This window comes from Phalacrocorax carbo, chromosome Z, assembly GCF_963921805.1.
Source record: "Phalacrocorax carbo chromosome Z, bPhaCar2.1, whole genome shotgun sequence".
In the NCBI taxonomy this organism is placed as follows: domain Eukaryota; kingdom Metazoa; phylum Chordata; class Aves; order Suliformes; family Phalacrocoracidae; genus Phalacrocorax; species Phalacrocorax carbo.
This window is the reverse complement of record NC_087548.1, coordinates 37,996,138-38,140,316: the sequence shown is the minus strand read 5'-3', so window position 1 is coordinate 38,140,316 and position 144,179 is coordinate 37,996,138. Positions and strand designations below refer to the sequence as shown.

The 144,179-nt window shown below is 39.2% G+C and overlaps 1 protein-coding gene across 6 annotated transcripts; it reads left to right on the top strand.

The window, feature by feature from the left end:
* Positions 1–30,155: 30,155 nt before the first annotated feature.
* On the top strand, positions 30,156–142,825 carry PIP5K1B (phosphatidylinositol-4-phosphate 5-kinase type 1 beta). Of its 6 annotated transcripts, none has more exons than XM_064437994.1 (15): positions 30,156–30,240; positions 63,986–64,064; positions 64,667–64,735; positions 81,278–81,408; positions 91,294–91,411; positions 95,479–95,631; positions 97,378–97,677; positions 112,069–112,280; positions 114,456–114,539; positions 114,640–114,688; positions 115,247–115,331; positions 120,914–121,069; positions 121,817–121,961; positions 134,236–134,353; positions 142,114–142,825. In XM_064437994.1, exons 3-15 carry the CDS (start codon positions 64,667–64,669, stop codon positions 142,114–142,116), a joined length of 1,623 nt encoding a protein of 540 aa, XP_064294064.1. In that variant the 5' UTR covers positions 30,156–30,240; positions 63,986–64,064; the 3' UTR covers positions 142,117–142,825. The 6 variants fall into 6 exon arrangements, with proteins under 6 accessions (XP_064294064.1, XP_064294067.1, XP_064294063.1 ...); XM_064437997.1 differs by lacking the exon at positions 30,156–30,240 and adding an exon at positions 30,305–30,465; XM_064437993.1 differs by lacking the exon at positions 30,156–30,240 and adding an exon at positions 33,136–33,322.
* The last annotated feature ends 1,354 nt before the right edge of the window (positions 142,826–144,179 follow it).

The window sequence follows — 144,179 nt, the reverse complement described above, 5'->3', positions numbered from 1 at the left end:
GCAGTTTCCTTGTTTTCACATTCCTTTGCTGTAGAACAGGCCTTCTAATGCAGACTGCAGTGATACACATCCAAACTGAAATCCATCTGCTACTAATGTTGTGCCACATGTCACACCCCTTTCTAGGTACGAAACATACAAGGAGGATAAAAGCTGCAGGCGATTAAATCCTGGCGTGTTGTCTTTAGATGGCCAGAAGCTCAGTGCAGGGCATTTCTGTTTGTACAGTAGCTGCACAATTAAGCCAATGGTACTGTGCAGGACAAACATGCACTGAGTAAGCAGCATTTACATCAATCTGGTAGCTTAAAACCACCTTAATATTAGTGTAATCTATCTTAGAAGCTCCTGCTTACTGCTAACAAGCATGGAGCGGCTGCAGTGCAAACAACAACTGGATCTCTTTTACTCTTGTGTGTGCCTTCGCTTGTGACCTTACACCTTACAAGCTCTTGCGAAGTTTGTCAAACCTGTGAAATATGGAAAGGGCATGTTGTTGTAAAGAAAAATGGTTTGCTCAGAAAGAACAAGATCTGCCTTGCGTGCAGTAGAATGTCACAGAGGACACAGAAAGTGAGATTTACCATTAGCATAGTCCCATGTAGCACACAGGCTGGGTCATGCGTCACATGTCCCTGCTGCTGTGTAAAATATAAGTTTCTATCTCTCCTTGTGCTCAGAGAGAAATTGAAACGGCAAAAATGAGACTGCACCCTAGTATACATAGGAAATTATCTAATCTAGATGTACATGGGGAAAAGAAATCACAATCACTCTGGACACTAGTGTTTAGCGCTTCTGTTTCCCAGGAGTTCTCCACAGCGCAGCCCCCAGGTCCAGGACAGGTGGGACGATTGTACTAGCTGAACCTCTGTCCCCATTAAGTGCTGTGCCCCACAATGACTCAACAGGCAAACAGGCAGTTTTGCAAAGCAATTCCATCATTAATGACCTTCAAGTTACAGGTTTTCCCACACCCCTTGTCCATTTCTATTGCTCCCTCCCAACTTTCACATTATCTTGTAGCCCAGTTTTCTGAGAATTGTTGAGTCCTGTCCTCAAAGCCTGTGAAGGCTTCCACTGCACACTTGTGACTTTATTACTAGCTAGCTCTATGGCACAAGCTGCTGCCTCCTCACTTTGCTCAGTGCTCCTTTTAAGATTGAGATAATGAGGTACTTTTTCAAGAGAAGCACAACCTATGGAAAGAGTTAGATAATTAGGCAGAGGTGGAACTTCCTTCCAATCACAAATCAACTGAAACTAATAATTTTTCAAGATCTACCTTCAGTTACACTAGTAATTTAAACAAGCCAGGAGCATTCCTTCTTTTTCTCTGAAAAGCCAAATTCCTTTTCATTTCTGTTTTACTACAGATTAATGGTCCCTCTACTTCACACATACCAGGTGTATTTTCTTTGAGAGATGATCAGTTTGTAGATATCTACTTAAACCCTGGGTAATTTTCTCAGTTTGTATTTTGCTCTGGTCTAATTAAAGGTCTTACCTCTGTCCCTTATCTTTGTCCTCTGTCCTTAGACAGCATGCCCACACCAATGCTTTTATATTCGTAGAAGTAGGCTCATATTTATATTAAAAAAAAACTTCTAATGTCTTTAAATTCTACCCTGAACATTATTTTGAATCCATGTTCTTCTCAATGCACTCAAATCTTTGAATGTCAGAGTGGTATCTTGGTTTACCAGTCTATTGAAAAAGTCCATTTTCAAACAAGGAAAGGTTTCAAAATAAAAGAGGAAAAGCTTGTTGCTATTAGATAGCAAGATAAAACCACAAATACACAGAAACTCTTTGTTGTTTCAGGCTTAAGATCAGAAAACCAATTCTAAAATCAAGGTAATAAGCCTGGAGTCCACTGAAAATAACAGACATCTTCCTATTACTTTGGTTTATGTGTGGTAAAGCAGAAATGAAAAGGAATTTGCCTTTTCAGAGAAAGAGAAGGAATGTGCTTATTCAGCACATCCTAGAAGTCTGGTTGCTTTCCCAATTAGGGCCCAGAGAGTTACATAACCTGATCTGAAAAGGTGAACAACTCAAGGTTTTGTTTCAAGTAATGGAGTCCAGTGTATTTAAAAACCTGTCAATTAGAATTTTTATTGGTCAACAAAGCCATTGCTGAGTTGCTGAGAAGCCTTCTCAGGTGAGCAGTGTCCTTATCAGGACTTCACTTACACTGAAGAACTCATCAGGGTGATGAAACAGCCAGGTTTGTGCTACTCAGCAGAGGACAGCTTATTATCAAGAGGTCATGAATGAGTTAGTTTAACTGCACATATATTTCTCACGGTCATCAGCCAGATTAAAAATTGGAGTTCATAGCAGACTTAAATTGTGAATGTTAGAAAAGAAACACCTCTTTTTGGATAGCCACCTAATACCACCACGGCTTCCCAACCTGGCTCAGCCTGGCATGTAACAGCTCCCAGTGCATTTCCAGGGACATCACTGGTGAAGTCAATAGAGCCATACTTGGTGACGGGTTTTGTCATATGTGTAATGGAATAGAGACCCAGGAAACTTGGCTTGAAAGATATAAATCATCTGTGCAATGGAAATAACACAAAACTGGCTTAATTCAATATAACGATTGCCCAACAAAGGATGCTGTGATACATTTGATGGTAAAATGAAATATAGGAACATTACACACCTGTTAGTCTAGAAAGGGCAGTTTGTCTTCCTGGTGTTCTGCAGAGTTTTCTATTTTATTATAGAGTATATCCTGGGTTCCCCTACTGCTTAAAAAGGGTCAGGAGCAAGGTCTGACCCCCAGACCTTCCCATATGACCTTACATCATTTGAGGTATAGGACTAATTATTTGTAGATGTATTTGAACTGGTATTCCTAAGTATATATGTTCTCTGTATGGGTAATGTAATTCTTCATAAGACAATACTGAAAAACTGACTTTCTTGAGCATAGGAACATGTCTTTCGGGAAAAAAAATTCGCAGACCTTTTTAGGAGGACGGAAAAGTGATCAAATAGCAGCTATAAAAGGCATTCCAGAATGGTCACAAGGCCTCAAAGGGGCAGGGAGACTTGCTTAAAACCAGTCTGAAAACCTGATCACCTCAGCTACATTAGTTTGCATAGCAGAAACTTTCCTGAGTCTCCCTCAGATTGGAGGCTGGCCAGTTCAGTGAGGCCACCATGCACCCATACTGCCAAGATGTGACCTGTGCAGGCCCAAAAGACAGAGAATGAAGCACTATGCTTCTGTTGTAGTCTTCTGGAACCAAGGATTCAGCAGATAGGGAACAGGAGTGTTTAGCAATTTGCTCGTAAGAAAGAAAAAGCAACTGCTTGTACACTGGCACAAGTGATAAAATGCTGAGTCAGAGACTGGGAATGGAGGGAGGGAGGGAGGATTGCAAAAAGCTTGGATTAAGAAAGGAAGAATCTTGTGTGACAGAAAGAGGACAACCAGCACATGTAGGCAATTTGACACACTTGAAACTTAGACAGAAAAGGGTAAAGCAATGGCTTCTTACAGTTTGGGTTTGGATGGGGAGCAGAGGCATGGAAGGCACTTAAATATTAGCCCCTTTCAAGAGTCTTGGGCTGGATGAACAGAAGGAAGGTCTGCCAAAATCACAAAACATTTACTTTAGTTCTTTGTACTCAGCCCGACCCAGACAGCACATGTATTGAGTGGGTTGGCAGACCGGCTGGCAGACAAGCACATGGCTCTGGGAGGTGGCTGTTGTGCTGTGAAAGCAGCAGCCCACCCTCAGGGGGCATCTGGCCAGCAAGGTACAGCCTGCAACTGTGGGGTGGGGAAGATACAGCCATGCCCACAGGACATGGCAGGGTTGAACAAGCTTCAGCTGTTTCCACACTTAGAATGAAGCCCTGTCCCGACAGAGCATTAGACATCCTATACCTAATGCAGTGCTTCAACACAGATGACACCAGCTGGACTACAGAGATGCCCTGTGCTGGGAAAGTGTCACCTGGGGCTTCATTCTGGGCCACAGAGTCGCTGTTTCTGTAACAAGTTGTGGGCAGGAACATGCTTCTAGTGACATCAGCTAGAGATCTGCTTTGACATGGAAATATTTCCTATATAAACAGTTATCTTTTGCATATTGTAGCCAGAGGAAAATATACTCAGCTGACAAATAAGCAGTTCATTCTCTTTCTCGTCGTAAGTATTTAACAGAGAGAGAAAGCATTGTGTATACGCAACATGATCAGTCTTGAGAAATGCTATTGTTCTCACATATGCCAGAGTGTTTAGAGAACTGTGTTTGTATTCTTACACCCTTTGTACACACACGACATTTCCTGCTTTTGCAATATAACAGCAGCATGAGGAAGTATTGTGACCACTGCAAGAAAAGCTGTCTCCTCACATCACCACAAAACCCATGTGACTTTCTATGCTAAAAAGGTGAGAGGACAAAAAGTGGATAAGTGTGAAGATTTTGATGACAGAATAAGTTATTTTTTTCCACAGAAAATGTTACTGATAATTGAGAAAGAGAATGTATTGAAATGAAAGATACATGGCTACCCTCTTCTTTCTCCCTCTCCAACCAGCAAACAGCTAAGGCAGCGTCCCAGGACTCAACCAGGAACTCACAGATGGGCCATGCACAGCACCACACTGCACAGAGATATTTCTTTAGTCTCCTTGTTTCCAGATTCTCTTATTTCCCTACTCATTAGCAATGAAGGAAGCAGGAGAGGAGAAGTCAGTATTGCAGCAGTAAAAATACATCAAGTATCAACTGGCCACTGATCATGGTAGAAAGCTGGTAACAAAAGAAGTACCTGAAGCAAAAGACTGGCAAGCGCCTTTACTGAAGACCACGCTAGTTTTTTGAGAAGGATGCTAAAAACAAAGAAAACTTGCTTGGTGGCATGTGTGGTATGGAGGTCTTCCCTCTTACAGTGCAGCACTGCATAACAGACCTGCATACCCTGCCTGGGGACCTGCTGCTCTGGTACACAGGAGAACTGTAAGAGCACCATCTTAAGGACATCTTATATTAATACTGCAAAGCTGGCAAAAAGAGGCTTCTCCTGTGCTTTTTTGATGTGTGGCCTCATACACAACTACTCAGTTTAAAATAGGTGATCTCATCTATGTTATCTGTGCAAGTTTTAAGAGTGTGAGTTTTTCCTTGTGCTTGCATGTAAAACTGTAACCCTTGCATTTTCAGGGTTTCTTTCCTCAACCAGCCTGACGCCTTTTCTTCAAGTTAGAAGGAATCACTGCGCTCTCTGAATTGTTTTCTTCCTTAGGAGAAAGAAAGTCTTTACCCAAAACATACGTTTTTATAGATTTCTAATCTTAACAAGGGTACTCTTCTGAAATCTGATCAGTATGCTTATTTTTTGCAGCCTCCAGGAATATAAGCAGACCTTATGGGCTGGAAACAGAGGCGTGTACTCCAAGAGCATGAGGGCCCTACCTTTGCTTCAGTTGGCTCCTGGGAAAGACAGGGAGCAAAGCCACCTACACAGACACAGACAACACAGAGGAAACAGAAGGAACCCAGGTTTTCTCCTTTTTATTCAACACCACTCTTACTGTTTGAAGACAATGAATCAACTAAGTTACCTGACAATAATATAATGTTCTCTCCCAAAATATGGATTTTGAAATGTCATCGACCTGTTGTGTCCTGGGCATTATTCAGTGCTCATGTGAAAGTCATTCATAGCTTCACAGGTGCAGCCAGTTGCATACAGAACACAGTAGAAACACCACAAGGGCTGTTACTTCTTGGTAATGTGTTCTTACATTGAAATACTGTTATCATCACAAGCACTCCCATCTCTAACAGGATGTAGCAGGAATAGGAGGTATCCTAAGATGTTCCTTACAAATCATCACAAGGTTTGGAAAGCCCTTAGTTTCAGGCCAGATAGAAAACACAGGGATTATTTATTCTGTCAAAAGACAAATTAGACATACAACTGAAATAAAGTAAGTGATTCAGATACTTCTGCCAGGTAATGTATTTACTTTGTCTTTTACACTTGATTTGAATTAAATTATTGCCCAGAATATGCCATAGATTCAGTGAACCTTATGCATTTATATGAATAATGCCACCACCCAGAGTTGCAGATTAGTTAGCACATGAGGAAAACCCCTGTGGTTTGGGGACACAAGTCAGATTGCTGAATAAAGTGATTTATAACAGGCCTCTCCAGAAATATCCATTCTGGTGTGTCCCTCTGAGATATCTGAAACATTTCTTGTTCAGAGTTGAAACATTGATCTGATCCAATACAGTACTTTCAACGGGCCTAGATTCTTATTCATGCTGCCAAACAATTGCATTTTTGGCATTTGTTGAAAAAAATCAATCACATTTCCATCTTTCCCATATCATTCCCATCTTTCACATATCATCCTGAGAAGACCTTTTGTCCTAGATAATACAGCATTTGGCAAATAGAGTAATATTGGAAATCAGGATTTTTTTACTTATACCTCATATTCATCATAACAAGAATTGTTAAATTACCTGATCCAAAGTTTTCTTTTTCTGAGCCATATTGAGGGCTTATAGAACATTCAGGGTTTCTTTTAATTCAGTCAGATTTACAAATATAATACTAGCATTTCTCAATTCATGTCTTATCTTAATAGTCGGATGGGCTTTTTTATTTATTTATACCAAAAAAATTTTTTAAATATTTTTGTTACAAGCATAAAAGACATTTTCCTCCTCACCTCATGGAATGGAATTAATTCTTTGGGTAATTTGTAACAGACCAGTTTTGACAGATGTGAAATTATGAATGACTAACATTTGGGGGAAGGAGGAAGGAGGAGAAAGGCTTTTTTAGAAATATCTCTGTGTAAATATATTTCTTGGCCTAGCAGGGTATTTATTTTAAAACCACTAGAAGAGTAAGCAATGCAAACTCCTAATGCTGATTACGCAAATGTCACACTTTAAAAAAAAAGTTTTTCTCCAGTAGAAACAGCCTTTGGAGGCTTTATGGGTGAAAGCTCTCAACTGTGTCTCTCGATAGGCATGATTTGGACCTCAGGCACAGCTTTACTTTCACTGAAGTAAAGAGCTGCTCACCTACTGTACTTCCTTGGCATCTACACAACTAGGGTAGTTAATGTCTGGCAAGCTTAGCAGCACCATAAAACATGATGCTTTTGTCCCCAGGTCAACCGTGGTGTATATAATGAAAGCCTGTTGGTCACTGGCGAACTCTATTATTGTTTCTCAAGGAAACAGACCTAAACCTACTGAAACAGGCTCAGACTTGCTTGGCTAATCGTTTTGGTAGCAAATTTTAAAAGCACATCCCTCTTTGCTTCACATACATAATTTTTGCATTCTCTACTCTTAAATGGCAGTCCTGCATTGGACAAATTCCACTTTTTTCCCCTTTTTCCTAGCTTTATTTGCCATTTTATTACCATCTTTTGCTGGGGATTCATTGGTCTAGTGTTTTTAAAAATAGCTTTTTGGTATGATGCCTGTAAGCCCAGCAGGTCCTAGGAACTAAGTTTCTGCAGAAGCAAGATGCAAACAGTCAGCTGGGAACTGGCTGCCTGTGACAAGTGGCACCACTGGTGAGTTCTCCCATGTTAGGCATTGCTTTCCCCATCACCCCCAAAAACTTGATTAGCCTCAACAATTGACAATCACCTTCTAACATGACATTTTGAAATTAAATTTACTCTAGATCATCAGAACATGTTTGCAACTTCCATATTTGAAAGATCAATTTGAATACAACTCAACCAAAATCAGTTCAGCCAATGAGGAGAGGTGTTCTGCTGGACCTCATACTTACCAAAAACGAGGGGAATGTGAAGGTCAAAACCAGCCTTGGCTGCAGTGACAATGAGATAGTGGAGTTCAGGCTCCTGAGAGCAGTGAGGACAGTAAAAATCAAGATTACTACCCTGGACTTCAGGAGAGCAGACTTTGACTTCTTCAGAGATCTGCTTGGAAGGCTCCCATAGGATGAGGCCCTGAAAGGAAGAGGAGCAAAAGAAAGCTGGTTAATATTCTAGGATCCAAGCTCAAGGGCAGTCCATCCCAACAAATAGGAAGTCAGGCAAAAATGCCAGGAAGCCTGCATGGATGTGCAAGGAGCTCCTGGCCAAACTCAAACACAAAAAGGAAGCCTACAGAGGGTGGAAGCAAGGACAAGTAGCCTGGCAGGAATACAGAAACATTGCCTGAACATCCAGGGAGGAAGTTAGGAAAGCTAAAGCGCAAATGGAATTTAATCTGGCCAGGATGTCAAAGGCAACATGATAGGCTTCTGTAAGTACACAGGTAACAAAAAGAAAACAAGAAAAAGTGGTCCCCATTGCTCAGTGGACAGGGGGCCTGGTAACAAAGGACATCGAAAAGCCTGAGTTCTGAATGCCTTCTTTGTTTCAGTCTTTACTAGCAAGGCTAGCCTTCAGAAATCCCAGGCCTCAGAGACCTTGGGGAAAGTCTGGAGCAAGGAAGATTGGTGGAAAAGGATCAGGTCAGGGAATACATTAGTCCATATGCCCTCATGGGATGCTCCCACAAGTGCTCAGGGAGCTGGCAGATGCTGTTGTGAGGCCATTCTCAATCTTTGATTCATCATGGCAAGTATCTGAAGACTGAAGGCTGAGAGAACTGGAACTGTTTAGCTTGGAGAAGAGAAAGCTCAGGGGGATCTTACCAATGTATATAAGTACCTGAAGGGAGGGTGCAAAGACACAGCTAGACTCTTTTCAGTGCTGCCAGTGACAGGACAAGAGGCAAACACAGGAAGGGTCCCTGTGAACATCAGGAAACAGTTTTTCACTGAGGGTGACTAAGCACTGGCACAGGTTGCTCATGGAGGTTGTGGAGTCTCCATCCTTGGAGATATTCAAAAGCTGTCTGAACATGGTCCTGGGCAGCTGGCTCTAGGTGTCCCTCCTTGGGCAGCAGCATTGGACAAGATGACCTCCAGTGGCCCATTCCAGCCTCAACCAGTCTGTGATTCTCTGATTCTGTGAAATACAATACATAGGCTTGAATGTCCTCCCAACCTATTTAAATGCTTTTGTTTACAAGACCAAAATAGGACTTAGCTCTCTCAAGAGACTGTGCTTCGCACCCAGCCTGGAAAGGCAGAAAGGACTTTTCTCGGGCTCTGTTGATACTTTTGCTTCTCAGCTAAAACAAAAAAGTACAGTGACATGACTGATAATAAAAAGGCAAAATGAAAAACAAACAGAAATGTTAGCACATCAACACAGATCTAAATAATGCTAGGCTGCAAATTTATATGGATTTGTATCTTAACCAAAGCAGCCCATTCTTCCTTGTTCTGGACTGCCTGAGCCATGAAAACACAGTGCTTTCCTTGAGAAGAGGAATGAAGCAGACTGCATCATGTACATGTTTTTGAAGGTGATATGAAGCCTTCTGTTGTTTGAACTCCACAAAGGAGAATACATTTGTATATTACCAGGGGATTTGTAATTGCAAGTTGCGCACAGGAATAGACAATCAAGTAAGAAATGTTGTTGAGCTAATGAAGGTTAATGACAGAATCAAATCTCTTATGCTAATTTCATGCAATTGCAAACTTTAAGAATGGTTTGAACGTTTTGCAGCAGAAAGGCTGATTATGTCAGCACATGCGTATGTCAAAAATAGTGCCAAACAGGGTAGGGATAGATTGATAAGCAGTAAATAGGGTGACCACCTTTTCTTGTACAGATTTGTTTTGGAAAAAACAAATAATTTTCCTTATTCTAAACATATAGCTTTCATGAGGAAAAATTTTAATTGGAATTTATGACCTAACGTATTTCTTTGTTTTGCTTATTCAGATTATGATGTGAGCAAGTATAAAAATCTTCCCTAGATAAGATATCACAGAAGCCATTTAAGATCAGCAAGTTCCTTAGGCAGATATTTTCTGGCTCTATTAATATTCTAGCATGTAGTGACGTCAATTAAATTCCATTTTTATTTGGTCTGGGTGATAAGCTGTAAGATAAGGGCTCAGTAGCAAATGTTGAAAAACTCTATATTCACCTCCATATACAAGTTTTACACCTTGTTTAACAGGTCAGCACTGTTTGCTGTTTCTGTAAAGCTCAGTAGCAGTATGAATATCATTTAAACTTGGACAACTGTCCTCTTGAAAAAGGTAGTGTAAAATCCTCCACAAACTAAGCAGAAAAAATAATTCTCCTTCTTCTATGCCTTTTCTGTGTCCTCCCCTCCCCAGATATAAACCACAGCTTAAATACAGAAGCAACATCATGTTAAGCAGATAATTGTTTCCCACAGAATCCCTTCTTTTCCATAGGTAGTAAGCAGACCTACAAAAGTAATGTATTAGGAAAGTGCTATATTTTACATTATAAAGTATAGGGTTATTCTTTGTGGGATTTTAACAGATAATAGTGATAATTTGTGCTTACTTCACACTAGTGATATTTTAGGTGTAACATCTACAAAAGAGTAATAAAAATACTTATCATGTTTCCTAAACCATGTATTGTGCTCTTTGATCAAAGATCTCAAGCTGTGATAAAACAGAAAGGCATGTAGGCGGCAGATGGACTATTTCCTGAAACTGTCATGATGCCCGAAGAAAGGGCATGGGCCGCTCCTCCTAAACGACCTGTGCCACAAGAATTGCTACACTGCAGCCCTCACAGGGGGCACACAGGCAGTTACCCCAGCTCATCTTCAGTGTTCCTCTGGAACCTCTGGACATCCAGCCCAGCTAAATGCTACATTGCCTGTGAACCCCCAACACACTCCCCCTTTTCTCTGAGAAATTATTTTCTCATTATGACTGAGCTTGAATGTGTTGCTCTCACAACTGTGTAAAAGATTCCCTATTTGTCTGACTAAGAGGACTAAAGGGAGAAGTAACAACCTAGCCTGGCTGGTGGTTAGAAGCACCTCTGAACCTCAATCGGTGATTGTGCAGGAAACAGATCTACAGGAAGTCCAGTTTTGGGTTTGCTCATTCTAAAGCCAGTGAAATAGTGTTTTTCTATTAATTTCAGAATTTGAGAGCAATCAAGGAGACTGCTAAACAAACTGGCAAGTGTGGGGGTTCCAAAGCCAGTGCTGAAGTTTAATCATATTCACATGAGAATTCACTGGAACCTGGCAACTTGTCACCATACATCTGCTTGTTTATTTTACTAATCTTCTTCCCCATCCACAGGTTTGTCAGAGATTAATAAAAGTTAACCAGTTCCTACTTTGTACGCTAGCTCTCTTCATAAAAATATTGTATATGCCAATTAAAGATAAACCATGAAAAAAATGTTTATGCCAATTTCCTTTCCTCCTTTGAGATGGTCCTGAAAACCCATCTGTTCTGGGAAGTACTCCGGCTGTGAGCAGATGCCTCCCTGGCTTGTGCTATATTTGCTTGTGTGCCTTAAATTGGAAGTTCTTTGGGCACCAGGTCTGCTAACCACTTAGTATGCTTCCTTTATTGGAGATGGCTGTGTTAACACCAATAGCACTACTAGTACTGTCTTGTTCCTTGACAGAGAGAAGACAGCAACATCCTGTAAAACAGCCAAATAGCCTGCTCCACTGTGCTTCTTGTGATGCGACTTTGCAGCAATCAAATCTCAGTAAACATTCTTCTGGTGAACAGCAGTCATGACACCAGTGATGGTAATGACAGTATCTGAGATTTTTTTTTTAATGTAACAGAAAGCAGTAGCAATTAACTTGGCAGATCTTACTGAGCAGTTGCTGTTTAAGTTATCCTTACAGCTTACTTAGGCAGGGTAACGGTGTAACTGCGCTGCCTTGCTCAACACATGAGGTAGCTTAGTAATTAGAAAAGAGAGAAAAAAGTCACAAGGAACTGAGTCCTGTGCTTGTTGAAGTGAAAGAAAAAAGCCTTCTGGTTTTAATGGAGGAGGATAAAGCCTGCAGAATACAACCTACAACTCCGAAACAAATTCATTAATAATAGCAATTCAGCTGTTTCTCCTCGGACCTGCATGCTTTTTATACATCAGAATTATTTTCAGCAGTGTGACATGGGAAAATGTCAAACCTTTTACTTAGATTGTAATGTTGGGATGTTTTAGACATCAGTAGCACTTGTTACCAATCCATATGATTTTCCAGTGGTTTGGTTATGGCTTTGATTGTGGGATCATCTAATGAAACATTATACTACTTTGTTTTGTACAGCACATAGGAAAAGGAACTGCCAACCTGAGATGGCAAGAGAGCCTTAACAGAGAAAATAGCCAACGTTTAAATGAAATAATATATTAAATGTAACATTTTAAACAATGGAGCAATACTATATCAAAGTGTAAAGCAGACTTCTGCAGGACATACCCAAAGCAATATATTCCATGTACAGAGCTGGGTAAAGAACATGACAGATAAGAGGTGTTACTCCAGTCATCTAATCAGATTTCCCATCATATAGGGCAAACAATTTCACTCTGACAACTACATTAAATCCTTAATTAGAGTGAGATTGTAGTCAATTCAATGTAATTGCAAAACACATTGCAGCAGCAAGACACCTCTCTGTTGACAGCAACTAAGGAAGCTGTAACAGTCACTTACTGTTGTATAATCCTGCTAAGAATAGTACTTCTTGATTCCCAACAAGCTATTTAGCCTTTGAATGATGACTGTCTGCTTCAAACAATGGGCCATTTCCTCTGCAAGGGAAAGGGGTAGTTGTGCATCACACTCTTGGAATGGGTCATAAACTGGAAGAGTTATACCTGCTTTATAGATTGCATGCCAACTGGATTATCTTTTGATATGTCCTGACATGCTCTATCCATTTCCATCATGCCACTGAGGCTGTTAGTGACCACACAGTTGCTGATAGTATAGCAGTATTATTTGAGAAACACACTTTGCTACAACTCTACACATCCTCTTCTGTACTAGTCAAGGCTTGCCTAGGGAAGGTACAAACTTATGCCCCTTGCGCTACTTGTGGACATAAACTTTTTCTACTTATCTTTTTAACCATGAAACCCTGATGTCTTCAGAAGCACTGTCACCTTGGTCCTGAGACTGCCCCTTTTAAGCCTTGCCAGAGTGCTGCCCACTAGAACTGGGGTTTGCACTGTTGAGCGGCCTTTCTTGCAGCCTTTAGCTCAGATAACCACTTGTGTTCCTCAACGGGTAGGAGCCATTTTAGAAACACCTGGTACATGCAGTCACAGCTTCACATGCTTGCCTGTCAACCTTCTTGAGCCAGGCAAGAACGATCCTCTGAGCATGCACAATGCGTGGCATCCTAATTTCTCCCACACCTCATTTCCGCTGCACACCTCTCTCCTAACTCTTTATACAGTGCCACAGAAGACCAAGGAGCACATTTAGAAACACAGAAGTTCATACCTCATGTTGTGGTTTAGCTGGCAACTCAGCCCCACACAGCTGCTCGCTCACTCCCCCACCAGAGAGATCGGGGAGAGAATCAGAAGCGGAAAACTCATGGGTTGAGATAAGAACAGTTTAATAATTAAAGAACAACAATAACACAATAGAAAGGAAAACTATGAGAGAGGCACAAAACGCAGGGGCGGTAGGGGGAATGAGCAACTCAAAAACTTCTTCCGCTGTGTTGCCCCACACAATGATGTCCTCAATGTATTGAAGGTGTTCTGGAGCTTCTCCCTGTTCCAGTACAGTCTGCATCAGTCCATGGCAAATGGTAGGGCTGTGTTTCCACCCCTGGGGCAGTCGATTCCAGGTGTACTGGACACCCGTCCATGTGAAAGCAAACTGTGGCCTGCACTCTGCTGCCAGAGGGACTGAGAAGCATGCATTAGTGATATCAGTTGTGGCATACCACTTGGCTGCCTTTGACTCCAGTTCACACTGAAGTTCTAGCACGTCTGGCACAGCAGCACTCAATGGTGGAGTGACTTCATTCAGGCCACGATAGTCTACTGTTAGTCTCCACTCTCCATTAGACTTCCGCACTGGCCACATGGGACTGTTAAAGGGTGAGCAAGTCTTGCTGATCGCTCTTTGGCTCTCCATTCGGCAAATGAGGTCATGGATGGGAATCAGGGAGTCTTGGTTGGTGCGATATTGCCGCCAGTGCACTGTAGTGGTGGTGATCAGCACCTGTTGTTCTTTGACCTTCAGCAACCCCACAACAGAAGGGTCCTTCGAGAGGCCAGGCAAGGTAGACAGCTGCTTAATTTCCTCTGTCTCCACGGCAGCTACACCAAAAGCCCACCTGTACCTGTTTGGGTCCTTGAAATACCCTCTCCTGAGGTAGTCTATGACAAGGATGCACAGAGCCTCGGGGCCAGTCACAATGGGGTGCTTTTGCCACTCATTCCCAGTTAGGCTCACTTCAGCCTCCAATACAGTTAGCTCTTGGGATCCCCCTGTCACTCCAGCAATGCTGATGGGTTTTGCCCCTATATAGTTTGATGGCATTAAGGTGCACTGTGCACCAGTGTCCACTAAAGCTTTATACTCCTGTGGGTCAGACGTGCGAGGCCATCGGATCCACACAGACCAGTAAGCCCGGTTATCTCTTTCCTCCACACGGCTGGAGGCAGAGCCCCTCTAGACTTGATCATGGCAGTCACAACTCACTTCCTGTAAATGTGAATCAGGAGTCCATCTATTACACTTAGAAATAAAATCTGCGCTTCTACTCCTCTGTCTGGGGACTTGCTCACTGGAAACTGGAGCAGCAGCTTTCCTGGAAGAGCCTCCCTGAGTGACTGTTCTTTCTTGCAGTTCATGTACTCGTGCCTGTAGGGTCGAAGTAGGCTTGCCATCCCACCTCATCATGTCCTCTCCGTGGTCACGCAGGTAGAACCATAGGGTGGCCCATGGTGTGTATCCCCTTCTTTGAGCCAAAGGACGCTTATTCCTAACAGCTGAGACACTACTCTGTCGAGGTGGGGAGTAGGACATATCTTCTTTGAGCTGCTGGACCTCTTCGGATAGTTTCTCCACAGCAAAGACTAGTGAGGAAGAGATATTTGTTTCATAATCCTGGAGTCTATCAATCACCTCTGCCACCGTTGGTGTCTTGTCATCTTTCCAGGACATCACTGCCAATGAGTTTGCATATGAGGATGGTGCACTCCGTACGAACTTCCGCCACATGGGTCGTGTGCACTTGGCTTCATCTGGATCTTTGGATGACCGTTGATCGTCCAGGTCACCATAAATCACCTCAAACACAGCTAATTCCCTTAGATACTGGATGTCTTTCTCCATGGTTGTCCATTTTCCTGGGCAATATGTAACATCTTCTTTAAAGGGATACCTTTCCTTCACTCCAGACAGGAGTTGCCTCCAGATGCTGAGGACTTGTGTTTTTTTCCAATTGCTTTGCCAATGCCCCCTTCCCCAGAAAGGTATCCCAATTGTTTGGCTTCTTCTCCCTCTAATTCCAGGCTACTGGCCCCGTTATCCCAGCATCGGAGCAGCCAGGTGGCAATGGGCTCACCTGAACGACGGCTGAAATCTTTTTGCATATCTCGCAACTCAAAGACAGGGATCGGGTAGTCTCTATTTCATTTATGACTTCTTCCTCCTCTCCTCGTGACGGCCCTGCTTTTTCATCATCCCGTTCTAAACGAGTTGACATCCGCTTCCAAAATTTCGTCTTGTGTATGGGGGCGACTGATACTGGTACGGGTTGATTCTCTTGAGCCAGCTCCAGTACTTGTCGTGGGGGTTTGAGGGGCCACAGTGCCTGTCACTTTGCCTTTCAATCCAGAGACCTTCTCTTCCCCTTGGGAGCACTGAATACTGTTGAGCAGGGCTCAGGCCCCAGCACGTTGCAGTTATCTGTGTCTCTCTGGAGTTCCCAGAGTAACAACATACTTTCTCCAAATACTGTACTAGTTTTTCAGGATTCTGCACTTGTTCGGGGGTGAAACTCCAAAACACTGGGGGTGCCCACTGCCCTAGGTATTTGCTCATGCTATCCCACATGCCCTGCCACTCATAACTATCAAGCCTTGGGGCAGATTTCTGGGTGATATTCTTAAGTTGCTTAGTCAAAACCAAAATAACGTGCCCAATAAACAATAGGTGCACCTTAACCACCCAAGGATGTTCAAGATACAAAGAGGCAGAGACATCATAGAAGAAAGTTGCAAAGATTCTATTCTGTATTTCCTCCATATAAAGTCTCTCAGAGGAGGAGGTATAATTGCTAATTGCCTCAACAAGGTGGTATCCGAAGTACAGTAACGGTTTCAGCAAAAACCCCAAATACCAGATAAGTCTGAAAACAAGTATTTGTATAACAAATCTCATAGGCAAAATGTTACTAATCACAGCAGAACATAGCAGACTAAACAAATCAACACCAATCTTTAACACCAACTGCAAAAAGGACAACATGGTGCTGTGACCAGCAGCTGTTGTTATCTCCAACCCTTGAGCCCCATGTTGGGTGCCAAAAGGACTGTCGTGGTTTAGCGGCAGCTCAGCCCCACACAGTCACTCGCTCACTCCCCCACTGGTAGATGGGGGAGGGAATCAGAAGGGTAATGCTCGTGGGTTGGGATAAGAACAGTTTAATAATTAAAATTAAAAGAAACAACAACAGAAATGCAATGGAAAGGAGAACAACGAGAGGCGCAAAGCCCCGGGGTGGGAAGGGAGGGGGAGGGGAACGAACTACCGAAACAAACCGCACATAACGCAGCCGCTCACCGCCTGCCGACCCAACGCCGTGCATCCCCCAAACCGTAGACTGCCCGCCCTTAATATACTGGTCATAGTGTCACATGGTATGGAATGAACCTGCCATTGGCCAGTCAGGGTCAGCCACCCCCACCATGGCCCTGCCCCTCCCAGCCCCCTGCCACGCAGCAGAGCCGGGAAGCTGGAAAGGTAGCTGACCCCATACAGTGAGAAGAATTAACCCCTTCTCAGCCAAAACCAACACACTTTTCTGAAGAATCAATCTCAAAATCTGTTGATTTGCCTTGTATGCATGCGATCCCATAGAGAGACCATACGATACTGTAAAATGACGGTGTTTTACAGATCTGAAAACAGGACTTAAGGCTGGATATGCACACCATTATGATCATCTGCCATCTAATAACAACCAATTGTGTATATAAAAAAAAAAAAAGACATGAAAGCATGGAGAAACATTTCCTATATCCTCCAAACAGTTAGTAGACAAACAGATTTTTACACTTGATTTGAACTTTCTCCAGGTTTTGAAGAAAGCAGCTCTTTACCTGCAAGGTCTGAGTTGGGGATTGTGGGAGAGATCCCCTTCTGTCAAAATGCAGCTGGAATGAAACTCTCTCTGTACTAGGGAGGACATTGAATCAGTGCCATTAAGATTCTGGTTAATTATACAATCATATAGCTCTTAAATGCAGACAAGTCTCATATTGAGTCAAGATACAAGTTTACATGTACAAGATGAGTAGGTTCAAGCCTTTAATCAGATTACCAGCAGCAATCATTCCAGCCTTTCTGGTTCCTTTTCAATTTTCTAAATTTATTTGCATCTGTCTTGCGACTATATTTGTCCTATGTGAAGCCTAGGCATTCAGAAGTGAAGGGTTTTTGACTTTGTCATGCTAATTTGAATTTAATAATACCTGCCAAGTGGTTGAAGTATGAAACAGTACACTGAAATCATCCCAGCTTCTCTGCAGTTGAGGAGTTTTAGGATGGATGCACTATGCCATGGACAGCAAGGGCAAAGATACACTGCTTCTGCTTTTATTTTTCCCTATCAATGTACCTATACTTATTTTTTCTTTCTGTCTCCCAGTCTCTCCTCCTACTTCCATTTTCACTTTCCTTAATACTATTTTTTTCTCTTATGTAGTTGCCTAATCTCCTCTATCAATTTCCCTTTTGTTTATAACACAGTTCTGTCTAATATTTATGGTCAGTACTATAAAATGTGGGTTAATAATGCAACAGGATAAAACTGACACTGAGACAAATGGCTACTTTCATTCTATTTCAAATAACAACTAATGAAAAACTCTTCAATTTTCACAGTCTTTCTATAAGAAGATCAAGCAGCAATAAAAGACAAAACATGTACAGATTTTAAAAAATGCCTAAGGGAGTCAAAAGATTTGTTATATGTTGAGTGAGCTTTTAAGATGGTCCTAGGGTCAAATTTCCTTGACTCTTTCCCATACGACTAGCAGATAGGCGATGGGAGCATATGACAGAGAACTGGGTTTCCTGTGGAATAGAAGGGTGGCCTGAGCTCATTACTTGAGGCACTTTGAAGGATTAGAAGACTTGAATGGCTGCCAGAAGTTAGACACTTAATGAAGAAAGGATATGGCCCATCTTTCTTCCCAAGAGATTATTTAGATAATTTGTGCAGATGAGGACTTGGCAAAAGTAAGATTGTTAGGAAGGAGACTGCTGAGGATGTTCAACTAAGAGTCTTTTTTGGTGGTTGTGACACTGCACTTGGCTACACTGCAAAAGTGCTGATTTGTTCTTCAGTATTTCCTTTAAAAAGTGACAGTGTATTTAGCCTGAAGAGAAACCGAAGTTCTGCAAGAACTGCTACTGCAGCTAATTAGCTCTTGACATCTTTCCTGCTTGCCACGTGTGCTCTGTCACTTCTGCACTCTGATGGAGGTGATATGGAGGTGATGCTGTTTCCAACCTTTCTAACCATATTTATATGACATTTGTATACTTGGAGTGCTCACATTCTTAATTCCAGTTATCAGAAATCTTGAAAGTTAATGAGGCCATGGGCTAAGTAATAGGACATAATTTCTTTCTAGCTCAATAGTTCAAATCCATTCCTAAATAAATAATAGGTTTTGATTACTATGTGAATGGATGCTAGTTGTACTTATTCTGATTCTTTCCATAAAGACACTGTATGACAAACTTCTTTGTTCAGTTTAAATGATTGACTCATTACCCTCAATACATCAGTCCTCCAGGGCAATACCACTAAGGCAGAGGCATACTGGTACACAGTGCTCTGACTCTGTTTAACATGTCATTTTTGTCTGAATGAATAAAATATTCCACTTCTGACTGTTCGTGTGAAGCCAACAGGTACCTTGTAAACATCAAATAATAACAATTTTTGTCCACCATTTTTCTGAAATTGTATCAAATGGAAACTTAATGAGTGCTTAAATTGCAATACTGTAAATTTAGCTTTCAAAGACTTACTTGATGACTAATATCTCTCACAGAAGAGGATTGGAGAATGGAAGAAAATGCATTTATAGATTATAGTAATCAGTGCCCTTATTTCTGTATTCAAGATTTTCAGCTGCAATAAATTCTGTAATAAGGCTATATGTTGAATTTTGCATTTAAGTCTCTGGTTTGTCTTAAAGATACAAAAAAACCACTTGTGCAAGGTGCTCGGCTACTAATCAAAAAATCTAGATCAAATTGATTATAGCTTATATTTGCTACATTTTTATTACATTTTTGGAAGCTTCACAGAACTCTAGTTGCTTCAGGGTTTCATCCTACCAAAATAACTGAGGATTTTGCTATCAATTTTAACAGCAGCAGGACCAAATCCTTAGCAACCTGAAAAAGTCCACCAGGAGAATAATAAACTTTTCAATCCTCCCAAATATTTATTTTTTTAAAAAAAGAAAAAAGTTTTGTTTTGCAGTAAATGCTGTGGCTCATAACATTGCTCCAGCCCCACTCCCTTAGACATTTTCTGAAAAAAATGGAAGATTTTGGATTTGGAACATGGATTTTGTTGAGCCAGACTCTCCAAGAATTTGTCAGTGTGCCAGATGTGAACTGTCACCAAAAACATTCTATCCACCAAACAAACTGCTGACTCAAAACGTATCAGATTGCACTGTGGGTATGGTAATGTTTTTATTTAACATGATGATGCAATTCAAACACAATTCAGAAGGGGAATTTACAAACAATAATAGTAATTTCACAGTCACTATGAAAGTGAAATAACAACAAGGTCAAAGAAATCAACCGAAAGCACATAAGCCATTGCTTACTTCAGCAATTGCTTTGGAAACACAAAATGCTCAAAAATAAAAGTTTATGACAGTGCTCTGACTCTAGGTATTTTTTTAACCTTCAGTCGAGTGTTTACAGTAAGGTTTTATTGACTTCCTCTGTTAAAGGACTATCATTAAAATATTTAAGGAATGACTATATTTAATAAAGTAAACTTCCTAAGCACGTTTTTGGGGGGATACTGACAGATTACATATTTACTAGCTAGATTCCCAGTAAGAAGAATTGCAGGTAATTAATGAAAACAAATACAGTTTATATAACTTCTTTTTGACCTTTTCACTTGTCATGAGTATACTTATCATCTTATTGACTGCCAGACATGGAACCATTATAGCACCAAGGGCAGTGCTATCTTAAGAAACATATATTGAAATTATAATTTGGAATAGTCTGAAAATATATTAAAAGAAACTGATGCTTTGAAATATACTGTAGTAAATTTGTAGATGACAAAAAAGACTAAATTCCTGTTGCCTTTCTCACTACCGAACTGAAAGTAAAATACCTCATCCCTTCCCTGAAAAGGTCAGACTTAGTATTAAATGGCTAGTATCTTAAGGGTAAGTAAATGTGGAATTCCAGTCTATGAGAACACTGACCTGAAATAAGTAAACTAACTTATAACTTCAGAAAAAAAACCACCAACTCCACACCCTGTTTTTCATTATCTGGCAAGCATCGTTCAGCTATCACACTGATTTTCATTTATAGACTTAACAATTAGATTTAAAATAATCAGTTTTCCTATGGATTTCACTTGGGGCACTTGGGTATTCAATTTATTAATTATATCCCCACAACAAGAAAACATCTATTGTTAAACATGTTAAGTGCTGTGTCTAATGTTTTTAATTATTTCAAGGTTAAGCAAGTCAAAATTTCTCTACAGTTCTGGGAATACAATCAACAATTCTGAAGAACCTAACATAATGTTAACTACATCCCAAAAGGTTAAATGATCCATTTGGATTCATTGAACCATTTGAATGAACACCAAATCAGAGCAAGATATCTGTCACCCAAACAAAAAACCCCCCTGTGAGATCTTTATATTATATATATTTATTTATATATCTACTACAGATTTAGCAACCCTGTGTATGGAAATCTGCACACTGTTGAACTTTAGGTCATGGTGTTTCAAGTAATAAAGCACTGCAGGTTCTCTTTGCCTTTGGGAAGAACAGGCATGCTGCATCACTGCAACTTGATTTCACAGCTCTCTGAGCAAGGCAGTTCTCTGTTTGCATGAATTACAGCTTTTATGCAGTGCCTGGCATTTAGCAGCATGAATTTAAAGATAAATTTAGTAGGTCTTCTCTTAAGTGGAAGCTGGCAAGCCCTTTATGATAGTAAAAGTAACAAGCATTTTGGCTTGTGATTATTAATATCGCTTTAAATGAGAAAGTGAAATACTGACAGGAAGTGCTTCTAAGTGCAATGTTTGAAGTAGGGAGGCACCACGAAAAAGTCCCTGGCTAGTTCCCATTTTGTTGTTTATCACTGCTCCACCCAGAAAGCCAACATGGTTTATGAAGTTTAGGTACAACAAATAAACTTGCACACCTTTCACCTACTAGAGAACAGAATATATGTGTTTCATAGAAGAATAGACAAAAGTTGCAGGAATCCACAACACCTAGCTTTGAGAGACTGAATTTCCACAAATCGAAACAAACCCTGAAATATCTGGTAACTCTTTACAGTTAAAAGTAGCGTGCAAGGAAAAACAGGTGAATATAGGAATCAACAACAACAACAAAAGAACATTAAGGATAGCAAAAAGAATGAAAAAGGAAATAAATGCAAAACCTGAAATATTTATTATAAAAATGAAAAAAAAAACAGTGATGTAAGTTTCTCAGGGTTTTATGTACATTCTTTGAAGTATTTCTACTGGGAATTAATTCTTCAGTGCTCTGTATGTGGAAGTGGGAGTGTGGTTTTCCTTCAGAGACTTGTCATCAGTTTGTAGCAGCTACAAAGATTAATCCATTTTCTGTTTCATAAAAGCAGTTACAATTCAAGAGAGAAATTTCAAGAGTCCACAGGCACCTATGACGAGAAGCTCAACATTATTTCAGACGCACTGAACACAGGTAATATATTCACTGTGGTTTATCCAAGCAAGTGATACAGCTATGAGACCTGTACTAAGATATCAGCTGGAATTCAAGCGTGCTTCTCCCCCTTCTTGTCTATTGTAGGAACCTGACCTCACCCCACTGGAAAAAGAATATCTGTGGCATTCCTCAAGTACAAAAGCCCTTGCAAATTCAGGCTCTAGGAATGTAGTAGCAGCTCAGAGGCAAAGTTTGGATTGGTCTTGATCGTGCAAGATTACTGAAATGAATAATATTGGCTATTTGGTCACAATGACAATCAGACTCCTCCTGGACAATTATAAATATTGTATGAAACATTCCTGCAGTCCCATCCATGGGGTTAGAGCCTATCTCTCTGTGAGAAGCCACAGCAAGTTAGTGGGGCTATATAACAGACCGGAAATCAAACATCCAGGTGAGCACTGAAGGTCATCATACATCAGTATGAAGCAGAAAACAGCCCTTTCATTGCTAACAGACCTCAGTGACAGTCACTTTGCTAGGAAAGAATTTCTGGAGCAAAATAACTTTGCTCTGAGGTATGTATGGACACCTCAATTCTCATTTGGCTGGGCCTATACTGGTACTCAGAGGAAATAACGATGAGAAAGGTGAAAACCTTACCAAAAAGACATTAACTGCTATAACCAAGCTAGTAGGAAGTGAGAGGGCTCTGTTTAGTTCTGCATAGCTTAAGAAAGTCAGACATCCTGAACATACATATAGGTGAAAGAAACAGGTTTTCTGTTCCTTATGGATTTTCTTAAAAAATTATGTCTCCTACTACCCTGGGGGCTCTTTCCTCCTGATGGTGTAATTCACATCAAATGAAGACAGCTTTTCATTTATGCATTACGAAGAACTTGAATGACATTTGGAAAGGAAGAGCACTAACAAGAGTGTGATCCTATGACATCTTTTCTCTCCCATCTCTGCAATAAATGGAGCAGATACTGGTTCCTTAACAGCCAGGTGTTTTTAGATGAAGGGCATCCAGCTTTTACAGACATGAAGACCTATTTCCTCTTAATTTTTTTCTGGCCTCTTCTTTAAACACTTCTTCAGTTTTAGACTACAAACACATGAATTGCAGTCATGAGTGTAATAAATACCCATGAAGGGAAACAAGACTGGAAACTTTCTCCATATTTCAGTGCAACCAAAAAAACAGCTACCTGTTTTTTCTCTTAAAGTTGTTCCTAAATAACATTTGAATACCAATGTACAGTGATAACACAGAGAAGCTGAGCAGAAATGTTGAGTCAGAAGTAACACCATTATCTACATCAGAATTAGTGGATTAGAGAATAAAATTTCTTCTAACAGTCCTATATAGGAGTGTTTTCATGGGATACCTCAATCATAAGTACGATAAATGCTAGCAATTGTCATAGGTGCAACTCAGGAGCGTAGAGTCTAAAGTTAATCTATAGTTCTTTGATGACCTCTGCAAAGGGACACATCTTCTTCAGCACAGTGTCTCATTACCTTTGACAGTCTTCTGTTCAGACATCAAAATCTGAATGCAGAGGGCTTACTGAGGGACAGAACACTTGCAAAAACTTTTTAAGCATTATGATAGATGCTTCTCTGTTACTGAAGGTTTTCCAGATACACATTTTCACTGGATGGAGTCACAAGAAGATTCAGACAGTCCAAAAAAAAAAAAATCCTCCTGAATATGTTGGATTTTGAAGGTGGAGGAGGAGAAGGAATCATGAACGTCTTACAAGTTCTGTTTCATGGACTCCTGCTTTTGTTTGTTCTCTGTTATGCTTATTATTTTGTTCTCTCTTTTGTGACTGAAAACATTTACTAAAACTTTTTTTAGCATGTTCCACTAACAGAAAATTCACAGTAGTGCATGCTTACTCATGTCAGAATTAGAGGAAGCAGCTTGTTAACCACAGAACATTTGCTTGATTACTCACACAGCCTAATGCAGCATCTCATGCAGCATTAGAAAGTCACAGTCTGCCTAATTATCACCAGTTAGAGATAGTGCTGAAAGACATTGCTTTCAGAGCCCTAGCTGTGTAACTATGTTGGTATCACCCTTTGTCTGGGCTAATTAAGTAGCTAATGCAACTCTACTCTATCTGGTACCAGAGTTCCCTTCAGTGCATTTACATAGGACTGCACTGTGCCATATAGACAGTTCATAGCATAGGAGCTATCCTTAGCATAAAAATAGTATGTACCAGCATTTGCTTTTCCATATGATGATGTGATACTATAATAGAAAGAGAAATACACTGGAGCTCTGTTCTGTGTAGTTTTTAAAGGAATGTGTCTGGAGAAAACATGCAGGCTTGAGCTTTACCGCCATCCAGCAGAGGTTTCTCAGGGTTTAGAGTTCCTGTTTAGCTATGGAATAAAACCGTGTTTTCTTGACCTGTTACTAACTACACATGAACCACACTTCAAAAAGATTTCTGAAATGCGTGCAATAAAACTTGTATGCAACTGTCTGCATGTGCAAAAGCCAGGTGCAATTTCTTGTTTCGAAATACTAAGGTATCACACTGATATAGGAATAATGCACCTCTGAATATTCTTAGAAATGAAATTTTCTCCTCCCCAGTGATGCATGTGAGCACAGCTATAGATCCATGTGCGCAGCACTTCAAGAGCAGGATTTTGTCAGTAAAATGGCACCAAACCCATCAGAAATGCACTGCACCTCATGGTTAAATTCCTTGACATGGATCCTGAGTACATATTTCTCTAAATATTAGGGAAATTAGAAGATCAGAACAGCACTGAAAGACTTCAGAGCAAAGGGTTCATTAGCAGACGGAGCAGAATCCCAAGCACAGGAGAAAGGAGAAGGAATCTCTCTCCATGGAAGACGTTGCACTGGCATTAGATTTCCCTGAGACACAGTCTTGCCCTGCCAGACAATGAACTTGGAGTTTTATACTATATTGTCACAAAAACCTGAGGCATGCACTCAGACCAGAGTATCTCAAAGAGAAGGCATAGCTTTGAGAAAGAGAAAGCCACAAAAGCCAGCAGAAGTCCATAGGGTGAAAGCTACAAGCTAGTACCTGCATTTTCATTGGTGTAATTATTGCTTTTGTAGAATTTAAACATGTAAACATTTACACTAGCTTGTGTTCAGGTGGAATTTTCATTTTTTAGGTTGCTTCAGATATGAAGCAGAATTCTTTTACTCCAGTAACATAGCTTATTGTAAATTAATGAGTGTATCATTAATGAACAGGTAAAATCTTTATAAATGCAATCTTACTTTAAATCTGATGCTTCTTTAAAAGGCTGAGTTCAAATCATCCTTTTATTTAAAATGACATTTCTACAGTCATTGCAATGTTATTTAAAAAAAAACATGAAACTAGGAGACTAGTCAAAACATTCAGACAACAGTTACTCTAACATTTAACTAATTTCTTCCCCTCCTCTAAAGATTTTGTGCCAGTGTGCATCTATACCCTCTAAGTAGTAAAATCAACAGGAATGGCTAATTCTCTATGGCTGTTCTTCCTAGCAATTAGATCACTTCAGATGCATATCCTAAGCTGGGAAACAGAATCGATGTCATCTAGTTTTTGACAGCTAGGAGAGATCAACACTGCTCAGTTTTCAAGTGAATATGTGGCAAACTTAATTTAATTAACTGCCAGAACATTGCATGCTTTCTGGTTGGCAGTGCTGTCATTTTAACTCACCCAGATGCTTTTCCCTCTTTCACTTTTAAAAAAGTTCTTACAACCTCTTTTCTCTTACCTGAAACTTCCCCTGTGGACCTGGCTTAGATTATTGTCTTCAAAAAATGAGGAAATAATGGCAACACTCAGACTGGAATTCCTGTGTACATGTTGTCAGCACCATATATGTATGCTCTGCAGCATCATAATTACAAGAACAACTAAAGAAACCCAGCTTATCACAGAACTGCTCACTAACTAGGACAAATGCAAGGATATGTGGGTGGCTAAGAGGACGCAGTCATGGATGAGGAATCCAGAAAGACTAAATTTATTTGTAAATTTAGCTGGACTGCAGAAAGCGATTCAGGGAGGAGACAGTTTCCCATATTTCACTGGTTCCAGAGAAGTGCACCTGTTCTGTTCAGAATAATAATATTGACTGTACAAAGACTTCAGTTTTGTTCTAAGGAAAGGATCAAGATGACTGATTTGCCAACTTGTAGACAAATGTATGAATTACCATGGCTCAGGTGAGTATCTCTATGAAGAGCTCTCTGATTTCTAGAGCATAGCTGAGTGACTAGTTCTGCTCAGTTATCTCCATTGCTTGTGGAGTGGCAAAAAAAAAAAAAAAGAAAGAAAAAAAAAAGGTGGGAAATGAGCAATTAGTTCTTAGATACCAAAGACTTATGCTCTTCTGAAAGCAGACATCAGAAATCTAGGTAATCCCTATTGAAAAAGGTCAGTCTTTCAAAAAGCGTTCAGGGCCCTTTTATAAGGCCTTCTCTTCTGCCCTTGTTTTCAGCAAACAAAATTCAGACTTAGTGTTGACATGCTGATGTGCCATAGGTCACACCTCCTTTACAGTATGTAAGAATACAAGAAATTTATTATATCTGCAATTACTAGACAGAAAGGAGAAACTGCCTTGAATATTCAGACAAATATGAGACCAATAAATTTTAATTTCCTGTAAAGTGCATCCTTAATGAGCATGCTTAGTATTATTTTAATATATTCTGCTGTTATTATTTTCATAAGCTTATCAAATCAGTAGAACTGGGAAACAGTTTAGTTTTTTTAATATAACCTTGCATACTTTCAAAGGCATGGTGTGAGAGGAACATAGGAGAGGGAAGACAATTGCTTCCTTGAATTAAAAGAACAAATAGAACTCTTTGTACTTCTATACATTTCTAGAAAAAAAAACCAACCTCCAAATTAACATATCACAGAACTGTCAGCCTTGAATCAGCATGTTGAGTTTTAACTCCTGCATATGTCATAATCTAGAGGAAGGCTTTTGATGCAAAAGGCTTTGCTACCCATTGCTACTCAGAAGGCTCTAAGTTGCCCCTTACTACATTTTCAGATTTCTAGAAATCCTTTCTTAGTTGTTTTTTGGGGTTTGTTTTTTTTAATGCTGAGGAAAGTAAATCTTCCTATCTTCAACTTTCCTGAAAAATTGATCCATGGTTACTGCATATGTAAAATGAAAGGAACATACAAATGAAATTACTAATGTGGGCCAAAAATACTATCTGTGCATGATGCTGGACTGTAGGTTGAACTTAGTAGCTCACGTCAGCATTGGCTCATGGATTTCATGACAAAATTACTTTGATCATCTGATCTCACTCCTCTGTTGGAGACAACTGAAACTCCTAAGTATCCTGCAGTGACTGAACACTCTACCGCCATCCTTATGCAAATGCTTTGACAATACGAAGATGCAATAGAAATGTTAAATGTTCTGTATTGGCAAAATGATCCATCTGCAACTGGAGATTTTGATGGTTCCAGCAAAATTCATCCTAGACCTATGTGCCACTGGGTCTCCCAGCAGCATAAACTTTTTCTGGGTCAGGCATGGCACACAATTACACTTCTCCCCACACAGTCAAGAAGGTGAGCTGTTGAGGGAAGAAAGGTAAAAAACCCATCAGCATAAAGCTAATTCATATAAACTGTCTGAAGGAGTCTGAGCCAGTGAAGTGAGTTTATACCAGATCATCACTCTGCCACAGCGCAGAGTTCCAGATCTGGAACGATGAGTCTTAAAACTGACTTTAGTGTAATGTCAATACATGTCTACAGTCACCCATTTATAAAACTAAGTAACAGTATTTTTCTCATCTCGGTCTTTTGTGGAAGAAATGCATAGGCTGTGAGATGTTTTAGTATTTTGAAGCCATAAACAAATGTCCTCTACATAAATATCACCATCAATTCTATCAAAGAGTGATTATATGAATAAGAAAAATGTGTTGGGCTGCCACTTACGGCTCCAGATTTTCTGCAGTTACCTCACTAGCTCATATGAAGTAAGGAGCATAAAGTGTTAGTATGAAATTCAGTGCAAGGCAATCTACCAGAATGATAGATGCAGAAAATAAGTTTGTAAGGAGCAATCTACTACCACAGCTAGTGGCAACTCTTTATCAGGGTGGTTTTCGTATACCTGTGCAGGATGCTGCTGTCAGACCCCAAAGCACTTAGCTACCACCCTGGCAGTGTGAGGAGAAGAAAATGGTCATTGAGATTCATAACTTGTCATTTACTGACAGTTTTCTTACATCACAGCACTGTTACTGAGTGCATGCATGACTGGAAAAAGCATTCAGGTACCCGTTTGGTTCAACACAAAGAAGAAAAAAACTCTCACTTACTTCAGGGATGTTTTTTTGCAGGAAGAGGAGTCACGGGTTCTGTCTGCTCTTCTTGGGCCTGGGACTTGGTGTTGCCTGTTCACCACATGTAAGCAGTGTCACTGCTATCTGCAGTTGCTAAAACTTCATTTGCAAGAGTTCTCTAAGACAGTTCAGTCTTGCTGGTTGAGGTGAAACATAATGTGAAGCAGCCCACCTTAAAGATCTGAAAGGAAATTTTGAGAAGCCCTGATGGTATTAGATTATTCTCCTTTGTCTTCCAAATACTCATGTCACCATGAGCTAGTTAATGCTGCAGATTTTGAATATATTAAGAAAGTGTCATCCTCTAAAGATTCAGAGCTGAGCCAGACGGCACAATTGACTGTGGTGTATATGAGCCACTGTACTACTACTGGTGTGAAAAGCAGAAATGGAAGCATCAGGGAATGAGATCAGAAGCTAGTTTTCCAGAGATCTCTCTTGCAGCTCTAACCTAGGGAAGCCATCACCATTTAAGTGGTGTGACTATTGCACATTGGTTTGAGTAAACATGCAGTGTAGTTGCTCTGCTACCATTTGTTATAAATATCATGGCAGATAAGAAACATATAAGGACCTTGAGCAAAATGGAACAAAATGGAAGTAGCACATTGAAATGCTATGTGATTTCTTCAATACATGCACACATACCATAGTTCCTTCTGCCCTTGGAATTCAACATCCATGAGTCAGAGTATCTGATATCGGTAATTACAGCTATAAATGCACAGTTATTATGCACTCATCTTGTGTAGCTTGGGAGTAGTCTATTCCACCAGGAATAAAAAGGTCCTGAACAGACGCTAAGGATTAGTAATGTGCAGTGAGCAGGCACGACCACCTGTGCAGCTTTGTGCTGTGTGGCAGGGGTACAGGCTCAGCACTCTGCTCCCTGAGAAGAGCTCAGGGCCCTGTAGATGAGACGTCTCCTTGAATGCAGCAGTGTTGCGATCAAGGTCATCCCAACCCCCCTATCTTCTGCAGCAGGAAATCTTTCCACATTTGTTCTCCCAGCTTCCTTTCCACATTCATTCACCTACATTGATTTATAGCCTTCCTTATGGTCCTCCTCCTCAATACCTTCCTGGGGCCTGCAAAACTTGAACATGGAAAGTACATGAGCTTGGGGAATTAACAGCTTGGAATTTTGGCCTTCTCAGCATAGATGGGAGTGCCCAGTTGGAGGTTGCAGTGACACACCTTGTGTGGTCCCGCTCAGGCCATATGTGTTTCCTGGTGGCCAGCCCAAAAGTAGTCTTATGTGAGAAGCAGTACTCAGAGCTCAGATGCGATGAATGAGTGCAACCCTGGAGAAATGGAACAAGAGGCAGGATAGTGAGCATGTGCCAGACCGTGACCCTTTGGTCCAGGTTGACAGGCTTGGCCTGGTGTGCCTGGCTGGCCGTGGTGGCAGACCCCATCTTGCCAAAAACAGGCCAACAGGTGCTGCCACGCCACGGCCTTGTGCACCAAAGCAGACCACAGCCCTCCGTGACCCCTCGCAGCCCTGTCTTCTGGCGACCCGGGACCCCCGACCACCAGCCGCCCGCCCGCCCAGGGCCCCCGCACATAAGCCCCTGCACCCAGAGCGCCGCAAACACGGCGGCAAAGGACGAGAGGCGGCAGCCGGGTCCGCGAAGCCGCCGGCGGTTGGGGTGGGGAGGACGCGCCGCGGGCACAGCGGGCGGGAGGAGCCCATCCGCGGGCGGGGCCGCGGCCACGGCCCGCCGCGCCGCCTCGCCGCCCCGCTCCCAGGCGCCACACATCGGCGCTGGAGGTGAGGGAGGAGGGTCGCTGCTGTCTGTCCGTCGGGGCGGGTTGGAGGCGGCGGTGGGCGGCAGCCCGGCACTCCGGTCCGGCCGCGGGGGGCTCGGCGGGGCGCCGGGGGTGGGGGAGAGAGGCCTCCCGCGGGGTGCCTGGCCGGGGGCCCTGACCGGCTGAGGCGTGTACATCCGTACGTGCGCTGTCGCTCTTCTTTCTTGCCTTGTTCCCGGCGCTGTGGGTGAGCGGGCCTCGCCGCGGGGCCTGGGGGGCTTCGGCGCGCGCGCTGTTCGTTTTTTTTTTTTTAATTATTTATTATAGTTTTAGGGCTGTGCGCCTCCCCTCGCTCCCAGCGGGGAGGTCGACGTGGGCGGCAGGCGCCCCGAGGTGGGCTCGGGCAGGTGCCGGGCCGGGCCGGGGGCGGCCTGTCCCCGCCGGGGAGCCGCGTCTGCACCCGCCGGCGGTCCGGCTGCCGCCCGAGTGGCTGACAGAAACCGTCGCTCATTGCCGGCCTGTTTGTGTTCGTCTGTTCTGGGGGAATTGTTCTCTGAAATACCACGGACTTTTAAGTCTCTTAATTGCGGGATTGTAGCTTTTTAAGGAAAAAAACCAAACAACCACAACAACGGCGTGTGAGGGAATTGTGAGGGTAGGTCCCTGCTTGCCTCAGGCACCGGCTGTTCCAGGCTCAAACTCTGCTGCGGCCGAAGGAGCTCTGTCCGGCGGGCGCAGCCCACCGCGGTGGGGCCCGGCCAGGGCCAGTTCCTTCCCCCCTCCAGCCGCCCCGGGGAGACTGGGTCGGCTCAGCCGTTTCTGCCCGAGGTGCCGTTTTTAGCCGATCAGCCTCCGACAGGAGGAAACTCTTTAAATAGTAAACTTGCCTCTTCGTGCAATAGAGTGGCTTTCCTAAAGTAGCAATGTTTCCGATACACAGTTTAGGTGATCAGAGGTTGGTTGGTCGTTCCCATCCCCACCCTCATCCCCTTTCTTTTTAATGCTGCTTCTTTAAAACTGAGCTGTTGCTTTAGGAAAACTTTGTGCGGATATTATATTAGCTGTCCCAAAGGAAATGTAAATATACTTGTTTCATGTTGCTTCTAAAAGGATATTGCTTACAGCGAAGAAACAGTGTTTTTGTTCCTTCTGTTTTGTTAGACAGTTATGTATTTATGTAAATGTTTTGAGCTCACATTTAGGTAGCATAAGGTGGAGGAGGGCTCAGGTCAAAATAAAAACCACAGAAACTCCTTAAAATGAAGCTAACATAAGCAGCATTGGGGCAGCTAACATAAGGAGCATATATTGTAGCACCCCCTGGGTTTTTTATGCCTTGACGTAAACTTATAGGATGTTTATCCCATGCTTTGTTATGGTAGAGATACTTTTTAAAAAAGTTAATTATATGGGCTTCCAAAATCTATTTGATCTTCAAAGCAGAGAATATGTAGTCTGATGACTTCCTAATATAGTTGTTACTCTGACTCTTGCAGAACCTTAAAAACATGAATAATTCTTAATTTGTCACATCTCTGCCTCCACCTGGATACTTTCTCTCATCCTTAATGTACTCTTTTGCCTTGTGGCCATCTGAAAATTGATTAATGAAAACCTAAATGGAACAGAAATATTTACATCCGTTTTGTTTTTAAAGGTCAGTTCCTGGTAATCAATATATTCAGGGAAAAATAAAACATGATTGTAAAAATGTTCCTTTTCACCCTTTACTGTATTTCATCTCTTTCCTGGATTCTTCCCCTCCCCCGATTAGATAGAATACAATTTTCCACTCCCTGTTTTAAGTTTAGTAATTGATCCTTAAACTGATAAAAACAGCAAGAGGTTTCTTTCACTGAGTTCAGCTGGTGCTAGTTTAGGGCTGTTTATCATCTTTAGTTATGTATTTAGGTCTTCTTGATCTCAGGAGAATTGAAACATGCCTAAAAAGCCTATGCTTACATGGTTTGCTGTAGTAGTGTGTGTGGAATGGTGTTGATTTTTTTTAAGTTTTGTTTCTTCTCTAGCCTGTAGGTAGATAACAGATTTTTTCACTTCTGACACCAGCAGAATGGGCTAGAGACTATAAAAATACTTTCTCTGTTCCTTGTGTAATGTGGTCCACAGAGTGTTGAAAAAGTGGTTACTGGTTCTTGCAGCTCCATGTATACAGAGTCTACTTTGGGTGTTCATGGTCTGTGTAACCAAAGCATGTTAAGTGTGTTGGCGTTCTCGGCTACTTTAGGATAGGTGCTGGTAACAGCCTTTACTTTGGACCTGCGCAGCTGTTTGTAAGGTGCTGCCTCCCCTTCTCTCTCCAGATTCCATTTGTTTTTAAGAGGAGATAAGAGCTGGCACAGCTTCTGTGCAGTTTTCGGCACCATGCAGTATACAGTGCTATGCTAACGATTGCTGAGAGCCTGCCTAAGCAGTTATCTTACATAATGATTGTAGAGTATATACTTGTTTGTGTTGCAATGTAGCTACTTTGGTTACTGCTGGTAATTATATGGTGCTATAATTGAAATTTATATACTGTGGAAGTGAAAAAACAAACTTACTAATCAGGCGAAATGAATGTGCGTTTAGAAGCGTAAGCAGTTTGGTATATGTTGTAATGTTCAAAACTCTGTATTGCTTAGAATTGAATAGCAAACTCTGCACAACTTAAATGCAATGAAATGCTTTTCTAAATGAAGTGTTACTGACAGTGCTAGGCAGGGATTGGGAAGAGGATCCTCATGCCTTCCCTGCCATCCAGTCTTAGGTACGGCTTGGACCATTCTTAATCTTCTAGGTGATATTTGCGTTTGAATCAATTTTGTATTGTACCTTCTTGTTGTGGACCCACACCACTGATATTCTGAATTTTATTTTCCCTAAATAAATCAAGTGTCTCATTTGTCATCGCAGATTCCTGCTGTCGTTATGAGGTCATGCGTCTTGTCTTATTCCTCACGTTTGTACAGTCCAGAAAGAGCTCTTTCTCCTTCAGTGTGAGGAAGAAACTTCGAGTCCTCCCTCAGTGAGCTGGAAATCCCGTCTTTTACCTTCCATCTTCATTCTCCAGTGTGAACTAGAAAACCATATCAGCCTGTTGAGAGGTACAATATATACCGTTTTACTGTTACTTCCTCCTTGCTGTAAAACTAGCTGTTTTATTTGTAATCAGCAACGTAGGGGGAAGTTGTAGGTGTTGCACTTGCCTTGTATATTTTCACCATTGTCGAGATGTGCTTGTGTTTTGGATTTTGAAGTATGACATTTTTAAAAACTATAAGTAAAGTAAGCTGGCGTAAGTTTCTTCAGCATCATATTTGAGAAGTTACTTGTAAAACTTTGTGTGGTGCTGTGTACGCGCATAGTCATGGGATGCTTCCATCTAGTAAAGCAGGTGCTGGATGATGGCCATTTTATTAACTGTGCTCATGTTTATTCCTAGCTCTTTTAGCTTGAGATTCATGTCTTCTGTGACTGCATGCCACCTGGCCAGTACCCTGTGTTTGGCACCCTTTGTTTTTTATGTGATTCTTCTTGTGGCAGTATTTAAAATTCTACAGATAGTGATACATATTTTTAAATGTCTCTCTGAGGCCAGGTAATACCGTATTACACCCTAGAGCTGAGACATAGAGGCTGAAAGATTCATCCAATGCTGTGTAAGAAGTGCATGTCTGCAGGTCACGGCCCAGTGTTAGTAAGATGATTTTTATCCTCTCTTTAGCGGAGACCAATTCACTGTGAATCATAAAACTCATCCTATGAAAAAAGTACCAGGGATCTGGAATCAGGTTCTGCTTGGCTCATTTTGTCGCTGTACAAACTTATTGAGTTGGCAGTTTTCTGGCATGTGAAGAAATAAATTGGAAAACCTAGCTTGGTGTCCTTCGACTGATCTGCAAGTTTATGATCAGAAATATACAAAATATGGACGCAAATGAAAAGATGGTGCAATTACACAAATACTTTAAAAATTGAATACCATTCAATAGTGAAACTATTGCTGTAATTCATAAATGCAGTTACTCAATCATGTTCACAACTCCACAAACATGCCATGCCATTTGAACTGAAGGAAACTGCTAGCAGTTAAGTTTACCGCTTGATGAGCAGAGCAGTGTGATGGGATGTTGCCTTTGGCACCAAAGTTGACTTAAAAATACTACAACTGTTATGGCAGTTTGCCCCTTTTTTTACTGTGGTTGCACAACTGTTGGTGAGGCTTTGCAATAATAACGGATCACTGCACTGATCTGGGTTAAATAGAACAAAAGAAATTGGTGTGGAGGGCAGCTATTTTCAACTGACTTTTTGACTGGTGCAATTTGCTGGCACAACCATCTGTGGGGTTGTGTTGTGGGGGTGTGTAAACAGCAGTGGAGGGGTGGAAGAGAAGTGGAATTAGCGGAGTGAGACCTATTAGCTTCTCTTGCTCTTGAGAAAATAGTATGTGCAATTGCTGTTACTGTTCCTGTAATCTGGTCAAGAGGGAGAAACTTGTTGCTTGGTTCCCAACAGCTGTTGCCCCCACCATGTCGTCTGTCCACATAATATTCTAAACCTTATTTTCTGTGCCCATCAGGGCTTTTTCTCTTGTTCCCCTGAGCTATAGCATATAGGTGGGCAGACCTGTGGCCGCAAAGTGATTGAACAGGCCGGATTCTCCTTGGGCTGTTTTGTACCCAGAATTTCCCATCCCTCTCTATTTGGAAAAGTTATTTGCTTTTTTATCCTGCTTAGTTTATTTTCACAAGAAGTTCTTGGCCTGGGTACCAGTGTGAGTCAGCTAAATGCCAATGGATATATGCATGCAGCTAGATGATAGCTTAATTGTGACAGGGATGTGTGCCTGTCAGTTGCCCTGTCTCGGCATAGTTAGTCCCAGCAGCAGCAGCTGGGTGAGCAGGGAGGTACCAATGATGGTGAGCTGATGGGAGCCCGAGGTCTGTACTGTGGCTCGTAGATTGTTCTGGCCTCTGTCCTGTGTTAGTTTGCTGCTCTTGCTGACAGGCATGCGTAGAAAGATTTCCTAGTGCAGGAATGGCACTTCCACTTGGTTACAAAAATTCTTGTGAAGTCTCCTGCCATTAGCTGCAAGACCATGAAAGACAGTAAGTGTTCTGTCTTGGATTCATTACAAACTCTTGTTTCTTCCCTAAATCTAAGGCTGATTATTTTCAGTTCGTGAAGAGGATTAACTGCATGAGATAGCATGTCTCAAACTGTAGTTTGCTCATTGCTGATAATTTTTGAAGCAACAGTAGGGTCACAGACTGTCTCAAATAGTCTTAAATTATTTTTTTTTTTAGCTTACTAAAGGTTTCTGCTGGACTCTGGGTGATTTGCAGGACAGTTTGTAATCTGTTGGCTTACAAAATTCGGGAAGTGTGTTTTCTTTGTTTCCTGCTGTGTGCAGCAAACTCTGTTGTTGGTATATCATCCTAAGCACTCAAGATGCAGAGAAATGGGGAGCCGCTAAGTTTTTATTTGGCTAATGAGGTATTCGCTTGATTTTGAGTGATGTGGAAGTTGGTATGGCTAATTGTGTCAGGTATATTGCAGTGCGTGAGTACAGGCACACACAGAAGCCTTTGAAGGACTTGTACTTCAGCCCTTTATTCCCCACTCAACCTTCCTCACCCTTTGAGGAAATGAAACTTTCACATTCAGAGTGGTGGTGGAAGGTCCTGGGAGGGAAGAGAGATGTCCCACCAAGTTCGGTTACTTTGTTCAGCGTGGAAACAAAGGAAGTATTATGAAGACATTTACAACTAGAAAACAGAAAACCTTTTCATGGGAGTCCACAGCTTCTGGTTTTAATGCAAACATGATGATGTAACAATTAATCTTGTTAAATAATGATTCTTGTACATTTCATGTTATCAGGCTTTGTTTACACTATAAACCTCTCTCTTGCCAGCTATTCACAGATCACTATAGTAGGACACTAAAGTATTGTAAATGGAAAGGATATTATTATGTATTTCTGAGTGGCAACAGAAATCTACGTTGAAACCTTACTTTGCTTTGAGGCTTTGCTGGTCTTTACACTAGAAATAGTTTGAAACTACTGGAAATGTGTAAGGATCGTAGTCTTCACTTTTTCCCTGGTGGTAATCCCTTACAGAGATGTGATGCTGTTGGGACTACTTTAATCCTCAGTCATGTCAATATGGTGATTCTTAGCATATGCAGAAAGCAGAGATGACATTGTCAAAGAGGCAGTTTGACATCTGACACAGAATATTATTTCTTGGTGTGTAGATAATAGAATTCAAGTATGAAATATTAGAAGTACATAAAATTAATTTTAAGATACTTTCTAAAATTCTGTTTTAACTAGATGAAACAATGAATTTAGGAAGAGTTTTAGTGATACTGATTCTGAGAAGGAAGAGTTTCAGACCTCTTTAATAAAATAATCCATAGTAATTCAGAAGGACCTCTTAAATGGCAATGTGAGTGGTAAATTGCTTTTGTTTCATTTATGTAGGAATACCTGCTAAAATGTTCACTGCTAAATTAACATTTCATTTTGTTTGTTTAGTTAAAATATAATTTTTCAGAGCCAGGACTGAAGAACGAGTAGCTTGTAACTAAATATTCAAGTTAAGATCGTTCATCTACTGCTTCACATCTGAAATGTTTTATTATTTGGCACCTCATGCTTCAGTGTTTGAAAAAAGAGACTTCAGCAGTAGGAGGAGCATCCTACTTGTTAGCCCTCAAAACTTCAGTTAAGTCTTGGAGTATTTTAAACTTGTCATCTTTGCTCAGTCCCAAGCTCTCTGTCTGGAATTATGTAGAACATGGACAACTAATTTTGACCTGTCTGTGGAGAAACATTTTAATTATCTGCATATGTTAAACAGCAGAGTCAGAGTACTGTGGTGTTCTCATGCAAAACAGCAAAGAAACATACCAGTGCCTAGCTAGACTGGATATTGTAAGGCTGACCCATGTCTTTGTTTAGGGCTTACAAGGTTGCTTCTCTTTCTTTAGGTTACTACTGTGCTAGAGAACGTACTCATTTTTCTTGTGTGCTGGTGTATACCTAGGTGTGACTTCTGTCATGTGCTTTGCATACACTTACACCGGAGTCAGAAGCGTTAATGCAGACAGAAAGACCCCACCTAGGACTGTCTGTTACTTGACTAGCTGTTTGTAGCAGAGTAGCAATACCAGAGGTTTGTATTCACCAGTGGTGAATGAATACTCTGAGTCATCTACAGCCTATATGGCCTGCAATGAAGACGTGGTTTCCCTCATTTATGTCTCCTTACCTCAGCAGACTAGGTTATTATGTGAGCACAGGCCTTCCTGTTGTGCTGTAATTAGCCAAAAGCAAGCACAAAAAGCTTCAGGATAAAAGAAACAACACATCTGGAACCACTCTTCAGAGTTACTGGTTCTCAAGTCGAGATTATTGCCTTCAGTTAGCAGCTGAACTGATCAATTAACTTCCTCTTTCCAGTAGTGATCCAGTAAGTCATTAAACTAATTATTCCACTGCTAATTAGTACTCTCACTTTTTTCCTTTTCTGTATCAGCTTGGTTGTAAAGGGAGCTTTGTAATATGTGCTGGTCTTACTCTTGATTTTAAATATTAATTTTAAAAGATAGGTCTCAATCTTAGTTTTAAAAGATACTGTGCTTGCTGGGGGAAGGCTGATTATGTTGGAAGATGAATATATCTTGCAACACCAAGAAAGGAAATTGTTATCTCTGTTTCAGCAGTGTACGCTAAAGTATTTTTTGGCTATATGAATAGTTAGAAATGTAGTTTAGAAAGGAAAAAAGAGCCATTGTCTGCTCTGTCCCTGGGGGCTCCAGTTTCTAGATTTATCTGGATTTCTTTGGGACTTGAACTCCATTGTACTAAAGTCCAAATAGAGCAAGTCTTGCATGTTACTGACCTCTGAGTTTATTTTGACAAGTCTTTTCAATGTTTGAACCTACCAAGCTTCTTTCTGCTTCATGTGCTTTGTCAAAGAGGTGACAGGAACTCTCCAGGGTGGAAAATGCATCTGAAGATTGACGTGTCAAGCTGACTGTCAAAAAGCAGTACCCTCTTCACCTTAGTTTCTCCAGAGGAAAAGTTGTGTAAGGATCCCTACAGTAGTTATGTACTGCAGAACTCATCTTTGAGCCTGGTCGAGAAAGATCACTGTAGTTTAAGTGCATTTGTGATCGGAGTGTGGCTTTGGTGCAGCCCAGAGCAGTTGTGTATCATAGGAGTATCCTACATTATATTTTTAGTGATCGAATTTATTTACCTGTGATGTAATAATGATAATTTTTAACAGCTGCTTGACCATGTGTGTAGGTCAATCATTAACTAGTAAGCAGCCATGAACATCTGTACGATTACTAAGAGCAGTTACCTTTAGCACTCACCTTGACTCCTCCCACTTTGTGCATACACATTGCAGAGGCTACCTGTCATTTGGAATTGCCCTTTGTATCTCACCACTTGAATTGTGGCTCCGAGTTGGGTATGAAGTGATGATCTGCAACCACAGAATGTTGAAACCTAATCAAGACCCTTTTGTGTGGTCCCACTCTTTGTGTTCCATTTGTTAGTTTGCTGCACAGGCTTTTTAGCTGCAGCCTCTCCCTCTGACGCATGTAGGAGCTGAAACAGTGAGATCTGAGTCTGGGTATTCCTTGGGCAAGTAAGGGAAGCCCCTGCTAGGGGTAGGTATGTCCCCTGATGCAAAGGTTGAAACGAGGCTCCTACCTGGCCACAGCTTTTGTATGCTTGCTGATGTTTCTTTTATGTGGGCAAAGACCCCTCTGGCCCTTACTAGCAGTCTTCCCAATGGCAGCTGTGCTGACGCCCTAAATCAGCCTTGTGGCACGATGGTTGGGGCAGATGTGCCCCAGGACACAGCTGGCATAGGGGAGACATCAGTGCAGTGTTGATGCAAATGACTGATAGCGATGATGTGCATCTGGGGTACATGTAACATTTTATCATAAAGAACTGACACATGTACATAATCTCTGGCTGGTTTGGATCTGTGTTTAACTTACAAATTAATTGTGAGTCACCTGTGTTTGAAGGACTGCCTGACCTCTTTGGTCACAGTGTGATATTATACAAAGAACTGTAGCTTTGCATGTTTCATTCCTCTTGCATCAGGTTGTGTTTGAGTAATTAGAAATGCTGTTTGGAAAAAAAAAACAACAAACTAATGAACAAATATATTTTTATTAAATTAAGGCATTTAATGAGAATTGTAGTAATAAAAAAATCTGTACTAATTGTGTATTGGAAGAAAGGTTGCTTACCTTAATTATTTTAAATAATAACTTACATTGCAAGGTCAGAATCTAACTTTGATTGTAAATTTGCCTTTCAAAAGGGAGATACTCTAGACAGATGTATTTTTTTTTTTAATTTGCCCTAAGACAGGTTACCAAACACTGGAGGGTTTTATTTCAGAAATATGCACCACAGCAATTATGATAAAATCTCTTTAAATCTTTTTCCATTATTTCAGCTCTTACTTGAGCTGAATCTTACCCATTTATGACTGTATCCCTGTGCCAGGCTGACTTTGTGATCAGAGAGGCCTCACCAGTCAGTGGGAGACAGTAGTGTCAGGCAATTCACAGCTCTTTGCAAAACTCAAGGGGATTTCCCCTTGGTTAGGAGGGGTCAAGGAGGAGTTTACGTTTAAAATCATCACATTTGGTTTATTTGAATCTGAAGTTATCTGTTCTATTGATATGTTGTTCATACAGATACTATAGAACTTTGAGTTTAATTCATGCAGCTATTTGTGATCTGAAATTCCCTCAATCTTCTAATATACATGCCCATGCAAGCCTGATGTATCTTTTGAATGTGCCGTATATGTCTGATATATCTGATGCCTGATAATATGCAATAACAGGACAGCATCATTAGCTATAGCAAATGTGAGAGCACCTGAGTACATTGATTGGAATGGTTGAACTGGAGGTTAAAATGCCAGTGGCAATTTCAGATACCTTCAGCTGAAGCTGCAGGTGTAATATAACAGACTGGTAGGAAGTGATTTATAAGTTGCTTGGTTTTGCGGCGGGTTTTTTTTTTGGTTATAGCATGACATTGGTGGAAGAATTTAGTTTTGCTTTGCTATACTTGCAAATGATGATAAAATGCATGATGAGAAGTGTGGCTCATAAAGTTGAGTTAAAAGCAAAAGATGCCTTTAGGATGTTTTTGGTTGCTGCTATTGAGCAATGTCTTCATTTTTACATAGACCTTCAGAGCAGAAAAAACCTTGAAACTTCAGGTCTAATTGCAGGGATGGTAAGTTTCTTCCAGGATTTTAACTTGTTTGTTGAGATGTAAACATTTCTCTCAGTGTTTGCAACACTAATATTGTGCTAAAGCATCACAAATTATATGCAAACTGCTAGAAATAGATATTTTTATGAAGTAGTTTGAGGGCATAAGTAATTGGGCATAGTGAAAAATGAGAATTTTTCCACTTGCAATAACCTGTAGGGATATTAGCAATGAACCTCTGAGTGGAATTTAGTAACTGTTCTGGTTAAAACTTTGTTGCAGTAGCAACAACTTTAAGTACCTTCATGTTTTTTTTTGGTGCTCCATTAGTTTTTGTTTATCTTATGGTTTTTAATCAGAATACGTTTGAAACAGTGGGAACTAATCCATTTAGAGGCAGCAAATCTGAGGCTGAAAAGGTTGGGAACAAATAAGTTTTGGCTTTGGTGTTTTGTTGGTACTTCTGCTAATTGAAACAAGAAGCAGCTGTTGATGCAGGGAGATGGAGGGCCAGGGTCTTTCTGTGGGACCTCAGAAATATTCAGTTTAAACACCAATTCTGTGAATTTGTTGCTTTCACCTATCAGCACTTTCTATCTTTAGAAAGTGCTTTGAAAACTGAGAAATACTATATACTATGTATCTACAAAGTGAGAATGGTAGTATGTCAGTAACATACCAGAGGGTGGGATTTGCAGAGCACCCCCATAGTTGGAAGGAGGAGAAATAAAATTCAGTTGTTTTCTTATAAATTCTGAGGTTTACTGTCTTTGCTATTAAAATTAAATGTAAAATTACAGACACAAATTTTATAGAGTACACCTGATGCGTCTTTACGTTTTATTAAAGAGTTAAAGCTAGCTGGTGTGTGGAAATGAGTTCAGCAAGCTGCAGCTGGTTCTTGTAACCTCAATTCTGTTTGTGTAGATTTGTTGTATAAGGTACTGAAGGTAAAAACATTTAATGAACTTCAGTACATAAGTTTTTACTTATTATTAAAAACTTGCACTTAGATTGTCAGTCTAATGTCATGTTACACAATAATGTGTATAATAGAATGTCAATCTAATCAATGAATACTCTGCTACAAGGTGTCACTTAAAACATGGGATATGAGGAGAAAATCTGGGCTCACCCCATGAGAACTGTTGAGACCCTGCAGTTTTTTTCTGACAGAAGTGAGGGATGCAAAGACTCGTCCCTTTATGTGGCAGACTCTTAAGGACTAAACAAAAAAGTTGTAAGAGCTGTACCTTTAAGGCCTAACTGAAAAAAAGAAATACAGTGTACTGAGTATAGCAAAGGGTAACGTCTTTTGATGAGGGCTGCTGTCCACATTGTATGTTTCCTGCGGTTTGTTACTGTATTGCAGTAGGGTGGTGCATTCTGCCTGTTACCTGTCTGTAAGCATGGTAATCAAATGCAGGCTATGAACCTGCTTGTGCTGTAGGGTTTCTAAGAAACTCCAGGTGCACACAGTATCGGATTTGACACTGTGAAACATCTATGCTATTTAATGGACCTTGACAATGTCTTTCATGTCATATATTCTACTAAGCGACTTTTATTTGTGCCTATAAAGTATTGGAATATATTGTACTCTGCCATATATGCTCTGTTGACCCACAGCATTGTCTGCCTGTAACAGAATCAGACCTGGCATTCACTGAATAATTAGCAAATTTAGCAGTGATGTTGGAAGTTATAAGATCATTCCTGATCCTTCCATCTGTTCATTTACATTATCTTCAAGAGAATAGGGCTCTCTGCAGTGAAAGCAAGCAGTTCAGTGAAGTAAACCCTTGGACAGTGAACTACCATTTCAGATGTGTAGAATGGCTATTAAATACAGAGGGAGAAAAATAATACGTTTTGTTCCAGTTTTAACTTTGTGTACTGATAGCAGATAACAAAGGTGGGTGGCAAGAGTAACAAAAGCCAGCCTGGAAGGAATATTACTCTAGATAGTCTGAGAATAGTATGTGTTGCATTCTGCTGAGTTAGCACCAAAGATGATTAATAAGGTTGTCTTTAAAAATCTGTGTACAGGGTCAAACTATATCCCCAGGTATCTGGGTTTCACTGGGATGAGAAATTCCCATTCCTGCTCAGTGAGAACTGGATTGATCTGGACATGGTCCATGACATGTGATTGGCACTGCAGCTCCTGTACCTCCTATTGACATGGAAGATTTTTTTCTTGTGCAGCATAACAAAATTATATAATATGTAATATATAAGGTAGGCAGTATATGTAATATATATTTTAAAAATGTATATGCATGTATAAAAACATTCTTCAGCTTACTTCTGAAGGGCCTTTCGGGGCTCAGGTAGGGTTTACGCTTTGTTTTTCCTTTTGGCCTAACGTGCCTACCTATGGCTTAAATACATGCTTTTACAGAGATGAAAAGCATATGCTCTTTTCCTGTGTTTTCAAAAGTCTGCTTTTAATAGCAGCATTCTTAAATTTAAGTTTGCTTCTAGTAAAATGGAAGTGATGACAGTAAGTTTCTGAATACTTACAGTATTTTCTGTTTTGAATTACATTATGGAGGGGGAAAAAGGGCTGCTAAGGAGGTAATTTTAAGGCACATTTTCGTTGAAAATGTAGGAATGATTAATGAGGCTTTTTTGACCCTGTGAGAACTTGAACACATCTTGCATGGCTTCATAGTTTTGAGCATATGAACTTTACAGGTTGCTTAGACTATAGGTGTCTGTACTGTCATCCACATGGCTGACTCTATCTCTTGCTACTTGTCCCACTGCTACAAAGAAATTTAGAAGATGTTTTAAAAGGTGCGTAGGACCTCCTTGAAGTGGTAACTCAACAGATCTTCTTGTAAGAAATTAGAAGTCTTACTACTTGCACATCTTAAGCTCTGGAATTGAAAAATACTCTTTCAGCTGACACTGTTGAAGCATTAATAGAGATTTGCTGTGCAGGCATGAAACCAATAAGCATTCTCTTTTCAGGTGTTCTTAATTATCAAGCAAAGGGGGCAAAGTTGTACCCTAGGTGCCTGCAAGTACTGATGTTTAAGCCTTGAGTTGCTCAGCCAGAAGAGTTTATGTATGCTAGGGGGAAAAAAAGAATTAAAATAGAAAGTGTTTCCTAGGTCTCCTGCGGGGAAAGTGTGGTGTATCTCTTTATAACACTTAAAAATGTGCAGAATTATGCTTCCTGCTACCTTTAGTCAGTGGCCAGCAGAATGGCTAGAAACCAAAACCCATAGTGACTTGTTTCCTGTTGTTGTTTGGTGAAAATCTGTTTTTCACAACAGAAGGGGGAAGGCTAAAGCCTGTTGGGGAGTTTGGTCTGGTTTCCTTTTTGGATGGTGAAAATTTACAAGGCACTTATGGCCTGCATCAAATCCAGCTTGCTTTACAATCCACAGCTTTTCTAAAGTGGTGATACCGTAAGTCAGCAAATACAAGAACCCTCTAAAACTCAATTTGTGGTTTTAGAAAGCATGCATTCTTCATTGCGGTGCCCAGCATACAGGGGATCACTCCACCTAGTATGTGCCCTGAGTTACTCTGCTGCAGGGGTTATATGCAATCAAAATATACATATTCATTAAATTTCTAGGAAATAATTACCGTATTCGCACTATTCTTGGAACTCATTAATATATGCAAATGTCCTTAACACACGTGCATTCACATTCATTGGTGGTCTTCCAGGGTCCTCTGGTGGTCGTCAATAGTCTTCCGCACCATGTCCGCTGGTTGAACTTAGACTCTAGGCATGCTCAGTTCGTTTTTGGCTCAGTTACATAATTCTAACTGATAACAAACTAGCTTATTCTAGTACATTTCCCTTTTTATTCTATTCAAGGATACAGTGCCTCCAGACTCCCTTCTATCTAATCATGTATAGCAAGTTCTAAGACTATCTTATTTGTGAAGTATTCCAAGAATTAAAAAACTTAGCTATGTTGCTCCAATTAGAGGAGGCCTTATGTTCTTCTGAAGCCAGTATCAATGGTACGCTTCTAGTTCATGAATTGAGGTATGGATTCTTGGGGAGGTGGACGTGTTTATAGGACCTTCTTGCCCCACTCTGTCCTTGTGGCAAAGGAGTTGAACAGGTGATAATGCTTGCCTGTTGCTCTCCTGGCTGGTCTGAAAATTGTATCACCAGTAAGTTGGAGGAGGCTGACAGTTTATCCTTGCCATCTTCCTGTAAAGTTAGACAATGTGCCAGTTTAATGAAAAACTGAAGCAAACTGGAAGGATGGGGAGAACAATGACCTAGAATAACAAGCTGGTTTATTGTCAGTAAAGCCTGCTTTCATCTCACTTCTCTTCAACCCTCCCCTTCCTCTTCCAAACCCCAATGCAGACAGGCTGCAAACATATTTTTCTGGTAATGTATAGGATTCTGGCTGTGAGCAGTGACAAAAAAATTAATGAAGAAGAAAGATTCTTGTTCCTTCATGGTGTTTCAGGAATCATGTTCAGCTCCTGAAATCATTAGAATAAGTGCAGTTAAAGCTTCAAAATATACTGTTTTTATACAGGATTGTAAGAAACTGAGCTGCTTTTGTCAGTTCAAATATGCATTCTGTGTGCTTCTTGCTGTTCTGTCTTGTAAAGAGTGATACAGGTTAACCCTGTCTGGACCTACAGCATGTTGCAGATGCAGCCTCCAGGACCTCTTATTTTTTCAGCTGTTCAAAACCATATTTCTTGGCCCCAGTACTTTTTTTTTGAGTCTGTGCTACAGGCAGCTTCAAAAACTACTATTTTTTTGTTGAAGTAATTTTAAGAAGTGTTTTCATGTGAGTAGCAGCAGTTTTCCTTCTCAGGGTGTTACCTTAAATACCATTCATCAGATATGAAGTGCCTGTTTTAGGGTTGTGAACTGTTGGTAACTCATGCAAATCATTTGACAAGAAAGAGTTTTAGCAGTGGAACATCTTAGAAGAGAGAGAGAGAGACTATGAGGTTGAAGATGATTGAAAAGAGGTTCCATTTTCTAGTCTGTTGCAGGACCATACATTTCTTTCCTCTGGCTCTTTTCTGCACTCTAGCAGGACGCATCCATAAGTCACCTGCCTGCTCCTTATCTAGCAAGGTGGTCTTCTGGAGTGATGAACCTACCTCTCCTGTCTTATGTTTCTCTTCATGTTTTCATTAGTCTCAATATGTGCAATATGTACTTATTTAGGATATGTTTACAGAGATGTCTGTAGCCTGCCTTCTGTGTTAGAGGAGTATGTGAAATATATAAGAGAATAATGCTAGTTTTATTTAGGTATACGTAAATAATAATAAAAGTAATTTTTACAAAGAATGAGGTCTGAATTTTGCCAGACTAGAAGGCACCGAATTGATACAATTACATTTGATAAAGTATTATTGTGTTCTTAATAACTAAAGAAACAAAACTGAGATGTGCATTTACCAACAAAGTGATACATTATGGAGTGAAAAATAACAGAAGCCTGTGGAAAGGTCACAATTTTAATCTTGACATATTTATTTTCTTTTAATGGGCATCTTGATGAAATGTAAATATTTTACTGTTGTTCTAGGCAGCCTATATTGAGCTGCTATATGGTATCATAACAGTGCTTTTTGTTGTAAAGCAAATTCAAGAACTACTTTATGTTTAGGCCTGATTCTCCCAGAACACTCCTAATCCTGTCAGTGCCCCTCTCCTCTTAACCCCTTCTGCTGAATGTAAACGTTTTTTTGGCACCATAAACTTGCTGTAACCAGCCCTTCTTCCTTATTGAAACAAAATTTTCAGGTGAATGTTTTTATTACAGCTCATTCCGAGCTCTAAATTAATCTTAAATGAATCTAAAGTCAAATCAATCTTAAAATCACCCTTTTAAGGGTGACCGATGACCTGTTCCCCAGGATATGCAGATATTTTGATACAAGTATGTTCAAATAAAACCAGATTGAGTAGCCATGTTTAGCAAAATGTGTTCTCAAATACAATCTACGTGGCTTGATCTCTCTGGAGAGTGCAGGGGCATAGAGCAGCATCTCCTAAAATTTTAGTTGCTGATGCTTATGCCCCATCAAATAGATGTTAAAAGCAAGGATGTCAGTTGAACAATGAAGCAATCTTCAACTACCTGTCTCACTTTTTTTAAATTTATTTTACGTTCATGACTATTAGAGAATTCCTTGAAATGGGAAATCAGATAAATCGCACCCTGTATATACTGCAAGGTGTTTAGAAAAAAACCTAAGGCATTAATGTGCTCTGGATCTTTTATGGACCATTACCACTTAATATAAATAGACAAATAAAGCCTCTTCTGCAGCATTTACCTCAAACTCTGTAACTTGAATCATAGTGTGCTGCCTGCTTTATTGCTGCTCTTGTTTATGGCATAATCAGTGGTAACCTGACTGGAACTCAGAATCGATGAGGCAGAAGTGGGTATCTGAAAAATCAGAATAAGAGGAGGAAAACTGATAAGGCAGTTGTTGTCAAATGTACCAACAGACTTAACAAATACACATACAATAAGGGGGGAAAAAAAGGGTTTATGATCTTATTTTTGAAGCCATTCCATATACTACAAATATTTACAAAAGTCTGAAGGAGTAAAACACAATTCTGTGAAGTGCCAGTGTGGAACAGGGTGGTTAAATCATCTACCTTCTGTGAATTCAGTGATTCTGGGTTGTTCAGAATGCAGTCTAATTTTGGCAGTCCAATTTCTTCCAGAACAAAGTCAAAACAGGCAATAGCAACAATAATAGCATATTTAAAATACAGCTGATCCTTGCAGTAATGTGGCTTGTATATCATTTCCGTTTTTTGGAGCTGAGGAGTAAGGAAAGTAGCAGGAGTGTTATGACATGCTTCTGGAAAGTAAATAAGAATGTCAGTGACTCAGTACTCCCATGACTAAATGTATCTTTTTGTCCTGTGGGCTCCAGGCTCTTGGCTATTTAAGTAAAATACAGACTATTTTCCCATAAGAGATGGACATACTTCTTATCTGAAGATGCAGTTGTTGATGGTGTAGTATATAAGAATTTCTCATTAAAGGGAAGTTTCACATGTAAGCCTATCTTTATACTTACAAAGAATAAAAGCGTTCAAGTAGTTTCCCTTTTAGACTACTTTGAAGTGTGGAATTTCAGGAGGGGGCATTTTCCTGTTCATTGTTTCCTTAGGCTTAATTTTGCTGTTCCTATTCTATGTGGATACCTATGAAGCTATTGCAGTAAAGGAGAGGTTTTTGTTCAGTTTGTGACATGGGTACTTCTACTTATTTTGTTTTCAACAGGGCCTGGTTTTGCAAACAGCTAAGCATCGGGGTAATTTTATTAAGGCCATAGGGATGCAGGAAGTAAGGAAGACACATTTCTTCAGAAACAATATTGTTTCTTTTATTTTTGAGCTACCTTGTGTGATACTTGTTCCTAATTATTTGATAAATACTGTCCAGAAAAACACCTCAAGGGAATGTATGTGGACTCTTTGTCATTCACTTAGTCAGTCTTGGCATTATCATTACATTTTTGCAAATGTTACAGGTCTATGGCACTAATGATGCATGGTGCCAAGTGCTAGAAGGAAACTATATTGGGGAAAGTGTGCAGTGACAATGTTAGAGTGTAAGAATGTAGTGGTGAAGCTTGCTAATACAGGATCACACATACTGCAGCATACAGTCAAAATGATGTTGATTTCATGAGCTGCAAAGGCAGTTCTTGGACTCGTATCTCAAATTTAACACTGATAAAATGGTGCATTCTGCAAAAAGCCTACTCAGTGTACTTATGGACTATCTTAATGTTCAGAAATATTAAGGAATTTCACACAGTGCTGGGGGTGGAGAAAAATCATGCATATTTTTTTCCCCTTATTATCAAATCTGTGTTTTCCTGGTAAGAATTACGTAACAAGGAGGTGTAAAATGGGAAAACCAAATGTGTTTCAAAATACCCAGAGAGCATTAGTATAGTTTAGGATCTGGAGATTAAGCTAGAAATCATCTAGCCAGGAGTGTGGATCAGTTGAATGACAAGATAGTCCAGATACTGAATAGGAAATAACACTCTAAAAAAATCATGTTTTAACAATCTCAGTGAGCACATGAAGGAACAAACCTGATGAATGACATATTTGTAGCTAGGAATTACATCATCGTGTCCAGGATGAGTCACGGTGAGAAAAATTCAGGCTTCTGCATGGTGTCCCCTCTTCTGTGGGGTGAGGAACAGAGGCCTCAAGCACTGCATGTTGAGTGTGCTGCTTTGTGTTCAGGCCTTGCAACAGATGGCATGTGACCGAGGACTGTGCAAAAATTCAAGAGCTGGGCTCCTTCTGTGGTTATAAACTGCTGTATTAAAATTCACACATGAATGCTATTTGTTGAAATTGTGGTCATGAGATGTAAACGTAGGTAAATCACAATAGTGATATCCTGTATTTCTCTCTCAGGGCCTATAGTTAAACTTGTATGTGACTTACAAGAAATAAAATACTATGCATGCAACCTCTACATTCTGTGTTCTCTTTAGTCTCTGATCTCTTTTGCATGGTATAATGACAGGAGAAAAGAAAGGGTGAGTGAGGCTTAGGTGTCCATGGTAAAGGCTCAGTTACCAAAAAATATGTTGCAGAAGCAGCTTCACTCATTTGAGCCTTTTCTCATTTATTGTGATTTTGCTTCTCATCCCAGCAGGGCTAATCTTGGCCTTTGGTAACAGAGATAGGAAAGGAACTGAAATGCATGTCTTTGGTCAGTTCACAAGAACAGCGTAACACAGAACTCTTGCAAAATAAGTACAGGTCTATATCTTGCTCTTTTGACTGCTTCTCCTAGCTTAAAGATTCCTTCTGTAACCATCAACTTATCCTACACAGAGACTATGCAGGGAAAAAATCTCTTCTGCGTACAAATGTTACTTTATGCTACAGAAGAATGTGCACCTAGACTTCCAATTCTGTGTTTTGCATGGTACAACACCATTTGGAAGGTCACCACAACTGTGGACAGTAATGCAACCTCAGTCACTTGACAAGGTTTTAAAATATGCTTCAGCAGTATCTCCTACTAAAGATCAATATATTTGAAATAACCATGCAGTAGGATGTTTCCAAATATTGACAGCATGTACTACAAAACATAGAAGTAGACTTTAATACCTTGCTGAGTTCTTCAGTATATTTTTTTGCTTTTGTAGAGGTTTCTTCTGGTTATTAAGCTATAAAATTGAAGCATTGTCTTCTTTTGCTCTGATTTACAGGTACCAGAATTCTTTGTATGGTTGCTTTGTTTTAGCAAAAATTATGCATATGGGTAATAGTTCAGATTGATCTATGTGCAAATATTGCTGTACTTCATGTGTTCCTCACAGAGGTGCATTGAACTATGCAGCGGCTAAAAGGTACATATATATGGTGATTGGTTTGGGTGGTTTTTTTTCTTAATTAAAGAAATGACAGCAGAAAAGGATATAAAGTGGTAGTCTTCAAGCCAGTGATACTGAACTGCCTACTGAAACAAGATTAGGAGGCTTGATAGTTAGCAGAGGTGTGAACAGTTACTAGAGACTCCAAACTTTGAGAGACATATGTAGGACACTGATTTTTCTGTTTTGGCTGTCTAGAAATGCAACTGTTTCCCATAACAGCACTGTAATTATCATGTGGTGTAACTAAAAAACCTGTTTAAGAGTTTGGGATCACAGCGTTATTCCGCAGTGATGTGCAGAGTTAAGGGTAATAAAAATCACATCTCACACAGGTATACACCAGTTACAGGTTGGTACCAAGTAGTAGAGGAAAACAGGAAAAAATGTGTGTGTATATATAATTTTTCACTGAATGTGAAGGCTAAATTTCTGTCTGTTGTTTGTGGGCCACCTAATAATAGGTCATGGTAAGTATCTGAAAGTGATGAAGCCAAGGCAGGACAATCCTTTCTTTTCACAGTAGCTTGATACAAGGAAATGTGATTTACTCTAGCAAGCTGCTCAGGTCTGCTGACCCATAACAGGCTTCCACATGAGCCAGTTGTGGTTTGTTTGCACAGGCCCCCTCCAGTGGTCCTTTGCAGATACATCTCTTCAAACTTTTCTGCAGCACAGGAGCGAGTTACAACAGTTGCATCTGCAGCTAAGATCTGCTGCACTTTGGGTTTGGCTGGCTGGTTTGTTTTGATCTGTCTCTTTGATCTTGACCATGGATTGATGCCATTTTGGATAGGTAGTAGTCACCTGACAACAGGCAAATGGGACAGGTGAATATCTCAAGCTCCTTCTGAGAGATAAATATGTGTATCTGCTTCATGGTGGACTGACATTTCTGCATGTTGGGTCAAAAATACCTGTATTGTCCTGGGGATAAAAATCAAGTTTGTTTTCTTTGCTGTCTTCCCTACAACATAACTTTATGCTACCAGCTATTTATGACTTTTTTATTTATTTTCTCCCCTCCCTGAATACCCTTTTGATAATTCAAAGTTAATGGCACTGAATGCCTGTTTTTAATAGACCAAAGCATAAAGCTTTTCCTATCCATATATTTCCTTTCTACTTTGCCTCCCTTGCTCTTCATCCACTATTGCTTCCCATTCCTCCTTTCCTCCCAGTTCAACTGTGCAAAATCTCTTGCTGAGTGTCTCCCTCCCCTTCTTGCCTGTTTTTCTCTTTTTTTTTGTTGTTCCCCATCCCAAATTGCTGTGTTCCCTTGCACCCTTCCTGTCGGTTCTATGCGTGAACGTCTTCAAAGTGAAAGACAGTATGCTTTTCAGCTAGTTCTAGTTTTCTTCCTGCTGTGAGGAAGCAAAGGAAATGAGTGAAGTGAAGGCTATCCCAAAGAGGCGGGGTTTCAATAGCCTTGGCTGCCTTCTGATCAAAGAAGGATGCCCAGCCTCATGGAGATATATGCCATGCAGGTATGAAATACCCCTATAGATTCCTCTTCCATCCATCCACCCTGATATATGTCAGCTCTTGGAAGCTGTATTTTTATGCAGAGTACCCGTGCTACCTTAAACTCAGTGGTATGGAAGGAGAACCTTACAAACCTGTGCAGAGACCACTCTGGCTTGTTTTGAGACCTGCTGGGCCCATTGGTGTAAGAGGTTGTTCAGACACAGGTGTACCAACACAGGCAAATTGGTAGAGCAAGGAATCAAAGGTTGTTTAGTTAGAAAACCTCATTATTATTTCCATGATTCAGAGAAACTCCCAAGTGAAGCATCTACCAAAAAAGCGTTGCAGGACTTGTGCATTACCACTGTGAGGGAGAGGGGTTTGCCATCAGCTGCCAGGTTAAGGCTGTGTGTCTGTCCATCATAGCCTCACTTAGCATCGCCCTGGCAACTTCTTCATCCTCTTGAGCAGAAGTGCAAGCTTAGACCTGTATCTCCAAACAAGTGTGTTCTGCTGAAAGCCATTTGCATTGAAGTGAGATATGGATAGTGTCCGTTTTTTTCTGGCTTTTATGCCAGACCAGTGTTAGTCACTGCTAGTTAACATCAGCTATTTTTAACGTGGTACAACATCTTCAGTCTGGCCTGGTGGGGCATCTTACAGTGTCTAGCCACCTTCTCTGTCTCGCATGTGCATACAAGCAAACTTGCACACACACAAAAACACACCAGCCAGAGCACCTCAGTAAAGATTGTTAGCTGATCTCCTAATTTGCTTCTTAAACTAATGCCCTTCTCTTACAAGCATTTGAATAATACAGTGCTCTGCAAGAAAACCGCTCTCACCACCATCACCGTTTTTGTGACCTTCAGCTGCACCTGCTTGTGCAATGAAGGGGCCATCTCTGCCTGTCCTGTAGCCATCCTTGCTGCTAGAATGATGAGGAGGGGTATGCATGCAGGGTCGTCTGGCTGGCTCGTATTTGTGTCTCACTATTTTCTTGCCTTTTATTTGATGGTCCTTAATAACTAGTGCAGGGCTGCAGTTCAGTGCTCTTATAATGGTATCATATTGTAAGCCAAACTGAAGAGCAGTCTCTTCATTTGCTATAAAGGAAAAGTGTAGCTAGCTAGTCTGAAATATTAATGATTATCCCTTTTTTCTTACCTAGCTAATCATCAGGGTGCTAATTCCTGGGAACAAGACACAAAAACGAGAGGTTGAGAGGAAGTGAGTGCACACTGCTAACAGCAACTATTGAACGAAATTTTCTATAAATACATTTAAACATATGTGCCATTCAGCGGTACTGACTTATGTCATCTTGGACTAGAACAATAACAACCTAGTTAACAGTAAAATCATAGGCTGAAAAAGGTATTTAATTTATTTAATCAGATGTTCCAGCTAATTAATGCCAGGTAAGGCATATGAGAAAGTAGAGTATCACATTGTATACTTTAAATATAAGAACACTCTATTCCTGTGAGAAAGTATTGATTTTTTTTAACTTTAGATTGTGGAAACTGTAATGTTCATAGCCAGTGACTATTTTTTTAATTGAAAAAAGCTGATTTGTGTGCAGATGTATCCTTTACTTATAGTGATAGCTTACAATTTTGAATTTTCTCATATTTCCAGCTAGGTGGTTAAAAAAAACCAGCTAGCCACTTGGAGGGATCTTCCTAGGGAGGAAGACAGTGGTGTGGTTATATATTATTTAGGAACTTGCTTTTTTTTTATACAAAAACGTTTGTATTGGTGCAATTAATGTGGAGTGTAAACCGTATCTAAAAAACAATGGAGTGTTTCAGAACTGGAAAAAATATTTAGTAATGCTTCATTTTACTTTCTTGCTGCCAAAAATGTTCAGAGACAGGTTTTTGATTTAGTTTGACAAGTGAAAGACTGTTGGAAAACAATTCACATACATCACTTGGCTTTAAATAACTACATAACAATGTTTATTTGAAAACATTTATATTGCCATTTAAAAGTTCTGTGGCTAGGCTTCTATTCCTTAAAACAACTGTACATTTTTCTTCCCAAGATAGACCTCATGTTACTTAATGCCAGTAGGATAGGTATGTATGCTGATGTGGTTTTGTTTCTTAAAGTACACTGCAAGTATATTCATAACTTCAGATGAGTGCCAAATTCAGCATATGGTCAGGCAAAAAAGTAGTTGGTTGCTCATTCTGATCTGCCCATTGAAGACTGACTTGGAGAACAAAAGTATATGGTTCCTTGTAAGCAGCAGTGGTAACTTTTACATTTAAGTAGCTATATGGTCAGAGAATGGAATAACTTTTTAAAAATACTAGCAGTTCTTTTGGTGCGCATAGTGGTGCAGTTCTACTTTAGTGGTTGTAAAATGGCTGTCTCAGTTGATGACAACTAGATAGCAGCTATGACAAAGAGCAACTATTTCCTTATATCCTGAGCAGCTCGTTCCTTAATTGGTTTCAGAGTTTCATTTTATTGTATAACTCTTGTTTTTTTAACTAATATTGTCTGATGCAGCTTCTGAATTTTTTTTCCTTCTTTGAAGCTGCCTCTATAGTTTACAAAGAAGCACATTAGAAAGCTCATTTAAACCAAGAAGACTCCAGGTTTTGGGCTTTATAAGGCAGTTTTAACTTTCTGGAAGGAAAATAGTCGTGTGTTTTAATCAATCATAGATTTTATTATTTAGTGCAGTAACTTAGTGTCTCAATGTGAATTTATACATAACTTCCAATTTTGGTGCTTACATCAGTCCATTGTTGAGTGACCTTATTTTTCACACAAGCTAGGCACCTGAAAAACAAGCTGCTGTTGAAATGTACATTTGGGAGCCTAACTGTATCTGTGTGTTGCTGTAGATAGTTCCCCCAACCTAATCTTGAGGTTAGTTCTGGTGCTGTTGCCCAGCCCATTGGGCACTGCTGCTAATGCTGTCTCTCAGTCCTGCTTTCTGGTTTTGTCAGCAGTGGACTTGCAACTCTGAGGTTGTACAAAAGTATGTGAGAGATTGAAACAACTGAGACAATCGATCTCTCATTCAATGTGGGCCAGAGGTCTGGCATGTTGCATCACCTTTCTCATCACCTTCCAAGTTTCTTCTTGACCTCAGGGGAGTCCATGTAAAAGCTGTGCTCACTGTTGTAAGGAGTTCCATTATGATTAATATTCTGTGGTGGGTTACTTCTTTATTAGTTTAATTGTCTAGGTGAGTTCTGGAGCCTGAGGAACATGGGCACCATAATAAAGATGCTAGCAAATGCATGCTTGGAAGGCAGGGTCATAACAGCACCAGCTTGGATCAACTGAAATTGTTGCAGATATACAGCCTGAGTGGTACTTGATGATACTATGGAAACCAGGAGGAATCATGGCAGAGTATCCAGACCTTTCCTTTCCTTCAAGACAGTACCAACTGAATTTGAAACAGTAGTTTAATGTCAGAAAATATCCAGTATTAGCTATCGCATCCTCCAAGGTAATCTGTCCAACTCTTCAACCACCTTTTTGCAGCTGTATAAAAGGCCCTCAAATGGAGACAAAAATGGGATTTTAAAGACTTGGATTTCTTAACCTGGCTGCCTAAAAGCTTAACTTAGCTAGCATTCAGTAAAAGCTGTATGAACAAAAATTATGCTTGCAGGACCTGGAGTAAGAAAGCATAGAGAACATGAAGATCATGATAATCCACTCCAGCATAGAGCTCAGCATTTCCACAGCACATCGTTCTGCAAACTTTGTTGTGATTGACTGCATGCTAATATATTAATGGTCTAAATAATTCCTAGTGGTGTTTCACTTACAAGTTGCTTGTGGAGAACTGATGAACAGACAGTGCCATCTGTTTCAGTGCATGTGAATTACTTTAACAACATCTTCTGTGTGTTGTCCACTCAACAATCTTTTTTTGAACGTTCTAAGCAGATTATTTCTATCATCTTTCTTCATTATGTTCTTCTGTTGTAAAGTTACGTTTACATAGCAGTTTTGAGTTGGTGAAGAAAAATGTGGTATGGCTGACCTTTCCTTGAGGTGGAAAAAAGGTGGATGAATAGAGACAAGATAAAGGTCTCGGAGCATTACAACTGTTGTGAAGTTCTTGGGGTTTCATACACATTTCTCATCATAGTAATCTGTTTTATGCTTTTCTACTTTTGATCTTGTGTGTTCACTCTGTGCTTTTTATACTTAGCTTTATCCATTTGACCAATTTTTTTCCTTTTTTTATGATTCTTTCTGGAGTTTCAGATAGCTAAAGTTGTTGGTTTGACCAAATTCCCTTTTCGTATATATTCCCTGCCCAGCAAGGTGGGATTGTTTGCACCTCCGTCTGTGTCACTCCTTTAGAAAATAAGTAACATTTCCACTGACCTCCTTTTCCCCTTGTATGAGACCTCATTCCTCTTGGTTCTTACCTACCAATTACGTGACCGATGCATTTGCCTCATTTTCCTTCCAAAAATAATGACCACCATATCATGTGATCCCTGTCATTCAATTTTGTATGTACTGTCAAAAGCAAATGTGGAAGAATTTTCCCTCTGATTGTGCTTTTTGCTTTCTTAATCAACCATTTGTCCCAACATGCTGCAGTATTTTGTTGGACAGCATGCATTATGCGGTGGTGTTATCTCAAAGTGCAAACTCTGGTATGTGTTAGTAATATTAGGACCACTGCCGTATGAAAGTTGCCAAAGGAGCGGAGCCCTGATTCTGGACTCTGCAATGTCTTCTACCTGCACCCTTCACTGTGATGTGACTAACTTCTATTTTCTTCTGTTGCGTACAGTGTATATAGTGTGCAGATGGTTTCCTTCTTTCACTTGTTTCAAAGAAAACCCCATCTTGACAATTGTTATTAATTTGTAAATGCAGTTGGCTTTATAGAAATATTGCTAGTCTTCTAAAAGCTACTGCTGTTGGCACATGACATCTCAATTATGAAAATTCAAGTAGCAATTGGGAAGTCTTCTTTGGCTACGTACAAATACGCCTTTCTACTTTGTATGCTTTCAGTCTCTTAGAAAATAATGAGAAATTAATGAGGCCATTTTGCTTTGTAAAAGGAGGCCCTTGTTAGCAGTTGCTGCCAAATGCATAATGTGGCGTCAGTTACGTTAAGGATCAAATGTTTGTTCTTTCTCATCGCTGTTCTGGGATCAGTGATTTGAAAAGTCCCATAGTTTTTAATACATGAACACCATCTACTATGCAATCAAAAGTTTGCTCTGCTTTTACAGTTGGTATTTGGAAAGACGTAATTGATCCTTCAGCGCTTCTGGGGAGAGCAGAAGACACAGCAGTTGGGAGTAGAGGTTAAATAGCCTAATAGGCAGTGGTGGAGTAAGATCGATTTGACACTCAGAATTTGGTAATTTATGGAGGAGAAAAAGAAAAAAAACCAAAACATCTCTTCCTAGAGGGCTTTCAAGTTATCTGTGAGATGCAGAATTTGAAAAATACAGAAGTTAAAAAGGGATGTATTTTGTTGGAAGAACTCAGTATGCTATGTTTCCAAGGACTTCTAAACTTTGATTCTTTTAATAAGTTTGCAGTTCTATTTCCATTGCTTTAAGCAAGCTTCCATCTGAAAAAGTCACAGCAGATTATTTTCAAAACAGAGTGATTTGTTACAGAAAACAAAATATGTAGCTATAGCTCGTGCTATTGTTGTGGCTGTTTCTGTGACTCTGGATATTACAGTTGCGGAGTAGTCTGTTTCACCTCAGAACAGGTTAATGCACTAGGAGTGCCACCTTAAGTGGAAGAGGGCAGGACTCTAAGTTGTCAGGTCTCCCAGGTATTCAAGCTGTTTTCTGAGTATTTGTAAACTGAGATGGATGTGGTATTTGCTGAAGTTCTACTTTTTTATCTGTTTTCCCTTTCTAAAAGCTAAGGGAGGAGGATACATGATCTGACACTTCTTGCAGTAAATCAAAGCATTACAATATAAACATATATATTTTATAATACAAATAACATGAATGAATAAATTTTCAAATTCAGCCTGCAAACTAAAAAAAAAAGGTAATCCTATTACCACTTTAAAAAAAAAATCAAATACTATGTAGTATTCCTGTAAATAGGGGGTCACTGTAAAAATCAAACAGTATCAGAATCTTATCATTGTACTTAAGTTAGTTACTAAGAGCCTAAAAGACCTGAAAATAAAGTGTGTTATTAAGCTGGGTAAATAAAGGTGGTGTGAACAGCTGAGATGACTTAGAATAGGTGAACAGTCTGAATGGCAGTTTTGTAATGGTTTTTGCTTGCTGCTTTCTCTGTAGCCTTTGTGCTGTCGTGGCATTATCATGAAGACCGTGAGAAGGAGGAGATTATTTTTTTCTATTTTACTTCAGATGTGAATTTCATCACTTTGTGTATACTACTTGTGATCTCCATCTCCCTTTTATTTTTGAGGCAAAATGAAAGAAGTAATTAAATTTTTTGGCTAATCAGGACTTGAAACTAGACAACAGGAGTAGGCTTGTCTTAACAATTTTTTTTTTTCTGGGCGTAACAGGCTATACAATTTCTGATCTGCTTTTTATAGCTCAGTGCAGCTGTTCACTTTGAAATTGTTCATCCTAGCATTAATCAGCAAGACCAGTCTCTTCCAGTTGTCACTAATGCAACAACAGTCCTATCAGAAATTTCACCCAGAAGTTCTGGAACTTTCAGTTCCTCTTACAACCTCCATAACCAGTTGGGGGTGGAACTTGCCAATGTAACAGACCGAACCATCCTTTTTTTCTTCACTCTTTTCTCCCTCTCCTTTCCAATTCATACAATATATTTTGTTTCTGCTAGTTAGGGAAATAAGATAGATTTTTTTAATATTTTTTTTTAGCAGGATAAATCAGTGGTATCTACAATACAGTAAGAAGTTTGCTCTGGTTTCATAGTTGGTATCTGGAAAAATGTAAGAGATCTTTCAGCACTTCTGGGAAGAACGGAAGTCACAGCAGTTGACAGTAGTGGTTAAATAGCCTAATAAGCATTACAGGAATCAAGTAGATTAAAGACTCTCAGGCTGTAGTTCTGAATTTGAAAACTCATGGAGGAAAAAAGAGTTTTTCAGTTTTGAAGCTTTTTTGGAATTTCTGATGATTGTCCAGTGCATTGCGGTATGTAAATATTGACTTCATTCTCAGCATGTACTAACTTTTACTCCTCTTGGATGTTTCAGATATGGGGACATATAGGTATGTTTGATCTTACATGGCTACATGTCTTCTGCTGTCAAGAAGTGATTCTATTCCACAGACTAGTGTCTGGGATATTATTAAAAAGAGGAGAAGAAAAATGAAAAATAAATAGCTGAACTGTAAATGTATTTTCCTATAACTGAGTAGCCATGTACATTATCTCAGTTTTCACTTGAGGGCTATATAATTGTCCAGACACTCGTGTGCAAAGAACATTCGCTGGCATTAAAAGACATGGGGTTTTTGGAGAGGAGGTTAGCTTGTGATGACTTGAGAGAGCTGTAGAATGTCTCATGTATTGCCTCCTTTCTTACTCTGTGTACGACACCAAATTATGCTTCATTTCACTTGTTTACATCTGCTTATTGGCACACTGCCTAGGTTCTTAAACACCACTCTATGTTGCCTGATCACCTCAGAATGAAAGCAACTAAATAATAAAAATTGTAGCCAGTGTTGTTTTAAAGCCTAAATAAAAGCTCTGTAAAGAAGCTAAAGTGTAATAAAAACAGTTTAGGTCACACTTTTCACCTGATGCTAACAACTGAGCTGCCTCTTGAGCGTTCTGAAAATAGTGCAATACAAAAAACCTCTCAGATTCCTTCATCAGTTCCTGTTCCAAGGGACACTCAGAAGTATGCTGATATTTTAAACTTGATTTCCTATGGAAACAAAATGAAGGTACGTTTGTCAGAGGATGTTCTGTGTGTCCTGAGCCCCTTTTGCAAATCATCTTATAAATAATCCTACTGTTCAAATTCTACTGGAGAGGGAAGGGGAAAGCTGTTGTCAGTTTTGGATGACCTAAATTCGTCAGCTAAATTTGACAGTGGTCCAGAATACAAGCAAATTCATGGAAAATAGGCAAGACAATATCTAATTGGGAAAACTGGTGCTGATGTACGTGTCATATTAGGTGGCAGAGAATCCAGATAGGAGGGAGACTTTATAAATGCATCATCTGTGAGAGAAGTTTGCTCAGTGCCTAAGAAGGTGTGAGCTCCAGTCTTGATCATCCAAAGGGAGTAGGGGAGTTAGCTTTATTACTGCCTTTTAGTCTTCGAGCTACTCTCCTGTAGCTCCAAGAATGCTGTGAATGGTTTTGGGGCACTCGAGGCTGGCAGGGGGGGATCGTAAGAGGACAAGTACTTAGAGAGTAATTTTTCATTAATGAGTATATGTTGATGGATTTCTTGTGCTGTGGAGCATTTTTGGTTTAGAAGTTTTCCCCCTTCCCACATCACTGCGTAATGCAGATTTGCAGTTTCATACTGGAGCTGAAATCTGGCAGCGTATGACTCCGTCCCCAAGGTGGTTTGGTGGAAGTGTGTTGTCATATAGATCTGCAAGTCCTTTTAGTGAATTGAGGAACTGACTTATCAAGCTGCTTTCACAACTACCACACGGAAAAGTATAATTGGGCAAATCTTACCAGTGAAAGTGAGTTTTGCAGTAAATGAAATGGCTGAAGTAATAACAGAGGAGTGACAAGGGCTACCAAGGAATTTAACTTGATTCTTTTTAATGGAATACACTATAAACGTGGTTTATAGGATTAGAAATACCTGGCAACATCTTTACTTGTGCTGACAAACTGCCATCATCAAGAATGCAGTCTTGTGTTGAAAACTTCTAGTTACTTAGGATAGGTAAAATGGTTATTCTGATAATCTCCGTTTTTTGTCTGGTACTAACTTAATATCCTTGGTATGAATTTAATATGAGATTCTGCGTGCTCCTCTGAGGAGTCAGCTGCCCCATTCTAGGGGTTTTGTATCTTCCTGGAGGAAGAAAACTGTTCAAAGATTAGAAGGTGGCTGTCTCTAATAAATAGGTTATCCGCAATGGACAGAAGTATGAGAATCAAATTTCTTGATTAATTCCAAAATTGTGTATTCCATGGTAATGCATTCACTTACAAAAAAAAAAAGTGCTTCCTGAAAATCCAGTTGTGTTCTTCAGACTCTTAAAGATGAATAATGTGCACCAAACAGTCAATTTTATTTGTATGTTATTGGTCTTAAGGAGACCTAATTAATTCTGTATTTTTTAACTTCCAGTATTTTCCCTGTGCCCACTGGAAAATTTTAAGTGTAATTTTGTTTTACTTTGCATTTGTGTTTTACTCCTAATATTTAAAATGATAAATAATGCCAAGTGGAAAGATAGCAGAACATTTTCTTTCAAATTTAGTTTCTCTTTCTGGATGTACTAGTGAGTGTAGAAGCCTGCCAGCACTAGACCTGGGAGACATCTCTCTCAAAAGCTGGGGCGGGGGGGGATGTAAAATTTTAATTATCAGCCAGGACAAGGCAGCAGTTGTAGTCAGAAGCTGTGTGGCTTATATTTGGAATGTGCTTTAAAAAATTATTTAATTAAGAAAATTATTTAAAGATGCCAGGAAACACAGTCTTCAAACAAATGTTTTCTTGATAGTGGAAAGAAGGCAGAATTAATCTTTGGTTGGATAAATTAATGTGTGAGGCCTAACGACAGCATTTGTCATGGATGTTGGCTTTCACTAAGTTGGTGAGAATTCTAAAGTTCACTTGAAATTCAGCTGAAAGGCCACTCAAGTGTTAGTACCATGTATCTGTTCCTGTGAGCTGGGCCTACGCAATTAAGGTAAAAACAGATAATTATAATCTAGCAAAATGAACACCTTGTGCTGTCAGTAGAAGGTGAATTTCTGCTGTATAAGGAAAACGCAATTACAAATTCAAGAACAAAAGAAGAGAAGCTGGGTAGGAAGCTTCGATTTGCTGTCTGTCACCTCAGTTCTTAAAACTCTAGCTGCATGGCGGGTAGGGTGGTGCTGGCATAGTGGGCTTCTGGCTAGGCATAGAAATTAAAAAGGTGCCCCTGTAGTTTTAGAGGAAGATGTGTATGGCACTTTTTCCCTGGAATAATTTAAATTGCAGTTTGTGTTATTTAGGAAGTGTTTGATTCAGCATTCCAGTGTGAGAAACTAAAGTGTAAAACGTAGATTTCTTTGTTTAAAGGTTGAAGCATATACTGAGTAGGTGTGATTCTTTTAAGTCTGCATTTAGGACAAGGAGATATTCTGAGTAGGAAGTTGGAATTGAAGGCATGTGTCTCAGGAACTGAACAGGTCACACTAGTTTTTGCTGCAAATAAGGCTCATCACCAGAATGTTGACTTTTCAAGAGCTTTTGGGAAAAATACTCTTTAAATTTCTATTGGACTTAACGTTTCTCTCTTCTTTTTTTTTTTTTTTTTTGTCATCAGGTAGGATATGTGGTGTCTAAGAAGCTAAACAGATCTTTATAGCCCAGTCTCTCACTGAATACCTACAGTATTTTCAAGACTAAATGTTTTCCTCCTCTGCCTGTCTGCCCCAGTCTTACTTTGAGTCTGCCCTTTGTCAGATACATGCAGAGATCCTGTGCTTTAGGCAGTAGTTTCTCACTATTGTAATAAATAAATAGTTGTAGCTTAGCCTGGAAGTGGGTCCAAGACTGTAAGTTGTGACCTGTCTTTGCACTCAGCACAACTGAGACAGTAGCTCTTGCTATGTGCACTGTAAAGCCTATGAGAAGGCACTCTGTACCATTTCAGTAGCTGCAGAGCAGGGAGAAAAACACACAAAGTAATACTTGCTTTGCAAAATATTATGAGCATGCAATAGAAGATGGTTGTCACAGCAAAAATCTTCAAAGAAGTTTAATAGTACCCCATTTAAGTTAGAGCTGTGTGCTCTGTTTCTCAAAAGATTAGGAACCAAAATAATTCTATTCTAGATGCATCTAGGAATGAAAAAACTGACATAGATAGGAAAGATTTACCTTTTTCATGGTGGCAACAAACAGGCTTTTCCGTGTCTGGCATGACTGTATTCTTCAGCTAACTTCTTATTAAAAGTAGGTTTCCATGTTGCGTTCGTATTTGGCTTTTGCTGAGTATGTGTGATAATATTTTAGGAAATTCTGGGAGCAGTAGAACATCCTATCATATTGGTAGTGTTGGGGTTGTGTGGAGAAGAAAATGTGGGGGCTTTTGGTGGTTTTACCAAGGGATGAGTTGATTAAAAAGTCTTCCTCCTACTAGTGATTAAAATGACATTTTGTTTCCTGTAGAAGCTGTTTTAACAGAAGTTCTTCATGTCTTGTCGTTTGTACTTGTAGAGTTAAAAGCATGGATCAGTGTTAAGCAGTATTAAATACGTGAATATAGTTAAGCTTGGTAAACTACACTCAGTTTTAAAAGCTGTCAAAACTGAGTTGTTGCCTTTAAGTGGGAGTTTGATATGCAGGATTATGCTAATGCAAATTCAAGTAAAGGAATTTTTGATTAAGATATGTTAGTTGTGTGAAGGCTACAATGAAGATTAGCTAGCTGCAGCAGGAAGTACTGGTATGTAACATTAGGAGAGTTTTTTCTAAGGTGGTATTGTTTTTTTCTCATAAAATCCAGCTTTCTACTTGTTGTCCCCCTTTTTTGGTTTGGGTTTTTTTTCTCTCAGGTGCAATTAACAGTCTGCTTCTCTGAAGAGGAATACTGTTTTGAACAGAAAATACTGTTTTGAACTCTTATGAAAAGATTTCTTAGTAGGGTTATGTATACTTTTCAGGTTACTAAAAAAGTAAATTCAGTGAATAAGGTGTGGGAATTTTTTTAAAAATCAACTTCTAGTTTTATACAAGATGCTATTTGCACTGATTAAAGGCAAATGAGATTTTTTCTTCTGGTGTGGTTGAGAAAGTAAATTGAATAACTTTACTGATGTGGCTTAAAACAGATGTGGAAGGTCGAAGCTGATTCCAAAGAGGTATCAAATAATACCTGATTATGTAATATTTTCCTCATCTGTTTGTCAAACCATTTTAACTATGAAATAGCTCACCTCAACAAGACTACTCACAGAAAAAGTTGGCTGATGGTAACTACCATTATGGGTAACTTCCAAAACAAGTTTATTTGTTATCTACGACTATTCAGTGTGCAGTCCTCCAAACGGTCACTTCTATTGCTTATCCTTTTGGCTTTGGTGGAATTAAAATATGGGCTATCCCAAGTGAGTGGAGATTATAAGGTTTAGTATTTAATTTTCAAAGTCCTCATGGAAGAGAGCATGTAATTACACAACACTCCAGAGCATGTATGTCTGCTGCTCCACATAAATGTTTTATTGTAGGGTTGCTTGTGCCACAGTAGTGAAATATCTAGGACAAAGAGAAATTAGACTGCATTGGTTCTCTCCTGTGTAATACTGCTAGTTTCTAAGTACATTAAATGACCCATTAGTAACCAAGTTATTTGAGATGATTCTTGAAAATCATCACTTATAGCTGGATTCTTGCTTCAGCTGAGTAATAGTAGAAAAAGAAAATCTAAAGCTATTCTGCGAGATGTGAAATTGTGATGGATTTTTCTTTTAATAGGTTCTGGAAAACATTAGCACCAATGAATGACTTGATCTTCACACTCAGCTCCAGATGACTTGTCCTGTTGTTTGTAAGGGTATGTATACTTCCATTGTGAAAGTACTGGCAAAGTCTAGAATTATTCTAAAAGACATCTTTGTAGCTTTTTGTTTTCACTTTGGCAGCCACACTTAGTGTCTGACCCAAGGGACCCCTAACTTAATGGTTTATTCTTGATCTAGAGTCACTTTACAGCCATGATAAGATGCAGTGTCCAATATCTCGTTGCTTCTTTGAGGAGATAGAGCATGTCAGTGCAGCCAAGGGCCTTGGACCTCTGAGACATACCAGGGAATATCTGGCTTGCAAGTTTCATATTTTTGCCTTTCAAGATCATCTCATGCAGTCTGCTGAGGAGCAAGATTTCACTGCAGTGTCTTCCTGCAGACCTGCATACTGGTGTTGAGAAAACAGAAATGGAGGGTTGTGTAGAATCAGTCATATGCTGGATGTGTGCCTGGGGCAGTCTTGTCTTTTTAGCCTGCCTGAAAACTATTCATAGTCACTGATCTTGGTGACTTGCTGTCCTCTAAAAAGTTTGAATTTAGCAAAAAATGCATAATAAATTGTACGTTGTTTTCTGAACACTGACTTTTCTAAAGCAACTACTTTGTTTATAACTTAAGCTTCTATTGTTAGATGTCATCTGTTACTGAAAATGGAGATGTTACTTCAGGAAAGCCAAATGAAGAGAAAACATATAAAAAGGTAAATAGGACTTACAACATTTTCACTGCATGTTTTTCCCTTCATATTGGTAATTCAAACCTGCTGTAAGTGAAATGTATTTCAGAACTGACTAAATACAAAAACAAAACACATTCCGTGGATTTTTTGAAAGTACTTTATTCTTTCTCTGAAGTTGTAAGGCACTTAACACCCACTGCAAGAGCTGACTATTTGAAAGTGTGTTCAGTGCAGCTTTAAAATACACACTCTTGCTAGACAGACCTAAACACCTAACAGATAGGCATAAACACCATTGTCAGAAATTTAGCATGGTAAACGCTTTGAATGTTTTTTTGATGTGTCTGGCCTACAAACCTACCGTATCAGCTTAGTGCTCTGCCAAACAGTAAGCTTTTTTTTTTGGTGTTAAGAGAGGACATACTTAATGTAGGACAATGTGTCACGGTAGCAGCTATTTAGGGCTATTTAGACGTTGTCTCTGTAGCTGATCCTGGTTTTGTTTTTGTTTTTCTGGCACTGATTGTCTGAGACCAGCATTATTTAGGTCCACCTAGTACTATTAATAACTAAGAGGATAACTAACTAACTACAAATGCATATTTTTCTATACATATTTACACAACGAAATTGTTAGGTGCTAGATTTGATAATTTTCTTGACAGATCACCTCAGATAAGTTTGTGGTTTTTTCTTAATTTGTGTAATCTAGCACAGAGATCCACATGCTCCTACAGTATGTATTGTGGTTTAGGGTATTTAATTTGAGTGTTGCCTATAGCACTGCTGGTGAAATCAAGGACAATAATAAGCTCCTATTTCTTTTCTTACCTCTTTTATTGGCAGCTACATTCTCAGTATCTGTGTGGCTTTAACATTCCAGATTATTTCCTTTCATTTCTGAGAAAATTGTTTGAGAAAATGCATGTTTTTCATTTTAGATATAGGTCTAGATACAGTCTCACAGCCTGTGACTTTAAAATATTGAAGTCTGAATTGTTCTTGACATTTAGTATGAGAAAGGAAGAAAAGTTCAGTGCCTGAGTTGGATACTTCTGCAGTTTTATATTGCTAGACTAGACAAGACAAATCCTGGTAATCCCACCACAGGTGAGTTTTCATTCCCCCCAGTCATCCTACATACTCTTCTCTGTTTCTGTCCAACTCTAAATTCAAAATATTCCAGAGGAAGCTTTATAAAGACTTCTCACCATGGCACAAATTATTCTGTGTATTTACTGGCAATACATCTCTGACAAAACCTAGGATCCACAACCACATCACGTTGGGAGATCACAGTGACTATCATCTCCAAATTCTAACCTTCCCCCTGAACCACTGGTTGTCTGTACTTGTATCTTATGCTAGTTTAATTGCTTTTCTTATACTTACATCTTCAGTTGTTCTGTTTTCAAGATCCTGTGTTGCATACGCCCCATAGTTTAGTGTTATCACCAAATATTTTCGTTATGCTCCTGCTTCTTGTGATAATGTTAGTAAATAAATTGTAGGGTCAAATTTTATTAATTTATCTATGCAGGGCTTACTGGTAGTGAGTCTTTGCCCAATGCTTTCAGTTTTAACAGTGTATCTCTCCTCTTAAGCCAAATTCCTTACAAACCTTGCACTTTCTGTTAATTCTCACCTTCCCCCGATATTGCATGTAACATAGTTTCATTTTTTCTTTTACAGTAGTCCAGAGGAATCAACTTTCTAGAAAGTTGGTTACAGGGTGAGCACGGCAGGACCTTTGTCTGACAGATGCATTTCATGCCATTTCCCATTTAATTCCATATTTTATGTAATTTTCACAAGGAGATCTTGCTCTATTGAAGGCTTGTTTACAGTTAAGACCCACCTGTCTTTTATTGCCCACATAACTTTTCTTTACTCTTCTATACAGGTATTACATTTACAGTTCTCCAGTCATGTGTTGTTGCACTTGATTTGTTTGGCTGGAAAATAGTGTGACTTGACTATCTGTGACTTCCTGTGCCAATTCCTCCAGAAATCTGGGCTGGCGAAAAGCGTGTTTCCTCAGCTGATGCTTTTTCAGCTACTTGAGCAGTTCTTGCTCTCATCCACCACTGCCCATGTGGAAACTCTTAGGCGAGATACTCACGTAGTTCCAAGTCAGACCATGCTTCCTAACCGATTATCATTGTTCAGAGGCTTCCCTTCCATCTTATTATGGTTTTTTTTTTAAAAAAAAAAAAAAGTGAAGGAGCTTCTGCTGTTCGGCTTAGGAAGGCAAAGATCAGTACCTTGGCTTGAACTGGGGCAATTCTGTTTTTCTCTCTGCTCTGCAGGAGTAAAAAACCTCTAATGTATCACACAAAGGCATCTGTATAATTGCTGTTAAAATGGGACTGAGTAAGTTTATGAAGGACTGTGTGGTGTGGGACCAGCGTGTGTCTTTGACCTGGAATATTCTTACCAGTGATGTGCTCCCCTGAAAAGGTCTGGTAGCCAAAGGAGTTTTGTCATGAGATGTGGGCATGGAGGGTTTCAGTGGAGCAGTAATATAGCTAGAAGCAGAATGAATAACTAACATGTAGTTCAGAAACACAGACCTTAGAAAAGTTTTGTAATGTCAGTTTTTATGTGGGTAATTCAAGGGATTTCTAGTGATAATTCTAGGAGATAATAATCTGAAATGTGATGGTAGTTTCAGTCTCAACCCCACCCCATGTAAAACGTCACCCTTTCAAAGCAGAGAGATTAGTGAAGGAAGAGTTAATGTCATCCTGCCATTGCCTCCTGTTGTGGGACCCACTGGTTCCACATGAGGACTCATTAACAACTTTGGCACGAGCTGTGTGGTTTGATCTTACCTTTAAAGTCTTCCATGGGCTCTTTATCGTCTCACAGAGCCTTTTGTTTTAAACAGTTTTGCATTTTGCTTAATTATATTTTCTGTCCATTCATCTCTCATAATAGCATGCAAAGATTACATCTGTGCAGCTTTAGTCATCTATGTATAGATATGTTAAAATTACATACAAACAAGAAAAGTGATGCATGGAAAATGTATGCTTTGTGATGTAAAATCCAATAATCCATAAGAGAAAATTAAATAAATGCCTTGGCCTTAGAGGTGTTCACCTTGTGCCAGGTCCTAACTCATCATATATATCTTAAGCCATGTTTTAGTTGCTTGATCTGAAAATGTAAACATCCCTAATTAATTAATAAATGTGAATTGTCTCATAAGAGATACCTGGAGAAAAAGTAGAGAAAATAATTGCAAAAATTTGATTTATTTTTTTTTAACCAATCTTATGCAAGTGTAAAAAAAATTAGTATTTTAGTCTTGGAGATAAAGGTATTATTTATCTAGTGTAAATGAAACTGCTTACCTTAGCCAATAAAATCTGTCCCATTGATAAGTGATGAATGGTGGCTTACTAAAACCCATTTCCATCAGAAAACAAAATTTCTAACGGCTGTTTGAAGAAAACCAATTTTCCACTGGGGCATGTAGAAAACCTTCATATTCTTTTTCTTGTGGTTCAGTCCCACTTACTTCTGAAGGCTCTGGAGTGGATGATCTAGGATACTGCTTGGAGCAGCAGGTGGACTGGACTGACTGACATGGAAAGGACATACAGCTGCAGTTGCACCTAGTGACGTGGGACTCAGTTGCTGCAGCAGATGGAGAATAAGTTGGAACTAAAGACTCTTTAATCCACTCCCTGTTCTGTTTCCTCTTCATTCTGTAATTCTGTCTTTTGCATGCTGCTCATACTGTCAGGGTGTGCACTGCTGAGCATGGTGTTCCCATCTAGTGCAGCTCATCTCTGAGGAGTAGTTAGCTGTGCTAAATTAGTTTGTAGCTCTGTGCTAAGAAAAAGCATCTGAATCATTCACTGGTGAAAATACGCAGTCCTCAAAACGTGCTTGTCCTTTCTCTGTGCCTATGCATCAGTGTATTTTGACCTGCTGTAACTCTTTAGCATAGTTTGGCCCTGGGAGAGTCCCCAAAGGGATTACTTGCCTGTTCATCCTGGGGGGAAAAGGAATCTTGTTCACAATTAAAAAGTTTGTTTCTGACCTCTACTGTATTTGCTGTGCAGTAGCAATATGTTCCAAACTTGTGTTAAGTTACAAGAGCTATCCATGTATTACAAACATCTGTAGTAATGACTGTTTTTCATTGTTTTTAAGTTCGCCTCAGTTGGGTAAAAACAAACTTTCTCCAGGAGAGCATCTCTGACTTCATCCAGGATAAAGCTTTCCAGAATAATAAGTAATCTGTAGGCCTATCAGTTGCATTTCTGGGACATTAGATTCTCCCAGTATTTTCTTCATGATTTTGTTCAGCTCAGCTAAAACAGAGGTAGGTAACATCTTTATCTGAATTAATTAAATCTTCATTTCTTCAGTTTCCTATAGTAGTCAAGTTTTGGCCCACTTCCCTGGCAGAAGAAAATCTGACTTGCTAGCTGCAAGATGTAAACACGGCTTACATTACTAAAGCCTTGTGCGAGGCCTTGCCACTAGCATTACTACAACACCCTTTCAGACTCTGAAACGCATAACTAGACCAAGACAGTAGTGGCATGGTTTCTGTTACGAATCATGCTTCTTCATTCAGTTCTAAATTAAATTTTTTTAAGCTTAGGTTTCTCTGACACTGCTCTTTCTGCTTTTCTGGCTTTCAATTTTAATGTTATATAGTGAAAGTCCTTGAGAGATGATGGAACACAACTTTCTGTTTGGGTGTGGTGTTTTGGTGTTTGTTTTTTTTTTTTTGAAAACCACAACCTTCCCTTGCATATCCTCTCATTAATATGGTGTTAGTTAAGGTGGGATCTGTTCAGCTGTTTGGCTGCATTCATTTGCTACATGTGTTATAATCTCTGAAACTCCTCCTGGGTTTTCTTGGTATCTGTAAATTTCAAAAAGTTGCTAAGTTTACAGTGTGAATATCACCTAAAAAATGTCAGTCGCTTTAGTCAAAGAATTTAGTGGAAGATAAACTTCACAGATATATGTTTAATGCAGCTTTTAAGGTAGAGGATTCATATAACTTTGAGATCAAAGAAATCTTCAGTTATGCAAACTGTGGCCGGTTCTTTGAGGGAGGAGTTTTTTGTTTAGTTGGTTTGTTCTGGTTTTGGGTTTGTTGGTTTTTGGTTGTTTTATTTGTTTGGGTTTTTTTCAGAAAGAAACAGGGGTGGGAGTTGGGAGAGAGGCTGTGGTTGTTTGCTCCATTTCATGCTTGAAGATCCTAAGCAAAGTAGCAAGGGGGCCTGGCAACAAAAAGCAGTCACCAGACCACAGCTTGCCTTGGATATCCATCATGGTATTGTCACTGAAATCTGGAGTATGCAATAGCCACTTTTTTTTTCATTTCCTTCTGATGTTTTGCAGACTTTTTTGTGAGAAGCTGCTGATGCACATGCAGTTCTTGCATTGCGATGTCATTAATCACACAATAGTCCCTAAATCTGCTTCCTGGCAAAGATTTCAGTAGCAACCTGATGCTTAATACTAGGGTGGTGGCAAGAATGACAGGAGACAGAGGTCTGTCAGAGCACATTAAGTGTGTAGAAGAAAATCACACCAGAAAACAAAGTGGATATATACGGTGCACTTTTGGAAACCTGCTGGTAGATTACTAAAATATCTACTTGTAATATGAAGGCTGCCATGCATGTATACAATTAGACATTGTTTCTTTTTGTTACATATCTTGCAGCTCTTGTGCTTAGCTTATTACAAACACTTTACATAACCTGTTCGAAAGTGTGTATCATAAGTGTGAGTCACTTTGCCCAGGAATTTGCCTGAATAAAGGAAACCAACTACCTATTGTTAGCGCTTGCAAACATGTACAAGCAGCACTGCTGCATCACTTTTGGCATTAGCTTATGGCCTGAGTCTAATGTCTGCACCTAGGGTACTTAATCTTGCAGACACTGAAACTTTGCTGCTGGAGTTTTTGCTGCACTGGGACCTGTGTTTTCAATGACAGCCTTCTGAGCACTTTGTAAATCTGCAAAGATACTGAAATTACTCTGCTTAGTGGCTTTGCCTGGAGCAATGGCTACTACCAAATTTCTTTCAGAGAGATAGAGAAGAACCAAAGCCTTGGATTCATGGCTTCTCCAGAAGACATGAATGTTCTGAAATGGAAGGAAAAAATTAATTGAAAGCCATGGAGTCACATGAATCCAAGTTTGGAAAATGAAGGGGGATCACATTCAGCTTGTGTCAGAAAAGCATTCCAATAGCAGTTGAGCTGAGAGAACCAAATATGTGGATGTCTTAACTGTCTCCTGGGAGAGCATCCTGACAAAGTTCTTAAAATTAATCGAAGAACTACAAGAAAATGACTTTCACCAACTTTAAATACTAATTATATAAAGAGGAAAAAATACAATATTATCAGTTGCACTTGTTTAATGATCAAGCATTTATGCTAGCATTCAGCATAGTATGCCAGAAAAAGATATGGTCTACTGTTTATATTTTAATAGCATACCTATATGTAAAATTTAGAAAGCACAACCAACACTATATAGAGCAGCATGTAGTGCTGCATTGGTTTGTACTGAGGCATCTCTCTAGGGTACAAAGAAAAAAAATGGCAAAAGAACTTGGCATAGACCAGTATAATTTCAGCTTTCTAGAAGAGAACATACACCCTGGATATTTCTGCTCTTTGCTGCAGGCCTTTATTTTCCTAGGTCCAGGGACGATTTCTGATTACATCTGCATTCTACAGATAAATATCTGTCTGCCTTTCTGGTTATTTTGAATTATAGATTGCCTTATAATAAGAAAAAACATTGGGTAGAGTTTTCCTCTGGAGGTCACAGCTGCTTCTTGCAAAGCAGACTGGCGGTGTTAAAGTAACTTTGTTCTGTAGGAAGAAACAACAACTTAGTAACAGCCATTCAACTCCCCCAGACCCTACCCACCCCAGCAGCAAGATCCAGGGGTGAGGGTGGTGGGCAGAAGTCCAGCTTCATGAAGTGTGACCAGAGCAGCTGGGCAAACATTTCATAGAGAGAAGAACAGCGTGAACTGAAGGAGGAGTGAGGAAGTACTGTGGCTGTAGTGACCCATGATTACCAGTTGTGGAGGAACAGTGAGACTAGTTCAGTCAGTGGGGTTTCTTAGTAACTCTGTTTATGTCCGTTTGTGATGTAATGTAAAATGAAATTGATAGCTCAAATGTGACACCTGCAGAGAGCATGCTGAGATGGGGTAGCCACCTCCAGAAGCTTCAGCAGAAGCACCTGCAAGAAGTGTTTCAATGGGATTGTAAGCACAGCAGGCACGCAAAGACGAGAGGGCTCTAGTGCAGAAGCAACAGGCTAGTCAATAACCACAAAAACATCTTGAATCTAATTGCAACTTCCAAATGGTCAACAAGAGCTCTTTTAAAATCTTGCATGAAGAAGACATGCTGTTTTTCAGTAGGCACTTTCCTGGCGTGGTTTGGCCTAAGGGTTTACACAGTTTATGGAGGCTTAGTATCTTTTGAGAAGTCTGGAAAAGATAAACTATGTTTGCTTGGGAGTGATAGTGTGTAGATTCCTGGTACTTACGGTAACCAGTATAACTGAAGAATAAATGCTTACTTGTAGAAGAAAGTTCACATCTGGCCTAACCCATGTGGCTTGAATAATTCTGACCAAGTGAGACCCTGTGGATCTCATTTATTATTTTTAATTAACTTCACTGAGCATGCTACCTGAAGGAAGACAGCTGTTCTATACCAGTCCAGTTCATCAAGTCCAACCTAGCAGCAGAGTGGGATGGTAAGGGAGATGAAAGCAGGTGTCTCCACAGACAGTAGTAGAAAGAAATGAACTAATGGAAGCTACGTTGTGGGAAGCATGGCTGCAGAACAGTGTTAATCAGGGGTGGCTTCTGCTCACATGCCTTTTTCTCCCCATCTCTTACACAGAACTGTGATAATTAGGTATCTCTACCATTTTATTAGGTAGACTATAAAACCCGTTTGAATGACAGTAGTACAGAGGGTGAAAGACAGCAAACATCATCTTGCCTTGCAGAGTGATAATGAGGTGGAGTTGCTCAGGCAGAGGGTTTTTGTTTTGGTGTTTGGTTTTTTTATTGCTTTATAGCACATGCAATAAAGCAGATTTCTTCTGGAAGAATCACCATCTTTGCCCCAGAAAGTTCACAGGCCAAACTTCACCTGCAATAAAATTAGTTATAAAAAGGGAAAATGGATAAACAAGGATAAAGTTTACATCTACCCAGTCCTAAAGGACATCCCCAGGCTGTCTACTGTTAGAGAAGGCAAGGATGTTAGAGTTAAATTTTTTTGCGAGCTGTTTGTGGGGAATGCATAAGACTTGTCAAAGAACAACTGAAAGTTAGAAGGAAAAAATGGGAAAAATAATTTTGTGAATGAGAACAGAGGGAACTTCTGTTAAATGAAGCTTGTATCCCACTCAGTTCCTCTGCTTATGGTTTGTTACATGATTCAGTTTGTCATTAAAAGTGCTATACAAATATGGAGAAAATACAAGAAAAAATGTTTACAAGAATAAACCTATTTACCATATCTGAAGTCTTTGTGCAAGATGTACTCAGAACCAATCCTTTACCATCACATCAGTGGTTAGTTAGGTTTTCTAGCTGGAAATAATTATTGAGCAATTCTGGAACTTTAGTACCTATATTTTTGTCATCCCTGGATTTTTAAATTTTTTTAAAGGACAGACTTTTCTAATCTTTTCAATAGCTTTGTCTCCATCTTGCATAGTTGTTAAGTAACTTCCGTTGACTTTTTTTATCTGAATGTAAACTACATTGTGTGTCCAATTTAACCTCTCTTTATGAAAATAACAAATATAAACTTTACAGAACTAGCCTGAAAGCAATTATCTGTAGGAAGAGCAATGTTAAAATCCTACCTAGTACCTTCATGGGATCATACACAAACTTAATTATCAGATTTGAAAGGATTTAAATTCTCATTTATTTTGCTACTCTGATGTAGAGTGAGTGGAAGACCCATCTTTAGAGAACAGAAATTAATAAGATGACACATCTAGTGCTAGATGCACATATTCCATATTCCTACCTGTGTTCTGTGTTATATTCTGGTTTCATCCTGTAACCGGTTGTTATACTTTATGACTCTGCATATAACTTTTTGTCTCTAGAGGCCTTTTAGCAATGCCATATGACAAATATAGAGAAAATATATAGTTACCCTTGACAAAAAGGGGCAAAGGTATGTTTCATCAGATTGGAGACAATTCAGGCTTTCATATGCAGGATAAAACTGTGGAGAGGCAGTAGACAGAAGGAAGAATTAAGTTTCATTTTGAATATGTTCATATTGTGGACAGCGTTGTGGCTTAACCCCAGCCAGCAACAAAGCCCCTTGCTCACTGCCCCCAGTGGGATGGGGGAAAGAATCAGAACGGTAAAAGTGAGAAAACTTGTGGATTGAAATAAAGATGGTTTAATATGTAAAGCAAAAGCTGCACATGCAAGCAGAGCAAACAAAGGAATTCATTCACTGCTTCCCATTGGCAGGCAGGTATTCAGCCATCTCCAGGAAAGCAGGTCTCCATCACTTGTAACAGTTACTCGGGAAGGCAAACACTATCACTCTGAACATCCCCCTGTTTCTTCTTCCCCCAGCTTTATATGCTGAGCATGACATCATATGATATGGAATTTAATATCCCTCTGGTCAGCTGTCCCAGCTGTGTCCCCTCCCAACTTCTTGTGCACCCCCAGCCTACTTACTGGTGGGGTGGGGTGAGAAGCAGAGAAGGCCTTGGCTTTATGTAAGCACTGCTCAGCAATAACTAAAACATCTCTGTATTATCAACATTGATTTCAGCACAAATCTAAAACATAGCTCCATACTAGCTACTATGTAGAAAATTAACTCTATCCCAGCCAAAACCAGCACAGACAACAAGGCAGACTGAGTAAAGGAAAAATGTGGGAATCCTAAAGCATTATGAGATACAGTAAAGGAATTTTGTAGGTTGAGGTGAAAATAATAGAGGGATTGATTGTAATGACTTTGTTATTTGCTACTCTGTTATTGGATGTAGAGCAATCTAAAGAGGTAGGGTGATCCCATTTGTTGAGCGTGGAGTTGGGTCTAGCAGAGCCTGTCTGGGAGGCTTTTTGCCTCAACAGTTTAGAAATTGTGGGACTTCTCCTGGAGTACATTATCTCCAGTACATCTCTTCCTGAAATGCAGTTCTTTCCCCTTAACTGATCTGTTCCTATTTAATAGGCAACTGGTGGTAGGTGGAAGAGAAATGTCCCCACCTGCTTTGAAATATTGGCACTCTGAGGCAGTAGTACAGAGAATGGGCAATTTCCCAGTTCGCATGGCTGCAAGAACTGTGATTTACATTATACTTAATCATATAGTTCCATGCTTTCCTTTTCAGTATTTACATAAGGTACAGTTTAACCTGAATTTGAGTGAAAGTCTTGCTTTTCTCTTCTGAACTAACTTTTGTTAAAAATCTAGAGTGCAGAGAAACTGTACCTGTTTCTAGTTCTGGATTAGAGAGAAATTCAGGGGTCCCACTACCAAGACAAGAATGTACTGGCCATATGGCACAAAACACTGAGCTACTATAAATTGTGTCCATTGAGATGTGATTGAGGTGATGACACATTAATTTTGAGGAGGTAGGCTTTTTTCTAGTTCAGACTTCATCTGTCGTCCTGCAGCCAGTAGAAGGCCCTATCCCATTTGTTTTATCCTGTGAGGGTATGATTTTTTTAATTCAACTGGGTGGCTGACATTAGTGCTTATGTGAATCAGGAGACTGATCCTGCTGAAAACTTGTATCAGCTCTATTGTAACTGGTTGGCTGGACACAGAGGAACTGTTGCTGGCACAGTGGGAAGAGTACCAATGCATAGATTTTGGGGGCTGGAGAGGAAAAAGCAGGTCTGTCCTTTTCAACAGTAGCATCAGAAGTTAAGATTAACATAAGCCCGTAAGACCTTGGCTGGTCTGAGAGAGATGAGGTTGTGTGCCTACTCCCCATTCAAGTTTATGCTATGGTATGTTGCCAAGGAGGACAAATCTTGGCCTGGCACATTAGGATCCACAGTATCAGAGCTAATAAAAAGGTAGTTTCAGTCTGAAACTGGCAACATTTTTCAGGGTTTCTGTCTTCATTGTCAGTACAAAAACCACCAATGCACCTGTGCAGCAGACAGTAATACCCTATTCAGAAAAAGGAGGACAGTAAAGCTTTTGCTTCGTTGTGCCCCTTTAGGTAGCAAAGACTGACGCCACAGTGTGTGACAGGGTTGGATTTGCTACAAATCCAATTAATTTCATAGTCTAAAATTAATCAGCTGAAGTTGTTTATCCTGTTAATTATGTTTATTCTTTCATAGAGCTTCAGAAGGTGTTGATAATGTGGTAAATGATGTAGAAGTCAGACAGTCACTGTATGCTGTCAGCTGTACAGTTACAGGCTGATACATGGACTTGAGGGCACTTTCTCAACCTCTGTATGAGGCTAATAGGAAGAAAAAATTCTTTCAGGCTATAAAAGAAAGAACTTGTGGCGTAGAAGGTTGCTAGATTTTATTGCTGTCTCTATAGCAGGAGAGTATTCAAGAAGAGTTGAAAGGAGTAAGGTTCTTAGGTTTAAAAATAGACCTTGCTGCCTTTCTGGGCATTAAAAGAGGTGCCTGAGTAAGGAAAAATGAGTGAGAGAGTTCAACTTCTCCATTTGCATTTGTAGATTCCAATAAATATATTTTTGTAGTAATAAAACAAATGAATCAAGAACATTTCCCCTAAGGCTTGAGGAGCAGCTTTTTTGCCTCTTCCTAGGATTCCATTCCATTCCATTAATTATAAAGTAATAATAATAAAGAAGTTAGACCAAGATAAAATAAGTTTGTATTGAGACAAATTCCACGGTTTGTTTTGTTTTCATTTTAAGGCTTGTGAAAACAAAAACTTGCCATTTGCTTAGGGGATATTGGGTGACCAGCCTTTGTTGGGGTTAATGTATAACAGTGGTCCACAAACAATTGACTTTAGGTCAGAATTTGCCTTCAGCATGCTATAACCATTATCCATTTGTTTTAAAACAGTTGTTAAAGTATCCTGAATGATTTCATAACATTGGTGTTCTATTAAACCTATGGCTGTGATTGCTGCAGAAATGATGGATGATTACTAAGGGCACTCTTGAATAGGAGTGGAAATTAACAAGAAGGTAACCTTGTTGGTAAGGTGTGCACCGTACTAGTAGAAGGCCTTATATTCTGCACTCATGAGGCTGTAGGTTGTTTTCTGAATTTGCAGAAGTCCTGCAGAAATTGTTTATGAGCTTGAAAGATGACCCAGGGTTCTCATTTTGAAATCACATTACTAGGTTACCTGCCTTGTTTTTTTGGGGGTATGGTGTTCAGGTTTTTTTCTTTTAAAATGCTTATGCTCTCTCATTAATAAAATACGGTACTGTGCTATCTGCGGCTATTTCATATGTAGCCCTGTGTTGTGGCAGTGAACAAGATGGGCATCCAGCTATGAAGCAGAAACTATTTGTATGTGTATGGGTTTGATCAAAGTTACATAATTACTACTTTTGTTGGGTATTAATCATTCATAAATAGAGTCTTTTCAAGGAAAGAAAAACGTGGCTCTTCTTATGACACAAAGCCAAATCTTTTTCATAGTCAAAGTAGCAGTCTAAGAATGGTGGTGGCGTTTGTTCCCACCGAATAGCCTGTTCTGAACTGTTATGCAAGTGCAAGTTCTGTTTGGTGTGCAGTCTTAATTACTTAGGAGGTACGCATCTCTTACCTTTTCTAAAAATAAGCAGTAACTGTAGCATATGCTGTTCTGAGAACTATAACAAGAGTAGTTTTGTGTGCACTTCAACCCTTTCTTATATAATTCCCACTCCTGAAATGTTTTTGTTTAAGTGCTGAAGTAGTTCTGGCCGTGAAAATGCTGGTGTTCTTTGCTTCCACTGATACAGTCTCTTGTTTGGTGGGTGGGAGGTAAAACCTGAAAACAGGCACCAAAATGGTATTTTCAAACTGGTGAAAATACACCATGCAGAGGGAACATACTCCCTTCCTGATAGCCTTCCTTCCCTTTCCAATGGTTTGCTTTATTCACTCCTTCCATCTTTTCTTAGGAATTCCTTTACTGACTGATTTTATTATTTTGACTGAGTTCTGCCATTTTTATATCCATCCAGCTAGATTTTCTAGTCAGTATGAAAAAGTTTCAGTTATGGTCTCAATTTATGTATATACAGTATCTATCACAATTTGGCACTGTCGTTTCGAACGCTTCTCTCCCCTGCAAGCCCTGTTCGTTGAATTTAAGTAATTTCACTCTGTGTATAGATTTTTATATTGAGATTCCTCTTTCTTCATCAATTTAATTTCTCTCTGGATTTCTGCCAGTTAATGCACCTCTTGCATTGACTGTTCAGCAGAACTTAATGAATACATTTGTGTCCAGAATCTGCATTTAAACCATTAGCCTGCAATGTGATGCCTTGGCATGCATGTACAATCACCTGGAATTTCTGACTGTTTTTTCCAGAAGATAATGCATGGTGTTTCAAACTCCTGAAGCAGTTTGAATGCCCAGTTAGATGGAAACATCTTAAGAGGATCATGATGGATAGCTATAGGCTGTTTCATAAAGACAGGCAAGGAATAAGAGGAGTCGTCATGCTCTATGTTAAAGAGAACCTTGAATGTATAGAAGTCAACTATGGCAATTGTGGAAGCCCTGTCAAATGCCTCTGGGTCAAGATCAGATAGGTCACCTCCAAGGGGGATCTTACAGTAGGCATCTGCTACCCACCTCCAAACTAAGACGATAAGGCCTATGAAGCAATATTTGCGCCATTTAAGCAAGCTTTGGGTCAACAGAACCTTCAACTACTCGGACATTTGTTGGAAGAACAATACAGCAGCTTGTGTCATCCATCATGTTCCTGGAATGCGTAGAGCACTACTTCCTCCTACAAATGTTAGATGTGCCAACCAGGAATGAGGCATTGCTGGACTTGCTACTCACAAACCAAGAAAACCTGCTTTGCATATCGTGGTTAGTGATAGCTTTGGCTGCAGTGAGCACAATGTTGTGGGGTTCGGGATCTGCTGAGCATGCTGAAGGTTAGTACTAAGACAAAGGTCTTAGATTTTAGAACAGCAAACTTCAACCCACTTAGAGCTCAACTGGCAAGGATTCCAAGGGAAGCTTCCGTGGAGGGTAAAGGAGCTAGCAAGTGCTGGAAGCTTTTCCATAATGTTCTCCTGGAAGCACAAAGCCGGTTCATCCCCTTTAAAAGTAAGGGAAGTAGAGAGATCAAGAAACCCCCTTGGCTTAACTGCAAGCTTCTGAGTCTGCTCAAAACCAAGAGAGAAACATGCCAGAGATGGAAAAGCAAACAAGCACCCACTGAGAACCACAAGGGTATCACCAGGGCATGCAGAGATGCAGTGAGAAAAGCAAAAGCACAGCTTAAATTGAAATTGGACAGAGATGTCAAAAACTACAAGAAAGGGTTCTTCAGGCACATAAACAACAAGCAGCAATAGAAGGAAAATGTTGGCCTGCTGTTAAAGGAGAGGTGAATTAGTTACTAGCAACACTGAAAAGGCAGAGGTTCTCAACACTTTCTTCACTTCTGTTTTTACCAGCACTGTTGGGCCCCAGGCCTTAGGAACAAAAGTCCAGGTTGATGCAAACACAGGTGCACCATCAGTGAAGGAAGAATTGGTATGTGTACTGTTACAGGAGCTTGGCCCTGACAATATCCACCCAAGGGTGTTAAGAGAGCTGGCTGGTGTCTGCAAGGCTACTCTCCATAATCTTGGAGAAGTCATGGAGACTGGGGGACGTCCCAGAAGACTGGAAGGAGGCTACTGTCACCCCCATCTGAAAGAAGGGCTTAAAGGAGTTTCCAAGAAACTATAGGCCCATCAGTCTTATCTCAGTCCCTGGGAAAGTTATGGAACACATCTTCCTGGGAGCTCTCACAAGTCAAACGAAGCATGTGATTGGGAAAAGCCAGCACGGATTCACCAAGGGCAAATCATGCTTGACAAACCTGATTGTTGTAGAAGGCAAAGTAACTTGTTTGATTGAGGTGGGGTGAGCAGTGGATGTTGTTTACCTGGATTTCTCCCAAGGCTTTCAGTAGGGTTTCCCGCAGCCTCCTCCTAAAGAAACGGATGTGTTATGGTCTAGACAAGTGGTCTGTGCAGCGGGTGGGGAGCTGGCTGAGAGGCTGCACCCAGTGGGTGGTGGTAAATAGCTCCTTTTCAAACAGACAACCTATCATAAGTGGGGTCCCCCAGGGATTGATGTGGGGCCCAACACGCTTTAATATCTTCATAAGTGATCTGGATGATGGGATCAGTGTACCCTGATGAAGTTTGATTATTCCAAATTGAGTGGGGAAGTGGATGCTTTGGAAGGGAGGGCCATCTTGCAGGAAGACCCTGGATAGGCTGGAAGAGTGGATTAACCAGAACCTTATGAAGTTTAACAAAGACAAATGTAAGGTCTGGGAAAACCTGGGAAAACATAATCCATGAGTGCAGCACAGGCCAGGAACTACCCAGCTGGGGAGCAGCTCTGTGGAAAGGGACCTGGAGGTCCTGGTGAACAAGCAGCTCAATGTAAGTGAACAGTGTGCTGCTGCTGCCACAGCAAAGGAAGCCAGTGGGATGCTGGGTTGTGTCAACAAGGGCAGCAGAGATAAAGGAGTCATTATTGCACCCTACACACTGTTTGCCAGGCCACACCTGGAATACTGTGTCCAGTTTTGGTCCCTGCTCTTCAAAAAAGATGGGGACAGGCTGGAGAAGTCCAGAGAAGGGCTGCAAAGGTGATCAAAGGACAGGGAAGCCTGCCATATGAGGAAGGGCTGAGAGAACAAGGTTTGTTCAGCCTTGAGAAAAGAAGGCTTAGGGGAGACCTCATCACCATGTTCCAATATTTAAAGGGCGGCTACAAAGAGGATGGAGACTCCTTTTTTACAAGGAGTCGCATGGAAAAGAAAAGGGGTAATGGCTATGAGTTACTCCTGGGGAGATTCCAATAGGACACAAGAGGAAAACTTTACACAGTGAGAACAATCAGCCTTTGTAATAATCTTCCCTGGGAAGTGGGAAGTCCCAACATTGGACGCTTTTAAGATTTGTCTAGACAGGGTGCTGGCCCATCTTGTCTGTACAGTGCTTTTACCAGAAAAGGCTGGACCAGATGACCCCTGAGGTCCCTTCCAACCTAGTATTCTGTGATTCTGTGATAACTTAGAATGAAATGCCTAAATTATTTGCACAGTTTGAAAAATCTCAGCCTGTGCAACCAGAGAATTGATTTGTATAGGTTTTGCTACAGCATAGTGTTATTTTAAATATTTCAATTGAAAAGCAATCATCTGTCTGAGGTCTGGGATGTAAAGGTGACATGGTGTTGTTATTATGAAAATGATTAAGAATCTAGCATATAATGTTACTGATAAAGAACAGAAATCTATTTTTAGCAAACTCATGCTTGAATTCTTATTTTCTATGCAGACTGCATCCTCAGCTATTAAAGGTGCTATCCAGCTGGGAATAGGATACACAGTAGGAAACCTTACATCAAAACCAGACAGAGATGTTCTCATGCAAGACTTCTATGTAGTGGAAAGTGTCTTCCTACCAAGGTAAGGACAAGCCTATTAAGTTTATTTTCAATAGAATTGCATAATGAAACTCTAACTAGATATTTAAAACAAGGATTGTTTTCTAGTTCTAATGAAATGGAGTTACAGTAAGTTTAATGTATGAGAACTTGAAAATTATCGTGTCTTCATGTTGTCTCTGAAAATGAAGGTAGGGAGAAAACTGGGAAGATCAAACTTCAACTGAATATTTGAGACTTGTCACTTCTAGAGAAGGAAAGAAGAAACTTTCAACTGAAAGAGCTGCTAATTACAACTGGAAGTGATTTGTGGATCCATATGCAATTAAGTATTATGTCCAACATTCACATGTTTATTCTTAGTTTTTAGAAACTAAACAATACTTGCCATTTTGTTGAGGTGAGTCAAAATTTTTGAAAAATCAAGTCCTGCAGTGTTAAGATTAATACAAGAATTTACACTACACTACAAAGTTCTAGCCCGGACTTTAGTCTGTGATGAGTCTCAGCTTTTACTAGCTGACTACAGGTTATGACCTATTACTGCTTTGCATTTGGCCAACTCAGCTTGTATCACTGCCTAGTTGATGGTATAGAATTTGTAATAATACAGTTCTGAAGTTATTGATGAGAAATCAAGGACATACTCATTTTGAGCATTCAGAAGTTGAGGTATGTTGCCATGTAACTCTTCCAAGTTACATACGCTAGGAATGGATGAAGAAGGTTTAGGAAAAATATATTTCAAGCCCAGGATAACTTGCTCTGTTCAGTGTTGCCTGTCTCTTAGAAGTGCTAAGTACCAGTAGTGCCCATCATTTCTGTAAGGACATGCTGTGTATGCACTATTCCCTGAATTTGGGAATTCTTTCTATAAGGTTTTCAAAGTTTTGCTCAAGTGCAGTTGGAATACTACTTCATAAACTCTTTCTAATAATTTACAGTCCTTAAAAATTACTGATGTCACTAAAACAAAGTTAAACTGACAATATGCAAAATAATTGCAGGCACTTTAAAGCTGATCTGTCCTCATGTAAATTTGCTTGATTCAACTCCTGTTTTCCTCTGAACTTGAGATGTCCTTTAAGGAGAAGAAAATTTCTCTCTTATGTGAAATGAAGCTTTCACATTACGTTCTTTAGTTTGTAGTAATTGAGGGTATTCATATCCTTTTTCTGGTGTAACTATAAGTTTGGGTAGAGTTTTGTAGTCTTTGTATTAAAGACTAGGTAGATATAGATAAGGTAACCATGTGTGTGTTTTCATACACTGTCATCACAATTTTGTTTGTTTAAAAAAATTGAAATCACAGCTGAGAAATTTGCATATGATGTTGACGTGCATCCTAAAAGACCCTTCCCTCTTTCAATGTAACAAAGTTTTTATTGGTCTGAAAAATGGAAATGTGTGACTGTGACAGAGGTGCAGGCTTCAGTAGCTTGTTTGGCTGTGATAACACCTTTGTTCATGGAAGTTAAATGAATCATACATGCTAAAACTGTTTTCTTATCCAGCACAGTTTTGGGAAAAAAAATTAATTTTTTTTAACATAGTTTTAAGAGAATAAGTGAAATGGCTTCTAGTCTATAGTGTTGCATTTTTCTTCTCTCCTGTGAAACTTGCATGCATGTACACTCAGAAATGAGATTGCCCTGTGTTGTGTTGGTTTTAAGGAAGAGCTGGGAGAGATCTTTTCTGCCTTAAAAAGAAAACAAAGGCAGAAGAAATAGCCTGTTTGCACTAACAGAAAATGTATTGTAAAAGCTTTAGTAACACGTTTCTGGATGTTTTCCTATAAATAAAGAAATAAATTGTATGAGGAAAAGTAGACAAATGAAAGTAATGGTCAGAGCAGCATAGCTTTTTTTTTGCATGGCTATCTATTAGGCAGGAGTATATAACATATTGAGTCGACTGTAACAAAGAGCCTCTCTATAAAGAGCATTTGATAACATTCCCTGTGAAACTAAAAATTGTCTGTCCATAGCAATGTCTCAAAACCATGACACTTGATTTCTTATGCTAATGCACAGAAATGTCAAATTTCAAGTCCTTCCTATGTCTCAGTGTAACATGCGCATTCACTTGTCTAAAATGGTTTCAATCCAAAGTGGGTATTAGTTTGCATAAATTGTAATAATTAAGGCTTGCGCTTAATGATACAGGCTTCTTTCATGCTGGTTGATTGTGTTGGGATGTTGGGTCTTTCAGGGTGGCATTATGTGGATCGCTCCTGAGTCATGTAGATATGTAGCTTTGTTACCCTAGTTGGAGGTAAAAAACTAAGGTTGCCTGTTCTTTCTGGGTAGGACTGCACTCCCAAGGTGCACCTCAGGTCCTCTTTACTTTTTCCTAGGACCTTACCTACATGTGAAGGGAGTATTCTTAAAAGTCATTACTTTAATGACCTTCCCCTGCCCCCACCATTGGATTGGTCTGGGTTGAAAGCATTTAGTTGAAATTAGTTACACCATCAGCTCCAGTGGGCTGACAAAAAGTAAGCTTTTTGCCAGATGTCCACAGCTGGAGGAGAACCTGACAGTGCAGCGAGTGTGGTGCTGAAAGCAGGCGCTTACCAAGCAAGGAGCAGCATTTTTCCACTTGTTTTGGGTATGCATAATTCAGCTGCAACTTTAAGCAGGTTATTAGCTAAACTTCCCCTTCATTGTGGCTAAGTCACAGCAACCTGGCCATCCTGCTCCACCTTCCTTCCATGTTTTCCCTGTGTCCACCTTGCCTTATCCAGGTCTGGCAGCGTGGTGAGAGGACAGGTGTTTTGCAGAGTCATAGACACACCTGCTGCTTTCAGGGCAACAGGAGCACTGTTATGGTGGCAGTGATAAAATAGACCTTAGTTAGTAGAAATGCAATGAAACAGCAGCCTGTGCATCAGCGAGCAAAAATAATGTTGTCTGTGCCCTTTTACTGTTAGGGGAAAATAATCACAGTTGTTTATAAATCTTACCAGTTGCAGAAGATGAAGAATAGTCTCTGCATCTCTCTCAGCCCCTGAAGTAAACCTCACCACTGCCTGTACCTCAGCTTCGGTAACCATAGCAAAACACTTCCAGCTGTGTTCAGCATTTGTGAAGGAGGAAGAAAAATGCCAGGGAAAAAATGTGGTCAGTTCAGACCTGAACATAACTGCCCTGCTTATTGTAGGAGTTCCTGATGTAAATAAGGAATATATCCATGGACTGCAGGTTATGCCTGGTCCAGAGTTACTTTGTAACTGAGTTAAATTGGTCAGAGTTTAGCCCAGATTCATTTAGATGTTTATTTCAGGAAGTGACTTTGAGTAAAGTACAGGTATCTCTCTACAGTGGGTGGATTTGAATTGCAAAGGTGCTTGCTTTCATTTGTATGTTGTTGTAGTGGTGGAGGGGTGGAAAAGTGCCTTTGTGTTATGTTTCACACTGTGGCATCCCCTTCGTCTTTTCTCGTCAGGCTTCTCTTCAGGCTGCCTGGGAGTTTATAAAATGTTGCTTTTGGGAACTAAGCAAAAGAGATATCATGAGGGGCTTCTACAAAGGAGTTCGCTGAGAACCACTGGCACTACGCAAATGTGGTCCTTGGGTTGAGAAACAAATGCAGTCCACAGTGACCCAGCTGATTCTGAAGGTATAGGGTCTGAAGTCTCCACCCAGCTCCCTGAGGGTGAAACCACAGGGGGAACTACTCCATGTAACCTCTTTTCTGACTTTTAAACACTGCTTTGGAAATCCAGCAATAAAGTTGTTTACCTAGTGCTGGTACTGCTGCAGCAGTGGCTGGAGGGTTCAGTGGAAAGACTGTGCTCTCGGTGCTTTGTCCTATGACTCAGCTGTGTGCGGTATATTTTCCCCTTCCTCCCTTACGCTCTGTGCCCCTGACTTCCTTGGTTGGAACCAGCTAATTTCTTGATGGCACATTTTGTCTCCAAGTCAGTCATTTGTGCAATGTGGCTACAGCAACGTTTTGACAGCTGTTTGATTCAAGTGTGGAGCTGTCTCCAAGTGTTGTGACCATGGTCAGAAAGGCTTGTTGCTGAGATAATAAGCCTGGCTGTGTCAGTCAGTGGTGGCTCAAGCTGGTTGTGGGGCCATGGGGCCATGCAGCTGCCTATGAGCTGGCAGTGTGGGCAGCTTGCTAAACTCTTCCAGCAGATACATACTAAGTAGGCACATTTTCAATCGTCATGCTTGACAAGCCAAACAGCAGCTGCTTCATTCTGTCAGGTAACTTTGGCTAGTCAGTTGTCTGCAGCTTGAGAAACACAGAGCATTTGCAGCAAGGCAGTATCTTTCAGGCCCCATCTCTTCTTGTTTTATTAGATGAAGGCTGCTGGTAAGCACAGCTATGATTTTGACATTTTTGCAGCAAGCTGTTAATCAGTCTTGTGCGCTTCCCTTGGTAATACGCTTCTTTTTCAGGGTCTAGACCTTACATGTTGAGAACACTTGCTATGGTTTCTAGTTTAACTAGTAAGTCTGTTAGATGCTGTTGACATGTATGCATACTGCAGCTACAGTCATTTGTACAGCAAACTGGTTCAATTACAAATTACTTTCTTGTGATGCTAATGAAAGTTCATTCAGTGCTTTGTGCTTTTTAATGTCAAAAGCTTAATATTGCATTATGATAGCATTTATATGACAGCCCAAATAAGCAGTCAAAAGTACTGAGAGAAGTAAAACAGTGGACATATTTTAACCAGTCTGGGTTTTACCCTACATGTAAAACTGAAGTGTACTGTTTTCTGGTATGTTTTTGAGGAATGATTTAGAAAAATTAGGAAAACTGACACTTACCCTTGGAAATACCTTTGTACCAAACCTGTATCATAGCCTGATGGGCTATGCAGTGTCTTTATGATTAATGAAATACCGAATGCTCTGCATGCTCAGTGTGAATAGTACTCAAATATTCACACTAATGCTTAGCTGTTGTGTAATTTATGCTGCTGTATTTGTTTCCAGTTGGGCAGTTTCACAAGACAGATAAGAAAGAGGCCTGAAGGCTCTGATAAAGTGCTGCTGCTCTTCTTTCATGCCTTGGTTGCAGAGATGCACAGGATGACCCAAGTTCTGACACACTTTTTATGGTTTGCAAGTAGAGTGACAGCACAGATAGGAAGAATTTGTTTCTGTTTGTAAAACAAATAGTATTCGAAATGGGGATACTGTGGCAACAAAGGCAAAAACGTGTTCATTATGAATTACTGGTCTTAGCTACTTCTGTTAGTGTCAAATTCTTGGGAAAGCAGTGATAACCTGGATACTTGTGTGGTTATGTAGACATACTTAAGCTATTTTTAAAGTACTCTGAGATCCCTTGCTTTAATGGCATCTGCTGTTGGTTGTGAAATAGTCATCATCATAAGAAAATGTCTGTGTACTCAGCAGTTACATAGATGTGATTGGCTTGACTTGTTTTTAAGATATTTACTATTCACAGTTGTATTTTAAAGCTCCCTTGCAGGGGACTGCTTAAGATAGCATATAGTAACCAAAAGTATGGGAGAACATACAGTGAGTAACAAGGATATTACCACTGGACTACCCACAGTATGAAAAACCAAACACATGCCTATTTGTACAGGTAGCCATAATACCTACTTGCATCATGTGGAAGATAGTTGCTTTCCTGAAATGATAGAGAGGAAATTAATATTCCAAAGCGCTACCTGATCTGTCAGTATGTATTTATTGGATGCAGTTTGTAGAGTTCAAAAACATTTTTATGTGTTGTAAAAGAGCAGCTTTATCCAAGAACAGTGGAACTGAGATTGACTACTCTTGGTTTTTAATATTGGGAACACTTTATTTTAGACATTTTAGATTGATTTTAAGATTTAAAAAAGAGTTGCTCTCACATGAGAGAACTAAGGGGTTCCTCCTGTTCAGTCTTTTTACATTACATGCAGGAAGGGTATGCATGCCCCTGACTACAGCGTGACTATTTCTTTTGTTAATAGCTACATCAGAGCCTATTAACATTGCTCTGCAGTGAATGCTTGCTACAAAGAGATGCAGCTAGCCTTCTCTGCTCCTTCAGATAGGTGTGCTATCTCCTGAGTACATCCTAGCAGGGTGAGGCCATGGTAAAGAAACACTGCCATGAAACATATCTGGGTGTCTTGTTTAGCAATTTTTTTTTGCAAGCCACGGGGCTTAAAAACATAATTTGTTTTAGTTATTTTTTAGTCTGATATTGCAGCACCTACACTTTAAATCAACCCTCAGCATTTACTAAGAGACAGGTTAAGATGCATATACTGTCATTTCTAGGTGTGCTTGGTTTAAAAATAAAAGCTAAAATTTAAGTATTAAAGCAAAGTTGCATAGTAAGCTTAATCTCTCTTTTTCTATTCTACCTACCAATCTTTTGCTTTTGTGTGGTCTTACAGCTAAGGTTATTAAAATATCTCATAAGTTACAACTGCTTCCTAATCTTTCCAAAATGCTATATTGTTCGTCATAGTTCATATACAGAGACTTGAATTCCTCAAGATTACCAGAAGCAAAACTTCTATTAAAAGCCTTTATTTTTCCTTTTCTTTTGTTTTCCTGTAAAACCTGTGCCCTAAGCATTCTGAGAGGAAAATTATACGATAACCTCATCTTTTTAGAGTGCATTTCTGTTATGTCCAAAGCTCTATTTTGCAGGTTAAGTTTTTGTCAATGGATCACAGGTATTTTTCTTGTTCAACTTCAAAGACATGAATGTTCCCATGAACTTCCCTAGCGTGACTAGAAGTTGTTATACATAGTGCTTTGCGCATATACTGTAATCCAGCCAGAGTGAAATGCACTTGTAAAATGCACCAAGAAAATGTGGGAAGAAACCACAAAATATAGTCTTTCGAGAGTTAATAGAGTGGAAGGTTAATAGTTTAACATCTAAATAAGATGTATTTACATTAAGCATTCTGTACAGTGGCAACTGTTTTTTTCAGGTAAAAGCAAGGACATACTCAGCCACAAGGAATTTGAAGGTTTTCCAGTACTGTAGGAAATTACTGGAAGTGAGGGTGCTTTTTCTGTTAAAAGTAGCAACCAGAAAACCTTACAAAGTTTCTTCCAGAGGGGTAACCAAGAAATATTAAATTTCTGTCAGGCTTGCTTCTTGCACCACAGAAGAACTTACTGTTGGGATCCTGTAAACTAGTCCATTAGACAGTGAGGCTAAAACTAATCAGTATGCTTAGCACAAACGGTATAGTATGATAACAAGCTCTGCAGACCTTTAGTAAAAGTGATTTTTTTTTAAAGATTATTTTTAAAAGAATACAGAAACTTGTCTGCATAGTGAAATTGACTATCATATCTGTAATAAAGTAAGCTCATGTGCTCTAAATACATCGAATGGCCCTCTGTGTAGATGCTGTTCCAAAATAATTGCTCTGTTTTGCAATTATTCTGGAATAAATCTCCACTAACTATGCATTACTGTCCACCTGCAGACCCAGTATTGGTCATTTTACTCCATAGGTTCTTAGGAAATGGTTTGGACTCATGGTATTATCATAGCAAGCCTCCTATCTTCATTTCAGCATGGTGAAGTTCCAACAACAGTACATGTTCTGGTGTAGTAAGGACATGTAATGTATTTATTGCCACGCTATCACAAAAGAAGCTTTTGAGTTATGGCTGCAAGAAGCAGATTTATAACAGTATTTATGTACTAAAAGGTAGGGCTTCCTTATAAAGTTTAGATGCTTAGTCTTCCCTGACAATTATGTGATGCTTCAACAGAGAACTCTGTTCTGTTCTTGTCTGCACCTTACAACAATTAACTGCATTTACAGATAGGCCCCCAGGTTCCTGGTGTACTATATATTACCCTGAGGCATCGTCATATTGCACAAAAATTCAATGAGACACATTCAGCTGTATAAAACTTAATGTTGGACATGACAGGCAGTGTTCTGAGCAGCTGAGAGACCTTATAAGAAAAAGCATTAGCCAATCTTAACTGTAAAGAAAATCTTCCATATTCAGCCCAGTATCCTATTTATTTCAAATTTTTACTATATAATGGAACAATAAAATACATGTGTATTTGATTTTAATACCTTGGAGTTGTGATATGGTAGACTATAAAGTGATCAGATGAGCTCATTAGGACTAGGCAGCCTTCCCTAGCTGTTAACCATATGGTGTGGCACTCCAAGAAGAAGCAGTATCATAACGTCTTTGTATGTGTCCTAGGTCATCCACAACCATCTTTTTATTTGTGAATTCCAGACAGATGTCAGGTTAGTTTTTCCCTCCTTTAGTCTCCTATTCAAGAGGCCAAAGTGTGTGCATTTCTGGAGGCTGAGAAAGCTGCTTCTCCAGGTTATACTTTTTAATTAGCAGCAGTTCAGATTTGTTAGATTTTGGAGGTATGCATGCAGGGTCGGCTGGGTAGACTTCTATCATCGAATGGTTACTAATGGAATGTGACAAGTTCATATGACAAGCATTAATTATACAGGATCAAAGCTCTTAAATATTATCATAGTATTTAATTTAGTCTTTGCAGGAATGCTGGTTATAGTTTATTCCTTTTCATATCTGTGTGCATGCCTAGCTTTTTTCTTTTTTTTTTTTTTTGTAATACTTCGGATTTTCTTATTTTCAAGCATAGGTGTTCATGATTCATTTCTGAATAATTTAGTTAGGTTAAATGAGTAAAGAAGTGCTGAAAGAGCTGATCTTGGCCACTGTGTCAAGTCTTGGATTTTGTACACATCTATTTATCAAACCATTTGGAGACTGACCAAACTTTGTCTTAAAGCTGTTAAATCATAGTGTACAACTTTACTCTTCTGCTTTAAAAGCCTTCTTTTAGTTTCCATCATAAATTAATCCACAGGCAGTTTTTACATATTTTTTTTCTCCTGGCAGCATTTTGCTGCTGACCTTTTCCTTTACCTTAAATCATGTAGTATTTATCTCAAGACTCATACAACTGCAGCATAAAAATACAGTAAGATGGTAAATACAAAACAAAGAGGGTTTTTTTCCTCCTTTAAGAAAGACTGTCTTCCAAGCTGCTCACCCTAGTAGTCTGTGTCCGTGCCTCTTCTAGTTTGAATCTGTGTCTTGCATATAACTGCATACCATTTTCCAGAACTCCCCAAAGGGTCTGTACCCTGTATTCCTATTTAACCAACTAAGAGTGTAAGCTAGTGCTGGTTTACATTGAGGTGGGGAAAATATGTGAAATGACATGCAGACAAACAGAAAACAACTTTAAGGTCAGCAAAGTCAGAGTGGCTTCCCAATTCTGGACTGTACTAGCAAGAAAGAAAAAGATACCATAACTGCAGCTAGCCTGAAGAAGAGTCTAATGCCAAGGATGCCATTTCATAAATAAGGCTGAGCCAATCAATGTTTCCTGGCACCAAAAAGCATATATAGTCCTGCTACCTTCCCACTGCTCTGGCTACATCGTTCTGCCTTCTGTGTTATGCTGTCCTTAGTATCTATCTGTCTACCATGTGAACAAATTCAGACCACCAAGCTAGAGTGCAGTTGTTCTGCTGTGTTGACTTCCAAACTTTTTGCAAGAGCTTACAAGATCTGGAGTGACCCTTCCTGTATCAGTAAGCCATTAGACTGGCTTACCTTAGAGGGATATCAGCAGTTGTAGCATTAGTTTAAACCTGATGCTTATGCAAACGGATATGGGTGGTGAAAATAGTAATTTCCTTTAAAGTGGGGAGAAAGGAATTTGCTGGCAGTATTCTGTCTCTCACAGGCATTTCTATTACACTGATTAATGCTGATAAAGAGGTTTATCTGCATTTATGACTCTTGTCTCAGAAGGCCAATGGTTGAGTTAGGCAGCTTTACAGTAAAACTAGCTGCAAGAAGGAAGTCACTAAAAATTGCTCAACAATAATTGGGTTTGGTTTATTTTTTGTTTTTATTTTCAGTGAAGGGAGCAATCTCACCCCTGCTCATCATTACCCTGACTTCAGATTTAAGACGTATGCACCTCTTGCCTTCCGCTATTTCAGAGAACTTTTTGGTATCAAGCCTGGTGATTACTTGGTAAGAGCTCGCAGTTTTCGTTTGAATTACAAATTATTATAATGTGTACTAGTTTCATTGTGACAGAAGAGGATGATTTAATGGTGCCCAGATGGGTTGTAAATTTTGTATGTGGAGTGGTTTATAATTAGTGAATACTTTGTGTTCTAAAAAACTTACAATTCTTCATCTTCGCGATGAGTCATATTAACACCTGCCTTGTTAATTGACTAGAGTAACTTGAGTATTACTGCTCATTCAGGTCATTGGTTCTAGAGGAGTTATAATCATTCTTGTGTGACTTCTACCAGTTCAGTTCTATTAAAGTGCTCTTGTGCTATTTATTCACTTCATTAAAGAAGTGTTTGTCTGCAAATATTCCAGTCTAGCCTTGAGAAAAGTGGGTGGTGGAGTAAAAAAGAAGGATTTTAGAGTATCTCCTTTGTGTTTTATAGTTTGGAGACATCCCTTCTCAGTGTTCAGCTGTTCACATGAGAAAAAGTGATGCATTTGCTGCTGTCACAAAAGCAGGCTTTACTTGGTAGAACCACTTTCTGCACTGCCAGGGACAAGGATCCACCGTTTCACCTGTCACGTATTTCTGCTTTTGGAAGGGTCTGTGTGAAAGGAAAGAGCTGGCTTGCTTTCTAGATGTTTGCCTTGTGTCCAGTTCATCTCATGCTGGTCCACCCAACAAATCAGAGTCCCAGTACAAATTAACAGTCTTGTACGTCAGAGTTTTAGTGTTAACTTCTTTTAAATGAGTTTTTAGATCTTCTTGTTCCGTTATTGATAACTGCTTCTTTAAGAACAAAAGAGCTTGAAAGAGGTTAAATGAACTAAAAGGAGAAATTAAGTGGTGCAGAAACATTACTTAATATATTAATATATATTACTTGACTGACTTCTGGGGTGTTATAAGGTGTTTTTTTTTCTCCTTCTTGGACAATGAGCCTAAAAGCAAAACTTAGCTGGTTTTGCTTTTATTTAGGTTGAATGAGGTTGTCTGATTTTAATTCTTTAGTACTATGTATGGATTTTATATTACTAGCCCTCATGACAATAGTTACATATATAAACAGATCATTCTTTTGAATTACAAATGCTAGTAGCAGGGAATTGCAGTTGGGCTGGAGTTTTATAAAGGTGTTGTTATGTAATATGTTGTTTATCTCCTTTTATTAACTGGCAAAAGACACAGTATTCAAACTCTGATGCCAGCTGCTAAAAACACTATACTTACTAGAGTAAAGCTATTGTCACCTGCAACTTCTGTTCAGTCTAAGGAAGCATTTACAGTAGCATAAATTAAAGATTATAGAAAGTCTGCTTGCTGTTGAGATTTGTGACACTCGGTTTAGCTACAAAATTACTAATCCCTGAGGGAGCTTCCCAATAAAGGCAATTTGTTGCAGATTCTTTTTTTCCCTTCATATAGCAAAAGACACTAGGGATCTGTTTCCAAGGGAAAGGGGCAACTAGAAAAGCTAGTTTCAAGATTAAGTGCACTTTGTCTTGAAAATGCAAAAGTAGATTTCCTTCAATGAACAGGTATTTTTGTGAAATATAGTTGGAATTTCAGTGTGTATTGTAACTGATGCATGCCTCTGCCTGGGTTGTTCTTGCTCTGGAAGCATGTTAGAATCCCTTTCTGTTGTTTTTGATTCTAAATGGGCATCACTTAGTAATTACAGCAGGATGCAGTCCCTTGTGGTCCAGAGGCAGATGTGACCAGAGGGGTACTACGATCATAAAACAAACCTATTTTTAGTTTGGGACCTTTTTCCCAATTGGTTATGGCAAAAACATCTGGTTAAGAGTTTGCTCCCAATAGTATGTGCCGCGGTTCTGGCTGACCAATCCAGCCCCTCTTGTTTCTGTGAAATCTGGATCTGTCATGTAGCAACTGTAATTCCAAATCAGTATCTAAAACACTTTACGATAACAATATGCCAACTGATGGTCCAACTGTGGCTGAATGGGAAGGGAAGTAAAAAGAGGGGAAACTACAGCAAGCATATGTGAATTTACACTTTTAATTTGCAATGACAAAGCCCAAAGATTTTACAGTTTCACCTTTTCGAGGAGGTTGAGTTGTAATGCACTGTAGGAGTCAGACTGGATAATGACATTTGAACAGCAGGTAGAATTCAGTTGTTGCTGGAAACCTCATGGATTACTGGCATTTTGCAGGGAAACTTCTTGATCATAAAGTACTTAATTGTCAGAGGCATGGGGATTTTCTTACTTTTCAGTTTTGATTTGGCTTTCATAAGTGTCTGGTCAAAATTAGCTGGGCTCTTTGTATAGCAGCAGTTGGTGGGTAGACTTTTATTTTACAGAAATGAACTCAACTGTAAAATGACCAACACACAGTGTAGGTTAATAACTTGTGTTTATGCTATACTGGTTTATTGAGCTTTAATGTTTAGGGTAATTTATTTCAAATGCTTGCAACAACAACAGTTACTCCTGGATCTTCATATCTATTTTGGCAAGAAAAACACAGGAGTTGCAATACAACTGCTGATTTGCTCTGAAGGTCTGTGGTGTTACAGACCGGTATTGCTGTTCTATCTGTAGGCAGTTGCAACTATAGGATTAATAAGAAAGGTGTCTCGTATTAATTGGAACTGAGTGAACTGGAGAAGCAGGGAGAGAACCAGGCAACGTTTTTACAGCCTGCAAAAGTCCCTTAAAAAATCGCAAGCATGGGAAAAGACTCAGCTGGAGACAGAATAAGAAAACACATTAAGGCAGTGTTTTGAGTCCACAGGAAGCACGCTTCTTTAGTTCAAGTGCTCACAAAAGAATGTATTTATTAGATTTTCTTGTATCACTTTTCTTTGCTATCATCACCCACTGAAATCAATGGCAAGACTCCAGTTGAATTTAATGAAAGCTGTTTTCAACAAACAAAACTTGTTTTTTCTTGTGGAATTGCTCAATTCATCTCAGGCAGTGACCCATTAAACCAGATATTTGTTACTGAAAGAGTTATTCCTTTTGTTCTGAGAAGACCAGAAGACATACTGTACTGCTAAGAGTAACTCCATGGTGCTTACACTACTGACAATTTACATCCTATGTAATTTTGTTTCTGTAAAAGCCTGAAGCCTTAAAATATTGGACTGTACAGTAAATCTCCAGGTGTGTAAAACTGATGATATGTAACAAATAAGAAGAGTGTATGAATGGAAGTTTAATGACACTGTATTTTAAACAAGCTTTTGAGTTTAATATAAATAAATTTTTTGGTGTTTTTGAGTTTAATGTCTCCTCTCAAGTTAGTTTGAGTGAAGTGTGAATTAATGGAGAGTTAATACAGGTACATTAGCCTCTGTGTGAGATCTGCTTCTACTACTAAGGAATACTCCTTGGTGTCTTTTTTCTCCTTAGTGTGATTGTAATTATTACTGTCCCCCTGTGGAAGAGAAGGCCTTTCTAAGCATCCAAAATAATAGTCCTCCAAAACCCAGTTTTTCCAACTTACTGGTATTTAGTTTTTCTGTTCCAAGCAGTTTTCAATCAGAAAACTACATTAGCAGCTATACGGAGATTATTATTCTAATGGTTTCAATCCCAGTTTCATAGAAGAGGACTTACCTATTTGTCTGTCGTGAGAAACCTCTACTCCCAGTGTGTTTGTCTAACATCTTCCTGTGCTTGTTTCATAAACAGCTGTGAAAAGTGAACAGTTGGAGTGAAAATGTCACCTTAAGGCTTCTGACTCAAGAATTTGCAATGCTGATGGTGTGGGGTTGGACTCTCTCCACTTCACTCCAGGGAAATGAAGTTCAGCTGGTGCAGGGGGATGTGAAGAGGGACCATTTGCTTGTCTGCCAGCTGCTCTTCCATGATTGTGCAGCATGTTCTGGGCAGAGTGGAGTGTAACAAGTGCCCTACCAGATATCAGCCAGATTACTGTGACCCAGCTTGCTGTACAGTAGTAGAGTTGCTGCAGTTGAAGCCCAGAGAATAAGCTCCATGATTCTCATGTGGCTCTTTGAACCTGTAGTTCTTTGTATGAAATTTGTGTTTGAGTAATGCATGCATTGGCAGTGAAAAACAATTTTTGTCTCTTCCAGTACTCAATCTGCAGTGAGCCTTTAATTGAATTATCCAACCCAGGTGCCAGTGGGTCCCTGTTTTTTGTAACTAGTGATGACGAGTTCATCATCAAAACAGTTCAACACAAAGAGGCTGAGTTTCTTCAGAAGCTATTGCCGGGTTATTATATGGTAAGTAATTGAAAACTGTATTTTACCAGTATTTTTCCTGTTTCATGTCACACTTCTGAAGATTGTTTCACTTGTTGTCTTTTAATCTTTTGTTGGCTTTATCTGTATTTTTCATAATATTTTTGACTTTTTTACCTGTCTTTCAACTTTGTACCCAACACACCCATCAGAAAGAGTAGATATAAATCAAGAATATATATATAAGATAATAATTGCTGTTCTTATAACATTCAAGGTGAACCTGAATGTCATCTTCTCATTTGGTACCAAACTTTGCTTCTAATAAGCTAGTAACAAAGAAAGGTTTCTAAATTTCTAATTCAACTTTTTCTCCCTATTTTGTGTTTGTCTACCATCTGCATTTCACTCAGAGTGGGTGAATAAAGTAGAGCAGTTTCACTTTTGTTTCTGGACTACTTCTAATTTCCATTTCTTGTGCATTAAAACAATGTAAAAATATTTTTATCCGTATAAACTATACTATATAAACTATATAATGAACAAACTGTTCAAAACTATATGGAGGGCTAATGCAGAGTCAATTGTATTGTTTTATGTGTCAGTTGTCTGAAAGGGAAGCCGTTGATCCAAAGTAAGTAGAACTTAATTATCCTTTTTTTTTTTTTTCTTTTTAACAAATGCCAGTCACACATATCAACAGAGATTCTTCTGGGTGGTATGCAGGACTTTGGAGTATTAGACCTGTGACTGACTTTTTCTTTCTTTGCTTTCTTAAGTAAACATTTGAAAAGTTACCCTCTCACTTATACTAAAAATGAGGCATATTGTCATTATTACACTAAAGTAACATGGATTCAGTGTTTGTTTAAAAAAATTATGCACTGACAACATCAAAAAAAAAAGCAATGGAGGCAGGTACTTCTTTTTGTTGTTTCTAATCATGATAATTAGCTCTGCGTAAGTTTGAGTTAATACAAGTAAATATAAGGCCACTTTGATTTGTTTCTGGGAACTTTATTCTCGCTGCTACCATATGCAAGGGTTTTCAAAGTGTAAAACTTTAATCACTGTGATTATTTCCTATGAAAGTATTTTCTTCCCATACTTGTATGTTGTGACTTAGTAATCATGTACGTCTTGAAGTAGTTTTCCCCCTTCTTGCTTTTTCATGCCAAAACTGAGAATAGCTGTATTCAGAAGGAGGATTTTTGCACACACCTCTCTTATCCTCTCCTAGTTAATTTTTTGTCTGATGTAGTACTTCACACTTCTCTGGTCAGTTGTAGGTCTGTTATGACCTCACAATCCTGTGGAGACAACTTGCTCATTTGGCACTAACCCTCAGTGTGAAAAGTCTCAGAGACACAGGTTCTGTTTTTCGGAATCCAAACCAAGGTACAGAGAACTACATTTGACCCGAACCCCTTCCAGCAGGCAGAATGCAAAGGTTATTCGGGTTGGAAAGAAGAAATTAAATCTTCAGGATGCTTTTAGGTTTGGCCTGGTCTGTTCTTTCATGGGATGTGAGGAAGAGAAGTCTGGCATAAATGCAGTTACTGCTCTGTTATTGGCCTACGTAAGTTCCTGGCAAAAAGGCAAAGTTTATGCTAAGTCTCTGAAAAACAGACTCTCAAAGAAAATCAGCTGGTCAAAGAAACTATGCTGAATAACAAAACGTGCAGTTTTCTTGATGCTTGTTAATGTCCTTTGGTATTAAAAAAAACTTTCCTAAGCATGGAAGTTTATCAAAAATAGACATATTTAACGATATCTCTCTTGTTTTAGAATCTGAACCAGAATCCAAGGACACTTCTACCGAAATTTTATGGGCTTTACTGTGTTCAGTCAGGAGGCATTAACATTAGAATTGTTGTAATGAACAATGTTTTGCCACGAGCCTTGAAAATGCATTTCACATATGACTTGAAAGGTTCCACATACAAACGGAGAGCATCAAGAAAAGAGAGGGAGAAGTCCAACCCTACATTCAAAGATTTGGATTTTTTGCAAGACATGCATGAAGGGTTGTATTTTGACTCTGAAACACACAGCGCGCTAATGAAAACGCTACAGCGGGATTGTCGAGTGAGTAAAAATTATTGTTTAATTTTCTGTAGTCACATCTGTTCTAGATTTACCTCAGCAAAACAGAGAGCAGGACATTGCTCTGTATGTTGTTTAACCTCCATTCCTTTTCCACGTAATTTGATTAGGAAAAACTATGGACATCAAAACAGTGATGAAGCCTGTATTTTAGTTAAGCTATTGGGATCTGAGATCATAGAATGGAATATCATGAGTTGGAAAGGATCCACGGGAGTCACAGAGTCCAAATCCTGACTCCACACAAGGCAATCTAAAAGTTAAACCATGTATCTAAGAGTGTTGTCCAAATACTTCTTGAACACCAACAGGCTTGGGCCATGACCAGTTCCCTGGGGAACTTGTTCCAGTGCTTGACCACCCCCCTCACTGAAGAACTTTTTCCTAATACCCAATCTGAAATTCCCCAATGCAGCTTTAAGCCATTCCTTCGCATCCTATCACCAGGCACCAGAGGTCAGCACCGCCCTTTCTGCCCTCCTCATGAGGAAGTTGTAGGCAGCAATGAGGTCACCCCTTAGTCTCCTCTAAGCTGAACAAACAATATCTTCATCCGCTCCTCACAAGTCATGTCCTCTGGTCCTTTCACCATCTTTATTGCCTTCCTTTGGACACATTCTAACATTTTTTATATGCTTCTTATATTGTGGAGCCCAAAACTGCACACATTACTTGAGGTGAGGCCACATCAGTGCTGCATATGGTGGGACAGTCACTTCTTTCAACCAGTTGGCTATACTGTGCTTGATGCATCCCAGGATATGGTTGGCCATATTGGCCACCAGGGCACATTGCTGACTCATTGAGCTTACCATCCAGCCCAACCCCCCTTCCCTTTCCGCAGGGCTGTCCCCCTATTTGTCTGTACATCCAGGATTATACTGATCCATCTGTGGAAATGCAGATTAATATAGGAAAGCAGTTCAGCAGAGCTTTTTTTAATTCTTGTTCTTGCTTTTCATTAATTTGGAGATTTTTTGGGGTGTTTTTTCTGAGGCACAATAAATAGCCCTGTGGTACTGCTGTTACATATGGTAAACTGTATGTAGAGCTGCAGGGTCAGTACTGCTTTGGTAAGTCTGCTTCTTTGTAAGTTAACCAGAGCTAGGAGACTGAATGGGGGAGGCATGTCTACTGGCAGCAATCTTATTTTTCTCTAGCAAAGTAGTTTCTTCCTCAGCTGAAAAGTGGTGCTTAAAGTCCACATAACATTTTCAAGGCAGGAGAAGGATATCTGCCATTTTTCTCTGAGAGGACCTTGGTGAGTGGATTTCGGTGCCTCTTGTGGACAGGGAGAGTTGTTGTAAAATGGAATTTTTTCTGTAGCAAAGGTAAAAAAATAGAAAGTAGGAAAAAGGTGAGTTACTCAGGTCTCTGAGTTTCACAAGAATCATAGGGGCTGTGGAAAGAAAAGATTGGCTTTGAGGGGAATCCTAAGGGTTTCGTAATAAAACAGCACAATGTGTAGACTGAACTCATCACAGAGAAGAGGTGTCCTGAACATCAGAGCCTGTTGTTTAATGCCACCTGTGATGCAAGATGGAAAGTGTTGTTTTTGCACATGAATAGTACTTTTTGTTTAATTATCAAGGAAGTCTGCAATGCCTTGTGCTCGGTTTACAAAGCAGGGTGACCTAATGTTCAGCTGCATATTCAGTGTGAGACATTTATCTAACACCACACATTGTTCTTTCTGTAGCCTCTTGCAGTGAGCGTTTCCTGAGCTCCTGCCTTGTGTGATAATGCAGAATGCATCAGTATGTCACATCTGGGGATCTGGATGCCCTTTTGTGCATCCCACCGCTTGTTGAAGATTGCTTAGCCTGTCAAAGCCTGCGGGGGTGTATTGTATAGAAAATAATAAACAGAATGTAAAAGAGGGAGCTGGAGTGAAAAGTAAAAAGAACCAGTCGTTTAATTGTAACATATAAAGGGGACTCTACTGATTCTTTTAAAGTACAGGTAAATTCTTGCTATTTGTTATTTGTGTGCTGAACTAACATCAGCTTTTTACTGTGTAATCTTAGATTAACAACTCTTAAGTTAGTTGGACTTCTTAAAAGCCTAGCTAAGTTTTAATATTATTAAAAGAAAAGAAGAAAATTACCTTTATATAATCAGTGTGTATACATAAATACATATATATACACTACAGAATAGTGTGTCCTTGTGTGTGTGTGTATATATACACATTGAATGTTATATGTATGTAGAAAAAATTAGACTGGCATTTTTTTCTACTCAAGTAGGCCTTACTTTCTGTTGTAAAACAAAAAGAGCAGACACTTGTCTTTTACATAGCTGAATTTCCTCAACACATTAGGTTGGATCTGACTACCTGCCTTGTACTACTGCCTTTACAAAGAATAGAAATACCTTCAGGAAAAGGACATCGGTTTTGCCACTGCTTTTTTCTGCCCATATGGTATTTGGATGGCTGCTTAGCATGAATGATAACTGACCTAGATTTTTAGAGCATCAAAACTTGTCATCTCTTTTTTCTTTTACTCTGAAGTGAGAAAGTTAGTGTAGGCAGTGGAATTAAAATTAATTAAAGAAAGGAAATTTCTGATCTTGCCAATATTCAGGACTAAGACATTCTCTCTGTGTTGCTTAAATTTGGATTATATTTTCATTGTTCATGTTTGCAATCAGAATCAGTAAGCAATGTTTTGGGTTTTTTTTTTCCTGCTTCTTTAACATGAATGTTCCCAGCTGGGAGCCTCTCTCCTCCTTACGCCCCTTCACAAAGTGCAGAGGCCTGGCCGATCTTGCTGGTGATGGTGTTGGTGAGGACCTGCTGTGATCTGTGTCTGCTGTCACTGTATCCTTTACCCCCATTAGCAGTGGGCCCACATTTTCCTTGGTCAGCCTTTTACCACAAATATAGCGGTAGAAGCTCTTCTTTGTGCCCTTGACATCCCTTGCAAGTCTATCTGAGCTTTGGCTTCCTTGATAATAATTGCCACCCCTACATGCCCAGGCAATGTTTCCTAATTCCTCCTTTGTAGCCTGTCTGTCCTCCCACGTGTTGTATGCTGCCTTTTCACATTCAGGGTGTCCTGTGGCTTCGTTGCTTAGCTGAGCTGGCCTCCTGATACATCTCCTCAGATGACAAGAGAGTTCCCTCCCCAGGGAAAGGTAGTAGCAGGTACGGCAGTGGTGGACCACTGCCGGAGTATCAGTTCTTGTCTGTCACACACCTTCCTGCAGCTATGACAAGGAGATGCATGATCTACCTGGAGCTGAGTGGCTTGTAGTGATTTGTCATGGTCTGGTGCCTCCAGTAGCCACTCCAGATTGTCTGTATTGGGACAGGTATAGATAGCATTCTCCAGCTCCTGCGTCCCCTGCTTGTTATGTTCACACTCAAGGTGGCAGGGTCTGAAAGCTCTGCTCACAGACCATTTTGCACCTTTTGCACCTTAGCTAAACCAAGGAGTGTAACATTACAGTGTTCCTGAAGATGTAATATTCCTGAGTTCATTGCATGTGCAATGCACATAGTTGAAGGTTTGAACTAGCTTTCAAATTCCCAGCTATTGCTTAGCCTTATTATAGCTATCCTATCCTTGCCAGCGGGCGCTATCATAGTTACTAGGGTGGGTGGCAAGGGAGGGGCAGAAGACATGGGACACACTGCAGGCAAATGCTACTAGAAATAATTTCACTTGCCTGAGTAGCTTTCCTAAAAATCTTTGCTTTGAAGCCTTATTCACTTCAGAGTGCTTGGCTTTGTAAATTAAATGTGCCTGTGTTTTGTATGATGGTAAATACTGAGAGTATTGGAAGGTAGTTTCAACAGCTGTGATTTATTTTCAGTAGTCATGCTCTTAGCTACTCTGATCATTGTGTAAAATTATGAATTATTAAAGAATAGAGCAGATTTTCCAATTTCCAAATAAAATTAGTTTTATAAATATTAACAGAAAGTGTTCTGCTCATGAGTGAAACTAAGAATTAAAATCTTTGTGGCACATAAGCAAGTACTAAGTAAATTGTTCTTTGTGGATGAATACTCGTTTGGGGTGAGGATAAGCTATGGCACTAATTCATGTGTTAGGTATAAGTAACGTTAGCACAACTTGGTATGAGAAAGCTAGAAGTGAATTAATAGTAGTATTTCATTTTTCATAGTTGATATGGAATCAAAGTAAATCTAGGCATCCATTATTACTTACTTGATCTGTAGTGGAGCTCTTAAGCAGTTCAATAGGTACAAATTACCTCTGTTCTGGGCAGAAAGCATGGGGAAAGCACCGGTTCTCTGGTACAAGGAATTCACAGTCCAAACACATAAGTAACAAAGTTTGTCTTTTGATCATCCTATGTTAAAAACAAAGACAGATTTTTATAGAGGCACATGTCAAAAATGACTGTACGAAAGGTACATCAGCACATCTTATCATAATATGTTCCAGTGGTTGGATTATGCAAACACTCTTGATTTCTTCCCTATAATCCCTTAAAGTATAGAAGAACTGGTAACTGTTTGTTAAAAGAAAAAAGAGAAGGAAGTGCCTTTTAAAACTGACGGTGTCATGTTATACAGAGGTATTATTCTGCAAACTGTTTCTCATCTAATTACTTAACAAACCATGTTAATATGACCTTAAACAAGAAACATGAATTTCAGAACAGATAATCACCGGATTCTGTATTTGTAAATCTTTGCTTCACATGCTCACATGGATACAGTATGTTCTTGAATGTCAGCTAGTCATATGCAGGAATTTGGGGTATTCTGTTAAAAATAGCCTGGTTGTGTTTTTCCCTTTCCATCTGCTGCTGAATCCAAGAGAAAAAAAATAATCTAAAAGGGCTTAAAGGAGGAGTGCATGTAAATGCAGTTAGCTCTATTAACTGGGCAAACAGAAAAAAAAATTTCCAAGTATTGTTCATCTTACTCTTTGCTGTTAAAGCCTACCTAGTAAGATGTTTACGTGTATACATTCAGATAACCTCTTTTTGTCAGTCAGTGGTCAATTCTCAGAATTTCTTCCTCCTTTTGCATAACCCTTTTTCATGTATATGAATATTGGAAACATGGTATTCTAAAAATGGAAGTTATGATTTATTCCCCACCTATTTAAAAAAGTGTGGGGGAAAGTGAGTCAGAGTTCATAAGAGCACTAGTGATCTTAATTTAATACTTAAGGATGACTTCTTAATGAAGCATATTTAAGAGCTGGCCTATAAACTCAAAACTAGTTCTTCTCAGTTAACTTAGTGACTTTAAGGATCTTATCACACCTGTCACATTTAAAACTCCATTAACAAATGTTTTACACAGACAAGGCAACTCACTAAAACTAGAGAATTTTGCCTTGCAGTAAGTAATTAGATATTCTGTCTCAGTAGAAAGAGTATTTTTCAACCTATCAACTGAAGTGCTAGTGACCTACAAGGAAGCAAAGCATGCGTGTTTTATGATTTCTTGGTGGGGATATCTCTTCCAAATGAGGGTGGAAAAATAAGTTTCTTCTCCTCTCTGTAAATACAGCTATTACTAAGAAGTTATATTCAAATAATCGTTACTTTATCCTTCTTCAACTCTTTCCTTAAGTGATGTGTTACTGCAGATGAGGAAAACAAAACCTTTCCTGATGGGTGAAGATTTGTCTCAGTGTTGTTCCCTCTGTGGCAGAACATTAATTTTTATAGTGTATTTTTGGTTTAGAAAATTAAGAGAATGATTAGGTGCCTCATAGGAGTATTGGCAGGATTATTTAGCTAATATCTCTACACTATCTGGAGGATTAAAGTTTGTGAAGAGCATTTTTTTTGTCTGGTGGTCAGAATAGGAGTTCAAATCATGGCATTTTTTTATTTCTCATTGGTTAAAATTTTTTAAGATGTGAAGGGCAAAATGCATTGCTGCTAAGACTTATAGGTAGAATTAGAAACCAAATAAGAGAATTCGGCCTTTTGTATTATGGATTTTCCCTTCTGATAATTTGAAATTGAAATTGAGCCTATTTATTCCAACGTTGCACTTTACCAGAACTATTTTTATTTAGTTTGATGCAGTACTGTTTCTGTTTTGGCTTTTTCCTTTTTCAGACATTCAGTAGCAATGGTTGGAAATGGTCCTGTTGCTGGAAAAGCAAAAGGCGTAGTTTGTTAGGGGTACTATCTACACCTTATAAGAATTTCATGAACTGTTGAGGAATGTTCTAAACAAGAGTATGCAGTTACCCATTTTTCATTTGTAAATTAACACTACAACAATTAGTATATTGATACCTGTATTACAAAATATCTCTTACAGAAGCAATGATAATTAATCCAGTTGAGGTCATGCAGTTTTTAAGAACAACAAAATAATTTCAAGATGTTTTTAATAGCGAGAATAGAATGGCTTTTTAGAGTCTACATTTTTCCTTTATTATATTAGCAAAGAATGCTATGGACTTTTCTAAGGAAACCACATTTTAGAACTGGCATTAATGGCCTGACTGACAAAGAAGCCTGTAGAGACAAGGAAATTCAAAGCTGAAAACAGAGGGTCATATCTCCTAAGTTTCAGGTTTGGGTATTATTTGCGTCACAGCTGTTTTAGCCAGTTGCCACAAAAGTCTCAAGCTTCATAGCATGAACGTGTATCTGTTTCATGCTGAAGCAACTGTGACAGAGACCTTGTATGAGCATATTTATTCACTGAATTTTTCAAAACCCTTAGTAGTTGGGGTGAGTGGGTGGGGTTGGTTTTCCTGTCTTTTTTCTACCTCAAAGGCTCTAAACAGATTATTGTGGATAAGGAATAATTTCAGTGCCCCATTCTGCAGCTTGTCCTTACAAACAGTGGTGTTGACACAACTTGAAGGAGTATTGAACTGCAGCATAGGGTGGAGATGATAGATGGCATTGCATGGAGGTGGACAATGTGCTAATCTTAGGTGAAGGTTTGTCAGAAATGGTAATTTGAGGAAAATGGACACGGAATGATATTGCAGATCTCTTGTATCGTTATATATTGTCACTCCTGTCATATATATTGAAATTCCAAATTTCTGTTTATTCCTACTTTGAAAATCAGAAACCAGATTGTAATTTTTAGGAGTGTTAGTTAACAATATGTTTCAAGAATTCTATTGAAGTGGGAAGTGACACCATATACGCTTTGGGGGTGGTGGTGATTTATTTTCTTGGGATAGATTGTTTTTAAACCAGACCCATCACTAGGCATTTGACATTTATGCACTTGTTTCTAAGAAATGCTTATTTTGCGAGATAGTCCTTTATTTTGGGGGATTTTTATGTATCTCCTTATGTTGGAGAGTAATTATTGATTTGGTGTAAAATCAGTCATCTTTCTGCTAAGTTAGTTCCTGTGTCCCTTTTCTAAAATGCTTGTAGGGGAGGAAATGTTTGCTTGTATGGTTATCCTTTTAGTTTTTGCATTTGATAAGCTCGTGAAAATACTTTTTTTTTGAGTAGCATTTTCATTGATTAGTTTATGAAAATGACCTGCTGACTTGAGTTGTTTTGCATGGTTAGCAATGTGAATGCAGATGTCTGTGTCAGAGAGTACACAGCTTGGGCTGGATGCATCTAAAATAAAAATGAAATTCCATGGCAGAAGTACTTGCTTTGCTCTATTAGTCACTGCCTGAGATAGTCGAGTGTGACCATGTCTAAGGTGATTCCCAGAATGCTTTGACATCTGATTAGCTCAGAGAATAGAACACATTTTTCCATGTTCTGAGACAACATATTTTGTGAGGCCGTTTCACTGGGATTTTTATGTGGTATGAAAGCAAAATAGTGCTTAAGGCTAGAAGGCGATGAGTGATGCTTGTCTTCTGGAAGTCGTCAGAGCAGCAGAAGCCAGCCTTCCAAGCAGTACTTGGTGACCAAGTGACAACATCATGTTGACAGAATCTGAGTGGCTGGTGAAATAACACATAAATACAAATGAGATGGCAATTTAATGTCAAATTAATGAACTGAACATTTACTTGTCATTATCAAATATAGCAATCATGCTGTGTGCTAACAAATAAGAATATTCCTGCTGAACTCTCCCAGTGCCATTACGCTATCAAGGTGCAAGTGGTTACATGAGTAAAGATTGAATTTTCTCACTCTAACTACAGAAGGGTTGTACGTCTGGGAGTTAGTATCAGTTTCTAGTGATCTCACATGGAAGAAATAGGTGTTTTAAAGGGCTTTCTGTGCTTTCTTTGCTATGACTGTAGCCCTTTTAATACTGTGATTTGTTTGTGGTTTTTTCATTAGATTAGGATCTTATTTTGGTACCTTTGTAGCAAAAACTTGCTGCTGCTTCTTACAAGCAGTTCCATCTAAAATCATCAAAGCTACTTGCAAGCAACCCTCGACCCAGGAAAAGGCTTGTGCTTTTTTGTGTTCTCATAGGATGCTGCATGTTTAGAAATAGCTTGATTTACCACATTCTGTAGCTTTTCCATGGTGAACCAAATTAATTTGTACAACTGTGTCTGCAAAATGCTACTTACACATTTTAATATAATCATGATTTTATGTTTTAAATATTAATGATGACGCACATGTGAGAACCCTTCAGATATATTCAGCTGGAAATCCCACTGACTGAAGTAAAATTTCTTTCTTAATACAGACAGAATAGTTTGACATGTAGTTTTAGCTACTGCAGACACCCATGAGCAGGGTCCACAAGGTGCAACTGTACCAGGAGCATAGAGTAGATATCACAGAAAGAAGAGACGAGTGCTCATAGTGGGTGACTCTCCAGTAAAATGCACTGAGGCACCCATCTGCTGACCTGACAGGGAGTCACGAGAGGTTTGCTGTCTTCTGGGAGCTAAGATCCGAGATGTCACTGAGAGGGTGCTACAACTTGACAAAACCACTGATTACTGTCCTCTGCTACTCTTCCATGTGGGCACAAATGATGCTGCAAGCCAGAGTCTGGGCAGAACTAAGCAGGACTATAAAGCTCTGGGAAAGCAAGTGAAAGATATTGGTGCCCAAGTTATCTTCTCCTCCATACTACCTGTTGGAGAAAAATGGGCGACTAGAAATAGACAAATAATACAAATCAACTCCTGGCCACGTGGCTGGTGTCGATGTGAGGGTTTTGGCTTTTATGACAACGGGATGTTCTTCAGCAACCATAGACTGCTAGGGAGGGATGGACTCCACCTGTCTGGAAGGGGCAAGGGAATCTTTGGCAGCAGGCTGGCAAATTTGGTCAGGAGGGCTTTAAACTGAGGAACTTGGGGGAGGGGGACAAACTGGCAATGCCAATGCCACCACACACAGTGGTGGAATAAGACAGGACAACCTGAGCAGTGATAATAGTGCCGTGGTGACCTCATGTGATGGCAACCAGGAGACCAGCCACCTCAACGATTTGCATAGCTGTAGTGGGTCCTCATACACCCCTCCGGGGAAACCTGTGTACTCAAGCACCTTTCTGAAATGCCTGTACACCAATGCATGCAGCATGGGGAATAAACAGAAGGAACTAGAAGTCTGTGTGCGGTCGCAGGGCCATGATCTGATTGCAATTACGGAGACATGGTGGGATAGCTCACATGACTGGAATGCTGTCATGGGTGGCTACTGGCTTTTCAGGAGAGACAGAGCAGGTGAGGGAGTTGCTCTTTATGTGAGGGAGCAACTGGAATGTGTCAAGCTCTGCCTTGGAGTGGAAAGAGAACAAGTTGAGAGCTTGTGGGTAAAAATTAAGGGACAGCCAAATATGGGTGACACTGTTGTGGGTGTTTGCTACAGGCCACCTGATCAAGAAGAGGAAGTTGATGAAGCCTTCTACAGACAGCTGGAAGTAGCCTCATGGGGGACTTCAACCACCCTGATATTTGCTGGAAAAGCAACACAGCGAGGCATAGACAATCCAGGAGGTTCCTGTAGAGCATTGAGTATAGCTTTTTGACACAGGTGGTGGAGGAGCCAACAAGGTGAGATGTGCTGCTGGACTTTATGCTAATGAACAAGGAAAGGCTGGTTGAGGATGTGAGGGTTGGGGGTAGCCTTGTCTTCAGTGACCATGAGATGGTTGAGTTTAGGATACTGCGAGGTAGAAGCAGGGCTATGAGTCAGGTTACAACCTTGGACTTCAAGAGGGCCAACTTTGGCCTCTTAAAAGACCTGCTTGGGGGAATCCCATGGGATAGGGCTCTGGAAGGCCAGGGGACCCAACAAAGCTGGACAATATTCAAGGACCACTTCCTCCGAGCTCAAGATCTGTGCATACCCAGGAGGAAGAAGTCAGGCAGAGGGGCCAGGAGACCTGCATGGATGACCAAAGAGCTCCTAGGGAAACTCAAATGGAAAAGGAGGTTCACAGTATGTGGAAAAAGGGACTGGCCATGTGGGAGGAATATAGGAATGTTGTCATGGTATGCAGAGATGCGAGGAGGAAGGCCAAGGCCCACTTGGAATTAAATCTGGCATTGCATGTCAAAGATAACAAGAAGGGCTTCTTTAAATACATCAGCAGTAAAAGGAAGACTGGGGATACAGTGGGCCCACTGCTGAACAAGGAAGGGGCCCTGGTAATGCAGGATGTGGAGAAGGCGGAGTTACTAAATGCCTTCTTTGCCTCAGTCTTTACTGTAAAGGCTAGCCTTCAGGCATCTCAGCCCCCAGAGTTGAGAGAGAAAATCTGGAGAAAGGAAGGCTTCCCCTTGGTTGAGGAGGATTGGATTAGAGATCATTTAGGCAAACTGGATCCTTGCAAACCCATGGACCCCTAATGGGATGCACCTGTGAGTCCTGATCAGCTGGTGGGTGTTCTTGTTGAGTCACTCTCCATCATCTTTGAAAGGTCATGGAGGACAGGAGAGGTGCCTGAGGACTGGAGGTAAGCAAATGTCACTCCAATCTTCAAAAAGGGAAAGAAGGAGGACCTCGGAAACTATATGCCAGTCAGCCTCACCTCCATCTTAGGAAAGTTGGTGGAACAGTTCATTCTGGAAGTCATCTCCAGACATGTAGAGGAAAAGAAAGTTATCAGAACTAGTCAACAAGGATTCACCAAGGGGACATCATGCTTGACCAACCTGATAGCCTTCTATGATGGTGTGACTGGCTGGGTCAATGAAGGGAGAGCAGTGGATGTTGTTTACCGCAACCTCAGCAAGGCTTTTGGCACTGTCTCCCATAACATCCTGGTAGGTAAGCTTAGGAAGTGTGGGTTAGATGAGTGAACAGTGAGGTGGATTGAGAACTGGCTGAACAGCAGAGCTCAGAGAGTCATGATCAACAGGGCAGAGTCTGGTTGGAGCCCTTTAATGGTGTTCCCTAGGGGTCTGTGCTGGGTCCTGTCCTGTTCAACATATTCATCAATGACCTGGACAAAGGGACAGAGTGCACCCTCAGCAAGTTTGCCGATGATATAAAACTGGGAGGAGTGGCTGATACACCAGAAGGCTGTGCTGCTGCCCAACGAGACCTGGACAGGCTGGAGAGCTGGGCCGAGGGGAACCTCATGAAATTCAACAAGAGCAAGTGTAAGGTCCTGCACCTGGGGAGGAACAACCCTGTGCACCAGTACAGGTTGGGGTCTGAACTACTGGAAAGCAGTTCTGCTGAGAAGGACCTGGGAGTGCTGGCAAGTTGACCGTGACCCAGCAATGTCCCCTTGTGGCCAGGAAGGCCAATGGTATCCTGGGGTGCATTAAAAGGATTGTGGCCAGCAGGTTGAGAGAGGTTCTCCTCCCCCTCTACTCTGACCTAGTGAGGCCACATCTGGAGTACTGCCTCCAGTTCTGGGCTCCCAAGTTCAAGAAAGACAGGAAACTACTGGAGAGAGTTCAGCGGAGAGCTACAAAGCTGATATGGGGACTAGAACATCTCCCTTATTAGGAAAGGCTGAGAGACCTGGGTTTGTTCAGCCTGGAAAGGGAAGACTGAGGGGGGATCTTAACAATGCTTATAAATATTTAAATGCTTATAAATGCTTATAAATATTTAAATGCTTATAAATATTTAGAGAATGGGGCCAGACTCTTCAGTGGTGCCCAAAGACAGGACAAGGGGCAATGGGCACAAGCTGGAACACAGGAAGTTCCACCTGAATGTGAGGAGAAACTTCTTTGCTGTGAGGGTGACAGAGCAGTGGAACAGGCTGCCCAGGGAGGTTGTGGAGTCTCCTTCCCTGGAGACATCCAAAACCCGCCTGGATGCAGTCCTGTGCCCCCTGCTCTAGGTGTCCCTGCTCAAGCAGGGGGGTTGGACAAGATGATCTCTAGAGGTCCCTTCCAACCCCTACCATTCTGTGATTCTGTGACTAGCTGCTGTAATCTGGCTTTGCATAAACAGTGTTGCTGACTGTACTACTATGGTAAGTGTTTTTACAGAGGATGTAAAAAAAGAATACATCTTTTTTTTTTTTCAGCCTACATAGAATCAACTTTCAGTATTTGGTGGCAAACATCCACTGATTACTTATCTTTAATGAGTACAGTACACAGAATCTCTTTTTGAGGAAGTCTGAGTAAAGCGTAGCAATGAGCAAACAGTAAAGAATAATCTAGAACTTACTTGGCATGAAGTGTCTGACGTTGTACCTATTATCTGCACTATTTTTGCCATTCATGGATCGTAAAACAAGAAGTTATTAAACACCAACATTCCCACACGGTGCACAATGAAATTTTGTTATGTTGTTGTATGATAATTTAGAATATGCTGTTGTGTTGTGTCCTGAAAGCCTGTGTGAGCTTTGTCATCAGAGGATGCTGTGGAGTGCTGAGGGTTGTACAGTAGCAGCCTTTTTCTTGTTCCATTTGGACTAACCCACCTCTGTGCAGAATTACTTTGAGCAAGATCAAACCTACCATGTCTTCTAAACTCCTCCTTTGTGTCTGGAAATCAGAATGAGGCTATGCCTTTCTACACTTTGATTACAGTGTGTTATGCTTTGTTTCTTCACTTTAAATGCTTACAATGGTGCTAAAATTAAGACACCATGTTCTTCATGGAAGATAAATGCCAGAGATTGAAAAGAATTCATCTGTATTGTACATTTGGCTTCTACTTAATATGATGAGTACATAAGAAATACTGTGGAGTGGAACCTCTTTGCCTGCGTACTTGAACACTGGAGTTGAAGTTATCTCTGGGGATGTGTTAAGTAGTAGACTCCCTTTTCCTCCTTGTACAATTTCACAGACCACTAGACCTTTCCTGATGATGGCCAACAAATCTCATTTTGGATGTGTGAAACGTGTCTTAGAGTTCACAAGCTATCTCAGTGTTTTGTGTAAAAATGTTTATACTTTGACAGTCTTCATCAAAATGACATACCTGGCGTTACTGCTCTTTATTTGTCGTCTCTGTAAAATCACGTTTTGGTCTTGTTCATGTAAAAAGAGGTACTATTGCTTCTTGATTCCGTGCCAAAAATTACACCATTATCTTAGGGCATTGTGTGCCAAACGTATTGTGAATCATTGCTGAGCTGCATGAGGTAAAGGAGAGGTGAGTGGTACAGCATATCCTTCCTGTTTGCTACCAGTTTTTCTCCCTCCACTTAGCACCACTAATATGTAAGTTATTTAATACAGTTGCAGTCTGCTAACTATTATATTACTAGATGTGATCACAGCTTGTTTTAGTTCATGTTTGCATTTTGACTTGAACTGTATTTCCTTTTAATGGCAGTATGCCAGACTTCATAATGATGTTACTGACTAGAAACTTAAGACGTGTGCAGGAAAAAAAAGGAACTTGCCTGCTGACAGAGGTGAAGATAGTTGGTAGAGCTAGAAGAGAAGTCTAGTTGGTCAAGTCATGCTTCAGAAATAAAACTGCCTTTGCAATTTAGATAGGCCCTATTTAGCCTAATAAAGAGAGATGCATGATCTTTGTACCCAAATCCCATAATCTGTTAATGAGAGGGTGGTAGCAAATGTGTTTTTTGGCATTTGAAAGTTCTCCAAGAATGCCTTTCTGTAATAAACTGGAGGTGGAGGGGAGGTAGAGAGTAGACTAGGCAAAAATGCTCAGTAAAGTCTGGAACATGCATTAGAGGTGACTTTAAAAATGTCTGTAGTTCATAAGAATATAGTGGAACTATTAATGGAATATTTGCTATAAATAAAAAATATGTTGGCTGGACATATCTTCCTTGGCTACAAAATAACATTGGGTTACCTTTCAGCTATGCATCTTTCTTTCCCACTTGTATCAGAGTACTGAGCTAATTAGGTAACTAGTGCTTTGACTTAGATGGGGTAGTAAAAGATTTTAATTTAATTATGATTTTGCACATTTTCCTAGTAAAAGAAACGTGTGCTTTGAAGGCCTAATTTTACTTAGGTTTTTAAAATGCTGCTGTGTAATTCATACTGTATGTAGTCTTTTTTTGTTTCAGTACTGCTATTTTTTCTTTGCTGGTAGGTTCTAGAAAGCTTTAAGATCATGGATTACAGTCTGCTACTGGGAATCCACACACTAAATAGAAACATAAAGGAAAAAGAAGGAGAGAGTTCCCAGAGCGCATCGGATGCGAAACGTCCTGGAGGGCAGAAAGTTCTATATTCCACAGCCATGGAGTCTATACAGGGCCCTGGGAAGTCAGGGGACTCTGTCACCACAGAGGCAACAAACACGTACGTGCCAAAACCTCCACTTAAGGTTATTATTAAAACTTGCACATTCTGTTTCTTCAGTCTGTGCCACTTGGTATTAAGAGGCAAAACATTCAAGAGTATGCTGCATTTTAGGAACTGGAAGATTAAGCCCCCTCTTTTTTTTTTTTTTTTTTTTTCTTTCCCCAAAAGCTGGACCTTCAGGATTTGCTGCAGAGCAAAGAAATTAAAAAATTGATTAGTAGATTGATCACCTTTAAATACATGATAGAAAATTTGGTTAGTTCAGAGTGTATGCACAAGAGATGTTATGAGACAGCTATTACAAGAGTTCCAAGCACCATCTAATTTTAACTAGAAGCAGCCTGATAAATGATAAGCAAAAACTGTTTATTAACATTGAAATGGATATTCCTACAGTGGTTATTTTTATTTCAAAGTAGTATACACAATACATAGAACTGTATCATCAGCCCCTGAAGTGCAGTCATATCCATGTATATATGGTGAGATTAAAAACTGCTGCTTTTCTTTTATTTTTCTATCTAGCAAAAACGGCAATAGAAATTTAAGTATATAGACAATAGTTATTCTATCGTTTTGTTTGAAATACATTCAGTATTAATGAGAGCATTATGTTCATCATTCTTGTTCTATGTAATCAGTCCTTTAATATAATGAGGATTTAATCTCAAAGTAAGGATTTACTCTTCTGGTTCTCAAGGGAGCTGTCGAGGTAAACACAAGTAATGCTATAGAAACATCTGATTATACCTATAGCAAACAAATGGGAGAATTATGACATTTAGCATTTATAGAGAGTTTCCAGACGTTCAGAGCTCTAGAATACAAATTAGAGCTGAATGTCACTCAGTTTTTACAGCATTAGTCACATTCACACAGAAGATGGTGAATGCTCCTGTATGGTGGCAGAGGTGTTGTGTTGCACTGGCATTACTGGTAGGTGTTGGGTTTTGGTTTTGGTTTTGGTTTGGTTTGGTTTTGAACTAAAAGCCAGAGCTGATTGTATAGCTCACCCAAGAAAGTCCCTGCAGTTGTTATGTATGGCAACCCACTCTGGGCTGCCACATCACTTAACATTTCTGAATGTCTGACCAGGTAATTAAGCTAGAGTTTACAGTAGTGGGTTTTTAAAGTAATTTAGACTCCACATGTTCTTACATGGTTTGCTTTGCACACAGAATAATAAAAAACCTGCCCTTCCTGTGTGCCCCCCCACCCCCCCATCCCCTCACACCCCCCACCCCCCCACCCCCCACCCCCCCCCCCCCCAAAAAAAAAAAAATTGAGGAAATGGTAGCCCTGTTTTGTCAGGAGAAGGACTACTGTGCTTTAGTGGCTGAATATGGAATATGTCTTTGGGTAGTTGTTTCAGGTGCATTATCACTTGTTTCTCAAGCCGTTAAGAAAGATTTGGTGGTATTGCATGTGTTGCATTGTCAGTCTCGTTTTCTTCTGGTTTTCTGCTGGGTCCATCAATGTCAACAGAAGCTGACAAACTGAAAATTGGATTTCAGTTGTTGGTTCTGAAAAAAAATGCACTTTTTTTTCTAGGTGGTGGAGTAGGAAGAGGGGGTCTTAGGATGAGCACCTTGTTCTTTAAGATCATAAGCTGCTTAAATTCTCCAAAGCAAGTGGAAATCCAGGCAGTCAAGCTTCTCAGCTTGACACTGTTACTTTTTCTGTCACTAATCTGTCTGTGAAGAAATTTTGGAAAAGCACATACTTATTTTTTAGTGAAAAATATACCAGACTTCTTCATACTCTGAGTAATGAGCAGTGTCTCTACAGTTTAGTTACATGTGATCAATAAAGTGAGAAAATTCTCCTTTAGCTAGGCAAAATTAGTTATTGCCCTAGTAATAAATTGATGTCTGCTTTTTCCAATTTTAAGATCATCTAAATATTTCCAATTCTATCTAAAATACTCTTTGTTCAAATGGATATTTACCAGTGGATCCCAGATACTTCAGGTTTGCTATTTAAAATCAGTTGTATGCTAGGTGACTCACATTTGACTGACTTTGCACTGTGGCATCTAACTTTAATGGTGTGCCTCTTTCACTGGGTTTACAAGTGGGTACAGTTCCCTGCTAACTGATGATCAGAGATGTCTAACTGATGATCAGAGATGTCTTAAAAGATATTCTAATTACATTTTTTTGTTTCTCTCAGAATGGGAGGTATTCCAGCTAAAAGCCATAAAGGAGAAAAGCTGCTTCTATTTATGGGTATTATTGATATTCTCCAGTCTTATAGGTAAGAAGAATGTGAAGGTTTTGCTGAACAAGACATTCTGACATTGCTTACAAACGTGGAAATTTTATAAAGCAGTTCTGATTTTGTTTTATATGCTTAGGTTAATGAAGAAGCTGGAACATTCTTGGAAAGCTCTTGTTTATGATGGGGTAAGAATTTTTCTTTTAATATTAAAGTTCTGATATTTTAGCTAATGGAACTTTGACTTAAGTTTGACTTACGACCAGGGAAGAGCTAGCTCCTGTATATTTGTTGTCTACCATCGCCACATGGTTGGGACTGTTGCTGAAATCTTTTAGGTCCATTTCCCAATATGTGCTCTGATTTTATTTGTTGATTTTTCAAAAAGCAACTAAAATGATCAGCTTGTCCTTAAGGCTTACACAAGACAATGGCCCCTTAGCAGGACGTTGATGAATCTGTAACTGAAAAATGTACATAATATGAAAAAAAAATTTCAAATACTAAGCAGATTTTGCAGAATATGGCTGTGTAACTCATAACTAATAATTTCATAAATACTTAAAGAAAAGTCCTTGAAGAATTAACCTTTAAAAAGGAAAAATTTGTTAGGATTCACTTGTTTTGATTATGGCTGAAATTTATGATATGCCTGAAATGTATGATACAGCTGACCTGAGGTGTCTAGCTTCTTTCTTGTGATTTACTTATGGAAAATATGACTGAGAGCTTTTTCAATCTTGCAGGATGCTGTTTCAGTTCACCGACCAAGTTTTTATGCAGACAGATTTTTAAAGTTTATGAGTACAAAAGTTTTCAAGAAAGTTCAAGGTAATAAAGTTATGACCTCTACTCTTTTAGATAATCCTATAATCATTAATTTATAATGGTCCTGTCTCTTGGCTATAGAAGAATTCATTCTTCAACATGTGTAGCACTTACATTGCTGGAAGTTGAGTTTCTTCACTGGTACAAATGGGATTGTACTCTAATAGTAGAACTACAGAGAATTATTTGGTATGTATTTTTTGTCACATCAGGGACATCTGAAGGTAAAACAGGTTCCCTTATACTAGCATTGATATAAAGGTGAATTTTATGCTCTAATGATGTGTCCAGTCCTACATCTGTTACTCATAGAAATACCCCCTTTGATACTAATTTCTTTAATTTGCAGAAGTGAAGATTGATTACACACCACCTCCAGCATGTTTGAAAAGATAGGCATTCTTCCCTTTGATGTGGATTTCTTCTGTGGTTTATCAAGGAAAAAAATCAGAAGTTGGATATTAATGAAGTGTTTTGTCTTTGTCACTATAATGTGTTTCTAGGTGTCCCCTCCATTTCTGCTTCCTTAATCTTTTAATTAATTCGCAAGGGTAAGATACATGTTACTATTAGCTACTTACAGGCTGTGGTGGGTTGATGCCCACAAAGCCGCTCTATCACTCCCATCCTCAGCTGGACAGAGGGAGAAAAAAATCATTAAACACTCGTGGCTTGAGAGGAGGACAGGGAGATCACTCTGCAATTACCAATCATGGGCAAAACAGACTCATCTTGGGGAAAATTAATGTATTACCAATCAAGTCAGAGTAGGATAATGGGAAATAAAACCAAATCTTAAACCATCTTCCCCCAATCCCTCCCTTCTTCCTGGGCTTAACTTCACTCCCAATTTTGTCTGCTTCCTCCCCCAAGTGGCACAAGGGGATGGAGAGTGGGGGTTGTGGTCAGTTCATCACACGTTGTCTCTGCTGCTCCTTCCTCTTCACTCTCTTACCCTGCTCCAGTGTGGGGTCTCTCCCACAGGCTACAGTTCTTCATGAACGGCTCCAGTGTGGATCCCTCCCAAGGGGTGCAGTCCTTCAGGAACCAGCTGCTCCAACCTCCCACAGGGTCACAAGTCCTGCTAACAAACCTGCTCCAGCATGGGCTCCTCTCTCCATGGGGCAACAGGTCCTGCCAGGAGCTTGCTCCAGCGTGGGCTTTCCACGGGGTCACAGCTTCCTTCAGGGCACATCTAAGTGCTCTGGTGTGGAGTCCTCCATGGGCTGCAGGTGGATATCTTCTCCACCATGGACCTCCATGGGCTGCAGGAGGACAGCCTGCCTCACCACGATCTTCACCACGGGTTGCAGGGGAATCTCTGCTCTGGTGCCTGGAGCAGCTCCTCCCCTCCTTCTTCACTGACCTTGGTGTCTGCAGGGCTGCTTCTCTCACATATTCTCACCCCTCTCTTCCAGCTGCTGTTCTGCAGCAGTTTTTCTCCATTCTTAAATACGTTATCCCAGAGGCGCTACCACTGTCACCGGTGGGCTCAGCCTTGGCCAGTGGCAGGTCCGTCTTGGAGCCCACTGGCATTGGGTCTATTGGACATGGGGGAAGCTTCTAGCAGCTTCTCACAGCAGCCACCCCTGTAGTCCCCCCACTACCAAAACCTTGCCACACAAGCCCCATACACAGGGGATAGAAAAAAAGCCAAGAGAAACCCACCATCACTGCAGGGGGGCATCACTACCAAGTTATCCAAAGGCTTACATTTAAGTCCTGAAGCAGTAATTTAACTATTGATTGTCACTTCTCTCAGATAAAATGAACTGATTTCTAGAACTTAAAGTAGACCCTGAAACTATAGATCATCTTAAGGCACTGGGGATGGAGGGTAAATTTGATCCTACGTAGGTGAGTTCTTCCCATATGTTGCGGTTTAACCCTGGTAGGCAGCTAAGCTCCACACAGATGATCACTCACTCACTTCCTGGTGGGAAGGGGAGGGATCAGAAGCGTAAAGGTGAGAAAACTCTGTGGTAGAGATAAAGACAGTTTAATAGGGAAAGCAAAAGTTGCATGTGCAAGCAAAGCAAAGAATTCATCCACTAGCCATCAGCAGGCAGTTGTTTAGCCATTTCTAAGAAAGCAGGAATTCATCATGTGTAGTGGTTACTTGAGAAGACAAATGCAGTAACAGTGAATGTTTCCCTCTTGCTCCTGTTTATCCCATCTTCTGTTGCTCAGCATGACGTTATACAGTCTGGGATATCCCTCTGCTTAGTTGGGGTCAGGTGTTCCAGCTGTGCCCCCTCACATCTTCTTGTGCACCACTAGACTCCTTGCTGGCAGGGCAGTGTGAGGTGGCCTTGATGCTATATAAGCACTGTTCAGCCATAACTAAAACCTTGGTGTGCTATCAACACTGTTTTGGTCACAAATGCAAGACATAGCTCCATAGAACTACTAGGAAGAAAATTAACTCTGTCCTAGCTAAAACCAGTGCACTGTACCTTCCAAAGGCTGCAAACACTGCAGTAATGACCATGTAGGCATACAAAGGTAAATTTCAGCAAAAATATTTGAGAAATAGATATCACATTTTGTTTCTTGATTCCAAAGTGAAAAGAACAAATTAGTGTTGCCTTAGTCCCATAGAGTGAGCAGTATCGATATTTTGTCATAATCTGGGTAAGCTATGAAGCAAAACAACAGAATTTACAACTATTAAGGAATATATTTATTTTCAGACTTGCTGCATTTAGCCTGACTTTGAAAATTAATGGGAAAATTAGCTATCATTCAAGAATGCATATCTTGAACATAAGTTGATATGTTCATATCTACCTTGAATTATAGTTCCTCCAGGTATAAGTATTTTCTTATTGCAAAATAAAAAAAAAAATCAAAGTTTAGAGACATATCTTCTCACAGGCTTCTTCCATCAAAAGTTCAGATCAGGTTTTATTTTCACTAAAATTTCTACCACTGGAAGTAAATATTTTTCAGACTGAATGGGCCTTTTTTACTCTTTCTTTTGTCTAAAGATAATGTCACTTTTCTGAAGACTAGTGTCCAGCTGTTTTTGCAAAGAATCATGTTACTTGGAGTGAGCTTGTGAAACTCTGACCAAGTCCGTGAAAACATGGCAGATATTAGAGACATGTCAGATTAGAACAACGTACGTGATTAGGTCTAAAAGAACAAGAAAGAAGAGGGAAAAGTGATAGCTAAGAGCACAAGAAATCAAAAATGTAGGTGATAAGTACATTGTGAAATTACTAAATAGGAAGAAAAAGAATAGGGTAGACTGATGAAAGGAGAATGCTGAGAGTAGCTGAAATAGAAAAAAATAAGAAATGAGATAATTTAAGTAGATTGAAGGAGTCTTTAGAAGAAAAATAGAGAATTTGAATTAACCCTAATTTGTGATTCCCTGTATGCATGATACGTTGTGACAGATATTCAGGAAAATAAGTCTTTTGGAGGGTCTTATAAATATTAATGAATTGATGGATAATTCCTCTATGACTTGGTCATGCTACTGAAAGGAAATTCAGTCTGCATCATCACAAGTGCTGAGAAGGATGGTGACAACCACTGAGATGCACTTAGTGTGTGTGTGTGCAATGAGGAAGGCTGTAGGGAAGACCTGATAAATATACCACCAAGGCAAAGATGATTGCTTGGGTTTCACGGTGCCCCAGGATGCTCTTTGGGGAAAAGCTGTTCTGGTTATCTGAGTACTGAGGGTTTTTTCCAACAATTATGGAAAGTGATGTAAAACCTAATTATAAGTCATACAGATCAGCTGGTTTAAATAGTATGTATCCATACTAAGTTACTGCTTTACTGCTAAATTATTTTTAAATCTGTGGAGGTGCTGAAATTGCACTTTTTTTTTATTTTCAGTAAGAGAAAGGATGTTTCTGCTTAAAGGCTTTTTAGAAAGCAGAGCTTTTGACAGATGAATATAAATGTTGACTGTCTAAAACTATGTAGTTTATAGAGGATCTTATGCTCTAAAATGGATCCTAGTTCGCAGTTTGATAATCCTATTCATGGAACTGTATTTGATTTGGAGTTGAATGTCAAAATGTGGAATGGACATTTGGCTCAAATACTACAGAAGGAATATGGAGCATATGGCATTTTATCCAACTGATAGTAGGTGTTCTGTAAATACTTTTTTGACCAGTTTTATACTGGTCTTTTAACATTGTCATTGGTTATCTGGAGTGATAAACAAGTGTATGTGGACAGAGGTAGAACAAAATACAAATGAAGGATAGAACTAAATGACATTTAAATGAAACAAGAATGACTACAAATACTAGCACAAATTAACAACTTAAGGTGTTAAACATTAAATCCTTCAGAAAAGGATGAGTAATATAAAAACGAAATAACCTGATGTAATATGACAAAATATGATGTAATATGAAGCAAAATTCAGCTGAAAGGAGGAAGGAACCTCTTGAGACTCATATGTCTCAAACCCTGGAATAATTTTGCCAGGGAACTGGTGGGAGCTCTGCTTCTGAGACAATACTCAAAGGAACTCCTCTGCACTGATAGAGAGTAAGGAGTAGACAACTTGATACCTCTGTCTTTTGGACAAAACAAATGTCTCATGCAGCCATATATGTTTCCTGAGCTTCTGAGTCTTCAGTTCTTTCTAGTTCTGACTGCTAGATTTAGGTCAGCACAAGACATAACCTGTTCTGTATTTGAAAATTACGATGTACAATTAAGGACATCATACCTAATTTTCTCTCTAATCTTAATCTGTCTGTCTCATTTTTCCAGGCTATTAACCTGTCTTAATATCCTGCTCTTATTGATCCGTTCTGCTTACAAGGCAACTTTTTATATGGATTAATGGTTCAAATGCATTATCATTCTTTCATAAAATAAATAGGGAGTGCTCCTGCCTTCAGGAACAATGTTTCTAAACTTCAAGTTAGACATTTTAGTTTAAACTCTTAAGCCGTGTTCTGAATGTGTGCTTTTTTCCCCCTAGTGCACAGAGCAAGCCTCCATAAATAATGATAAAAACATAAAAAGCAGATTCAGCCTTGGGCACAGGCTAGCTCAGCAGCTAGCTACTATGTTATTTTTTTAACAACATCCTGGAGCTATACATGTCATTCTCTTCTTCAGTCTTTAGCCAAGTGGCTTTGATGAACTATTGCAGTGCATCTTAAGTAATGTTGCGGCCAATGCATGGAGGTCAGCAGCTGGTAACTGAAAAACACTACATGAACTGGCTAGCGTCCTTCTGGAGAAGAACTATAACTGGGAGTCAAGTTCAGTAGCAGGTCAGATCCTGATTACATGGGTTGATACTCCATAGGAGATTTGGAACTTAGTGATGTCAAAGTTGGTTAACTGACTTTTTTTTTTGTCCAATAAGCAGTAAGAAAACCCAGAAAAAATACAAAAATACCTCACTCATAGATGAAATAATGCCTTTGGCTTTAGTTTTAATATAATATTTGGTAAGTGGTTTTGTATCTGGATGTGTTTGCCTGTATTCAGAAACTCTAGCTTTGTAGATGGCTAGCTTTTCTATATGCTGTTAAAGATGTGCAGGGAGATAAGTGAAATCAATCAACACTTATGTTCATTTGGTAATGCAGCTTTAAAGTGTTCACCTTCAAAGAAACGGTGCAATTCTATCACAGCCCTAAAGGCAGCATCACAAGAAGTAGTGTGTGCAGATAGCCAGGAATGGAGGGATGAAAAGCATGGCATTCTTGCTGAAGGACAAAGCTATGCCAGCCTTGATGAAGAAGGTAATGTCTTTCAAATCAACACCTAAATAATGTTTTTAAAGGAATTTATTATAAGCTTTAGAAGCCCTATAAATACAAAGCTTCCAATCTGGCTGATTTTCCAAAACTTCAGAGACAGATTATTCTCATGGAGAACATTGCTAGTCATATTTAGCAGAGTGGACCTTCAGGAACAAGAGGAAGTCAGAATCAAGGTTATAGTAGGATGTTAATCTTTTAGATTTCACGGGATCCTAAAAACGTTTATTCAGCCCAGGTAGTGGTAAGACCAGAGCCAGTGCTATTCTTTTCACGGACTTTTAAACAAACATATCACATAAAATCTTTTGAAGCTCAGTTCATTGTTCCCAGAGTCTTTCTGAAGAGATATAGACTTTGCCTCTTTCAGAGTTCATCTGCAGCCAGGCTCAAAGGAGAATCAGCCACCTAATCCCATCTGGGCTCTGATAGTGAGACCAGTCCCAGAACTTAAAAGAACTCATCAGCTATTCATACCACAGTTTAATGTTTGATCTTGGGGCTGCTTAGTATTCTGCTGAACGCACTGGCTAGCAGCTGAAATTGGCCCTGTAATGCAAGAGTGTGTGTATGGGCGCATGAATATGAAAATCACATCAATTCAGACATATTAAGAGGCTTCAGGAAGCTGTTGAGAACACTATGTTACTCCATACAGTGGTATAAAGATTCCTGGATTTGACTGGAAATTAAATTTGCCAAAGCTGTTCTTTATTTTTGTGTATACAGTACTAGGTTCACGCCACCGGCCGGATCTAGTGCCGAGCACTCAGTCTCTGTTCAAAGCTGCTTCCTGGGCAACCACAATTTCTTCTTCATCCTTGAATGCAGAGGAGCATTATCAATGCGATCAACCTATGCTCTATTCTAGCAGGTAAAGGCTGTATATGTGGTAGAGTACTCCCCACTATTTTGCTAAAAGTCTGACAATGTGTTCAATGGGAGGGAGCTCTGCGAAAGAAAAAGCAGAAAGGGCAAGTGTCTCTGTAGCTCAGTCTTGAGTCTCTCCAGTGAAGAAGGGGAGCCATAAGCCCATAGGATTTGTATGAACTTGTTTGTTGTTATATGTATTATCATGCAATAGAAAGCATAAACACAGCAAAAATGTTATACTATACTTTGAATTTTTTGTCATGCTCCAAAACTAAACTGGACTAAAACATGCTCCAAAACTAAACTTGCTTAGGCCTTAGTCTGTACCATAAACCACGTTACGTTAAGATCAGGGTAGGAAATACTTGTTGTAACTTGGCTGTAGCCTAAAAAAGCTGCAGAAAACTGATGTCCTGGGAAAAGTGACCTACTTTCAAGTTGATCTTTATTCTGAATGTATAGTGCTGAATGGTCTGCTTTAAATTCTTTTGAATGAACATTTTCTGAAGTTAATTTCTATGAAACTTCACCCATGGGTGTGATTAAAGCGTGTCTAATTTTAACCCAGGAAGGATGAAAAGAGGTAAGTCTCAAGGAGAGTCATGCAGATACTTGAGAGCTAGCTTGAATGTGATTTGAGTTGTGTTTGAATGTACTTTAGCCACGACTGTCCCATACCATGCTTATGCCACTAAATCTTGCTGGGAGATGGTGTGTACTCTAATCTTGCACAGCTGAAGTGTGCTGTGTTGTGTCATCTTCCATGTTCATGGAACTCTTTGCCATGGGTTGTACTGCAGAATAGCCATTTCTTTATCTGTTCTTGTCAAGAAGGGTAACTGCTGTGAACTCATGTATCTTGAATTTTGTTTGGAATAATTTGGAATCCTGGACTACACGGTGTCTGTATAGATTTGGTACGTTTACTCATGTGCCGAGATGTACTTCATTACTTTAAACTGCATGTTGTCCAAAAAGACCAAGTTATTTAAAAGTAATCTTGAGGCAGTAGGATTTTGCCTCCTATTAAATTTTGACCAACTGCATTTTCATATGAAGTAAAATGACTTACAGAGTTACTTGACCAAAGTGATATTTGCAGCTTCCATTTTCATTAAGTTGAAGTAAATCTCACTTATGTGGCATCTTCCATAGGTCTGATGTTTTGCTATAAAAATTTCGAATGAGCCATTGTTTGGGGTGTAACAAAGATGAAGTTTTAATTACAGAACCATCACAAGTTGTTCCAAAAATGCATCTGCACAAGCTCTGGGAAATAAAATTACTAACGAATACACATTAGTAGAAATAGAGCTCCTTTAATTCTACTTCTGTCATTCTTGTCCAGTTTCAAAGTTAGCTGTAGGATTTCAGTATTCCACGATCTTCTACCAATCTTTAGCTCTGCTAGAAATAAGGTTATAGAATACTGGGTTTTTCTTAATTTGCTTTAAGCATCAAGTAAAACTACAGAACTATTTTGTATTATCACCAGTTAACAAAGGAGAACTGCAGAGTTGTATGGATGAAGAGTTCAGATTTACTGAAGATAAAACATTGCAAATACTCTTTACTCTCCATAAATTAATTGTAGGGAAAAGCTATGAGTAAGGCCATGATATTTACCTGTAAAGATATTCCAGAATAATTCTAAAATAAATAAGGTTTTTGGCAGATCTACACTGCGATGGTGTGTTTAGGCTTGGTTTACTCTCCAGCTGTGATTCAGTCAATTAAATAACCTAAAATGTAGTACATGTTGTCAGTTACACAATTACACTGCACATACTTACTAAATCAGGTTGGAACTGTAGTGTCTGCCATGCAGGTTTGCATACTTTTAATTCATCAGTACAACAGGACACGTTCTCTGACACAGCAGACCTTGCACCAGCATTCATAGATGTGTGGTGCTCTCCATGTCTGTGTCAAAACAGAAGACCACGCCCTGTAGCTAGGAGGTCTGCCACTGGGCATGACCAGCTAACATCCATGCTGGTCTAGGTGTATCCTCTCTGGCAAGGGCTTGGTGGCAATTTTTAATCCTGATCAATTACTAGTTCATATCACAATCTCATATGTACGATTCATGATGATTAGCTTCCATGTCATAGCTAGCAGCTTTCTTTTAGGATCTAAGCAAGTTGCTAAGCATGCTCAGTATTAAACTAATTTCCCCAAGATAGTTCTGGGCACTTGCAGTTTTGTACTCACCTCTGCTCTCTCCATCAGCGCAGGGAGGTCCTTCCTTCTTCACTGCACTAAATAATATATCTATCTGAAGTTTTATTTTAGTTTTTATGGTACATTGGAGGAACTTCATTGGAGTCCTCCCATGAGAAAAGCTGGCAGAGAAATAAAACCATCAAAACCCCCATGCTACAATGATGTGCTGAGTTGTAGATGTCTTAGATTTTTCTTGCTGTAGTTCTGTTTTTGAGTATTACAAAATGTTGTGATGCAGGACTCCTCACTTTGCCATTTGTCTCTGATAAATAGAAAGCCTGGAGCAGTCTGAAAAAAAGCCTGAATGAATGATTTGTTTACAAATGTGTGCCTGCTTTCAGTCTTTAAATAAGCAATTGCTTATGACATTCTGCTTCAAGTTATTTAATAGAATTACAGTTCGACATATTCATCAGGCTTTTTCCTCCTACTTCTAAGGGTCCTGGCAAAAAGTAGAGAGTACACAAATTTCCTTGTAACCAGTCAGAAATCTCTGGTTTAGGGTAATAAAGGGAGATAATCCTGTGGGCATAGTAATAATACAGCATCTGTACAGCTCCTTGACTCCTATTAACGCTGACGAGCAGTAAGTGCCCATACCAGTGAGAAGACAGATGCCATTATTTGCCTCATTAAAAAGACCAGTAATACTTTTGGATACCTTGAAGCATACACTGTATTTTTGTTTGGTTTTTTTTTCAGAATTACTCTCTGTTTCTATCAACCATGAATGTAATTGTCTCCAAGGAGAGGGGCATGGCATTTTACAAGAGAAAGGAGCTCAGCACTTGTGGTAGGAAGTGAGGAACTGCTGCCAATGTGGATAAGCAGATAGAGGTGACTTGCTGAGCCGGAGCCAGCTCCTAAGCCTATATCATGTGAGGAGGGTTTATGGAGACCTGGCTTGGTACAGGTTAGAACTAGCATTAACTAATTGGTAGATAATGCAGAGCAGCATTTAGGGACTTGTGATTAAAGCCAAAAAGAGAAACTGAGCAGCAGTCATAAACATACAGCTGTTTTCCCAGACTGCTAGCTTTTTCAGCAAGTTTTCCTTAGTCCTCGAAGAGTTAGAGGAAACTCGAGGTGCTACCCAGGCAGTGTGAAGAGGAACTGGTAAAAGCAGTGAATGAAGGAGTAGTGGGGAGGGTGAAATGGCTGTATTTTTCAGCACAAAAGGAACTTTATCTAAAAAAGGGAAGTAAAAATGTAAAAATGGACAAACATGACACGTTATTCAGCAAATGTAGGCTTTCTTGTTTTGTCAGAAAACAGCTAGTTTCTGTTCTATGAAGCTGTTTCTCAGTCAAGTGGTTCTGTCATAAGCAACATCAAGTATTCATTTAGTAAGAGAACAGAATTGACAATTTATTGCTTCTATTAAATTTTTCAGAGATTTTCCATACCTCTTTAAGTAAGTTTATATTTGGTTCTGCAGATTTTACAGTATCTAAAAGGTCTGTTTTACACTAGAATATATGTTCAGTTTTGAGTCCAAATACACTACTTTGAAAGGGTTTATTTGGTTTGTTTTAGGAAATGTAATACTTAGAGGTTATTTTTATAGCAGAAGTGATAATATTTTTTCCCCCTCCAGGTAAAGTTTTTCTAATAAGTACTGATGAATTAAATTAAAGATGACAAATCTGAATGTTCTGAGCAGTATGGCTGATGTCTCAGTTGACATTGCTTTTGCAATTGCAAAGAGCTGAAGGAGGTTAATGCCTTTATAGGTGCTTCTGGAAATGTTTTAAACAGGAGTTTCAAGGTACAACAGAAGGTCTTTTTCCAATGTATCTTTCAGCAGGTCTCATGGCTCCCAGTCACAAACCCAAACAAAATCCCATGATGCATAAAGGGGTACTTCACCTCTCTGTAGACCAATGCCAAGATACGGTGGCTTATATAAGGAGAATTGCTGAATTCTTCTGATATGTTTGAGCTTAGGAAAATAATCTAGCTGAAATCTAATTGTTTTTTCTATGTGTTCTGTACCTCCTTTCTGCAAGATGCCTGTGTAGTATGGATTTCTGCCTTCTTTTTCCTCTTCTGCTTTTCTGTGTGTTTTTTAGTTGTTTGCTGGTCTTAGCTTTACATTGCTGTTTTTTGGTGCAGACCACTTGAAATTTTGGAAGGCTTTGAGGGATTATGGTTTTTTTCCTCTTACACAGTCAAAACTCCCTGAGACATCCAAACTTTGTACTGAAATGTTCCATGACTTGACATTCTATCACACAACCTTTTCACATACAGCTTAGAAAATAACAGTAAAATCTTCTGCTGTTTGTGGAAGGGATTTATAGGTATTAGGTTTCCTGTTGTAAGGAATACTTAATCACACCTTTTGCCAGTCTGGTTTTCTATGTAAAAAAAACTTTGTGTGGTAAGTTTAAATGTTCTGTCCATCCACCCACCACCCTTAGCTTCTGAAGCTTAGACAAATTTGTCTGAATCTGATTCAAAGAGGATTAAATTAATGCCAATTTCATTAAAATAAGCAGCTAGGTGGAGGAAGACTTGAATGCTCTTGTGCTGGAACAGGTGCCCAGAGACACTGGGTGAATCCCCACGGGAAAGAAAGAAAATTTGACTATGATTGAAGTGGCATGTAATTGTGGCTTAAAGAAAAACAAGGCTTTCCCAGTCTTTTGATTCTTTTTTCTCTTTTAGTTAAGAACCGAGATGAAATAGACTGCTTTAGCAATAGCAGGCCAACAGCACATTTGAGCATACTCATTGGGGCTGAGCATTACTGAATGGGAGAGAGTAATGGAAGATTTATCATAGGAGAATCTAAAAATGGGAGATTTTTACAGTTAAAAATGGTTTGGGTTTTTTTTTTTTTGCTTGACTTTTCTTTCTTTCCTCAATCTAAAAATTAAGGATGAGAACTCAATGCACTGTTGAAATTGTACAAAACCTCTGTTCCACTGAAGTGTTCTTTCTCATATGCCCTTTATATAGGTATTTCTCTTGTTCTGTCATGTGCCCCCGCCCCTCAATTTGTCTTTGACCTACCAGGGAGTCTGCATTAAAACTGGTGATCAATGCAGTTATTATGATGCCGTTGCAGTAATTTGAACTTTCAGTTACCAACTGCCGATAGCATGTGTGTTGCTGTGAGAGTAATTATGAGATTTTTTTACTCTTTTATGCAGAAGTTCCATGTACATGACGGTTTCAGCTCAGTTATTTAATTTGAAAAAGGCTATCATTTGACAATTTCATTAATGTGCTGATAGAAGCTATATTTTGTTGTACCTGGAGAGCTTTGTATGCTTTAAGGTGTACTGTCATTCTTTTTGTTTCTTCCTATTATAGGATTACAGCTGTAGTAGTTAATAACTTCCAAATACTAACGCAGAGTGCCTAAAAGTGTTCAGGCATACTTAATCAAATACACAATTTGTGTCTGTTTGCTTATCCATTATGTTCTGTTGGAACAATAACACTGTGATAAGGTTAATAGAGTAAAAAACTTATTAGAAAGCAGATTGAAGAATGTGGGTTTAAAGAGCGTAACACTGCTACCTGCAGTCTTGAAGAAGCATCAAAAAAAGCATTGTTGAACAAAAGACTTACATTTCATTTAATATTACAGTTTGATATTTTCTTAATGATATGTGCTTGCATTAAAAGAAAACAATACCATCTAAGTGAACAGATTTCCTCCCTCTCCGGTGGTGCTGAAAGTTAATGTTTGGGTTTATTGTAGTTGATTTATTAAGTGTTTGTGGAAATAGAAGATAGAATCTTTCTTAGCATGTAAACGCTTGTCCTGGACACACAAAAATACAAAATTTCCGTCTCTGCTTCAAATGTGTAAAGCAAATCTGGATGATGGATCATTTTCATTAATTTACTAAGACATGTCTAAAAGTCAATGGTTTAAGCCTCATACATATACCTAATATGATGATCTCTTATCTTGTGAAGTTCATAGTCTTAAGAAAGATTAATGTGAAATTTGCTTTTCCTACTATTTTTTCACTGAAGTCTAGGTTATAATATGAGTTATTTTCTTAGCCAGAATAATACTGATTAATCCTGGAATTCAGTGTTAAGGATTATCAGTCCTTAGTATCAAGTACCGAGTGGTTAGTACCAGTCCAGTATCAAGGGATCAGTGAGGCATCCAGATTTCCTGAAAAAGAAATACAATTCTTTCTCGATTTAAGTTTTTGAGCCATTTACACTTAATCTTTTAGTCATTGAGGTATTAGAGAATGCTTAATAATGTGAGAGTCTGGAAAAAATTATTGCTGCTTTCTTACAGATCTTATTTAAAGAAGTCTGTGTGGTTATAATGCTGCTCTACTGATGTGTTATTTAAACATGTGAAACTACTCTTAATATAAATATATTAAGTATTTTCTTCATGGAGGTACTTAGATTCAATATTAAATACCACATAGCAAATAAGAATTCAGAACAAACGTTAACTCCAGCAAAGCAAGGAGAGCTGACTGATTCTCATATGTAAACTTTGCCCACTGATATGCTGAGGCATGTGTATAAAATAAAGGCTAGAAACTCTAAGTAGAAATTATTAGTAACTGTGACAAACCTAGAGACTTCATATTCTGTCACAGTATATTTGCCCTTATTGGAGATTCTGAATAATTTTCAATAATTTAGCTGTGAAGGGTGGCAAGAAAGCAGTAATGCAGCTAATTTTTTTCAAAGACCTAGCAGGAGTATTTCCCTAATGAAAGTTTGTAAGATAGGGAAGTATTTTGTAAAGCAGAGGTTCTGCACCTGGGGTGGATCAGTGCTGTCCCAAAAGGCAAAGGTCAGGGTACCTAACAATGGAAGAAGGACCTAAGACTAAAGGACTAGTCCTGTGAACAGAAGTTCCTCAGTCTGCTTTGAGCAAGTGATCCAGTGTGGTGTTTTGTAATTATCCTTGAGTGACCCTTTAATTTCACCGGTTCTTTCTCTAAGTCTGTAGAGGTATATTAATATGTAGCAGATTCATAATTCTTTCAGATAAGTAGCCTGTGTGATTTGATAGATGACTATATTTCCAGTTACGAAAGTTGATCCTCTCACATCTCTAGAAAGAGTACCACTGCTATGTAACTCAACAGGATATTAAGCAAACAGAGTAATTATTAGAACATAGAGCAGTAAATAAATATAGTACCCTGTTTATATCTTACCTGTTTAACTTGGTTTTTTGCTCAGAGGTACTGTCTAGAAGTTTCTGATAAAAGTTCTGGTGAATAACAAGAGATATCACCCCTGCTTTTGAGTCTTTCCTCAGTTCTTGTGCTGTATAGGTAGGCAGCCTCAAGGCAGAGTGAGAAGACTGCTCTGTTTGAAGGTTTATTTTGCTTTCATGACTGAGGGACCCGTCTTTTCTAAAATGTTCACAAGGTGGCTCCACCCATTCAGAAAAATAAAAACCTCCTGAAAAATGTATGTTCTGTTTGCAGCAGGCTACTGCAGATCTGAGGTTCTGCTGGTACTTGTGACATTACCTGACTGTACCAACAGGTAATTGGAATTAGCAATTGTTAGGTAACAGACATCGGTAGCCTTCTGGAAGGAATATTAGCTTAATGTGTCTTTCACCAGCAAATACATATATGGCTTTTTTATGGATTTCTTTTTAATATCACTGCTGTAAGTGTCAAAACAGCACTATAAATCTGAAAGCAGTGAGCCTTCCCACAATTTGCATCGAATTGCAGTATCATCAAATAGACAATGTTGATTCATACTTTGGTTGTCTGTACTGTCTCCCCTTGAGAAATACTGCCATATCATAAACCAGTCTGCAGAAAATAAAATTCATCAACATCACTTTAAAAGGGTGAGTTAACATTTTCATGTTTCGTAATTTGATGGGATCCTTTGCCTCCTTATGGTGGATGAACAGATTGACATAATTTGACATTGCAGTCTGAACAGTGTGTTGGGGCTTTTGTTTTTTTTTTCTTTTTGGTACATTTTAAAAGCAGCCCCTTATGTTGGTGTGAACTTTCTTGTGAAGATCGCTGCTTATTACTGAAGTTTCAAACACATTGGACGTTGCAAATGCACTGCTATTTACGGGATAAATATTCTGTGGGATATGCTACTGGAAAGCATATTTGCAATCCAAAGATAGACATCAAAGCCTATTTTTATTACAACTTTTCACAATGGGGGAGACACAGTGGCTCATTCTAATTTATGGCTGTTGCATTTTGGCACTATGTGAAAGAAGCTGGTAATTATATTCCTGCAAGAGCTGTTCTTCACACTGCAGGTGGACCAAAAAAAAGAAAATTAAAAAAAAAAGAGGAAAAAAAAAAGTAACAACAACCAACCAAACCCAAAACATCAAAATCCAACCCCAAAACAAAAAAGACCCAACAAACCAAAATTTGGTCGGTGCTTCAGTCAGTTGTCACTACCTGGCACTGCTTCTACCATTCTTCAAAGGCTATACAATGGCTTGGAAAGGAGACTGAGGAGTTCCACCTGTCCTGCAGGCCTACTTGCAAGTAGACACATTATACGAGGTGTATTTGTTTTTCCATGAAGAAAACAGAAGTCTTTTATTTATAAAACTGTCACTTCAGTTTAGTATACAGAGAATATGAAGGACAGAAATAGTAATTAACATTTGGGAAGGTTTGAAGGATACCAGTCTTTTGAATTATTATTAGTAGTAGTAGTAGTATTGATATTTTTTTTATTTTATATAATCCTGCCTGGTTATGCTAGTTCCTTGACAAAGTGACAATTTTTTTCCTTTATTCCTTAGAAACTTAATAGGATCTTACATATATCATCCTTAGATTAAAATGGATAGAAGTTACACTGTTCTACAAATCTGCAGAAAATTAGTCTAATTTAATTGTTCCTACTGAAAATCTTGTGCCCAACACCCCATTTTTCATATTTGCAACTAGCAATCCCTAACTTTAACTATTTGAGCTAATTTGAGTGAGGATTTTTTTTGCATCTCACATCCAAGAGAGGATTTTAGAAGCATTTTGGAAAATGAAGCTTTTATTTTATTTTCTACTCAAGAGGAAAAGAACTTGAGCCTGTTTTTTTATTAAATGCATTGAAGTGTGCTGATTTAGAAATATGCCTTTTCTCCTCACTTCAGCATAAGGACAAAATATTTAGTGCTTCTTAAAATAGGATCCACATTAACACTAACCTTAAAAAAAAAAAAGAAAAGCTTCTTGCTTTTCCCCCTTCTCATAGGAAAATTGGAAATCTTGTTCTTTTAGATATCTTCGTGTAGTTCATAGTCAATTAGTTAGCCAGTTGGGATGCATGTTCTTCCTACTTTCTGCCATGAAAATGATTTCTAACTAAGCAGCTGTAACTAAGAAGGTGTTATTACATTATTACACATAAGCACTATACTGCAGTTGCATTAGAGTTCATCTCCTGGCAAAAGTGGTTCCTTTCATACTGACAGCAGGGTGGGCTGCAAATTAACATGACAGTGGCTTGGAATTCCCACTTTCTCCGTTATACCTTACAGATTAGCTTCCCGAAGTGGTCAGTTCATGGTCTTTTAAACAGAGAAAAACATCCAGTTATTAAATTTAAGGTATATGAAAGAAAGCTCCATGTTGCAACAGTTTTCCTACACTTCCCCTTCTAATAAACAATTCTTCATGCAGGAGATAAGTCTTCCTTACTTGCAGAGTTTACCTCTAATTTTTCAGTGTGAAAGTCACAGAAGCAAGGAGATTGCTATCTGCAAATAGTTGTTGATCTTTGACTGTAAGAAAAAAGGTGGACTGGAATCTGCGTTGTTTCATTCTCTTCTTTCATGCTTGATTTTTCAAGGGACTTCAGTCACTGTTTGTTTTCTGTTTGTAAGATTATCTTTGTACTTTCTTCTGCCCCTTTTCTCTGTTTGCTTTCTGTATATTAATACATTTATATATTATTTGTATCTATATATTAAATCTCTCTTTTAGGCAGTTCACTGCTAAATAACCAAGTTGTGACGTTTATAGGAGCCGTTGTTAACCATTTTAATTATTAAACTGTTCTTATCTCAAACCATAAGCTTTTTTAACGTACTGTTTTTGTTTCAACCCTCATTTTCTGCCTGACTGTATAGTGTGTTTCTTTAAGAGGTAGGAAAAAAAAAAGGCACACTTCAAAGCAAACTAAGAGCAAAAGAAGCGAAGTGCCTTCTAGTGGAAAAGTGGAAAAGAGAGAAAGAAAAGTAAGTGCCACAGTAAGCCAGTGAATTAAACTGGAATAATAGGACTAGGTCTTAGTCTTCTAATACACAAAGGTTATAAAATAAAATGCCACTGGTGTGAACTGCAGAATCCTCACCTCATCTTGAGTAAAGGTTCCAGAGGTTTTCTGGAGGTGAAAGAAGTTAAAAATAACAGCAGTGAAGGTGGCAGTGATGTGGCCTGATAAGTATATGAAAGGAATATCTATTTTAATTTTTTTTGCTTTTAAACCTAACCTGATGCAGGAATGAAAGCCAGGCATACACCACAGCCTGCCCAACTTGCTTTACAGTTAGTAATGCAGAGCACTGTTTTCCAGAAGGAAGGGTTGACCACTGGGTTTGTATACTTTTATAGCAGTAGTAGCTGCTCACTGCACATTCATCTTGTGTCACACGGTTTTCATTTATGGGCCTTTGCACATTGAGGTCTGAACTGTGCAATAGCAGAGATCAAAATTCTGCAAGTAAAAGTGAGTCTTTCCCTTGCCTCCCCATTTGCAAGAGTAGGACCTTAAGTCCAGAGCTTATTTTGTTGGAGATGATAAAACATAGTCTAACATCTGGCAAGAGCCCATTTTTTCCCTTCCTGTCTCTCTTCCCACTTCATAAAATGAAGCATTGGCAGAAAACTGATGTGACTGCAATGTTGCTCAACAGAATACAAGTAGTGGGTATGAGAAGAATCCTACTAAGTCAGTGGGAGCTGGGTCACCCTCAGGACAAAAGAAATAGTCTTGCTGTTGAAAAGATGCTTAATATGCCATATATTAAAAAAAAAGAAAAAAAATTATAATGTGGCAAATGTAATGCTGTGCACTTAATACTAATATGACATGAGGGTGACTGATGAGTCATTATTTTGTTGATCATTTGAATTTTTTCCTACTTTGTATGCTAGCTTTGCCCTTTCTGAAATTATGCCCCACCTGAAACACTTAAACTACGAAGTACTGCAAAGGGAGGGGGAAATTAGTCATTCCTGGACTGATGGCTGTAACCATGTTTTTATACCCAGTTATAATGCAGAATAGTTTTTACCCTTGTGTGTAAATAGATAAGAACTTTTAAAATATGTCTCTGCAAAACTGACAGTTGAGTTTTCAAAGCAGCCTGGAGTCTGATTCTGGCAGCTAGTAAGGACAGGTGATAACGGGCACCTAACTCCATTAGAACACCATTGAGAGTTTCAGCTTTGTGGTTCAAAGTGTGTTTATAAAACAAAAAAAGATTCCTGTGTAGTTTTACATTCTTTCTGGATAGCAGAGAACAAAAAATCATATCTGTGAATGAAATAATAATGTGCATGTTCTCTGTAAATACTGCTTCCTTGCAGAGCTGTACTAACTACAGTACACTCTTGTTCTTCAACCACTTTCCCTTCTGAACTGTTGTCTGCAAGTGGTCCCATATCAGCATGAAAAAGTCCAATGCTACTGTGTTTAATTACGGAATATTTTTTCCCTATTTTGAATTAAGAAATGCTGCCCAAATTTACACCATGTGTAATGCAGAAGTAACTTCTTTTGAAATTAATGAAATTATCCCACATTTACTGTGGCATAGATTCATTCTTTAAATAAGAATTAGAGTTTAGGAACAGTATTACTTCCTGATAAAATTTTAGTTAATATAAAAATAAAAAATGTGGTTAGTCAAATATAAGCTGCCAATTATCTAGCTATTGTCAACACATCTATATTTGTCCATTTACATTCCCTCTTTTCAAGTGTTTGAAGCTTTTACATTTAAAAGAGAAACATGTTTTTTAATCTTCAGATATGACTGAGCTCTTTGTAGTTTGTATTTTTGATTGACTGTAGTCTTTCCTCTGCAGTAAAGGGTTGCCTTCGAGTTCAACATTCACTTTAGAAGATAGTGCCATCTATTTGACTTCAGAACAGAGCACACTGGAAATGGAAAATGATAATGCTTCAGTTTTGGATGTCTACTTAGTAAGTTGTCGAACTGTTTCTGATGGGCTTTTTCCCCTGCAATTCCTTTGAGTCAGGCTCAGTAAGTGACTTAACTTCAAGATCCAGAGGTTCATTGATGAGGTATTTCTTATATGAGACACGTGCTTAAGTACCTTGCCAAAGTAAATCCTTCAAGAATATACATGCCTATTAACTATTGGGTTAATAAGTATGCCAAAATGACCTTCAGTTTTCTCTCTAAATGGTAGAGGGGGGGTTCCCAATCATTTGTTTTCCACAGAAGGAAAAAGAAAAAAAAAAATCTTTCATCTTCATGTTGAATATTCCACAACATAGAAATTAAATTTTCTGAGAGGAAGGTTCTGTGTTTACATCAGTGATTTTGAAGCTAGTGAAGTAGAGCTCACTATGAAATTTATTAACAGCTCCCCTTTCTGCTCTGAAGGGTTGTCCAGTTGTGGTGGCTAGAATATGATTAAAAATGTATCTTTTCTTTGCTGTTTTGGTTCTTAGTGAGCAGTTTATCTGTCTGCTGAAAGATCAGCTCAAGCCTATATCTTTGGTTGTCTTCATAGCACCTGTGTTAAAAATTCTCTTGGTACCTGCAGCTTACATTCCACAGACATAAAAGCAGTAGGCACCCAACCACAATTACAACTGGGTGAAGTTTTGTGCATCTGACCCCTTTTAGGCTGTTTTGAAAATATCAGTATAGATATCAGTATAGATATAGGAGGTATGTGAAGCTTGGCTTTTTTCCCCAAAGGTTTGTTTTCTTAAAGCACAAATTAAACAATTCTGATACTATCCTAGTAATATTTTCCCCTTTATTTTCATAAATAAATGTGATTTGTATGGCAAGAATTGTACCAGGGAGGAGGGTCCAAAAAGGAAAGCCTGTTCATTAGGTTTCTAACAAATGTTTCACACAGGCATGGCTGTTTTCTTTTTAGATAAAGTTGACTGCATTCTTTATTTTTCTTACCTCTGGAGTTTTCTGATTTTTGTCTTAACAGATCCAGAATATTGTAGAATCATAAAACAATAAATCACTGGAATAATCTCTCCAAGGACATGGTAGAGCTCCTATTGCCAGAGATTTTCAAGATGTGATGGGACAGGGTGCTAGATAATCTCCTCTAGGCTCCCTTTCTCACAAAAGGTTGGCCTGTTCTGTGGTTCTCTTGGCCGACATAACAGAGAAACTGCTTCTTGTTGATAACTTTTGAATTTGGTTTATAGTATAACAATCTTGTTTATCACTAACACTCCTCAGCACTGTGAAGTGCTTATTTTAGAGTTTGAAGTCTACAGGGTGGATGGTGGAATGCCCTGAAAATCTAGGGACAGGCATAGGTAACACCTTCTGTAAACACCGAGCTTTAGGTATGATGGTGATCTCTTTAGTTAGTTTTCAGCTTGTAAAGCATTCATTACTATTATGTCTGGGAGACTGCAGTAAGTATATGTGTATTCAACTGATCAGTATCAACAGCAGAATAAATACAACTTAACTCTGGATGATGTACAAACACTCAGTGTTTATTTCCGTGACCAAAGGTCATAGGTCTGGTTGGGAAAGTCTGATACTAAATGATCAGTGCTGTGTCATCATTTTGACTCACTGCTGCTGAGGCAGAAGGCAGTTTTATTTTTATAGAATTATTAAAACCAGGCTAGAAGGGAAAGATGCATGTCTCAAGGACACTAGGAACAGGTCAGTCATTTCTAATATATGTCTCAAAAATAAAGCAAATCAATTGTGTTTGCATTACGTGATTTAAATCTCAATTGGAAAGGTTATAAGATACATTTTGACCTTTTAAAAGCATGAGGAGACAGTGTAGCTTTAAATGGCATTCCCAGATTTTCCCTTAATCCCATAGTTAATAATCCTTGTCTGTTTTTCTACTGCAAGGCAAGATGCTGTAATCTTATCCGCTAGATAGTATAACAAAAAATATCTTACCTTGCTTAATTTCAGTCACTCCGCTACTTGTTTAATGTTTTTGCCTCCTGTTTTGAAAAGCTAAACTTCTTGGACAAATTTTAGTCCTCTAGTAAATTAAGAGCTATGAATTTTTTATTTCATGAATGAAAAAAAAAGACACTGTAGTAAAATGATATTGTGTTAACTTACTGTTAAAAAAAACACAGCTTAAAAATGACATTTGGCTGACTAGTCTTCTCTACAGATTCAGATAGTCAGGTAACATGGGGTAGAGGAGACATTCTCAAAAAAAAATTTCCTTTTACAGCTAAGAGCATTGGATTTGAGGTGTTACACTAAGGGAAATCCATGCAGACTCATACTGTGCAGATTATGTCGAAACTGAGGATTTACCCAGTAACAGCAAGAATTTATGTTCTAGGACATGGGTACAGAGACACCTTGAGTTTGCAACTACAGGGCTGGTCTGGGCCCAGAGTTCCTCGGTTCTGAACAAAGACTAGGTTCAGCAAACCAGCATTCTGTGCACCTGCCACTGTAAGCAGCACTGTTAGGAACATCATCAAATCCAAGTTTATTTTAAAATTTCATTGGTTTATTTTCTCTTAAATCTTTAACTTAAGAAATCTAGCTTTTATGAATAAAATATGACTAGCCATGATCTGCACTGAGCAGTAACTATAAGCCAATCCAAATTATTTCCAAATATTCTAGTACCATACAGTGGGAAACAAAACCTTAATATTCTGTTAAAATAATGTTAATTTTTCATTAAAGATTGCAGAAAGATAGAAGCAGATAGATAAAATAGTTGGAAATTTGAAATTATTCTCTGCAGAGAATTAAAAACATTAAAGGGTTCTTGCTTTTATGAATATGTAATACAGCAGTAGATCAGATCAGATACTTGGAAGCAAACGATGCCATCTGAGATAAAAAGGTGTTCTGTACAGAAGCCAGTAAGAAAGAAGGTAACACTCATCTATTTAGCACTTTGATATAGAAATCAACAAAACAACAGAGTAAAACAGTGTTTCCTTCTTCCTCTGGAAATAAACTTAGTCTCTTTCTAAAATTCCCCTGAAGCACTATTTATTGGTGTCAGTTCAGGTGCCATCAGCTAATACATAAGCAGAAAAGCATTAAATGTTAGCAAACACTGTTGAATACAAAAGTATACTGTGTTCTGTGGAACTGATTAGTAGGATATTAAACCCAATCCTGCAAAAGTTTCTTAAGAGAGATCAAGTGCAACTGATGCTGAATACCTTAGTCCAGTGCTACTAAGGTCTGGTACCTAAAATGGAGGACCTTAAAAGTTATAATTTCACTTAGAAATTAAGGAATAACTTAAAGTCACCTTGTTCCTTCTGTTCTGCATTGAAGTCCCAAATTCTTTGATTGAGTTTTCTGTCCCTGAATGAGCAAAATGTGAAATTATGAACTACTCCACTGTGTTTTCTCAGCCCACCCCTGAAATGACTTATAAAGGTAGCTGACATCATATTTTGACAAACTACATTATCAGTAAAATCAGAGTAGTAATGCTTAAGAATTACTTTAATTGTTTCACTGCAAGTAGGCTTAATTTCCTTTACTCTTACAGTGGAAAAAGAACATGCATGTACATGGCACAGTGACAAACTTTGAAGTTTGCTCTGTTGTGATGCTGTACATCTTAAGTCATCTAGTGGTAAACGTAGGATTTCAATTAAAAAATATATGCCCTGCCTATAGGCTTTCATTAATGAACTATTTTGCTTGAAGAATATATAATGGAAGATTCTTAGGTAGTACAGAAATTGTTACAGGGAAATACAGCGTTGCCTCCTGTTGTTGAAGGAGGGGCTGACAAAATGTGTATGTGATTTAGAAGCCACACTGAAGATACAGTTGCAAGGGATTGATAAGGGCTTCAGTAAAATAAAAGAATGGAATAACTGTAGTGATGAGCAAGCCCAGCATATTTACAGTCGGGTTAGTGTAGCTGAGTTGCATAGATAATATTATTATATTTAGAATTACTTACGTTGTGGTTTGTGTCCAAATGCCAATTTTATTATATGATTTTGAAGTCTTAAAACATTGCTCAAGATTAATTTTGTATTTCAAAGCTGCTGTAGATGCACAGATAAGCAGATATACATATATTGGTCTATAATGCCTGTTTAGAAACTGTCAAAACTGTCTGCTGTTCTTACTCTTCTGTGTTCTTCCTCTTTTCTCCTGTTCTCACTCCCGTAGTTCTATATTAAAGCCTGTCTCTTTGAGCATTTCCTCGTTCATATTCAAACCCTTCCAATTGCCAGGTTACTGTCTAACTCATCTTCGTGGTTACTTTCTCTTACAAATATTTTCACTCCTTCAGCTATTTCCAGTTTAGCACCCTAAGCGCTCTCTTCTCATATAAACTCTTCTTTGAGAGAAGAAAATTCCCACCTTGCTCTGACTGAATGAAGCATCCTAGTCAGGTACAACTTTGGGTAGGGGATTGTACTTCCACCATAACTACTCAATGAGGTGTTTGTTTCTCATTCAGAAATAGTTTCTTGATCTTTCATAACATTTTGTTCAATTCTAACCATGTCACAGTTTTCTTCAGGGTGCTGTTGTGGAGTAATAACAAGCACAGCTGAAATTAAAGCAGTTCCCAGGCAGTGTATGTGTTAAAACAAGCTAAGAAGTGTACAGCGTACACAGTCACACTGTGCTGCATACCTCAATTTTTGACATGCTGCTCTTTTTCTGGAGGCATCAGTTTCTCTGCCTCACCGTTTCCTCTGAAGATACTGATGGAGAAACACGGTAGATTGAACATCAATTCTGGGACTATGAGAAGGGAATTCAGGCCTGCTGACTTACAGACAATCCTTTCTTTCCGTTGAGAGCACAATAATCATTAAAACGTTACATGCACATACCAGAACAAAACAAGCACTCTTCTGCAAAGTAGAATCTTGTTTAATTAAGGCTGAGGGGGGCAAACCTTCTTGTTTTATGCAGTGAGGTAACGACTCCTTTCCCATGTTATCTTTGTTACCCCTGTATCCATCCATGCATGATCCTAAAAAGGAGGGGAAAAAGAAGTTGTATGTCTCATAAAACTGAAACCTGGAGTGAGGTGAAACAACAGCCAAGCACTTGAATGTAGTTTGACAGAGGTGTTCTTGCAGAAGCAACATTATGTAGGAAGCAACATAACAGCAACATTTCAGTGACCTTTGCATGAAAACCACACACAGGAATTATGTGTTGTTTAACTTAAAAAGGTACCATCTCAGATTACAACTAATACATTACCTGAATAAGCCAAGTGCTACAATGCCAGCATGTGTTGTCACTAAACTACATGTTCTCATGCCCAGGGCTTTTAATGCACCGTATGAGGAAATCAATCAGCTCAAAAACAAATCCATGGAAGGAGAACTATAGCACAAAAGTACTCCAATATAAAAATCCTCAAGGAGGCTCAAACATTGTAAATCCATTATACACCCATGTGAGACATCTCAGACAGTGATTATAGGAATGCATCTTATAGTGTCATTTGTACATTACTTATAATTTCAGACTGTCAGGGTTTTATCTGGGATAGAGTTAATTTTCTTCACTGTAGCTGGCACAGAGCTGTGTTTTGGACTTAGTATGAAAATAATGTTGATAACGTGCTGATATTTTAGTTGTTGCTAAGTAGTGCTTATACCAGTCAAGGACTTTTCTAGCTTTCCATGCTCTGCCAGGTGCACAAGAAGCCAGGAAGGGAGGGGGTACAGCTAAGAGAGTGGATCCAAACTCCAATTGCAATGGCCAAACTCAGTCTCTATCAGAAAATAATGTTTCTTATATTCACAATCAAAGTAACCCCAAAAGCTGTGCAGTGGTTAGGACATGATCCTCTAAGCAACTCTCTGTGCCTTGAAGTAGATGGGAGCTTTTTCCAGAATAATATACACAGAACTGGGCTGTGCTTCACACAAAGATGAACATCTGAAAATCCCACCCCCATAACATGTCATCAGTACCACAAACAGCATTTCTGTACCCAATTAGCAGTTGCTATGAGTTTCTCAGGTCTGTTTTCTCTGACTCTGTTATGCAAGTTTTGCTGATCTTTTTTTTCCATCGCTGAACCCTCTGAAATGCTTTGGAAGGATCAGAGGAAAGGAACAAGAATAACCTAGTCATAATTGCACTATGTAATTATTGGAATAGCATAAAGCTAGCATCATCAATACTGCTAGTCTCGTAGAGAGTGAAAAGTAGTGACAAAGCCACAGAGGGTCTGAAGTTGTGTCAAAAACGGACCTGCAGTCATTCAGATCTGAGCTTTCAGCCAGAAACCAATGGTGCTAGTGAAAATTTTGACTAATTTATCTTGGCTTCATAAAACACATAAAACATTATTTTGTTTATCAGTACTAGCATTTTTCCACCTTTTTTGCTGAACTGATTCTTAAAAAAAAAAAATTTTAAATGTTTGTTAGCTTTATGTCATATTCTTTTTAAAGTATCACTTCATTTAATTTTACTCACTTGTCCAACAACTTCACTTTGCATATTAAATTGTTCTGCATCCTATAAGTACATACTACTTTACTGCCTTAGCACATTCAGGTATAATAGGGCCATAGACAGACTTTCATTGCCAGACCACAGTTACCTAGAGAGAGAACAGCCTCTGAGAAATTAGCACTGCACTCACTAGCATCTGTGATTATGAGCTCCCTAACACTGCTGCACAATACAGTAACAGGTTTAAAGGTTGCCACAGAACAATATGAAATATTATTCTTCAAGGTCTAGTGCTGGAAGTCCTAACAAAAATACTGATTTAAATCTACTGGTTATCATTTTCTAAGATAAGCTTTAAAAATGCCTTTGAGATTTTTTGTTGTTGTTCACAGCCAAGATAAGATTGTTGTTGAACTATTTAAAGGTTAGTTAAATGCTTGTATTGAAAAGCACAATTTAAAGGTGACCTTAAAAATCTGTTTAATAAATGGGAAATTGTGCCTTCGTTATTTTTTTTTAATAACGTTTTAGAGTAAGGTCACTACAGATGTCTTTGGTTTTGTGTCCTGCTCCATGTTGGACATATTAACTGAGAAGCATTCAATTTACTGAAATATTTTGTTCACCTGTCAGTTTATTCTTAGTTTGAGTCACAGTAATAAGGTGTTCAGCAAAGAACAGTTTCTCTACGATTCATCTCTGACTCCATAGAGATGCTAAGAAGTGATCAATTACTTGTTATTACATAACTGCTGCTTCTGTAGAAGACACTGTAGAAAACTCTTAATTCATTAACGTTACTAAGTTTGGGTTTTTCTGTTAAATAGAATGATGGCTATGACATTGACTAGAGCATTAGTTGTGCCTGAAAGTTTTTGGATAGGCGTGATTTTTCTACTGGGGAAGGGTATCATGCGGAAGCTAACAGGACTTCTATACATGATGTACAAAGACTGCATTTTTTCCCCCCACGCTTCTAAGTTACAAAGGCCCCGTCAATTCTGCAAGGTAATAAAAGCTGTTGTGAACTGCTGAGTGCTCTGTTTGGACTGTCTTTTCTGATGTCCAGAGTGTTCAGCATTTTGCAGCAGCAAGTGGTTCTATTTCAGGTAATGCAAGTGTACTGCAATGTCTGCAAAACCATGGGGGTTAGTGGTTATACAAGAAGAGAAACCCATGCTTTTTGTTAGGGGTAAAGGTCAAAACTGCCAAACTGTGCTGCAGCCTATTTAGGGGAAGAAAGATATTACCTGTTTATAATGCTGTAAGGAAACAAATAAACAAAATTCTTGACTTTTCATTTCTGTACTTCCAGTAACAAAGATTACATGAAGAATAAATAAGAGAAGCGACCATGCTTAATGAAGAGCACTTTCTGCACTCCTAATTTAAGAAGGAAGAATTTGCTGAGCCTCAAAGACAAAGAGTAATAATCAACTGAACTTACTCTAAGAAGTGTCAGGGTCTTTGAACCATAGAAAGGATTGATGGACTTGGCAAAAATTATGTGAAACATTCCACATTCTGCTATAATCTGCTTTGCGTGCTGAACTGTGAAGAACTGTGTATTCAGGCTGCTTTCTACTATATTGCCAATCACCTTTTTTGGACTTGAAAGTTATATTTTCTTATCAGCTCTCTAGTGGTTTCATTTGCATGCATTCTGTAACTATGCACAAGCAAAATCTATTACCTATTTAAAAATAAGCACAGTGGTAAAAAAACCGAATTTGTTTTGACTTTTCTGTTCTAATCACTTAGGTCCATATCAATAGAAATTGGAACTGATGTCATACAAGTGTTAGGGTAAACCCTGCATATACAATTACCCTCTAAATATATTTTCACTGTTGGTGGAAAGGAGAAAAAATGTTATTTATAACAAAGCCTTATGTTATGTACATATATTGTCTTTGAAATATTTTTGATTTTGTTTCTTGTAAAAGAGAAATTCTATAATTTATTTAGTAAATACTACCGTAAACTATAGTTTTATCAATGAATAAAATATTTTGTTCTTAAGACTATCACAGCTGTCAACCTGTTCTTGATCTTGAACGGTACAGGACTTACCATTCTCATATTTCTCTACCTTCACAAGATGGTCTTGAGAGGCATCTCGAGATATGACAATGACTCTGAAACATGTCATCTGTCTTTATCTTCTACCAGCTTTAAAATGAAGAGGGGAATCTTGAAATTGAATTTGCAGAAAAGGCAAAGGCACATACTCAACAGGCATTGCTTCATAAAAGCATTTCAAGTTTTTCAGTATGGGCAATCATTTTAGGATATCTATAGAAACTGTTCTGGTTTCCTTCATTTCCCTAGCAGCAGAGAAATAACCCCAAACACCAGTGACCATCGATCCAACACCATTCTTTGATGCAGTGGTGTATTTAAAAACTACACATGTCACTTAGAAGAAACTTTCAAGGTGTAAGTGTAGCAAAGCTGCTAGATTGGCAAAACTAGACTTTGGCACTTTACTTCCTAGACTTACACTTTGTACGTCCAAAGAATGTTTCATTTAAGGTTTCTGTGTGGTTTTTTGTTGTTTGGCTTTTTGGGTTTTGGTTTGGGTTTTTTTTTTTTACTTTGAGGTAATCCTATAAAACTGACAAGGAGGGTATTATTTCTTAATTATTCACATAATAGAGAAATTGAAAGGTTATGGGTTTTTTTCTCTAAGTATATAGAGTCTCTGGCTTAACTGAGAGCCTGTGTCTCATGATTACTTCTTTTCCAGGCTTTAATATTAGATTCCTTAATCTCAGCAAGGTAATTCTTCTGCAGCGTTCCTCTGTAAGAGACTGATCTGCATGCTCTGTGAGCAAGATTTTGTACATCCATGTGAAGTGTCTGCCTCTTCGTGAAGTGTATAGCGTATTTAGAATGTGTCTCTATGCAAAGTAGATATTTCTCATTAGTCTTATTTGGGGAAAAATAGGAAAAGTCTTCTTTTAAGCACCAGAGTAACCTTCACAAAGCACATACATGCCACTTTTTCCCCAATTACCTAGCAGACTCTAGCGTCTGAATCATTTTTCCTCAGGAAGACCCCAGAGGACACACAACTGCAACAATTCTGTCCAAAACCAGAACGTCTACACTAAACACTTCAGAGACCAAGCCATCCTTTGTGTGCAATCCCTTTAGCACAGTCATTTATAAAGTCATTTAATACTTGCAAAAGGAAAACCTGTATAGTATACGGAGCCTACTGGGAAAACCTTCTCAAAAGCATGTGCACTTACAAGTTGGGGTTTTTTTGTTGGGTTTTGGTTTTGGGGGGCATTTTTGTGTGTGTGTGTGTGACTACATGGTTCCACTGAGAGGGAAGAGGGATTATAGCTAAGCACTGTTAATGATCAACAACTT

Bases quoted from the DNA above. Each gene is read 5' to 3' on its own strand.
- PIP5K1B (XM_064437994.1), top strand. From the start codon at position 64,667: ATGTCATCTGTTACTGAAAATGGAGATGTTACTTCAGGAAAGCCAAAT. The intron at 91,412-95,478 runs GTAAGAGCTCGC...TGTCTCTTCCAG, and splicing joins TCAAGCCTGGTGATTACTTG to TACTCAATCTGCAGTGAGCC. The intron at 112,281-114,455 runs GTACGTGCCAAA...TGTTTCTCTCAG, and splicing joins ACCACAGAGGCAACAAACAC to AATGGGAGGTATTCCAGCTA.